The sequence below is a fragment of the Agelaius phoeniceus genome, chromosome 1 (genome assembly GCF_051311805.1).
Source record: "Agelaius phoeniceus isolate bAgePho1 chromosome 1, bAgePho1.hap1, whole genome shotgun sequence".
Taxonomy (NCBI): domain Eukaryota; kingdom Metazoa; phylum Chordata; class Aves; order Passeriformes; family Icteridae; genus Agelaius; species Agelaius phoeniceus.
This window is the reverse complement of record NC_135265.1, coordinates 102407571-102551435: the sequence shown is the minus strand read 5'-3', so window position 1 is coordinate 102551435 and position 143865 is coordinate 102407571. Positions and strand designations below refer to the sequence as shown.

The 143865-nt window shown below is 41.4% G+C and overlaps 3 protein-coding genes across 3 annotated transcripts in view; 2 read left to right on the top strand and 1 right to left on the bottom strand.

Annotated features, from left to right (window-relative positions):
• Window positions 1–59936, top strand: part of RAB31 (RAB31, member RAS oncogene family) — a 62214-nt gene extending 2278 nt beyond the window's left edge. Inside the window, exons 2-7 of the mRNA XM_054642560.2 lie at window positions 25041–25120; window positions 27206–27287; window positions 37438–37509; window positions 39364–39470; window positions 44015–44124; window positions 55721–59936. Of these exons, the coding sequence (XP_054498535.1) occupies window positions 25041–25120; window positions 27206–27287; window positions 37438–37509; window positions 39364–39470; window positions 44015–44124; window positions 55721–55818 (549 nt within the window). The 3' untranslated portion in view covers window positions 55819–59936. The remainder of the gene's footprint in view (window positions 1–25040; window positions 25121–27205; window positions 27288–37437; window positions 37510–39363; window positions 39471–44014; window positions 44125–55720) is intronic.
• Window positions 59937–75282: 15346 nt separating this feature from the next.
• VAPA (VAMP associated protein A) lies at window positions 75283–103880 on the top strand. Its single transcript, XM_054633487.2, has 6 exons — window positions 75283–75595; window positions 92236–92388; window positions 94995–95098; window positions 97062–97142; window positions 100045–100221; window positions 101161–103880. The coding sequence occupies exons 1-6, from the start codon at window positions 75520–75522 to the stop codon at window positions 101317–101319; spliced, it is 750 nt and encodes a 249-aa protein (XP_054489462.1). The 5' UTR covers window positions 75283–75519; the 3' UTR covers window positions 101320–103880.
• A 10389-nt stretch (window positions 103881–114269) lies between these two features.
• On the bottom strand, window positions 114270–142458 carry APCDD1 (APC down-regulated 1). Its single transcript, XM_054645597.2, has 5 exons — window positions 142051–142458; window positions 132566–132749; window positions 130484–131015; window positions 120575–120896; window positions 114270–118563 (listed from the first exon to the last, which is right to left on the bottom strand). Exons 1-5 carry the CDS (start codon window positions 142106–142108, stop codon window positions 118115–118117), a joined length of 1545 nt encoding a protein of 514 aa, XP_054501572.1. The 5' UTR covers window positions 142109–142458; the 3' UTR covers window positions 114270–118114.
• Window positions 142459–143865: the final 1407 nt, after the last annotated feature.

Here is a 143865-nt window from a genome sequence, read left to right as displayed (position 1 = left end):
AGCTGTGCAGAGGGCCTGGACTTGGCCTATTTCTGCCTATTCAGAATTTCCCAATGGGAAAAAATTGCAGCTGGTGCAACATTTGCAAAGCCAGCTTCTCCTCAAGCTCTGGAGCCCCATTTGGCTATAGAGGGTCGGTCGAGATGGGAAGATGATGAAGACGAATAGAGAAACCAGAGCTCTGGTCCACAGTGCCAGCCCTACAGACCAGTGCAGTAGTCCAGGGCCAGTGAGTGGCCTGGAGCCATTGCACTAAAGATGGGGAGTAGGTTATTGGCTCCTGGATGTGACCCTACTTTGCCAGGAGGGAGCCTGGCCTCTAGTTTTTAGTATTAACCTAAAAAAACAGGATTTGGGTGTCTGCATTTCATTTCTTCTTCCTCCATAGTATCTTGAGGTTTTTAAAACTCTCTGTGGGTGTCACAGGAGTGATTTGGAGCAGCCAGGAGAAGTGCTCTGCAAGATGATGGTTGTGGGATTTGTAGCTGTTGGAGCAGACACGAGCGAGAGAAGGGCAAAGGGGAAATCTGGGGCAGCAGGAGGGTGGGAGTGAGTCAGTTTGGAAGGAAGGCTTTGTTGATTGCAGAGCTCTCTGAGAAGGGATGGTTCCAGCTTGCCAGTGGGCGAGGAGGAGCAGGATGCCTGCCTAATTGTCCAGTGCCTTGCAGCCTCGGGTGTAGGAGCTACGGAGGTGCAGTTGAACAGCTCTCTTTAGTATGTTGCCATGCAAGTGTCCTCAAGCCTGCTCCTAAACTACTTCCTCCAGTAAATTATTGCTGCTGGGTAGCGAGGTATCTGCATGTGGAAGGTGTTCATCTTCCTGAGTGCAAATTCTTGGAGCTCTGCTCCAAGTCCTGTCTTGTTACCCCCGACTCTTCCTGCTCTCTCAGTCCAGTTTATTTGTTCCCAGCAGTTGTCCCTGTGTTAGATGCCACATGCTTCTGGGTCTGAGTGGGTTTTAGCTGCAGCTCAGTGTGTGTGGTGAAATGAAGTGTAGCTCTCCTTTGACTTGCATGGTGTTTCCATGTGGGCACCTTGTTGAGGGGCTGGAGGAGAGAGGAGTATAGGGGAGCTGCTGTGTTCCTAAGCCGTGCTTCAGTGCTGAAATGTGGCTGGCTGTGCAGCTGCCAGCTTTCCTAATCTGTCTGTGGCTGCTCAGTGCCCTGTGCCTAGCTCCCAACATTTTCTTTATGTGGGCTGGAGGAGCGATTTACAGCTCCCTGCCAAATCCTGACATAATTGTGTGTGGCAACCGCAGAAGAGATTGCCAGGTTTACGACTAAGGCAAAGTTTCTTGTCTTTGTCACTTCCTGAGGAAACTTTGACAACTCTTCAGAATTTGGGAGGTGGTTTGCTGACTACCATTTAAAATGACCTCCATTACTCCTTTCCTTCTGTTTTTGTTTATTACATTTTTGTGTTGTGACTGTGCATCACAGGACCAAAGGAGGTAGGATTGGAAGAGGCTCAGAGGTCATCCCTTGTCCCTAAAGCCCTTCTTATTCCTTACATATGTTTGTTTCCTCTGTCTTTAAAACTCACAATGTTCTCCCTGGGGTTATGTCCCAGGGCTTAACTGCTTTTCCTGTAGAAAGTTTTTCCTGAACATAGTGCCCACATCTTCCCTGGCTGATGCTTTGTTTCTTTGCCCTTCTGTTTGTGCCTCTGTTTTCTTGCTCCTAAGAAGTCACTTGCTGGCCTGCATTGTGCTAGCATGAAAATGCTGTCTGAAGCTGGTGAGCCTGCATTTGTAAAAGGAGTGACATTTCCTCTGTGGAAATTACACTATGATACAGATATATACACAGATCACTGGGAGTATTTTAGTTTGTGTCTAAAATGTTTGTCATAGGCAATGCTTTTATGGCCTACATGTCCCAGCACAAATAGGAAAGCTGCTGTTCTGTTAAAAACAGAACACACCCCTGGCTGGGTTGAACCAGTTAAGGAGCTTTCTTCTCACCAGGTATGTGTAAGGTGGCCTCCATGGTAAGGTGAGCATCCTGCTGAAGACAGTAGCACTGCTTTGTGCAGAAGCCATGGGTGCATCAACAGCTGCAGTGTTGTAGCCTAAAACAGAGAGCAGAGCAAAGAAAGGGGGTCATGAGAAGAGAAAGAATGTACTGATGAAGTAAATGTGTGCCTTTTGTAATTTTGTCCACAAAACTGTCTTGTCTGAGAGAAGAACAGAGACTGCCAAGCAATTTTCCCCCCATATGAATGGTTCATCATTACCTACTCATTCATTCTATTTTATTGTGTGAACAAGTAGCTCTATCATGAGAGAAATTTTTGAGTTGTGATCACATGGCTGTCTTGTGAAGTCACTGGTTTGAAGTGTCCATCATTTCAGCCTTTCCATCAAAGGAGCCCTTTGATCTGTATCTCTTTCCTAGCCAGTTATGTTTTTGCATTGTACTGAAACATCAAATTACAGGTGAAACTGAACAGTGATTTTAAGTCCATGGAGAACTGAAAGACAGACACATGACTAGCTGAACTGCATATACCTGATTTTCTTGGGAAATGTTTTTTCTTTGTGTTCTTCTTTGGTGAAGAATACTCTGAAATATGCACTTTGTGTGAGCACACAGCACTTCCATATTCTGTTGCCCTGCTTTGCCAGTCAAAAGAAGCATACAAGATACTAAAGGAGACTGGGGCTGGTGATTTTATTTTTATTGTGTTTGTCAATATTGCATAAAAATCCAGTTATGCATCAAGCAAGCAAGAAAGGCCTAGTCTCTTGTAGCAATAAAAAAGTGTCTTCAGAAGCCTAAAGCAGCCTTTTCATATTATTTTATAAGACATTTAAATGGCTACAATCAGATTTTTTTTTTGCAATATAGACATTAAATATGTAGGTAAACAATTTCTCATAATTTGGAATTTAGGATTTCATGCTGATCTTGGCCCTATTGCTTTCCTAATGTATCTAAAAATTTTTTTCTTTTGTGATTTCTTCCAAGGGTATTGGGTGGGATTGCTTAGAAGAGCAGACTGGAACATCCTTCTAGGAAAAGGTGATTATGGAGGCCACACTCTGCTTTCGTTTCCAGTGGCCCAACCAAACTGGATTTCTGAAGAAGCAGAAGGAGGAATTTGAAGCAGATTTTAGTTTCAGTAGCAGCAAAGCCTCAAAGAGGAAGCTTGTCACTAATCATTTCCTGGGTAGCAAAAGAGCACCCTGTGGCTGGTGCTTGTTGCTGCACTTCATGGGCTCCCATTTGCTGATAACCATCTCTGAGCTCCCATCCCATGCTTGCAACTTGCCTGTTGAATGAGTCCATGCAGTGACTATCACCCAGATATCATATGCAGGCTGTAGTTCTACTGTTTTTCAAATTCTCTTTATATTTAGATTTCCCCAACCCCATGCTCTTTTTGATTTCTGGCCAAAAATTGGGAAACTTCTTGGTTTACAGTAGTTCTGGAGAAAAAAAACCCACATTCTTTCTTTCTGCCAAAATAAGGAAGTTGAATGGTGATAAACTCAATTTTTTTTCGTATAGTTGAGTGCAGTTTTAGCCCTATTCAGTAAAGTAATGCTGACAGACTATGTGAAGGAGGCAGAAACTTTGCATGCAAACAATACATAGAGAAAAGAAAAACCCTCTCATTTCCATCAGGTGGTTCCTTTGAACTAGCTTAAGTCAAGCCATATTAAAAGGCCATTTTTAATTTGCATTTAAAGTGTGTTTTCTGAAACTCTGGTTGGTGGTAGGACTTGTTTCTAAGGTGATAATTTGATTTATCGGTAGGATGTGCTGCAGTTACAGTGCAGTTCAGCTCCCCATGGGCAAAGGCCTTTGAGTCTGCAGGGCTTTTGCCTGTGGTGGTGTTTATAAATTACACAAATTATACAGTGCTGGTGCATTTTGCTTGTGTTGGGTTGTGTCTGAGCTGGGTCAGTGTGGGTGCTGCAGACTGCAAGTGCACGTACAGGCTGGAGAGACCTATTCTTGACCTATTCTGTCTAAAATTTCTCAAGCTAATTGCTTGTTGAGAGAAGCATTTACAGGGAGGTTGGAGCCATAACTCTGCTGCTCTTGCTCTTTTGCCTCCCTGCTGCTCCTTCTTGCAAATGCCAGTTGTCCAGTCATTGGGGTTGCTAGACCCTCCCAGGACTGCTATTAGTCATGGATTTCCTGGCCACATCTCTCTTCAGATAAGATCAGGACAGGCACTTTTTTTTTTTTTTTTCCATTTCCTGTGCCGTGGTTTTGAGGGGAAGGGAGAGGGACACATTGAAGTGAACACTTTGAACTGAACTGCTTTAGCAGGTTTGCACTGTTAAAGAATGGTGGAATGGTTTGAGTTGGATGGGACCTTTAAGATCATCTGGTTCCAACCCTGCTGCCATGGGCAGGGTCACCTTCCACTAGAGCAGGCTGCTGTTGGCCCCACCTTCCCCACAGTTCAGGTGCTGCCCCAGAAAACTGAGTGCAGGGCAAGGAGTTTCTTCTCAGCTTTGGTGGCTCACCGGCCTCCACTGATGTGGGGGCTGGTTTTGGAGCTGTGGTCTCCATCAAGAGCTTCTGGAGCTTCCTCTGCTCATATTTTTCTCAAGATGTTTCTGGGGCCAGCCAAGTGCCCAGCACATGGTTGGAGGTGCCTTCCAAGAGGGTTGGGAATGGAGGTTGGAAGCTGGGAAGAGTCGGTCTACTCACGAGCTACCGACAAGTCTTACCTCCTTCCAGTGCTCATCACACCTATGGGTTAGGTCATGGTGCCAATGAGTTGGATCATCCCGTGCTTTTTAGAGAGGGCAGAGCAAGCCTCTGGTGCTTTGCTCCTTGTCATGTCGCCCACTACCTCCTGACTGTAGGGCCAAGGGCAGCTGATGTGAATTTAACTCTGCAGAAGGTGTCTGGAGCTGCCATGGGACACGTGCTTCCAAAGTAAACCAAAATAAAAGATGTTTTTATTCTTACAGAGTTGTTTTTCTTCTCACTACATACCTTGTAGAGGCTGGGTAGTGGTGTCAAGGTCAAGGTGAAAGGAAATTTTTAAAATTCCATCTCCGTTTGTAGGATGCCAGGAAAGGGACACATTTCAGTTTCCTTCTGAAACATCTTGTACACCTTTTCCGTGAATGCTCGCCGTTTTGAGCACCACTGCCAAAGGACAAATCCAAGCTTTAGGAAGCCACCAGCGGAGGTGGATGGGAGGCCAGCTGGGAGCAGAGCCTTGTGTAAGCACATGCCAGTGGTTGATTTACAGTCTCTGGCCTTGCAGGGCTGTGCTGAAAGCCAAACAACAGGCAGTGGAACAAACGCTTTTTATTTTCACCAGGATATTTTTAAACAGAAATGCTGGTTAGTTCATGGGTTTTATATTTTTTGCAGGCAAGGGTAGAGAAGTTACGGTTTTTCACTTTTTGTTTTGGCCAGAGTATGTTCTTATTTGGGCAACATGTGGAAGTGCATGTGCATGAAATCCAGCCACTAAATACTTAGTGTCCCTGAGTTATTGTTTCCTCCTTTGTCAGCAGAGTGACAGGATGCTGCAGACGTCACTGGGTGTCCTGGTTGGACCCCTCAGGGGAATGTAGTCCCTGCAGGGTACTATAAAAAACTGTACATTATAAATACCAGGCTCTTACAGGAATTCACCTACAGTTAGGGGCTCTCTGAAGCAGATTCTCCTTCCCTTTAAAGCCTGTATACCAAAGAACCAAAATAAGTTACAAGAGACTCCTAAAGTGGGTTTAATTCTGAAAAAAAAAAAAAAATTTGGGGCTCATTTAATTCTGCAGCAAACAAAACTTAAGTGTTGTTAGGATCTCATGGTTCATCAGCAAAGCTGTGCTTCTGGGTGACAGAATGTGTCTGAAGTCACTTGCATCTCTTTCCATGCTCACTGATGACCTGTGGGATACAACTGGAGTAGCTTTAACCTTCTCTATCTTATGCTTGTAATTGGTAACTGATAATTCATCTCCAGTACTGCTGTTGTGTCAATTCTCCAGATCTACCCTTTCTTCCTGTGAGGCAATTCAGTGGCAAGAAAGAATCCTTAGCTCAACATCTGGTGTGTGCCGGCAGAGAGAAGCCGTACTGGGAATCACCAGACTTGCCAAAGACTGATTGAAAAGAGCGTTTTCTTGAATGCGGTCTGGTGTCACACCAAGGTTCAGCTTGACTCTTGAGACTTCAATTTTTAGGTACTTGATTTAAGGGGGCAAAAATATGTTATCACTATGGTCAATAGTTTAGGATTTAGAAGGATATTAACAACTGAGATACTGGAGGTGTTGGTAAACGTACAGTCACAGTTTTAATTTTAAGCATCTTCTACTATCCATGGAAGCAAATACTAATTTTGTTTGCTTTAGATAGTCTCTGTCAATGAAAAACCCTCAAACCACAAAAAAGTGAACTTCTCACTGACTGATACACACCACTATAAGCCTGTAAGGGTGCACTTCCACTTTGGTGGATGAATCTCGCAGCTGATTAATTCCTGGAGGGGTTTAGGAAATGGGAAAGGGAGTATGTTCTTTCATGAATAGGAAGCCCATTATCTATCTCTTTTTTTTCCTTTTCCTTTGCATACTAAATATAAGTAATTAAGTGTCTATTTTAATAATCATAATAGCAACACTTGAAATACACCTTCTTAAAGCTGATATGAACAGGAAGCCTCCAACCACTTTTAGGCCAGAAGTTATTCATGGTGCATAGTCCATGCTGACTTCAACCTTTCCAATACTGTGTAGACAAGCTTCCTTTTAGGATATTAATTTTGTGAATATGCTACAAACATGGAGGTTTTTTGCTACATTATCCCTTACACCAGCAGTTTTCTTTTTTGAATGTTATTGCTCTTGTGGAAAATCCAAGGAAACCTGAACTTTGTTTTTGTCTTGGTTTTGTTAAATGTCAGTGAGGGAATTAAACTTTGTCTTCAAGTGTTATGACTCCAACAGCAGAGTGTAGTTTATGGGAATAATCTTCAGGATCAATTGTTCTGTCTTAAATTGATGTGGGTTTTTTTCTGCTTTGGATATTTTTGTTTATTTTTTTCCTGCAGAGTGCACTTGAAAAGAATAAATGCATGCCTGGGCATTAGACAGACAGTTGGGGCATGTTTTATGTGACAAAAATGGCAGTTGGATAAAACCAAATAACATAAATTTGATTTGAGATTATGTTACTGAAACCCTAATCTGAGTAGCATCCTTAAGCTGTGTTTGATTCTGAGCATTAGGGTAATCCCCCTTCTGCAGAGTGTCAGGGTTCATCCTTCAGCCTTTGCTGCATGGGCTAAATTGCATCCCATGCTTAAAGCTCAGCATATGCTTTAATGCACAGCTGAATGTGCTGCTGTGTGGAGATTAGGATAAAATGTTTAGGTAAATTAAGTATTTGAGATTATACAGCTCATGAGTGATTCCTGTCATTTGACATTAAAGCCAGACAGAATAGCTGAGGTCTACCTATCTTGTGGCCAGGTTTGTCTTCTCCCTTAGGCTGGTGTGGAAAATAGCAGAGAGAAAGCCAACCTCCGATGCTGTAAATCCAAATTTAAAGAGATTGTCTGAAGGAGAGTGGTAGCCCTGCAGCCTAAAAAAATTCTTCAGGAACAGTTTATGACCAAAGAATGGTTTGGGTTGGAAGGGACCTTAAAGATCATCTCATTCCAGCCCCGCTGCCGTGGGCAGGGACACATTCCTGTAGACAACATTGCTCAGGGCCTTGAACACTTGCAAGGATCTGCAGATCAGTAGGAAAAGGGGTGTAGAAGTTGGCATGGAGGAGATTTGGAGAAACAGAGAATAATGGAGGAGGAGTAGGAGGAGTACTGAAACTGTGAGACCAAGGAAGAACATGTGGGAGTGTTGTAAGGGGACGGGTGAGAGGGATTGAGGAACACAGAGGAGTAAAGTGAGGAGCAAGGGAAAGAGAAGCTGAGGATAATAAAACAGAAAGCTAGACAGAGCAAAGTAGCAAAAAGGGAGTAGAAATAATAACATGGGGTGAAAAAACCCTGCCAACCTCTCCCTTGATTTTAGCCTTCAGTTTCCTTTTAAATTATTTTCAAACCCTGACTTTGTCTTAGTGCTGTTTCATTTGTGTTTCAAAACACTTTTGGCCAGTGGAGCCTGCAGAATTGTTGCTTGCATTGCTTTAAATTTAGCTGTATCTCTCAACCAGTCAAAAAGTCTGTCAGAGATGTGACACAGGGAAGCTTTGGTGGGATCTCATTGGCCAGTTGATATGTCTTCCTCCATCCCTGTGCCTGTTGTTCTGCCTTGTCTGGGATCTGTGGGAACTTCGGAGTTAGTTCCATGTAGTCCCAAACCCTCAGGCTGTGACACTGGAAGTGTGTAGTATCCAGACAGTCTGTCTTGAGGGTGACTCCTCAGCACCTTCTGTGTGGCTTTTGCTATTTTGGAGGGAAAGATGAAATGCACTCTTGTACTCCTTTGTCCTTTGAGGAGGTGTCCTTAAATGTACTAAACTCCATGGTTTAGCATTCCTCTTGACATGTTCCCAGCGTGTTTTCAGTTGAGATTTGCAAAGTCTATACACTTTTGACCATTTCTGGTTCCCAGATTTTGAGTGAAAATGAGAAAAAATGGCCAGATGAATAAAACATTCCTTCTGCAAGTCAGTTGTAAGTTAGTACTGGTTTCCTAGTTATTTTTGTGATGGAGAGAAGAGCGTGCCTCAACAGTAAGAGCAACAAAACCTGGTTTTCCTTAGGGGCCTTTCCCTAAAAAGTTGAATTTCATGGCACTAGTGTTACCAGCTTTTAGAAGTTGCTGTGTTTCATTCCTGATGAAATCAACAGGAGGTGAACACATCCAAGAAATCAACTGCTTAAGGGCTACAGCCTTGCACTGATAATTTCTCCCATTTGTGAGCCTGTTTGGTGCAGATAGCTTTAGGTTTAGTAACTTCACACAGCAGCACACAGTAAATCCACAGATAAAAAACTCAGCCCTGGGATTTATTATACCGTGCTTGCTGTTATCTCTTCGGTTTGCTTGCATGAGAGATAGAGGGGAAAGCACCAGGTGGGTCTTTATATGATGCTGTTTAAAATAAGTGGTGATGTTTGCTGTCTTAGGGAAAACTTTACATCCAGACAACAGGTGGAATGAATATGAAATCACTACTAATTGAGGTTGGTTAAACCTAACAGTTGCTTAAACATTTCTTAGCACAGATTTAGGTTTAGGCAAACTTTTGATTGTCCATTTCCCATCCTGCACATAAATTCAGGAAATGAAAACCTCCAGTTTCAAGGATTTTAAGCCTCTCCTTCATGTTGCCGCCGAATGTCCACATGGATGCATAGTATCTACATGTCATTTGCAATTAATTGGAAATAACAAATAATGGCAAATTTCAGAAACTCTCAACTTCCCCTGATACCCCCTGCAGAAGAAACTTGTTTTATTGTGTCTGGAAGGTTGATGGAAGTGGCTTTCCAAAGATTGGCAAATTGTAAAAGCAGCTTGCATAAAGAGGGTGCCCATAGCAGCTGGGCAGCCTTTAGGCTGCTGATAAAGGAGACCAACTCATACCTTAGATGGTCACCAGAGGCTGCTGATTTTGCAGTTTATTGTATCAGCTAAAAGGAACTGATAAGCAGAGTTTCTGGCAATAAATCCAGATACGAAATCCTTAGTTCCCATTCCACCCTTGTGGTGTTTCCTGACCCACTCCAGGCTGATGGTGTCCAGCTGCCTTTGGCCACTGGAGACCAGTGGAGGAGTTATTTGCTTCTGGTTGTTGGTAGGTGACGTACCCAGTACCAGGGCTCTGCTAATTTGGAGCAAAGATCCTTGGCCATGAGGCTGGTTCCTGTTTGTTAGAGGAGATGTGCATTTTTGTAGCTGGCCCTGAAACTGCCTTCTTCCTCTCTCTTGCCTGTTGCTGTAAGGGAGAAGGGATTGGGCTTTCTTGTCTCCAGGATTGAAGTTTTCAACCAGTGTTTCAGTTGGAACTCATAATTTAAGTGGCTTTTTTCTTCCTCTCTGCTATGAAATGCAGTAACAAGTTGCAGGTGGGACAGTTACAAAGTGGGATGAGTAAGTCTGAACATTGAATTGAATAGCACTTATTGAGCTTGGTTGGACAAATCTGAAGGTAATTGAGCCCTTTTACAGTTTTTCCAGGCAATTGCTGGACAATTTTTATACTAGTGAAATAGCAAGCTGAACACAAGAGCCATTTTGTCAAATGCTGTGGTTGATGGGCATATTGTTGCTTGTGTAAGAGCCACTGCCTTCATTTAATAAAAGAAAATGACTTGATACTAGTTGGCAATCTACAATGTGAAATTACAGTGTTTGGATTTGGATTATCAATTTCAGATAATGGTTGGAAGATTTTTGATATCTTCTATGTTGGGACAGGAATATAAATTATTTTGTTTTTGTATTTACTAGGTGGCACTAACAAGCCCGTATTTCTAAATCATGACCCCTAATGATAGAATTTGACAATGAAAAGAGGTAGAGTGTTGGAGTATGAACAGCAACTTGTGTCAAACAGCAATTTGAGTCAAAGATTATCTCCTCATCATACCAGTATTTTGAAAGTTGCAGCTGTTACAATATATGTGGGGAAGGTTCACTTAGGAAAAGAATTTGGTTTGGAAAGAACTACACAGAATTTTTTATCCCATTTTTTGCTGGCAAATTGTACTTGAAAACAACATTTGTCAGGATGCTGTTGCTTAATGTGTTTACTTAACTGTGAAAATATCAGGTTATTTATGCATGTTGTCTGAAAACTAAATTTGGTTTCTGTGATCACTGCATTGCACAATGGCGATGAAAGATGTTTAACCAAATTGTTATGCTGGTGTGTGTGCATATGGCCAATGGAGATAAAACCCCTGCAATCAATACTCATTATCACTGACAATGTGAGGTACAGTGACTTGTATGTTACTTCCCTTACCTAATTTTTCAACTTCAGGGACAATTATGAGGATTTCTAAGTAGATACTATTCACACATCTTTTTACTGTATCTTTAAATAAGAATTTCTCTGCAGGAGGAGTAGTACATCAAGTGGATTTTTGTGACTCCATGTGTGTTTTGAGATAGAGCAGGTAGGAAAGGAATGGCAGCATGCAGATGCTAAAAAGTGTCCCAGATTTGTCTAGAAAATTAACTCTGACCATTGGAATTGCCAAAATCCAGGTATTACTATCAATAAAATTGCGTAGGCATTGAAGCAGTACCTGCAGTTTAATTTATTTTAGCTTTATTTAGCTCCTCCCTGTTTGAGGTCTGACTTGCTGGAGTGATCTGGGAAGTTTGCTTTTAGTTCCTGTTTTGTTGGTGTTGGGAATGTGACCCATGGTAGACCAGGGCCCATTTCTCATCCTCGCCTGAAAAATGAAATGGTGAACATTGGAGAGGTCATACTGAAGTGTCTGTGGTGGAGCTCAGATGGGAAATCAGCAAGCTGGCAGCAGGGAGATGTCATTAGGGTGAGCTAGGGTGGTAGGAGAGCGCCTCAAACATGGTTTGAGGTCCCTGAGGGCAGCTGTGGCTGCCCCATCCCTGCAACTGTGCAGGACCAGGCTGGATGGGGCTTTGAGCAGCTTGATCTAGTTGGTGTCCCTGTCCATGGCAAGGGGGATGGAAATAGATGATCTTTAAGGTCCCTTTTGTCCCCAACCATTCTGTAATTCTATGATTCTGTAACACACTTTCTCACCACTTACGAGGCACCTCTCAGGGTGGGTTGAGTGGGTTTGTCTTCTGGTCCGTGCTATGCCATGGTCAGGAGGATCCTCTGATCCAGTGCTCAGTAAAAGGCAATTAGAGGTGTGATTCTTGTGTGGAAGATAGTGACTCCATGAAGTCCCACAACTATGGTCTCCTAAAAATTAACCCAAAAATTTCCTTTCTGCGGCATACAACATTGTTGATACTGTGCAGGTTTGGGTGAGGTTTTTATGGGTTTTGTGGGGTTTTTCCTTTCTTTGTTCATTAGTACAATAAATTTATTGTGGGATAGGGGCATTCCTTTGAAGCTGCCTTTGCCACATTCACACTACCCATTGCCACACAGGGCTCCTCAAGATGGTCCCAGCAGTGGGAGATGCCTGTGATTCCAAGGGAAGGTGCTCAGGCGCTCTTCTTTCCCTCTCAGTCTGCATCACCTTTCTAGTTCTTGCAAGTTCCTCCCGCTGTCCCCTTTCCCTCCCTCCCTCCCTCCCCAGGCTTTTGGCTCCCAGCTCACTCGGGCAGAGTCAGTGTCCCTTCCTCCTGCGCTCCAGTCTCAGCGTGGCCGAGCGGAGCCGGTTCGCTGCTCCCGCAGTCCCCGGAGTCACCAGGTGGTGCTATTGCCCAGGGAAATGCCCTCCGTGCACTGCCACAGCCCAGCAGCCCCTGCTGAGGGGCTCGGTGGGCTTGGTTTTGGGATGGAGCTCGCTTTGGTGGGCAGCTGGCTCAGGTACTGCCAGGGGTTCTCTTTCTTGCCACGGGTTCAGTCTTGAGTCAGTTTTATTGATGCAAAGTTGTTTCCTGTGACTTAATCAGCCAGGGCCTTGTTTGACAGTGAGGTCCCCCAAAGGCTGCGCTGCTTCTGGATAGTTTGTGCAGAACTCAAAAAACTCAAAAACTGAAAAGCTGCTTCACTGTAGTGTGGAGCATAAGCAGGTCTCATTAAGGATATCCTCAGGCTTTGTACTGTTGGGCCCCCGTGCAATCCAGTGGGGGGGATTTTTGCTCATTCATTGGCATGTGCTGCTTGTCCAAAGGAGATCTATGTGTGTGTGACCCTTCAAAGGTGCTCCTCTTCTTTCTCCTTTCATCCTCTCATCTTATTAGCCAGCCAGATTGATACCACCTTATTTGCAGCTGCCTTTTATATAGATCATGCTCCTACTTGAAACTGTAGAGGCAGTTCAAAACTTGGAGTTGAGCATCTTAAATGAATAGCCAGTGCCCCCAAAAGCCACAATTTGAGCTGAAGGAATGCAAATAAACACCAAGTTCCTTCTTCTTTTTCACCAGGCTAAGCAATTCTCTCTCCACAGCCGCCCATACTACATGCTGAGAAGGGCATAAGAAATTGATTGAGATTCTGCTCTTTGATTTCAAGTTAAAATCCCCCATTTCTCTTGGCAGTTCAGCTGCTGTTCTGAATTTGATAACTTGTGTGCAAAGGGGAAGGAAAGATGTAAGAAAAGACACAGAGAATTAGCTGGAAATTTGATGAGGGGAAGCAGTTTCTAAATAATATTAGTAACAATCAAAGGCTGTTATCTTTGCTGTCCATGCTCATGGTGGCATAGCACTGTGGCTAGCTTGCTCTTTGTATAGTAACATGCAGTGATTAAGCATAAACAGTGGAATTGGATTATGGATTTGAGTTTTGGGTTGGTTTTTGTTTGTTTGGTTGGTTTTTTTCTACCAGAGTAGGTGAGCTCTGAAGAATAGCTTTCCCTCCACAGCCCCCTTTCTCATAAATCAAGATTGCTTTATATTCCTGTGTCAGCTTCACAGACAAAAGAGTTGGCAGGTTGTGGAAGAGCAGCACGATTTGTAAGTGCTGGAAGAGAAAATGTGCAGCAGACACGTGGAATACTTTGTTGGGGCAATGAGTATCACTCCAGGCTGGGGCGTGAACAGATTGAGAGCAGCCCTGCTGAGAGGGACCTGAGGATTCTGCTGGATGAGAGGCTGGGCATGAGCTGTCAGTGTCAGCTTGCAGCCCAGAAAGTCAAACACCTCCTGGGCTGCATCAAAAACAGCGTGGCCAGCAGGGCAAGGGAAGGGATTCTGCCCCTCTGCTCTTGTGAGACCCCACCTGCAGGTCTGCATCCAGCCCTGGGGTCCTCAGCACAGGAAGGACATGGATATGTTGGAGAGAGTCCAGAGGAGGCCACCAAGGTGATGAGAGGGAGGGAGCATCTCTAGTACAACAAAGGGCTGAGAGAACTGGAATTGTTCAGAGAGGAGAGGAGAGGAGAGGAGAGGAGAGGAGAGGAGAGGAGAGGAGAGGAGAGGAGAGGAGAGGAGAGGAGAGGAGAGGAGAGGAGAGGAGAGGAGAGGAGAGGAGAGGAGAGGAGAGGAGAGGAAGAGGAAGAGGAAGAGGAAGAGGAAGAGGAAGAGGAAGAGGAAGAGAAGGAGGAGAAGGCTTCAGGATGACCTAATTATGGCCTTCCAGTACCTGAATGGAGCCTACAAGAAAGATGGAGAGGGACATTTTATCATGTGTAAGTGGCAGGACAAGGATGAATGGAGTCAAACAAAAAGATAGTAGGTTTGGATTAGATATTAGGGGGAAGTTTTCTGCTGTGCAGGTGGTGAGGCTCTGGAACAGGTTGCCCAGAGCTGTGGATGCCCCATCCCTGAAAGTGTTCAAGGCCAGGCTGGATGGAGCACTGGATGGAGCACTGAGCAACCTGGTGTATTGAAAGATATCCCTGCAGGGTAGGTGGGTTGGAGGTAGATGATCTTTAAGGCCCCTTTCAATGATTCTGTTATTCTTAAGGCTGCAGCTGTGATTCTCCATGCCACCAATCCAGAGGAAGAGCTTGGGATTGGAGCCCTAGTGATGATAGCAGAATAATGCCAATTGTCTTGGAAACACTCTAGGAAAGACTTTGGTTTTATGTAATATTACATGCATGGATATATCAATGTCTCTGGCAAAGTGAATCTTTGCTAGCATTAGCTACAATATAGAATTAGCTGCTCTTTTGTCTCTCTTATCTCTGGCCAGGCACATCACTTTGGTAGGATCACAAAGTGGTTTTGGCCATCAATGCTTGCTTGATTTTGTACTTTTGTGAAAGACATACCCAAAGATCACAAGCAACTTCACTGTTGCTTGTGATCTTTGGGTATGTCTTTGACAAAAGTAGATAGTTGGAAGAGATTGTAATTAATATTGCAGTCTGTGAGTGAGGGAGGGATGGAAATACTCTTTTTTATCTATAAGAGAGAAAAGGATGTAGCAAAATATTAAAGAAAGTGTAGTTGAAACTTGGGCATTAGAGGTTTTTGTTGTCTCTGGAAGATGACTGGGCTGGGATCTGATGGAGAGCAAGGGGCCTGTGACTACAAAGAGACTTGCTAACTCCAAAGAAGTCTACAGATAGTAGGACCAGTAGGACTGCATTCTCTGGCTCCAGGTATTGCAGATACTGGAGCAGCTATGCAGGCCTGAGTTCAGTTCCACAGGAAGATGTGTGCAGGATGTGTGTGGAAGGAAACCACATGCTGAATAATCACACTGGTAAGGGTGCCAAAACTGGTAATGCAGCAGGCATTTGGCTTTGGGGACTGGTTGGGAACGGAGGTGGACAGGGCTGTAGCCTCCCTTCAGCTCTGAGGTGAAGCAGATAGTCAATCACTGTACATGTTTTGCAAATGGATGTGGACTGAAGGAAAACAAACCTAGAAAAGGGATCAGATGATGTTTTCCATTCAGAGATGCATTGGGTTTCTGTGGCAAGGCTTTGGTAGTGGCAGGGGGGGTGGGGTTGCAGGGGTGGCTTCTGTGAGAAGCTGCCAGAAGCTTCCCTGGTGTCCTACAGAGCCAATGCCAGCTGGCTCCAGGGTGGACCCACCACTGGCCAAGGCTGAGCCCATCAGTGATGGTGGTACTGACTCTGGGGTAACATGGCTAAGAAATGGAAAAAACTACTGCACAAGAGCAGATTGCAGAGGAATATTGTGACAGCAACAACCCTGCAGACACCAGGGTCAGTGGAGAAGGAGAAGGACAAGGTACTCCAGGCTCTGGAGCAGAGATTCCCCTGGAGCCTGCATGGAGACCATGGTGAGGCAGCTGGGCCCCTTCAACCCATGGAGGTCCATGGTGGAGCAGAGATCCTCCTGCAGCCTGTGGAGGGGACCATTTTGGAAAAGATGGATGCCTCAGGAAAACTGTGACCACATGGAAAATTCATGCAGGAGGAGGCTCCTGCCAGGACCTGTGGACCCATGAGAAGGGGAGCCCACACTGGAATAACTTTGCTGGCCTAACATGTCACTCCATGGAGGACCCACACTGGAGCTGTCTGTGCCTGAAGGATTGCACCCCATGGAGAGACTGTGCTGGAGCAGTTTGGGAAGAGCTGCACCCCATGGAAGGACTCACATATGAGCAGAAGAAGAATGTGGGGGATCTTCCCCCTCAGGAGGAGTGAGAGGCAGAGACAATGCTCTGGTGAGGAGCAGGTAGAGAAACTGGAGTAAAGTTAAACTCGGGAAAAAGGGAAGGATGTGGGGGAGGTTTTTAAGATTTAATTTTTATTTTTCATCATCCTCCTTTGATTTGATTGGCAATAAATTAAATTAATTTCCCCATTTCAAGTCTATTTGGCTCATGGCAGTAGTTGGTGAGTGATCTCTCCCTGTCCTTATTTCAACCTAAAGGTTTTTTGTTAGATTTTTTCTCCCTTGCCCAGCTGAGGGAGTGATAGGATGACTTTGGTGGGCACCTGGTTTGCAGGGAGCATCAGCCCACCACAGGAGGCCAGATACATTAAGCCCTGGCTGGAAAATGTTTTTCTGTTTTAAAACAGCCAGTAGAAATGTACAGGTGGTATTGAAGATGCATATAAATACCAAACAAATAAACTCAGTGCTTGACTATCTCTTAAAGAACTTAAATAGCTCTTTGATACTGTCTGAATGCTTTAGAACTATCACTGTTTTACATCCCCATAATGCTGTTGCAAGGTAAAATCAAATAAGTATTTTCACCTAGCAGCTAGTGAGCTGAGAACAGTAGAGCCAAGAATTACTGTGCCAAATGCAGTCCTTGCAGCACTAGGAGGAGGGATTGCATTCTGGCATTCTGATATAACAGGACTGACCTGATTGTGGGTAGAACAAGTGCTGCACTTTTGTGTGTTGAGGGAATTGATATAATTCTAATGTGCTCCAGAGGAAAAAGTCTGATTCTCTAGCTAATTTTTGCTCTGCAACAGCAATGTTGGCCTGAAAGCAATTAGAAATGATGTGTAGGGTTTTTTACTGTGTGGAAGTTGGCATAGGTCATCCTAACTTAGTGGGAGTAATGTACCAACTGACTTAAAAGACATCTTTACTACTGCATATTATGAATTTAAAGAAGGGAATGCAACAAAGGGAAATGCAAATAGGGATTTTCATGTAAAGTTCACCCAGGGACAGGTGACCAGAAGAACTGTGGTGGTTCCTACTGAAGTGAGACACTGAAGAATCCAGCCAGAGTAAACCCACCAGAGAAGGCCAGTGGTGGCCATCCTCCTCTCAAAACAGAGTTGCAGTGAGATCCATGTGTTTGTGCTGGGATTGTGGGCAACTGGGTTCCAGCATTCAGTGTGAGTGGTGTTCATTTGGCAAGTACCCTTCACTCAGGAAAGAGCATGTCAGCAAAATTACACTTCTGGGAGCCAACTCTGGTCTAGGTCTTCCCTTTGAAAAATTTGCTTTGCAGATGAGTATCTCCCAGATCTTTGCAGAAATTCCTTGAAGATCACTGGTGGTATATGGCCACAAAATTTTAATTTGGAATTTACAGAAATCATTAGTGTCCTGGATGAGATGCCTGTATTTTGACTGTGGAAGTGAGGCTTCAGAGCACCTGTACCTGCATCCCTTTGGTTCAGGCTGAAGCCTCAGGCAGTTTTGTCTTGGTGAGGCAGCTGAGAGCCAGTGTGTGAGTCTAAGAGCTGCTCTTGTATTTTCATCTGTGCAGCTGTGCAGTGATAGCTTTGCCCACTTGACACATCTTGCAGATGGAAAAACTGAATAAAGGCGGGAAGCATTTTTTTTCTTCCTAGACACCACTCCAGAGTGCATGGCTTCATTTTCCCTGGGACAAGCCTGACACTTGGCAGATTCAATTCAGTCCCAGGGGTGTCTGAACCTCGGTCTCCTGCAAGGTATTTCTCCTTACAGCAGTGTTTTCAGACAACTGAAAGTGATACCCGAACACAGGGAAGGGCGAAGGACGTGTTTAAGGACAGCAAAAAGTTTATTGGGCAGAGTAATTCTTGGATTAAAATACTGCCCTTGGAAACTGCCATCAGGAATCTGTTGTGCATAACTCTTCCTTGTATGTTCATACAGTTGATAAAAATCCAAAGGCAGTTTCAGATGCTCTTCAAGCTGTCTGTCACAGCCTTCCAGAGCAGCTGTAAGTGGATTAGTAAGACATGGAAAGTATTGCAATGCTACCTGCATTTGATCAGTAGAGTAATGATTAAAATGTTGAAGGCAAGCACAGAGGACTAAAGCAGGCTGCAAATTGCAAAGCTTTAATTTATTTTTCGGCTTGTTGCTTTTTTGCCTCCACTGGAATTTGAAGGAGAGCCATAATCCTGTGCTCAGCCTTAGCATGTCACATGCCTTTGGGTTAAGAACTGGCAACCCTGAAAGCATTCAAAATGCAGGTTGGGTGTCTCAGTGCTGCATGCCAGACCGTGCCCGAGGAGTGGCATTCCTCCTGGACACCAGGCTCCACCAGAGCTGAGCTTACATTTCTGCTAAAGCCCAGTGATACTTTACAGCCCAGGCCCTGCAATTTGTTTGATGATAGCTAATGAAATGCAAACCATTTAGCAGCTCTGAGATGCGATTACACTGCTGTGAATTTTCAGATTCCATCAAAGTCCTGCTGAGGGTAATGGGAACGGGCCAGGGTGATTCAACTGTAAATCAAAAATGAAAGCGTGGCGAATTCTGGCAGTGGAAAGAAGAGCTGTTCAAATGTGCAGAAGCTGATTTGCCAAGTCAAAACCAGCTGTCCTTTACAGAGCTACTGGAATGAATGGTCTCTCTGCATTTGTATTTTTTTTTGTGACTCATTGATTATTTTTCTTCCCCTAAAGTTTAAATTCTGTCTTTCTACCTCAGGTTTGCCTGGCCAGTTGCAAAGCTTTTCAGTGCCTGGTTCTGGTATATAAAATACCAAATGCATTGATAATAAAGGACAGTTTTCTCCTTTTTGGTAACTTCATACCAATTCAAGTGTTTTCATCTGTACATCTTTAATGCTTCAACAATGAAAGCTCTGCTCGGAACAAGACAAGGACCTCTCCTTCCTCTCTGCACTAGCACTGGCAGGAATCAAATCAGTGTTACAAAAAGTAGAATTTAACTTGGGAAATCTTGAGCATAAACTGGCTCCTCTGTTATTTTTCAGTTAGGGATGAATCAGCCAGGAGTGTCCAGCGGTGTGAATATGTAACAGGGAGCCGGGAATTGTTGCTTCTCTTAACAATGAGGAGCAGCCAGCTTCCTCTCTGAGCAGATCCTCTCCTCCCCACCCAGGAGAATGGGACAGTTTTTTGACTACACCCCAGGTCTGTGTGTTTCATCAAGCCTGGGTTTTTTTGTTTTGATTTTGTTTTGATTTTGTTTTGATTTTTGTCTGAAGGATGACAGAAGGTGCTGTTATCTCACTGGACAGTACACCGAGTGAATTGTTAAAGACAAATTTGACCACAGATGTTTCTGGTGCATGCACTTAATTGCACTTCTTGATGCTGACCAGTCTGGAGAAAGCTTCAGAGTAGTTTGCTGGTACTGCTCTCTGGCTGAAACCCTGAGTTCCATCAGTGTGAGCAGCTTTGTAATTCCAGCCCTATACCTGATGAAAAAGCTCTGCCATGAGAGGCTTCCTGGGGGTTACACTAAGCTAACCCTGACTGCATTGGTCGCGCTCTTTTTCTCTTGATCAGGGATCCTCAGAGGAAGGGTTCAGCCACCAAGGGGTTCAGCCACAGTTCTTGTGGTGCCTTTGCTCAAGTTAGGGTGGTTGGCTGCTCAGCTTTTGGGGAGCCTGGCACAAATGGGCTCTGAGGAGCAGATGTATTCCTGCTGTGAGGTGCAGGGAAGTCCTGCTGAATTTGATGGAAGCCACATGAGCTGTGGGATCAGTTTCTGGCATGTGGGAAAGGATAAAGACTTGTCAGGTCCAAATGTTTCTCATATTATTACTGAAATAACATCTTCTTTGCCTGGGGATTTTTGAGCACTTAGTATTTATACCCTCCAGGTTGCTAGGGCTCATTCTTCTTTTGATCTGTAAGACTAACTCATGTTAAACCCTGTCAGATTTAATGAGACCTGTCTGTAGCTGATGTTTCAGTGACTCTTAGTTATTGTGAGGAATGTTTTGAAGGGACAGGCACTTTTAAGTTTTAAACATTTTTTAAAATTCACATTGTAAATTTGATTGAATCCTGGCTTTGTCCAAGTTGATGAGAAAACTTCCTTTTGGAGGAGCTGTGTGTGGGATCCCTGTTAATATAGAGGTCAGTTCTCCTGCATTGCTTCTTAATGCAGATTTTTGTGGTGCCTGTCTCCAGGGTGTCTCAACCTTCCTTTAAAGCTGAAATGGGAAGTTAGTCATGAGATCTGTGGTGGTTACAAGCCAGATGTTCTTTTTTTCTTTTTTTGTCCTTACTTTGCAAGTAGAAGGACAGAAGGCAGTTTCTTCAGTGTATTCATTCTTAGGGTGCCATTTCCTCGTGTGAAGTGCTGTCTAGTGTTCTTGTTTTTGTATTTTAAAAATCCTAGAGTCATAAAGGATTTTTGTATGGTTTATCTAATTTAACACATACTTAGGAAGCCCTGTGTGTTAACATAGCAGAGAAAGACTCTGCATAGTCGAGACTAAAAAAGCTCTTGCAGCAGTGTGCATGATTATAGGGCTGCTGTTTAGTCATCAGTCATGATATGTGTGGATTCTTTTTTTGTGAATCCAACATTTATTCAGTTTCAGATGTAGAAAAAAAATTACATGAAGAGATTAGTTTAGTCAGCACAGTAGGGCTTGACCCTCACTCAGTTAAAAGCTATTATAATATCAAGGGTGCAGACTAACAGCCTAATCAGGGATATGTTTACAGGGTGCTGTAGCTTCCTCCAGTTTGGAAAAGTGCTTGGAGGACCAGGCCCTATCTGCAAAGATATAAATGAGACATCCAGATTTAAATTAAAGTACTCAATTTTTCTGCATTAGCTTTTTCTGCTGGGATAAATGTGTTTGGAACAATAGACAGAGGAATATACGAAATGCCTATTTGTAATGGGAAAATGGTTTTCCTTTTTAATATATTGCTCATATTTTTTCTGCTTTCTTTTTTTTTTTTTTTATCTCCCTGTAAGCTGCTGCAAATCAGCCAGAAGCAGTTCAGTTGTTGCTTGCCTGCAAATGAGTTGCCAGCATCCTATAATGCTGCTGGCTTGAAATACAGTCTCATCTCCTTTACAGCAATGAGAGCCAAGGAGAGCCAAGTGGGGTGGTTCCCCAGGAGCAGGAGTGTGGGTGGAGGCACTGTTTTCTGTGGCATTCTGCTCTCCATTCTGGTGCTCTTAAAATCCTCACACCTAAATCCGCTGCTAAGGGATTTTGGAAGGACAGAGAATGCGTTTTCCGGGGTTAAACATTAAAAGTGTGGAATTAGTCATGCTTACATTGGTCCCTTGTATTTATCAGAAACATCTGATACAGTTTCAGATTTTGAGTCCATTTTGCTGACCAGGGGACATTCTGAAGCTACTTATTCTGGCAAACGAATAGTGGCTCACTTACTGTGAATTACATTCCTACTTCTTTCCTTCCTCCCTGCCCCACCCACTTTGCTTATCTTGATACAGGGTGGTTTATAACTGATATTTTGTAAGTGTGCTAGGAGGTTTATGAAGAAGAAAAAGAATAAAGAATAAAACCCTGTAGTTGGTTCCTTGAGTGATTTGTGAACACCTTGATTCGCAATAATTGTTTTATATTTATTCATTTCTTGCCACTTCTTTCCTGGATTGGTATGCTCTTGAGTGTGATGAGTCAATGACTGTAGTGCTGAAGCCCTTGGGTTTCCTGTGAATGAGGATTTTCCCAAAGAATTGCAGGATCTGTAACTTGAAGTGCAGCATAACTCCTGAGGGCATCTTCTCAGTTTCTGAAACTTATCCAATCCACTCTGCTCAGTGCCACCGTGACCTTTTGCATAAGCCGAGATGTTGTACCTTCGTGTATGTTTGATGTTATATGTACACCAACATCAGGTAAAACAAAACAGAAAAACAGATTAGAGGGTGTAATAGCAGAACTCTGAGAACTGGAAAAATAAATCTTCTGTATGCCTGAGTGTTATCCAGGCATGTGGCTTGATAAATCTACTATAATCCTTTGAAGAAAAAAGAACAAAACAAGGGAGATCATCCCCATCAGATGTTAGAAAAATAGGTTTGTCTAGAAAAAGACCATATAGTAAAGTACAAAGCAGGAAAGGTTTATACAGCCTTAGCAAGGAGGTTCAATATCAATGCACTGCTGAGGAAAAAACATTTTTTCTACTCCTTTGAAGCAACAGGTCTGCTTTCCTTGTCTTCTATGAGAGACTTCAGAAATAGTTCCCTGTTGTTGGTAAAAGTTAAGGTCTCTTTAGCTGTTCTCAAGTTGTTGTATAATGTTCATATGCCATGATTTGCTTTGCTTTCAGGCAGGTGAATGTCTTGATTGATGGGTGTCAGTACAGTTTTCATAACATGGACTGAACACTGTTGAAGTCGTTTTAAATCCCATGATGGATTATCACTGCCTTAAGTAGGAAGCTTTTTCTATTTTACTTCCTTCCTCTCTGTGCTCTAATTATACTCTGGTAGGTGGTGGTTTGCATCCTCCAGGCAACAAAAGGGAAGCTGGGAGTGCTTGTTTCAACTGAACCCCCCCTGGTGCAATGAAGTGCCTGGCTCCTGGAAAGCACCAGCCACTGGCTGCAGCAGTGCTTGTCCTAGAAACAGGCTCACTCATGGCCCAAGTCCATTGGTTTCACTCCAGTTACTCCAGGGGGATCTTTAGCCCTCTTGGTAGTGCAAGCAATCCCAGGAGCAAAGTGTAAGAAAGCCTTTAAGCTTCTGGAGGGCTGTTGGTGTGCCTGGCGTGTGCTTAAGTTTGACTGTGCTCGTTGTGAGATGTGAAACTTTGAAAGGTCCTTTTAGTGTTATCATGAAACATTAGTAAGAGCCACGAACTGAAAGATGAAGAGGTTCCAGGAAAATGAGCTAAGCTTTAATCCATGCTTGTGGATGTCACGTCCCTGCCAGAGACCCTGGCTCCTCTTGTGATTGCATTGCCATTCTGAGTGACTTTGTCAGGGGAGCTGGAGGAAGCAGATGAATCTGAAGCATCGTCGGGTCACCAGAGTCAATGTCTAGTTTCGAACCCTGTGGCAGAAACGCTGTCCCCACAAGAGAGAAATGTAATTCCTTGCCACCAGTGGGTGGTAATTCTAGTTTCTCTACACCATTTGAAACCATGAAAAATAATTAGATCCTCAATTTCGGGGCAGAGGGATTTTTAAATTTTATTTTTTAGCGTGTTCTGGCATCCTGGTGTAGTAATTATACAGCGATGTCAGCTGGAATTGATAATGAAGGCAAAATTTGGGAATAGTAACAGGATGTGTTTCTGCTATTGATCAAAGGCTACAGGGCTGTTTTTAAACACTGCTCCTCTCTTTGATCTTTTTTTCCTATTGATTGAACAGAGTAGATAAACAACTGTCTGTGTAACATGAGCATTTATTATGGCTTTTAAGCTGACTAAGGACAGCTTTGAATTAAATATGAGAGTTTAAATGATGGTTTTCTAATAAGTGCTGTCCATAAAGACTGGTGTGACAATACATTTTCATGTAAGCATGGTGGAAGGAAATGTAAATAGAGGCATTCTTTCTCTTTCTTACTCAAAAAGAAGATAACATAATGCAAAACTGATTATAAGAGGCAGAAGTGCTATTTTTAATATGTAGCTATGTGTGGGCAAAAGCTGCTTTTCTATTTTTTTAATAGAAAAGTTATGTGAGTTTTGCTGTTAACAAACTCTATTGTCTTATCTCGGCATTTTTCAAGAGTGTTTTGTAAATTAGTCATCTTAAAATGTGGATACAAATGGAGCTACCAGGTACAATCTGGTAGTTCTGCAATCACTTCAATGAAATTAATAGAAAACTTTCCATTGACTGTTTAATGAGTTAGATTGGACCCTGGGCTGTCATTGTTAATGTCTTGGAAAGGTCAGTATTGATTTCCTGGCATCCTTTTTGTCTCTAAGGAGGCTCTTTGCAATTCTGTGGAAGACACAATGATAATGTTACTCCTCTTCCTTGATAATTCCCTGTATAATTTAAGTTCTACCTACCATCCAAGCTTTGGGCAAAAACAGACAGACTGAAAAATGTTGCATTTTACGGAAGTTGTTTATATCTTAGGTGCCCAAATAATATTTCTGCATAATTTCAAATTTTCTCCTGCCGCTTCAGGTTGTTTTGAATTTTGTTTCAGTATTGTACTGCTGTTATTTTTCCCTACTGATTTGATATGTTGAAAGAAAATAAAAAGAGTCTTCCTGCAAATGGAATCAGCCTGCCATGTTGCAGTGTAGAAAGTAAGCTGTGTTGCCTTTAAAGCAATGCACTGCAGACCTCTAGCATGGCATGCACAGGGAGAGCTGCACATCCCCGGGGATCCAGATCTTTGCATTCCTACCTTTTCAAAACCACCCAAAGCCTCTGCAAAGTTTCCACTGAGTGGGCTAGTTTGTCTTGCCATGAAAAGGTTATTTTCACTAACTCAGTGCTGTCAGTGTGCTGAAATGTTGGTGTTATTAGTCTGTTTTGGAAGCTTGCTTGGGCTGGCTGTGCCACAGGCCTGAATGAAATTGTTTCTCTGGCTGTGCCATGTAATGCGCCGCGTGTTGGAAATCACAGGGTTTGCTTGTACAAGTAAATGGCTCTGCTGGCTGGACAGCAGTACTTGCAACAGGAATATAAAATCCACCCAATAAAATAGAGGGCTTGGAGAGAAGGGAGTCCTGGGAAGAGGGCCAGGGAGATTTACTTACAATGGTGATGTTTGAAAAGGATGAGCCATGTCCTTACTTTTCTTCTGAAATGTGTGAAATGTGTGTAATGTGCCCTGCTTGCCACAGGACAAGAACAAAGAGTCAAATATTAATTCTTGAAAATGAATCAAGTGAAGTATTGACATCTGGGGTCTCGTGGATGTGACTTCATTGACTCACTGTCATGCTTTCTTTGATTTTCAGGATACTGGGGTTGGGAAATCGAGCATCGTTTGTCGGTTTGTCCAGGACCACTTTGATCATAATATTAGTCCTACTATTGGGTAAGTACCAGACAAAATACCACTTTGGTTTTCACTGGTCAGTGAGGTTTCAAATCTGACCCTTGAGTGATTTTAGTCTTAGGTCCCACAGCCAAAACAGTCTAAAGTGGGAAGCTCTTGACAAGAAAAAACCAAAATCCTACAACCCAAGAGGCTGTTACCTGCACAATGATCAGGTCATCCCATAGCTGAGTAATGGCAGGAAGACCATGGGAAGCCCTTAAAGTACCTTTGTTGAGTGTCCTGGTAGGCTGGGCTGGAACATGGACAGTGTCTGTTTCCCCATATGGATGTGCTTTTGTTGAAGTTTAGGATGTGTCACATTTTCCTTTCTTAAAATAGGAACAATGCAATTCAAACTAAGTATAATTAATTTATATAACTTTAAAAACTACTAAGCTTTCATGTATCAGACCATCAGAATCCTAATAGTCCTGTAGTAGATTTTAATTCCGATTTTTTTTTTCTTTTAATACCTTAGGGACAGATTTTCCAAGTCCAATGCGACCTGGAAAATTTTTGAAGTTAGGAATCTCTTATGGGAAAGGAAGCTGTTATGGAATTTACAGAAAGGAGTAATCTGGGGGGAAAGGGCTGATCTGACATGTGTGTCAGAGGTGTTTTACGTTGTCTGTGAAGGATTGGTATCGATTGCTGGGTGTTGTTCAGAGGGTTGGACAGTACCTTCTGAAGCTCTGCCTTTCTGTGCATGGAGGAGTCTCAGCTGGAAGCTGCACGTAGAAGTTCCAGGACAATTTTGGATTCCTGAATGAGATGAATAGAGAAAAATGGACAGAGAGAAAGAAAGCATGTCATGAATAAAATTACTGGCTGAAGGATACTTGTTTGTAGTGAAAGAATTGATGGCAACTTGAGTGTTTTTTTTTTTACTTCTGAACTCTTAGCAGCCTTTTTCCCAAGTAGTTGTTGTTGCTAAGTAAATGCCTTCTTCTCAATTTGGAAAACAATTTTTCTCTGTTACCATAATTATGAAAACTAAAGGGATTTTTTTTTCCCATTGGGAGATTAAAATGTGAGCGCTAGCTTCACACAGGTGATATTATTTGTCTGCACAGATAAGGGTTTTTCTCTTCCAAATTATTCAACTGTTTTAAATATATAATCCTTGCAATCAACAGTAGCCACTGTGGATCTATAAAGTTCCCATTTTTGAAGCTGTGAAGTGTTGCTTATTGGTTTGAGAGGGAGAGTGACAACTGAGTGAATACACCCTGAAAACAACCAAGAAATGTGCCCATTTTTTTCCATAGTTAGTATTTTCATAAACAATGCAGCATTGTTAAATTCAAACAATTTGCAGATGGCTTTAGAGGAGAACTCTGGTATATCATTCTCAGAAAATGACATTTGATGTCATTTGGTGCTTTTGTAACAGCCATGCATTCTATCAAATGCATCTTTATGAGCCAGGAAAAATGTTACCACAACAAAAATGGTTCAGCAGTACCCAGATAGGATGGGGAAAATAGAAATCTGCCAGAGTTTGGCAGTCTTTCCTACCAGCTTTCAAATGAACTGCTGTAACACAAAAAAGCCTATAAATTTCTAACCTTCTTTCCTAAAAGAAAAAACTTTGAAAATACAGACCTATCTCATTTCCTATGGAAAATAAAAAAAACTATGAAGACTTCTTCATCCCAGTTGAAAGGGAGAACAACTTTCTTGTATTTGTTTAGCGTGTGCCCTCCAGCAGGTGACTTTTCTGTTCCCTGGTGATCCAGTCTCTTATCTTAAAGTGAAAAGTGGCACATGATGTTGTCTGTAGCCTTTCTCTCAGGTCTGTACCACCAAGAAGATGGAGTTAACAAGCAGCAGAAGCATTTGTGCTCCTGGACCCATGAACAAATGCCCTCTGAACTTCAGAAGCTTTTCCCTTCCTTTAAAAAAATACATCTATAAGTAGCATATGTCCTATCTGAGAAAAGGGAGACTTCTGCAGGTATTTTATCAAGGTTTTGGAGTTTTCCCCAAATGCAGTCTAATCCAGAAGAACTCCCTAAGGTCTACTGGTTACATATTCAGAGTGTCAATTATATTACAAATTTCTGTTTTCCTTATTTCCAGAGCATCCTTCATGACTAAAACTGTGCCATGTGGGAATGAGCTTCATAAATTTCTGATCTGGGACACAGCTGGTCAGGAACGGGTGAGTATTAGTTTGCAGAATGCTTTCCTGCTCTCTCTTAATGTGTTGATGTATTTTTTCTAAACCTTTCATTTCCAGAAGACTTTGTAAGTATCAACCTCCTGCATCTTTGCAAGGCTCTGCAATGCAGGTGGTCAGCAGGCACCAAGGACGTAGGTTCCCTTTCCTTGGATGATGAAAATGCAGACAGACTTACCTAAAAAAACCATACCACTTACCTAAAAAAAACCCCAAACCATGGTATGAATTGTCAGCCACCTTCCCCAAGGCAGCTTGAGCAGTGCCCCAGCAACATCCAGTTCCCCTCTGGTTTCATCAGGTTCTTGTGTGGCAGCTCTCATTGGCATTGGGAAGGCTTTGACTTGCAGCCCATGGGCTGGGGTGGTCTGAACTTAGGTGGTGACTCTGATCTTGTCTTGGATTGGGACAGTGAATATGGGCATGGCTTGTGTCTGGTGTTATTATTTGTATTATAAGAAATTGCCACCAGCAACCTGAACCACTTTGGGGTTTTGTTGCCACCAGCAACCTGAACCACTTCGGGTTTTTTTTTTCTTGATTTTTTTTAAGCATATGAAGAGAATTGCTCAGGTCAAGCAGCTTTTCCTTTGACTTAAAAAAAAAAACAAACAAAACCAACCAAACAAAAACAAGCCATAATGGATTTTTAGGCATTAGTTCACCTGGACTGTATGTAAGTCTGGTTGATAATTTTTTTCCTTTTAATAGCCTCAGTGACAGTAGTATGCAATACTAGACTCTAGACTGTAGAGCTGCAGGTTTCTCTTAGTACACGTCCACTTTTGTTTTGAGAAATGGAAAAACCTATGCACACTTCCAGAACATCAGACTTGTGAAATGTCACAGTGTCTCTTCATGGGAAATTGCAGCTATGCTCACATTACGTTGGGATAAAGTGAGATGTTTATACAGCCTGGATGTCAGTCCTGATACATCCTACTGTATTCTCCATACCTGGTATGTGAATTGTGGGCAAAGAAGATTTTTTTACTCTTAATTGCAGGAAATGCTTGTGCTTTTATTTGTAATGCACAGTGTGAGATAAAGTGACTGATGAAATCTGTTGGCTCATAACAATTCAGTAAGTTATTTGTCATGGGAAAATAGACCTTGAAAAACATATTTGAAGCCTAATTCCTTCCCTTGAATCTTGTTTGTTCCATTTCTGCATGGTCTGGAGCTGATAACTGACTAATTATTGCAAGAGCTAGCAAAAGTTCAGTTTTCTTTCCCATGGTTTCAGTTTCCTTGCTTATTCTCTCTCTTTTCCTTCCACTGCCCTGCTCTCGTTGTTTTTTTGTTTTTGTTTTTGTTTTTTTTAGCACTTTACACACAAAACTCAGTTGGATTAATACTTTTATCAAGATTTATCTATTTTCCTACATAGTCTAAGGACTCTCAAAGCCCTCTAAAATTTGGTGAATGGTAATATTCATATTTACATATTTACTGAAAAAAATGATGCCTCATTTGAGGCAGGAAATCTGTGACTGAGCTCTAACTCTTGGACACACAATTCATCCTTCCCAACTAGTCCCTTATGTTTCCTCTCAATTTTTTTTTAGCTCATCGTTTTTCAAACATCTGCTTTTCTTTTTTTTTTTTTTTTTTTGTTTGTGTGTGTGTCTGTGTGTGAGAAACTGTGGTGAGCAGTGAGCACCACAACCTTTGTTAGATTGCTTAGAATTTATTACAGATATGGCATGTTAAAGGTTTTCATTACTTAGTAATCACGAATTAGTCCAGGGACCATCTATTTGTTGTGTGTTTGCACAGTGTATTCCCAGTCCTTCACTAGGACTAGGAAGGTGTTGAGTGGTGTAGTAAACAAAGTTCATTGGCCTTGAGTGCAAGCTGTGGAGGCAGACAAGTTTCCCAAGGCAAGGTCCATACTGGTCCAGGTCATTCCCTGTCCTAGAATATTCCTGTTTTACATTGCAGCTAAAGACATGATGCTTCTCAATATCTTTCTTACTATAATCAGAAAATTTTGGTTGCTTTGTTTTGTGTTGCTTCTTCTGATTCAAGAACAAATGTCTCCCCCCTGTTAATTTTTTTCTGATTATCCTCTGACCAGCAATGATGACCCAACATTTCCAGCCTATCCCTATTGCTGTTTTCACCATGTACTAATAAATGTCTTCTGAATGTTGTTTCTGCTTTGAGAATTGTCCTTCCCTTGTTCTTTGCAATTTTTGTTGAGGCTTTGTGTCCCACTGCTGAAGCCTGTCAGTTTTGTCAGTCTGTGCTGCTGAGAGCAGTATTTAGGACTCCCATTGCCTTCATTTGACTTCACTCTCCTAAATGCAAGGCCAGGCATAGGCTTGTGCTTATTCTGGAGCTGGGGTGCCCTGTGCTTCCCCAGCTGTGCCAGCTGTGTCTCTGTGCTGATGTGGAGCCCTCACAGCAGAAGAGCCCTGGCTGAGATTTAACTGAGGCCTCACTTATGCCATGAAAGTCAAGCTCAAAGCTTAACCATGGTCAACAACAGGAGTGGCACTTCCATGGTCCTCATGCAGGAGTTTGTCCTTTTTAAGGAGTTTTCATTTCCCTGTTCATGATTTTCTCTGAGAAACTGCTGGCTTGGAGTCAATGCTGCAGAGTGACAATAATGCAGCAGAAAATGGAGATTAAAAGCTTTTCTGTCATATCCCTGGTGGGGGTGAATGCTGAGTGTGCTTCTTAGGAGGACACCCTGGAGAGGGGTATGTGGCTTGTGGTGAAAAATTCTCACAGTACATGATTACAAAAGGAGAGAGAGCTTCTTAATCCTTTTATCTTGGGTTTTTTTTTTTCTTTCCCTTTTTATTGACTAGGAAGAAACAAACTGGTAGAACACTTCACAAAATCCCCCTATCTTCTGTGCCTAAGTACTGCTCTCTGTGGACCTGGTTGCTTTGTGTTGGTGCTCTATCCAACAAACTCGCTTTATTTTTTTCTTCACAGTCACTTTCCCTCCACGCCAGTATTTCCCAAATGTCACTTTCCCCCTCCTAGCTCACGTTTTCTCCATTAGCTTTGAATTGTTGCAGACTTTGGGACTTACATGCCCAATAATTGTTGTTATTAGCAAAGATTCCCTCCCCTAAGAAGAGTCTCCTCGCAAGTTAGTTAATGATGGTTTTATTAGCAAATATTTTGGTTCATGGTGCCTTAAGTAGCTTTTAATTACAATGTTTTGTTTGAATACCTTGGGTGACTGCCAGCTTTCCATTTTGCCAGCTGAGGAATATTGTAGCAAACAGGGAGTCTGAGGGCTGTGTTTCTAGGGCAGGAAAATTTATCTCTGTCCTTTTAAAATTTACTGTGTTGAACTCTGGGACTTTCAATTTTGTTTCATAGAAGAGGCCTCAATTCCTTGAGCCCAGTTTAAAGCTCGATAGGAATTATCCTGAGTTGTGAGCTTTTTCTTCTTTTGTTTTTTAACCTTCTCCATTTTCAGGAAAAGACTGACTGATGACATGTCCACAGCTCTTTATAGCTGCCTCTTTTCTGAGTGGCAGTAGTTGTCCTGGTGGTTCAGAGACAGTGGCACAACACCATCTATCAATGACTTGAATTATTTCTGCAAGCAAAACACAGCCTGAATTTTGCTCTGTGGTGTCATAAATGTGGCTTTGATGATGTCCCACAGCTCAGTCAGAGTTGGGGTGTTTCATTGTGTGTGGTGTGAGGACCTCTTGCATGCTGCAAATATTGACAGGTGATTTGGCAGTGTGTGAGAACACAAGTGGCATTAGAGCTAGCAAGCCAATATGTTATTTGTACTATTTTCAGAGTGAGCATAAAGCACAGTAAATAATTTAAGGGATGCATTTAAATGTGTTTTTCCTTAAGCTTCAGCAAACTTGCAGCACTTGTAGCTTGATGGTGAGTCATGGTTTTGGTGTAGTGTCTTTTGCATCCTTTATTTAATGACTATAAACTTCAGAAAGGCTAAGCACAGGTCACTTCTGTGATGTTGCAAAGGTTTGTTTTCTGCCTATTTAAAATACCTTTAAAAGGTTAGCCTAAAATGTTGAGATTTTTCCTTCTTCAGTTGAAGAATTCTTAGACATTGGAAAAAAATGCTCACTTTTATATATTTATAGATATAATTTATAGATATATATTTAATCTTCATTTAACTAGCAAAAAATACCTGTAGATCAGAGACAGATCTTTCCTGATTTACTCAGCTTGCAAATCCTGATAACTGGAATTTCAGCTTTCAGTCATGTAAAGAAAACTACTCAAGGTTTTAATATGCTAAATGGTATCTGAAAGTGGCTTTCATGCATAACATTTTTCCCATTTGCTCTTTGCCAGCTGAGAATGTCAGGAATTTTGTATCCCTCCCTGTTCGAGGAGCTTGTGTGTCAGGATAATCTGTTTAATGCTTTTGGCTTTTGCCTTTGCTTCTCTCTGCACCACCACAATTTTCTGTTTGTTGGCAGCCACTGCCTCCAAGGTGGCAGGAGTGGGGAGTGTAACTGCCCAGGCTTGGGCAAGTGTCCTTCAGGTGGCTTTTGGGACAGGACTGAAGGGGTTTTGTGGGAGTGGCCTGGCAGGAAGGGCCAAGGACAGGAGAAACAGGACACCCAAAATCACCTGCAGAGGTGTGGGGATGACCTGCTGGGCAAAGGGACCTGATGTATGTTTGAGGTAAGAGTGCAGAAAGTGTGAGTGGGTGTAATAGGAAGGGGAAGGAAGTTGCAGGACTGTGGCACTGCCTGCACGTGTCAGCAAGCAGCTGAGCCAGAGGCTGTGTCTGTCCTTGCCATTAGTGGCACCCAGATAAAGAGTCAGAGTAAGGATCTCTGACTTTGAGAGGAACCAAGTGGTTTTGTCTTTGGCCACTCAGATGCAAAATATATTGTCAGAGAGCAGCTTCATAGGAAAGGGAGTGAAATTTAGTCAAATGATCACAGCTGTCAGGAAGCAGATCTTGTGCTGCTGTGCACCTGCAGGTGCTTGAGAAGGCTCTGAATTCAGAGTGTGCAACACTTGCTGAGCACTGGTGTGATTCTGCTCAGTCTGTGCACCCTTATCCTCTCCAGCTGTGCTTATGGGCAGAATTATCATCCTTTTGCAGTAAGAGCAGGTAATGTTCTTTACAGTCTAGAATAGTAAAAGCAACCAAGTGCAGGAGTTAGGTGGTGGTTGTAGTTGTTGGTTTTGCTTTTGTTTTTTTGCCTCTTGACTGTGGAGTTGGGAAGAGGCAGCCCTGCTGTGGCTGTATGCCAGTCTTGGGATATAGCACCACAGGATGGTGCAGAGAGCTGTTGACATGAATTAATGTTCCCTGGTGTGCCTGGCAGATTGAATGAATACCAACTGTCTTCAGCAGCATTTGTCAGCCTGTATATAAACAAGCAGGAGTGGTAGTTTTTATTTCTGTGTTCATTTGGCCTCTGTTTTGCTTTCTAAATCAGCATTATATTACACAGGGTTAAGAGACCTCCACTAACACAGCTCAGGTGTGGTTTAGGCTGTTTTCCCTTGATTTTGGTTTTCTGTTCCAAGTAGGATGTGATAGTTTTCCTTCTTCCCCATTCCTTACTTTTAGTAAAGAGGAAACATGGAGGAAACCTGTGACCAAATACACCCCTCCGTGATGTCGTATTTTTCCCAAAGCAAAATACAACACTGCTTTTAAATAGGTGGTAAATTCCTTAATGGCTGCTTGGTTCCATCTTTCTGTCCTTTGCAAGGGCAAAGCTTCTGTTGACTTCATTGAGATGGCCAGATGAGGGGTTGCAGAATCCCAAAATACTCCTGGAATCAATGAGAGAAACTCTGGTTATGAGCAGCTTGCATTTGCACCATGTAAGACTGAATTTGCTCCCTGTACTATGGGGCTCTAAAGGGTTGAGCAGCTTCTAGTTGGACCCTTGGGTTCTGCTTTCAGAGGAAATTTCATAATGCACATGTGGCCTCACTTCTTTGCTTAGTGTCAGAGATGATGAACCACAAGGGCAGAGTGGATGTGTTGGTAAGGAGCACAAGGAAGAAGGTGCTCTGAGCCCAGTCAGAATTGCTCCAGGATTCAGGTGACTGTAGGTATGGAGCACACTGTTTATCTCCCAGGAGGAGAGTCCTGGAAGTCTGCATGAAGTAATTGATTCTGGGTTTTGGCATGTTTTTGGAAAAATAAGTTTCTTATTTATATTTTGAGAAGTCCTTTCAGCCTTGCTGTTGGATTGGGAAATGTACCCCTGCAACTTGAGCATGGCACTGTGTGGATTAGCAACCTCAGCCTCACCAGTTGTTATCAGCCTTTCCAAAAGCAAAATGGGACTAATGAGTGATGCAGTTGGTCAAATAGGCAAACTTTTATTGGTGGACACAAAATGAGAGGCATGAAACTTCTTAATTCCCTCAGTAGGTGACCTGCTAAGGGTAATTTACTCATTATGCAGAGATGGGAGGTTTTCCCAGTGCTTAGAAGGTGGAAAGCAGTTGAGATGAAGTTTGGTAGTGTAAGTACCAAGATTCTGTATTTTTTTTGCTCCTAACAAAAATATATGCTGTAAAGTTGTAGGTGAGTTTTTAAATTTTGGGGTCTTTTGGGAAACAGGAGAAAAGCCACCTCTTTTGTATGTATTCACCAGTTGAAGGATGATCATGTGAGTATGATGCAGCCATGAGAAAAGTGTTAGGGGATGTGCAGTTAAGGCTGTTCGTTCAATGTCTATAATGCTGCATAGAAACCTGGTCACCAGCAGTCAGGAAAGATGAGCTGAAGCTGGACCAGGCACAAGGAAAGGTGATTAGACCCTGATTTCTCCCTTTTACCTCAGAGTGTAAGAGCCTGGTATAGCAGACTGGCAAAGTTAAATCTGCAAGTTTGTCACTCACTTATTAATATTTCAGCTAAAGGCAATCAGTGATCCCTTAATTTTACTAAAAGTCAAGGTGCAAGCAAATTACAAGTAATTTAGTAATTAGGAATTCAAAATGTTATTAATTGTCAAAGTAATATGATCCCTGTAGCAGTATAATGAAAAAAAGAAAACTAATTATTTTAGGCAGAACATTGATCAGCTTTTGAAATGGGTTCGGAGTGTGATTATTTGTGATGGTGGGAGCTGATGGAAATCTCTTTCTGGTCTGTGGTTTCCTGTTATGCCAAGGGGATGTGAGCTGCTGCAGCCTGCAGGAAGGGGTGACATCTGCCAGAGTGCTGCTCTTGGCTGCAGGTTATGGAGGGGCTGGCTCCCTGGAAAGCTGGGGCTGTAACCTGAGTGTTTGTGTGGAGTGGCTGCCTGAGCATTTTTAGGTGGCCCTTCTCAAGCAGTATTGTTCTTATGCCAAATCTCAAACTGTTTCTGTTTATCCTAATTTTCTTGGGAATTACTGGTTACAGGAATACTGAACTATAAAATCAAGGTTATAGACGTTGTCATTTATGATACAGAAGGTAGTCCCGTGAGATATAATTTTGTGAGCTGTTTTTTTGTGTGTCACTTGTTTTGGGCATCTGTCCCACATTTGGTCCTTGGCAGGTGAAAAATGTGCAGATTAGTATTTTGTATCCCTTTAATTAATTTGGTGTGACTCTCTTTTTCCAATTAATTAGGCCAGAAAAATGTTCAAGAGGACTTTGCTTTTGGGCACTGATTTAAAAGAGAAATCAAACATCATTATTTGCACTATATTGGAAAATTCATGTTCATGAAGCACATTTGTTGAGAGTCTATCATTAGATCATGAAATTCATGCAGTTACAATTTTTCAGCCCCTTTTGATTCATTCAGTGTTCCAAAGAGGCTTTTTCTGTTTTCTTGTAGAGAACAGTGATTTCTTGTGACTGGGACATAGTGTATTGTTATGCTTGTTTATTAGCCTGTATAAGAGAATGACAAAGGGCATTTTTTTGTTGTTGTTGTTTGCTTGTTTGTTTTAAATTTTTTTTTTTTTTTTGCTTTCTGGCCCTAATACTGCAAATATTCTTCAGTGAAACAGCTATTAAGGGAAGTGTTCTTGTCAGCTGGTCAGAAGAAAAGGGAGAGAAATTCCCAAGATGTTGTACAGGTTCTCAGTGTGCTTTCAGGGCCAGTCTTGAAGGAATTTGGAGTATGTGAGTTTAACTGCATGGCTCCTGTGAAATGTGATTACTGTTATCTGAGAGCTCTTTGTAAATTCATGACTACTGTGTAATCTAGATTAAAATGTAATCTAGATAAAGACCAAATCAGCATGTGTGTAGGGTTTGAATGTTTTCTTCCTGGAGTTTACAGACTGGGAGGAGTGTGCCTACACCATGAAAGGTCAGACTCCCCTCCACAGTTAGGGTTCCTGACTTCCAGATTGCTTCAACATAACACTTATGTTGAGGAGATGGTCTTGGCTTGATGATGGTAGGAGATAACTTCTAGTTGCAGGCATTCAGTGAGCCAACCAGGCAAGATGCCCTCCTAGACTCCTTTGTGATTGGGAAGGACTTGGGGAATGTGGTAGTTGGTGGCATGCCTTGGCCACAGTGATCATGAAACAAGTAATGAATTCCATGTTTTCTTTAGACCTCCTGTGCTGTTAACATACTTGAAAAAGCCCTTCTTGTTATCTGAAGTGATGCCTCAAGCTTGTCAGTGTTTAAGAAGCATTTGGACAATGCCCTTAACAAGATGATTTAATTTTTAGCCAGCCCTGAATTGATCAGGCACTTGGTTTACATGATTGTTGTAAGTCCATTCCAACTGAAATGCTCTGTTCTGTTCTAACATACTGAAAATTTCTGTCGTGATTTAGAAGCTTAAAAATTCTGGGAGGCATTTATTGCATTAAGCATGCAAGTAATAAAGCTGCATACTAAAACCCCGGAAAGCACACATCCACCCAACTCCCTCAGGATCTTGGCTGATCCCATTTCTTCAGACCACGCTTCTCGACTGATTCCTCTTTCTTTTCTCATCCTCTTTCCTGCTGTTTTCTCTTATTAATGAGCTCTCCCACCTGCCTCGCTCCCCAAAACACTTGAGCACTTGACCATCTGTCACTGCTGCTGTGCATCCTCACTGTTACAAAAGGAAGCGCCGACCTTGAGCTGGTGTGCGTGGTCTGTGATAAATAGCTTACAACCTGGCAAGGGAACCAGCGCCGCAAATAAATTGCCTGATATGTTGCACGTGAAACAGCAAGAAATGTGGAGGCTGCTGGAAGTCTAAATGCTCAGTCACTAGGTACAGATCTGGGAAAAAGATGTGTCCAGTAAATATGCAGAGGTTTGCAGTGTAACACGTGGATCTCTGCGTGTTTGCTGGGCAGTGAGGTTCAGACCCTGCCCTAATAATGTATTTGATTTAGGTGCTGACCTCAGTTATTAGCTGCAGCTTAATATGCAGCTTTTGCAGATAGCTTCCCCCCCACAAAATTATAAAATGGCTGTGTGAGCATACTGAGACTGAATGCATTTTCCCAGAAAGATTATTTTTGGTTTGTTTGAGACTAAGCTAAGTTGAATCAGCAGAAAGACTTTTTTTTTTACTTCCTTACTCTAATTGTAATTGTAAGCTGAAATTCTAAATCAGCTGCTTAGTCATTGGTAAATTATGAAAATTACGCCGTTCTTCAGTTGTTCTAACAAACATGTTTATTTCTTGTTTTTTTTTCCTCCAAAGAATGTTTTCCTTGAAACTAAAAGCTGAAGAGCAACTGCAAGAATCCGTGTTTTTTGAAATATCTTATCATAGTATAGGATAGGTAAACAAGACAGGTGTTCAGATTTTTCTGACAAGTTAGTTTTATACAACTCATTTGCAATGTTTTACAAAATTCAAACCCAAGCTGAATCCAGTCTTAGATCTACAAAGCAAGATTGTGGTTTGCCAGGGGAAGGGTTCCCTATGCCATCAGGTTAGGCTTCCAAGTGCAGTTGATCTTCCTGTCAAAATTTGTCCTGATGCATTGAACCAGTGAGGGCTGGTTGTGTAAATTCAGTGGGATGAAGAGCAGCACGAGATAAAGGAGGTCTGGCTTCTTTCTGTTTAAGGAAGATGAGAGATGGGTGACCACTGATAAGGTCTGTTCTCTGTGGGATGAAGGAAAGGGGGTGGTCCTGCCATGGCAAGTCTTTGAGACCTGGCAAAGCATGTGATAGTTCTGATTTATTAATGATACTTTCTCCTGGGGTTTTATGTTTTAACAGTTTCATTCCTTGGCTCCAATGTACTACCGAGGTTCAGCAGCAGCTGTGATAGTGTATGATATCACCAAACAGGTGAGACCTTTGGGATGCTTTTTCCCTTTGTTAACTCCTCTGTTTGGGCCTGAGTTTGAGTTAAACCCCACAACTGCAAAATTTAATTTCTCTGGCATGTATATACTTGGGTAGTTTTGTAGATCTGGGTAGAGGTGCCCAACTGCCTTAAAACATTAAATAAAAAGTCCTGCTTCTGTGTTGTTTCAACTTCATGTAGACAAAAGGTTTGAGACTGCATTTTGTCAATGCTTTTTGGGTTTCCTCTGACTAAGACAGGATTCATATCCTGCACTACTCCCTACCACCACCACCTATGTTCTCTGTGTGGAGTTGAATTTTTACGACAAAAAGCAGCTGTTAGCTTTACCAGCTGAATAGAAATTAAGTTGTTTGCATATTACTGAATTTAAAACTAATTATTTTTATCTAAGCATATCATTTCATGTCTGTATTCCAAGCATCATGTCTTAATTTTCAAACTGGTAATGAAATCATAAGTCTCTGACCTTTTGTCTCAACATTATTCATTTGGAATGAAAATTTTATTTTTAGATCCTTAACTTCTCTGGCTGATTTCTCAGGCAGAGGAGGCTAGGAGAACTCAGCTGAATGCCTCTTTCACTCCTTTTGGAAGAAACCCCTGCTGATATAGCAGACTTAGTGGAAGTGCTAATGGATGGATGGCCAGGAGAGTTCGCTGGCATTTTATTCCTTTCTTGCCAATTGACTTATTTACTACAAGGCTGGGAGGGCTGGTTTGGTTCCCCAGTGCATTAGTGCAATGATCTGTTGCTGACAGTGGTGGTCACTGTTGTGCAGCAGTGCTGTTCTCCACTGCTAATTTGCCAGGAGAAGGTGAGGAAGAGTGAATCGTGCTGGATTGATACTTTGGATTTAAATATCTTACAGTTGATCTTGTAATATACTGTAAGAATAAAATTTTGCCAGCCTTTCTCCAAGCTTATGTGGAAAGCTCTCAGAATAAAGAGGGGGAAATAGGAGAGGCAGGTCAATGTGTACTTCACTTTCTGATGCTTAATATTCAGTGCTAATCATTAAAGCAGAATGGATTTTTTCCCGAAGTGACTGATATGGCTCTACCTTTGGTGATACTGATACAGCCATTGCTGATTTAGAGGAAACTCTTATGTGCATTTCTGAAGGGGAAAAAATTATTTATCATCTGTTTGGGAGCTCACTTTGTCAGAAAGAATTTCAAATGTGCATTATAATTAGAATCTCCAGAAATAAGTGTTACTTAAGGCTACTACTTCACTGGTGTAAGGAAATAGAAAAATTACTATTAAAAGTTTGGTAGCATCAGATAGAGTTTGATTTTCATGCTTGGAGGAGAAAAAAGCCAAGTGAATTGTCACCTCTCTCTTCAGTTTTATAATGAGTAAGTTGAGGTTTACCAGATCACAGATTTGGAAATGCAGGGAAGTGGGCATCTCTGTGGAAGCTCCACTGGATATTACCAAAAATGTGACAGTGATTGAGATGGTAAGCCACTGGACAGAAGTGAAATTAGACAAATGAAGCTCACATTAGGTGAAGGAAATGAGCTATTAGACGAGCTGGAGTAGTTTCTTCATCACTGGAAGTTTAATATTCGGTGCTGCGTTGGAGCAGGGAGGAGGGGAAGTGGAAAAGAGGGAGGCATCCAAGTTCAAGAATTAATTTGAAGAAGCCTTATGGTCTAAAGCTTGAAAAGCAAATTGCAGAGATAGGTAAGGGATCTTCCAGTCTTGTGATCTATATAATCATTATTGCATTAATACTGTCAAAGCTGTGCTCCTCTTCTTTAAAAAATAGGCAAATACATTGGCAGAGAGTGTGCTGGTAGCTTATTTTGTTATTTCTCTGATGCAGGATTCATTTCATACTTTGAAAAAATGGGTGAAAGAACTAAAAGAACATGGTCCCGAAAACATTGTAATGGCCATCGCTGGAAACAAATGTGATCTGTCTGATATCAGGTAATACTTTCTGATGTTGTTTTCATTGCAGTAACTATATTGTTTTTTCCCTGCAGGTAACAATTTTGCTTCCTTGTTATAATAGTATATAATTTTGGCCTCCTGTACTAGAATCAGTGATTCTAGCAATTCACAACCTCAACAACAGCAACAGCGCAACGTCAATTATGGTTTTTTTAACCTCTCTTTTACTGCCCTTCCTCTTTATTTGTACAATCTCTACATCCTTTATCTGCTGAATCATTGGGAATGGAAAAGGGTTCTCTTTTTTGTTTCTCCCTTCTCTTCTATTAAAAAGTGCAGAATGCAGTAAGTGATGAGCAAAACCAGCAATATAAAGCTATGAGGGTGGGCAAGAGGTAAAATATTAATCGCAGAGCTTTGAGAACTTGTGATTTGCAAGAACTGAAACTTTTTCATAATAATGGATGTAGAAAGTGTATTTTTGGGATTTCTTGGAGCATATCCTCAAGTAAAACTTTTGTCCCCTGTGTGAAGCAAAGAGCCTCCTAGATAAAAGAGGGAAGGGTTGAACCCATATCCCCTGCAGAAGAGCTGAGATGATGCTATTTGGAGTGAGAGGGAAGCTAGAATTGCTCTTCTGCTTGTTAGCTGTATTTTGGATTTGCATTTATCCTTTCAGGAAATGGAAGCACATTCTGCTGTACAGTAGTGATTCTGTTTGTCAGCCCATGACTATTATTTCGTGCTTCATCCATGAGTACAAACTCAATGATCATATTTGATGCTTTCCCCTTATGACCTCATAGGCTCTCATGGCTGTTCAAATACATCCCCATGTGTTTGGTTATCATTACTTTGGCCCAGATTCACCAGAGCTCTGGAGCATGTGTGTAACTTCAAGTAAGTGCTGCAGTGCTTTTATTGAATCAAGGCCTAGACGAGAGTTTGACCTGTGTGGGTTTTATTTTGTTCTCCCCTCTGCCACTGTCAGCCACGAACCAACACAAAGTTGCAACTCACTGCTTTCTGTAAGAACTGAACAGGCCCTAATTCTGGCAAACTTCTGGTTTCTGTTCGGCTAAGGATCAGGGACACAGATGTATTGGCATCCCCTACGTGATGTTGTGATATGCTGGTCAATGTGGTGAAACTGAGTCCTACAAGACAAAAATTTCCAGATACAAAGGAGAAAAAAAGAGGAAAGGATGGTTAGAAAAATAAAACCAAAAGCCAGTTAGCACAAATCAGAGGTTTTGGTTGCCCTGAGAGTCACTTTCAAATTTAAGTGTTCCCAGCAATTCAGTTGCCAGATTAACTCAAGGGTAGTAAGTTTGGAGATTGTGACAAATGGCAACAATTTTAAATGAGTCCATAACCAGCCCTTTTCCTGCTTGCTCTTGCACCAATTGAAGACTTAAAAAAAATCCTGTATCTCAGAAATGTGAAAGCACTGGGCTTCCTCACAGAGCAACTGTGATATGTGATCTTCTCACCATATTATTATCAACCACTACCTGTAGTTTACTGATTGCTGATCATCCACTTCTTGCTCCTGTTCAGCTGTTATAGCTCTTCTTTGCACAAATTGTTTTGCTGTGTGAATGGTCCTTGTTGTACTCTATGAGCTAATGTCTCTTAATCTTTTTGGTTTTTATGGGAGAGGACATTTTTTCTCCTCATAGTTATGAATAGTTTTGGTAATATTTTTTTTGTGCAGTTGTTCTTTCTGCATCTGCCAAACTTTTTTCTTGTTGAAGTTATCCAGTGATGTCCAGCTAAAGTTATTTTGGTGAAAAAATAGAGAGTAGACTATCTCATATGTGATATATTTTCACAGTTCTTTCAGAAATCTGATTGTTTATGCAATGCATGCAGCTGTTTGCATTCTCTGTCTGCTTTATGTCTTCAGATTTACTTCAGTAAAAATGGTTTTAGGTGAAACATGTCACCAATTTATCAGATTGTTTCCAATGAGTAGAAAATACGCGTGCCTTTAGGCACAGAGAATTTACAAGTAAGATAATGTGAGCACACAGGAGCAAGCTGCTGTTTGTATGCATTTTTGGCATCTCTGCTTGGTTTTATAGAGCTTTTGGCAGATGTTTTGCTGGATATCAGAGAGACAGCTGCTTTTAAGACCAATATGAATAGATGCCAAAGAGGTCAAGCTGACCTGGTTCAAATTGGTTTGATTCTGCCATCTCTGAGTGTAAGAGATAATGTAAGGAGGAATTAATGTATTTCTCATAATCATTGACCAGGCTACCCTCCCTGTTTAGCATCTAAAATTTGGTTTTGAGCTGCCAAGTTGTCCTTGGGACCCTTAGGGATCACACTGCTTTTCCTCAATGTTGTTAATAAGCTATCAGCAGTTCTTGGTGCTCTGTTGAAGTAAATTTCTTCTCCATTTTGAAGGAATTTCTACAGATAGGCAAGCAATTTTATCAACTATAAATCTTCATCTTTGTTGTAGTACTGTCAACTCTTAGAACTGCTGAATGTTCAGCATACTTCTAAGTAATAGGAATAAGGCTTTCTTCTGACAGGGCATTAAAAAGTACTTTAAAAGACGGGAGCTGAAACTTCAATGCTAAAATGTTGTAAGTGTCCATAATACTTTTTTGAGCATTACAGAATTCAATAGTTGTAACAGCAGCTAAGAAGTGTTCACTTCCCTATAAATGTGGTTCACCTCTTTAACAAATTGTGTTCTCTGGAAATCAGTCAAATTTCTCTGGAAATCCTTGTTTAAGAGAATTCAGCAGAATTTCATGCTCAGATCTTCATTCAATGCATCCATAATATTTCCTTATTCAGTAATTTATCTGGACTTCTTTAAATCCTTTGACGTGGTCCTTTACAACATCCTTCTCTCTAAACTGGAAAGAGATGGATTTGATGGGTGGCCTGTTTGATGGATGAGGAGTTGGTGACACTGTCGTATCCAGAGGGTTGATGGTCAATGGCTCAGAGTCCTGCTGGACACCAGTGGTGTCCCTTGGGGATCCATAATGAGGGCAGTGTTATTTAATACCTTCAGTAATGAAATAAATAGGGCAGGAGATTTTTCTCCTTCTTAATGCATTTATTTAAAATCAGCTCGGGTGGGAAGGACTGATGGGTCACGCTTATGCCGCCACTGCTTCCAGGAGTAATATGGAGGAGGAAGAAAAATGCAGCTTTGTCTGCTGGTCTGCAGGCTGAGCTGGGGCTTCCGTCCTCCCCAGAGCACCAGGAGATTCCTGCTTCTTTGGTTTGACATTTGCGGTCGTCTTTCTAGCCAACATCTTTTAGGTTAGGGTGAGGGGTAAAAAGGGTCTTAGCAGATACTGGATTCTGTTCCTCACGTCCAGACATCACTTCGATCCCTTAATTCCGTGTTGGCTCGTTGTTTTTAGGGGTTTTTGCTAGGTTTGGTGAGGGGTTTCTTCATTTGCATGCCAACCCCGATGTCATTTGCTGGCCAACCCTGATGTCCCCTCCACTTCACCGTCCCGGGTGCCACCCTCCAGGAAGCAGCAGGGTGCCACTCGGCAAAAAAAGGGAATTCCCAACTATCAACAACGGCTAGTTAACGAAAAACTATTAACAACAGGTGATTACAACAGCAAACAGTTAGAACTCCACCCTGGCAGCAACTGGCCCAACCTGTGAACTCTGCAACCTTTTAAAAAAATGGGCAACTTTTCTACTCATAACAAGTAATGACACAGAAGGGTATGAGCGTGTCAGACACATCACCCAGCTGATGACACCAAGCTGAGTGATGTGTCTGACACGCTCACACTGGGAGGAAATTGTACGAGGAGTCTCTGGATTGGTGTATTGGAGCTGTGGGGTGAAGCAGTCGGTGCAGATTCTGCTGCTGCTCAAAAATCAGGAGTAGAGGTGGTTACAGATAGCAGTGCACATGGGCAGATCCAGCTCTGCCACCTGGCTCACGGAGATACAAGGCCAGCATGGGGCTTGTTTAAAGCAGAGGTCTTTTTGAATGCTGTAAACTGCATTTGCCAGCTTTTGGCATATGAAGTACTGGTTACAAAATGAGAGTGTTTGGTCTGCTGGTGATTTTAAGATGGTGTCAGTTTGGTGAAATGGCAGTGAACTGGCATTCATAGATTGTTGTTGCTGATGTTGTCAAAGTCAGTGGTTTTCTTACTTCAGAATCTCTGATTTCCTTGCTGCTTGCAGACCAAGACACATGATGCTCTTGTCGTTTTCATCCACAACTGTTGTACCCTATCATGTTCGAACATTTGGCATGTGGAGAGTGCTTTTCTTATCAAAGTCAAATATAAAACACAAACAAATGTGATTTTCTTTAAATTTTCTTCCTTTTCTCAAGGCATGGATTCAGCAGCAAGTTGCAGAAATCTGCAGACTGATCAATTTTGTTGAAATTTTGATGTATTTTAATAAGATTATCTAAATGTCATATGAAGAAAGACAGTACTGCTTTTATGGAGATGAAGAGCATATTAATGCTCAGGCTGTGTTTGAGGTTGTTTGGGGTTTTTTCTTAAATTTTTTTTTTTTTTAATTTGGCTTCTTTTATTTATAAACGTTTTATTTTTTTTCAGGGAGGTTCCTATGAAGGATGCCAAAGAATATGCAGAATCTATAGGTGCAATTGTTGTTGAAACCAGTGCAAAGAATGCTGTTAACATTGAAGAACTTTTTCAAGGAATAAGTAAGTATATGTTCTCTTTAATTAATTAATTTTGATTGTTTAGAAGTTTTCTGAAAATAGCTGTCTGTTTCAGGTCTATAAACTACTTTCCCAAGGACATCAATAAATCCTCCGAAGCCTGTGGTATGGCAGCTATTTATGCAGATGTAAACTAAGAACAGCTTTGAATACACCAGAGCAAAACATAGTAGATAGTAGATACAGAGTAAGCCTGTTCCTTCTAAATCTGTATATAAATCCTGGCCTGGGTCACATCTGCTGTTTCAGACCAAGCCTGCTGTAGAGGCAGTACTGTTGATCTTATCATCATGTTGCTTAAAAACTTAAATGTTGATAAATTCTCCTGGAGGGCATTGGTAAGTGGAAGGTAGTCATTGCAGTGGAATACATTAAAAAAAAAAACCAAACAAAAACAGATACATTTCTCTCCAGGCCTTCTAAACATGATGAGGCTGGCACTTGTCATGAGGAGAAGAAAAACTGTCTTGTTCAGTTTGCCTTCCACGGCTTCCAGTGCTGGTCACTGTTTGCAGGTGGGAAGGATTTTGTGGGTTGGAAGGGACCTCGTGAGAGCTTGAGTCCAACTTTCTGCCCAAGCAGGCTTGGTAGTGAATTCAGACCAGATTGCTCAGGCCATTGTCTGGATGGGCTCCAGAGCAGAGGTTCCAAAACCTCCTTGGGCAGTTGTTCAAATAGTCCCCATAGTGACATCCCCACACCAAGCCAGAGCCTATTCTCATTCAGTTCACTCCCTGTCCCGGGTGCACCTCACTGTTCAGTTTCTCAGCAGCCCTTCCCATGGGCACTGACGGGCAGCTTTGTGGCACACCAAAGCCATTGTGTCTCCAGGCTGAGCTGGCCCTTTTTCCTCAGCCTCTCCTCACAGAGCAAGCCCTCCAGCCCTCACTGTCTTGCAGCCCTTCTCCGAGTTTGTACCAGCTTGTCAACATTCGTCTTGTGTTGTGGGGCTCAAAGCAAGTGTGACCCAGGTGGTGTTGGACCACATCTAGGAGGGGATAACTACTTTGCCTAATGTTCTGTCTTGGTTCCTATGGCTTGCTGCTGGCTGTCTCTGCTGCCAGAGCATGCTGCTGGCTCATGCTCAGATTGCTTCCCTCAGGTCCTTTTTGGGCAGAGCTGCTTCTCAGGCAGCCAGTGCCCAGCCTCTCTCATAGCCAGGGGCTCTTCCTTCCCACGAGTAGTGCTTGGCATTTGTCCTTTCTGAAGGAAAGGCTCCTTTTGACCCGTACCTGCCTCCAGCCTAAGGCCCTATGGAGGGCAGCCCTGCCCTCAAGGCTACTGGTTGCACCTCAGAGTTGGGTGTCATCTGAGGGCTGATTTGGGTGCCTGTTTTTTCATCCTTCAGGCTCTGATAAAAGGTATTAATGAAGGTAACTGGCCTATGGGTAGACACATACCATTAACCACTGACCTTTGAGTTGGATGTTCCAGCCAGCTACTCACACAGCTAGCAGCCTGCCCATCTAGGCTGTAGCATCCCAACACTGACAAGTACAAGGATGCTGTAGGGACAAGTATCAAAAGCCTTGCCAAAGTCAAGGTAAACAACATCCAGCCATGCTGCCATAGAGGGCAACCAGGATGGCTGGACATGGTTAACCCTTGGTAAGCCCATGCTGACTGGTCCTGGTCACCTTCTTCACCTTCTTGTGCTCAGAAGCAGCGTCTCAGAGGATTTGCTTTGGGTTTTCCCAGGAAGCAGAGTGAGGCTAACCAGCCTGTAGACCCCTGGCTTGTTATGTCCCTGTTTGAAGACAGATATAACATTTACCTTTCTCCACAACCTTTCAAAAACAGCAGGGATTATAAAGAACGATGTTGCTCCCTATGCATCCTCAGGCTTGTACGGGTTAAGATTTGTTAAGAGATCCATGGTCTGATCTTCTTCCACTACTGCTGTTTCCTCCTCTCCCTGAATCCTCTTCTGGGGTGCAGAGACCTAGGAGACAGCATGTCCAGACACTCAACCTTGTTTCCTTTCCTTATTTCCCATTATTTTATTTTTTTTAATTTCACATATTTTTAATTAGCTGATATTGTCTAGCACACTTCGCCTGTGATGGGGCCTGTGGAACTGTTTGCTCTGCTTACATGGGATGTATTTGAAATGGTCAATGAGAACCAGTATTCCTAGAATACACTACCATTCTTTTGCCTCCTTTTAAAAAAGAGGTGTGTGCCACATGGGTGTCTGGAGGAACTGGTTCTTCCCTGTTATAGTTTACTTGTTTGTCTGCATCTGAGGGTTGTGGACGTTCTTGCAGAGGAACTCATTCTTGCCACATAATTAGATAATTAGTTTCCAGCTTTGATAGGCATTGCTGCAGCTGGCAATGTGCACTGTCCCTAATAATTAATATAATAGACGAGGAAAATCAGCTAAATTAAATTTAGTATGAACTAGATACCCAGGCAAGTGCACTTAATTCCACAGGCAATTACTTCTATATATAGAAATATTTGGTCTCAGTGGATCTACTTGTGACCTTATCAAGCACTCAGCAGAGAGAAAGGAGAGAGTTGGTAGAGTATGTTTATAGAAATATAGTGGAAACCAAGTGAAAAATGCTTGATTAGCAGTAGAATTAATTAGTGTGATTGTGACTGGACAGAAAGTATTGATAAGTAACTTTCTGATGTTTTTCACCACTTCAGTCTTAGTGCAATTTCCAAAAAAGTCTGTCTCTGCCCAAGTTGCATAGCAACATTTCTGCCTTTTCAGTGTATGAAATCCTCCTGTGGCAATGTCTCCAACTCTGCTGGCTAATTTTGTTTGTGTGATGCCCTAAAAGTCACTCTGCAGCTTTAGTTTTGCTTTCATGCTGCCTGAGAGCTCCTGCCCTTGTCCCTGTGTTGCTCATGAAGGGCATGGTGCAGCTCCCTGGCCTCTGAACAAGGAAGCAGCAATTTCTGTTTACCTTGGACTTTGCAGGTAGACTGTATGTGTTATCTATTTTAAAGTCTAGATTTGAAAGGATATTCCAACATGTGTGGAGAATTTCTCCATTAAATCCTCCTTGAAATTGATAGCCTAAGCAGACTTCATTTTATTTTAGCTAAAAAATTTACCTCCTTCTTGCCTATGGTTTTCATTTCCCAGGGGCATTTTAGCATAAAAATTTTTCCTTCCTGAGATGTCTAACAACTGTCCCTTTCCAGGGACATTGTTGTGAATGGAGTGAAATAGTATGATGGAAAAAATGTGTACTCATAATGATAGGAAGAAGGCATAAAGAAAAAAGGGGAACTGGTATGTTTTGTTGACAGCCAGATAAATCTTGGAAAAATAACAGAGATTATAGAAAGATTGCTTCATTTCTAAAGTTATTATATTACACTGTACTTAAAAGATTTTTTAAATAAGTTTCTCTCACAATTTTAGGATTTGGCTGCTTAGAGGGATATCTTCATAGCACAGTCTCAACACAAATCTTTCGTCCTTAATTTGTCTCAAGAAAATGCAACATGTGAAAGACTAGAATCAGTAAAAGTTTCTGATTTTTTTGAAGATGGGTCAAATTTGGCAGGAGAGGTACTCTGCAGTCGCTATACTTGGGCAAATAAGGGTGAAGAGGCAGACTGAGCACAAGAATTGGCAAGGTCATTGTTCTATGGGAGTTTGCACTGAGCTGGGTAATGGGCTGCAGCTCCTGGGTTCTGTTGTACCCATGGGATTTCAAATGATAAGCTACTGTACTTACCCTGGGTTTGTTTAGCAGTTCCTGGCTGAAGGCTTGCTGTGATTGTGAAATATCACGTGACTGATTTATGTCTCTGTAAACATGAAATGAGTATTTTTAATACAGTTGTGTATTCCTCACTGGAGGTAGATTTTTCCCAATGTCTTTCTTTAAAGGTTTCTGACATAAAAAGGGCTTAACAGTTCAGTGTTTCTTTAATTTGTTCCAGTAGTTCTTTTTTAATAGCTGAGTTTCTATAGGAACAAATGTTACCAACTTTTTATTCCCAGCCTTAAAAGAATCATAGGCACAGTGGCTCCTTGTCGCCGGTTTTTTGGCAGCAGCAAAAATGCCAGGAATGTATTATACAATAGCAGTATAATAAAGTTGTGCCTGTGCAGGGGGTCATACCAGTTCTGTATTGCCCCTTCTTGTTTGTGGGACTTTAGCCCACTGACCTTTGCTTGTGCCTGGCTGGTTTTCAAAGACTAAACAAGCTCCCCAATGTGTACTATCATTTAGTGGCAATCATACCCTTGCAATTCTCAGACACCTGTTCATTTACCAGCTCAAATAAGCCTTAGTTACCTTACTCAAATCTGGTACACACCCAGCTGTTTCTCTCCAGCCTGTGTGTGGTGTTGCCTGCTACCTCAGCGTGAAGGTGGCCCAGATATGAAGGGGCAGGTTACGTAAGAGCTGCCCTGGGCGCGCGGCTGAGCCGAGCCCGTGGCTCCCTGGTTAATGCCCCAGCAGCTCTGCAGGGGAGCGGGCCCTGGGACAAGCAGGCTGCTGAAGAATATCTAGCTAAGCAAAACATGAAATAAACTTGGGCTTAAGCAAAACAAACATTATGGCCATGGGTTGTTTTCTTTGAAGTCTGGCAAATCATAGGACAATAGAATGGTTTGGGTTGGAAGGGACCTTAAAGATCATCTAGTTCAGCTCCCCCACCACAAACAAGGGTGCCACCTGGTAGATCAGATTGCTCAAGGCACCATCCAAGAAAAGTATGAGATCAGTGTGCTACCAAGGGGGGCAAGATTAAATCATTTCAGCATCCTCTGTTGAGGGTGAGAAGGAAGTGGGAAGAGCATTATCAGAACACTCTGTGGAGACTGTGCAAAGAGGGGTTAGCATGCTCACTCACACTGATGCTCATACTACGAGAAGGAGAGACAGGCTGGTGTTTAAAATCCAGATAAGAACATTCTTCCTAGATGAGGCTTCCTAATTAGAGCAGTTTCTGTCTTGGGATTCAACCTTTCATGTGGTAAATGCTCAGTTATAAATGTATGAAGCTATTGATTTTCTGAAGCCTTGCCAGCAGCTCATATATTGAATATTTAATGTAACCCAAATACTTGTTTCCTAGAAATACTGGGAGATTAAAAAAACCAAATCAAACTCGATCTCTAGAGTTTACAGTTTAACCAGCTGTATGCTGGACAAGCTAAAGAGGAAGGTATGAAATACCTGTGGAATGGGTAAGGAATACTTTCCAGCAGACACTCAGTGTTTACACTGACTCAGATGGGCTTGGATGGGTGGAATTGCAGATAGACAGTCTTCAAGCTTCGTGAGTGAGGAGTGTGGTGGTTTTCATCCTTTTATCTACTGATTTGCAGATATTTGTGAAGTACTTTGAAGAGGTCTATGAAAGATATTTTAAGAAAAAAAAATATATTTAGGTTACAAAGAAATTTGACATATGCCAATTTTAAGGTAGTCCAAACTCATAACTGAATTTTTATACAGCATGTGAAAGAATGGAAGAACATTGTCCAAACTAACATTTGAGATTATATTCTTTACAGTTTATGTTCCCTGTGTTTCAGGATTAGTTTTCCTGTCGCTTTCAGACTTCAGTGAATGGAGCAAAACTTAATGACCTTTGGACAATTGCTAAAGTTAAACATGTGAGGTACTGGATCCCTCTCTAAGGAGAGCACTTAAAACTTTGGGCTATGTCAGTAAAGAAACTGACATAGCCTAAAGTTAATTACAGCAGGACCTAAGGTTGGATCTCAGTAATTAAATAATTAGGAATACTGTTGTTTACGTTGATACATGCAAGATTTAAATATTTGTTTGGGTTTTTTTCTGGGGATTTTAATTAAATGAGCAAAACATAGTTGTATTGCTGCTTCCCCTAGCAAGAACTTGTGTCAGCAGTCTCTGCTTTTGCTTTAGATCAAACCAAACCAAAGGCTTTATTTTCTTGCATGGAGATGCTGTTAGCTGTGCTATTAGGACTATTAAAATAATTGCCACTTAACTGTGTTTACTTATGCAGTCAGTTTTATTTATTGTGTTCCCTTGCATGAAAACTTACAGCATGAGTAAACAGTCAGTTGGGGAAATCTTAATATCAGTATAAGTATGGGGGGCAGGGGAAAGAACTAGAGACAGACTAGTGAGCCAAGCTTTATAATTCTTGTGAGAAACTTCTAAAATACCACTGAAATAGGTTTCAGAGCATGAAAGAATTGGGGGAGATATGAAGTGGGACTGTTTTAAGTCCTACAGGTACAGAAAACTGCTAAAACTGTTGGATCAGATGTGCCTGCTTTGCTCTGCCTTGTCTTCACAGGTGGCTGTTCTTTATTAATGAGGTTTGCAGGGGCTCATCTTGCTGGGATACAGCTGGCAATTTGAGGAGGTGGTTCTGGGCATTGTGTAGCTGTTGTACCCTGATTGAAGTTAACCCTTTCTCAGGTGAGCCATTAGAAACGCTCACCTGAGCTCTGACAGGTGTTAGGTTGCTTCTCTGGGGAAGAGTGAAATGTATTTCACCTTCCTCTAGCCCCCTAAAAATTACCTGGTACATGATTTTCAGGAAGATGGAGAGAAAGACAGAGAAAGCCACTGCACAGGACTCTGATTGCTGCTTCTCCTTAGAGTAATAGTTGTGTTAGATAGCAGGACTCTGCTTCTTGAATGGCCTGAAGTTGTGTCTGGGGAGGTTTATGTTGGATATTAGGAAAAGGTTCTTCACACAGGGAGTGCTTGGGCACTGGAACAGGCTCCCCAGAGAGGTGGTCAGAGCACCAGCCTGACAGAATTCAAGGAGCATTCGGCCAATGCTGTCAGGCATTGACTCTTGGGGTATCCTGTGTAGGGCTAGGAGTTGGACTTGCTAATTCTTGTGGGTCCCTTCCAACTCAGCATATTCTGTGATTCTGCAAGTCCTTGGGACTTGACTTCATCATCTGGATGTGCCAGTTCAGGTTGATCACAACACATCTGTTTCCACAGTAAATGAGTCATCTGTTCAATGCATTGTTGTGTTTGTCCCTTTGTCATCATGGTAACTGTTGCAGGTTTTTTACAGAGCCTTATGCTCAGGGCTGATCCCAACCTTTCCTTTGATGCAGTCTTTTACAGGTCAATGATGAAACTATTTTCATGTTTAAAAACCCAAACAAGAGCAAAAAGCTCAGCTCCAAGCCCGATTCTGATCTAGTGAATGTCACAGCTTCCAACTGGAGCATCACATTAAAAAAGGAGTAAAGAGAGCAGCTTTTATTACTTTCATGATGCCTCCTGCTTCCAGCTGCACTAGAGCACTCCCTGTGTGTCTTTCTTCAAGTTCTGCTCACTGAGCTGCTACCCAGTCCCTGCTGTCTCTCTTGCTTCTCTGGTCCACTTTTCATTTTTCTTCATTCCCATTTTGTTTACCTCTTGTTCCACCCTCCCATTTCCCAGTCTCTTTGCCTCTGGCACTCTTAGAACAGGAACGCCCACAGTGCTGATTAATCTCTTAACAAACCTCAGATTCAGTAGCAGGAGTTGGAACTCTACCAGGTTTTGGAGAAGACTCTGACCTTCATCCTGGACTGCCTCAGCCCCACTCAAACATGCCAGAAAGGAGGAGATGCAATTGGTTTAATGCTTTTCATCTGTTAATCTGGATGATTCACTTCAGAACTGTGACAATTTCTGTAACCCTACATTTGAGCAGTCTCTTGTGACACTTCTTATTTTACACACCAGTGTTTACTGGAATGAGAGAATGGAGGAAACCAGGACCTCTTCAGGAATGTGCAGAGGTGGATGGTTGCAAACAGTTTTGTTGCACAAAATCTGTGAAATGTGGTCTGAACCTTAGTGAAATAAAATCGAAATATATAATCTTATATTTAATAATAGTGCAAAATCAAATTTTAAGTTGCAGTCAGCAACTTACTCTGTAGGAATATCAGCAATAGGAGCCATATGGAACTTTCATACCAGCTCAGTAATATTTTATCCCCAAGTTCCTTGTTTCACCAGTTCAGCTGGAGAATTCTTAGATAAATGTGCATGCATTCTCTGTGAATAACTATTTCTGGAATCCTAAAACACACTCCTGCTGATCTTTGGCAAGCTGGCAAGTTGTGTTCTGCTCTTCAAAACAGGGTGAAGACTATTTGTGGTCTAGTTTGTCATCTTAAGTTAAGCAAGAGATGAGAACAGGTTGTCCTGAGAGGGTGTGGATGGAAGTGCTCAAGGCCAGGTGCCCTGAGCACTCTGATCTGGTGAGTGACATCCCTGCCTATGGCAGGGGGGTTAGAACCCCCCTGATCTTAAGGGCTCTTCCAACCCAAGCCATTCTATTATTCTAGGAGTTCAATCTCTGATGGTGCTTTTAAGCTGACTGCCTTTACCAAGCAGTCTTCAGTTTGAAGAGGAATTGCCTTAATGTTTTTATTTCTTCAGCATGAGAATTGCAGGGCTGGATGTCAGAGCACTGCTGCTTCTTTCTGACATAAACTGCGTGAAAGAAATAACCTACAGCAGTTTTAATTTATGGTATTCAATACTGGGATATTTTTATTACTCTGGAACAGAAACTATGGATGCCAGTGAGATGCAAATTTTAAATGAGTATATACTTTCCAAAATTAATTCAGTTTGTGACCTCTGTTGATCCTGACTCAGTGCCAGCTATATTTGAGTTGGTGTCAGCAATATTGATGCCATATTTATCAGGAGCTGAATGGCAAGATGAGATGATCACAGTGCTTTTAGGTGGCAATAGTGATTGAGCTGGGTTAGAAGCAGGAAGTGTAGATGCAGGATCAGCATTTCACTCCTCATCCTTAGTGTTCTCCTGCTGCTTAGGCATTTCTCTGTTAGAGTGTCTACTGTCAGGGAGGCCTAGGGAAAGACAGTAAGTCAGACAGATTTCTGACTGATTTTTTAATTCACTTTCTCTGATATCTGATGAAAAATCACTGTATCATTTGCTGTGGAGCTGGTTCTCAGGTGTTAGACTGAGTTTTATGCTCCAAGATAGTTATTCCTGTCATGGTAAAAGCTGCTTGGGCAGGGATGTCTTGTTACTAAAACGGTTTAACTTCATGGTTTAATAATTCTGGTAATAAGAGAAGTAATAAGTGAGGCAAGAATCACCTACTGAAAAAATATTCTCAGACTCAAATAAAGTAAAAGTTTAGACTGTTTAAACATTTATTTCCTTACATTGAGTTCAAGGAGGGGGTAGTGGTATCAAAACAGCAGAAAACATGGCTAGTTCCTGACAAACAGTACTTAAGTTCAAGAATAACTTAGCAGCAAATAGGTCTAGAGATTTTTTTGTCTTTATTATTTATAGTTGTTATCTATGTGGGTTTTGTTTGTTCTGAGAAATTACTTAAATCTGGGTGATTCTTAGCAACATATATTGTGTCCTGGTCTGAACTGGACAAACTGTTTGCTGACCTTGAAGCCTGCAAGGTTTTTCCTCCAAAGATAAGTTTTCCTGCTTCTTGGCATACACATCAGGAGTACCGTAGAAACTACTTGAAACTCATAGGAAATATGAAAAGCTGAATGAAAAACAAATAGAGTTAATGTCTTTGTTTAATGCATTTCTAAAATGAAAGTTAGGCTTTCATTTCTAAAATGAAAGTTTGCACATTAAGGCTCTCCTCTTCCAAAGTTACTGTTAGAAGAACAAACGTTTAGAGGTATTTGATTAATGACAAATTTTTTATGGAAGCCATGTCTGGAGTTGCCAGGTTTTTTAGCTACTTTGTGCTCTGGCTGGGTCAGATTGACAGAGTTTTATTTTGCTGGGACTGAGTTGAAAGCCCTTTGGAAGTGTTAGGTACCTAATGCACAAGTTCCCTGCAGGTCTCTATGACGACAGCACTGCCTTCTTGGAAAGCCTCTCACAGATACCATGTTCTTCATATTCTCTAGAGTTTTAAGAATTAGTGGATTCTCTTTGTCTCCAAACAAAGCCAACAGCACTAATGCATGTAACAGCTGGGTCTATAACCACCTATTCTCCTTTTTATTTTACTTTACAAACATGAAGTTCTGAACAGAATGTTAAGCAGGATGTGAAGTTGATAGTTTAGTGACCCAAATAGAGCTCAACATTGTAATGTCAGTGCTTATACATGCTTTGGCCCTCAAGATACACATTTTTCACTCTGTTGGACCAGATGCAGTATCTTTACCTTAGTAATGGGAGGAGGTCTCCCTTTCTCATTCAGCTGCACAAATACACAAAATTATCTGCTTTAAAAGTCACACTTTTCTTGTACAGCATACCTGTGCAGAGCTAACTGAGTAAGAGAAAATTTGAATCTTGGCTGAAGGTAATTTAAGGACAAGTTTTACAGATCAAATTTTGCTGTTTGATTTCATTTGGATTGGATTTTACCCGAATGCTTTAAACTTGCCCACCCACAACCACTCCCCCAAATAATTTGTAGGGCTCAGGCTTCAGCATAGGTACATAATTCATAGAACATTTGGTAAGAGAGAGCTGTGAATAACTGAAGCAAAGGATGGGGAAATCTAAGCTGTAAAATCCACCTGGATTATGATGAACTGTTCACAGGAACTCTGTGTTCTCTGAAAGTGGTATATAAGAAACAAATGTTAAATATTTTAACTCATGTTATTTAACATGGGTAATGGTAAACCCAAGAATAATTCATAAAAAAGGATTCAGCTTCAGAAAAAAATTTTAGGAAATCCACAAAGTGATGGGAAAGTACATTACCATGACTGTAAAATCTCAAGGTACTGATGGAGAGCTCACACAAGGTTTTAATGCAAAAGCCAGATGCATACCAGAGAGAGAGAGAGACAGAGGATGGACTGGACCTGAGAGAATTTTTTTTCCATTTATTATTTTTCTTATTAAGCACATTGTATGTTTTCCACTAATAGGAAGCCAGTTAGACAAAAGATGCAGCAGTACTACAAGGGCACACAGGGGAGGGAGTTGGAGCAGTGCCCTTCTGCCCCAGGAGAGATCTCTGGCTCTCCTGGAATGGCTGAAATTCTTTCAAACACTCTAAATAATTGCTCCATAAGATGATTAAAAAATCAGGAGAGTTTGCAAGGAAAGGGGTGATGGTGATGTTAGGCAATCAAAGCTGTCAACTGGAAAGACATGGGTATGCCTAAAAAAGAGGAAGGGATTCAATGGAAAGAACAGATCTGTTTTTCTTTGTCAATTGTAGGCACCATGTGTTTAGTTACAGTGCTTTGTAAAACTCCAGTGTGCTAGGACTAAATGTCATGCAGATTTAGGATGGGCACAATCTCTTTAAACTTGCACCATTCACATTTAGGTGGAACTAGGAGAAAGATGACAATTTTCTCTTTTTAAGTTGCAAGGAGCTCAGTAAGATGACTATTTAAAAAAAAATTCATGGATAATATAATTTCAGTGTACTCCATGTCTTCTCAATAGCCATATTTTATATATATTTTTTAATGTGAAAGTCTTTTTTCATGAGTAGGATACAAGGGAAAATATTCAAGGTACAGTTGTTGTAAAATTTCACAGATGTAATTCTTATGCAAGCTAAATTCTAACTGTTACCTGCATGGTGTGTTGTTCTTACATCAGGAAAATTGAATTCATGTCTCCTCATGTGTTTCAGGTCAGCAAATTCCACCCTTAGATCCTCATGAAAACAGTAACAATGGAGCAATCAAACTTGGAAGGCAGACTTCACAGACGGGTAGGCGGTGCTGCTGACCCAACTTGATCTTTTTAGATTTACTTGAAAAACAGCATCATTTGCTTTTTTTTTCACTGAGAAAGGACTTCGTGATCTCAGTGACGTGGCTCCTTATCTTGAAAGCAGTAATTTCAATACTTCCCATGAGCAATAACGCAAGGACCAGAAGCAGAAGGCTTTACTTCAAAGGGATTTTGCAAAACCCAGTTGGAAAATCCTCTCTAATATCCTGTCAAAATTACAATGTCAAAGTACTCCAATTCTCTGTTGAAACCAGTGACTGTTTTGTTGGGGTTTTTTTTAATAAAATGATCAGTTTTTAAATAAAATTTAGGTTTGCTGCAAAAACTTATCTTCTTACATTTGCAAAGTAGACTTGGCCTGTTTTTAGAGTTTTCTCTGTAATAATATGGTGAAAAAATCCCATAAAACCTGAATTTTGGCTTACAGTTTCTCTGCCATCTTTTTAGCTGGACTCTGCTTCACGATTTTTCTAAATCTGCAGCTTCATCTCCTACTTTCAGTAAACATCAGCAAGAAGTGGACTGAATTTGCTAACTGAAGGAAAAAAAAAAAAGGATCCAAAGGATGATTGAATGCAGTTTTTATGGACTGGAAGTCAAAATCTGTGTCAGGAAGTGCTGTGTATGTGGAAGAAGGAGTTGTCACGAAGGAAACTGCTGGACCCCATACAGTTCCAGTGTGCTTCAGAAAGAAGTGAAAATGCAGCCACTGTGTAGAGTGGAATGATTCCCTGTGCAGGGTGTGGGTTTCAATAGTTGCTGAAAATGTAAAATGAGCATAAATACAGGTTTAATACCCACTGCTTACCAGGGTTCCTCCAGATCTGTGCCCCAGACCAAAGTTGTCTGTGTTCAACATTGCATATTCCTTGGTTTCTAAGAGAGGCTGCCACAGTGCCCCACTCCTTGTGGTGTCACTGCTGTGCTCCAAGAGGTATTTGAGTTCAAAGAACATTATTTCTGTACAAAAAACTGCACAAGAGAGCACAATATTATTTGGGGTTAGAGGCTGGAATCTAAAAACAAATGTGAATGTTTGCTTACAGATGTAATTCCCTGAATTTTTGGAGTAATCTTCTCAATTGTGTGGGGATGTGGTGTGGAAGGCACACTATGTGATATCTTTGAAGCGTGATGCACTTGGAAATGCAGTGGAGGAAAGAATTCCTATAGAGGGTTATGAAGTAGAAGTAATGTAAAACTGTATGTGTTTTCAACTTCTGTCTTTTATGAATGTGTGTGACTGTGATGATAAAATCCAAATTTATCTTCTTCATCAATTTCATTGGAAGTGGGAATTAGAGTAAGAAATATTCAAAACCAGAGCCCAGCCTGAATTCCACAACATTAATTTGTTCTCTTATGAGGAAAATTATCACCACTGCACATTTTCAGGAGGGCTTATAAAAGCAAACAAAAGGGAAAAATAACTTCCCACAATAAATCATGAGCAGGCAGCCAAGAGCGTTGTTTCCGTGTTGATACATAGAAAACCAGACCTTATTGGCTGGTTTATTTTGTGAGATTGCTTAGATAAAATGTCACTAATTGTTAGGGCTTGAAACAGAGCCAGATAAAATCAACAGGAACATTTTGTCTCCAGAGGGTTAGGAGTAGCATAGGTGGGAAATATCCCTCCGCATTTTATTTGAGAACCTGTGCTGCATTGTTTTTTTCACATATAAGTAGTTTCTCCTATATTTTGGCCTCTTTTGAAAACACTCATTCTAGAAAATACAGCCTTGGATATTTTTGCTAAACTTTCAGTTTTCAGCTGTGCTGATATATGATCCACGTCTCTGTGTCACTGCAGCAAATATTTAACTGATAATGTAGGGTTATTGAAGTGAAAATTCAGTGATCATTGTTGGTAGCAGGGGAGGGAGACGGGCTCCTTTAGGGAACATTTAATTCCATCCCGGTACAAGCGAGTCTGCCAGGGATGCCTGGCTCTTTCACTTGGCTGGGGAGGGAAAAGCTTAACATGGCCTTCAGTGCTAAGGAAATACCAAACTTACCAACATCGCAGGTTCATACATTTTATGGGTCCATGACCCAGTGCTGGAAGAGATCTGATTCCTCCTTTGTAAAACCCAGTAAGAGGCTAGACCAGTTACCCAGAAAAGAAGATGAGATCAAACACGTGTTTCTAGAGGTGCCATAAACTTTAGTTCAATATATAGCAGTTATCCATAATTGATTTTTAAGCTTTTGTAAATCATTGTTGACTATTTTTATTTTTTCTACAATGGCATCTCAAAACTTACTAAATCCTAACTGAGATGTCTGAAAGCTTTTTAAGACAATTTTGTGAGTACCTTGTATACTCTAATTTATGTTAGAAATGGCAATTGATACTGGTCTTTATGGGATGTTGTCCTGAACAAGCAGCTCTGACAGCTGGCTTTGAGCAGTATGTGAATCAGAACAGCTTTATGAGTTATATGTTAAAATAGTTTTAAATTGGAAGTTTTTACAATGGATCTCTGAAAGATTTTAAAATTTGAATGGTGACTAAAGAGGTTTTGCTTTTGTTAGGGCAAATCTAAATCACTTTATTCTGCTTTTAGTCCAGAAAAATATTTCAATTAATAAGGAATCTGATTGTATAAGTTCTTGAGATTTGGGTTACTGGAAGCTTCATTAGGGAAGTCTGAAGCCAGAATAAAAATAACAGGCCAATGTGCTGTGCAGAGCATCTCACATTTTCTCTGAACACAGGGCTCACTTTTGACAATATTGTTGCCACTCTGCTGTTTGTCAAAGCCAAGGTGCAGCCTATTCAAATGGGGCAATTGTTTGTTTAAAAAATAGTGATTTAAAAATGTAAATTTAATGATTTCTGCTTCCATTGGTTGCTTGTGTTTCTTGGAAAGTACCAGCACCCTTCATAAACAGTCAGAAAAATGACAGAAAAACCCCCAATCTCAGAGTTGAAAGTTTTAGCAGCAACTGGAATTCCTCTTAGTAGTTTATGGATGGTGAAAAGCTGAATTACTGTACTGGAGCACCTGACTGTGTAACTGATCTTCTCTAATAATAATAATAATAATAATAATAATAATATCAACACTGCAGTTCTTGGTTAGCCAGCTGGTGCTGGATTTGTCCAAGACTGATTTTCTCAAGAGAGCTGGCAGCAGGACTGAGGCACAGGCTGTAGTGCCAAGGATATTTGGTGGAGCTTGTTTGCACTGTGACTCAGGACTGTGACTGTCCAGTTGAGGGTGACTTGCTTTTCTGGCTTGTCGTGAACAAGTTTAAAAAAAAATTATGAAGGAACTAGTTTTTGTATATGCTCTGCATATATGTGTGTATATAAAGTACAGTTTTGTATTGTTCTGCTGACATGTAGTGTTTTTTCGCTATGTCTGGTTCTCATATACAACACATTTTATTCTGTAAGTACATTTTTCTGTTAGTGATCATTTCACCTTTATGAACTTAAAGTTGTGGATCAAAGGTAGCAAGAAGATAGAGATATGCATAGGTACAATTTTTGACTTGCCATTCTTGTGCATGAAAATGGCATATTCTAGAAGATGTTTGTCTTTCAGATTGAGAAATCTAAAACCAGCCATTATTTTTCAGGAATTGGAACTTAGAAGTAATAAAGTGATGCTCAAAAAGCTTACTATTTTTGCTCACAGTACAACATGTTATCTAAAGTGCTGCAATGTAATATGAGTCTGTATCAATACCTGAAAAACTTATTTGTCATCCCATGCCTTCTCTAATCCTTCATGGCACATGGGAGTAAGTGTGACTAGATAAGTTACATGTGTGAGCATTCTGGCTGTCATCACACTGTTTCACTACAGTGAAATATTTTACTAACCTACCCTTAATTATTTATACCAGAGTCAGTGATAAATTTCCAGTTTAAAATCACCTGCTAGGTACTCTTCCTCTGTTTTGTTTATATAAGAGCTTTGATTGGGCTGGACCCACTTGCTTCATGTATGGGATGCTGCAATCTGTTAATACTTTACCTTCTGTTTTACATATTAATTGTATCATACCTAATAATATTTTTCCCCCTAAAATGTAGTTTTTGTGGTTTATTTAACCTACAATGATTAACCCTAATAAATGTTTTAAATGGTTCTGAATTGGGACTCCCTCTGGTTTCAATAAAGCAGAACAAAATAGCTTCCATTTTGCATGTCCTTTGCTCTTGAAAAAGGGCTGTCTGCAGTCTGTGGATTACTTGCCTGGGATTTAAATGCTGCTTTAAACGTGTATGGATGGCCTTTTAACAGAAAGTGAATGCATTCCTGGGGGATCCTGCAGTCCAGATGAACTCCCAAAAAACAGAAAAAGAAGATCTGAAAATCCTTTTTCTAAGTTATTTTATTTATCCATTAAAGGAGAGGGACCTGAGTGGCCAGCATCTGCTTAGAAATTTAGAATAGTAGCTGTCAGTAGAAAGTGAGCTCCAGTTACCACTCACTTTGAATAGGAGCAATGACTAGTATGGCTTGTAAGACACTTCATCTTTTGTATGCTTTTATTTTGGTGAACATTTATTTTTTCGCCCTACTTTATGTCCCTCCCTCAGACTTGTGTCTAGAAGAATTAACACTCTCCTCAGAAATGTGCAGATTTTTGCACTGTTTGGTTCATATTTTCACAGTTGTTACAACAACCAGGAGGACTGTGAATGAAGAGCTGGGTTTATTAAGGAAGAGCAGGGTTTTGGAGTAAGACTTTTCTGACTGCCATGATAAATTCAATGCACAGCAGTATGCAGGAAGGAAGGAGTGTCATTCAAATAACAGCACAGAACACCACTTTTCTGTGTAATGAGAAACCATTATTTCAAAAACATTTCATACATGGTGAGTTTAGTTAATGATGGAAGATACACAGGATCTCTTCCTTCCTTTAAAGCAGTTAAAATAACCTTGAAAATATTATGTATCTTACCTCCAGCTGTGCATAAACAAGAAGGAGCCCAGGTACATAACTGTAAACTAAAGGGTGTTGTACTTAATTCATGGAAAGCCTAAGCCCTTTAACTATTATCTGTGTTGGAAAATCTGAAGTGAATGTTGTTTGGCCCTTAGGTGTTTGAAGAGAGTTGTGCCCCTGAATGGATCAGTCCTGGTGTTGTCAGTGGGATGTTTTACATGGCTTGGAAGCATGTGCCTGTGGTGCTGTAGGTTAGCTTGAAGTTGAATTCAGCAATGAGAGGGGAGCTATACAATTGACTAGAAAATAAATCTCCTCTGCTTTCCTTTGAAGATTGAAGGTTGTGTCTCAAGGTACTTAAGGAAAAGTATTTGACATTTCGGTCTTCAAAATCTTCACCACTGCAGCTTCAGCCTCTGCAAAGAGCATCACAGGACGCCCTGCTGTGATCTCCTGAGCACTGAAATCAGGACAGCAAGGCTGATGAAATAGTCTGTGTAGGCTGATGAAATAGTCTGTGTAGCTACTTCATACCTCCACCCCCTCACCTAATCTGCAAAACTGTTCAGGCCACTACCAGGTTTCCCTCCCTTCCCTGAAAGGAAAAGAGTAAGCTGCAGGATTATTTTTTTTTAATCCCCTCTCAGTGTTGTTTTGTACAAGGCTACAGAATAATTTTCTTTAAAAGTGTTAAAACACCCATAGGGGGATAGACTATCTAAAGGTGTTGTAAAAATGCCTTTGTTAATTTGTGCTGGTTACTCCCTAAGGACTTGACATCAATGATAGGATGGATGTCTTCATTGTGTAATGGGGTTCTTGGCCATCAATAAGGTCCTCTCTTGGACTACTGTTTTTTGCCAGCTGGACCAGGGATAAATTAATTGCTTGATATAAATGCTCTCTCACTGTCCAAAAGTAAGACTTCACAAAAAACTATAAAATCAATAGCTAGCCACATTTAACAGGTTAAAGATGAGAAAGAATAAGTATTAGCATAATGTGGCAAAATATAGCTTTTTTCATGTCTATTTCAGGTGGGTTTCTTGTGTTTCAATTAAGAAGAGTCTTTATTGCAAAATGCCTGCATTTCTGCTACTACCAAGTGGGTCTTGATGCAGATTAGTTTGCCTTATCACCTACCACTGCTGTGTATTTTGTTCAAATAGGAAGGCAGGCTCTTGATACTCATCCATAATCCTTTTGTTTTCAAGACATAGCTCTAGAAGTGTTACTAGAATTGTTTTGTAACACAGGCATTGTGAAAATTTGAAGATAGTACACTGATAGAACTTGAAGTGTAAGAGACCTGTACAAACTTAAATTTAGTGTCACACCAATTAACAAGTTTTTAATAAGATATCGTTATTTAGTGTGGAGAAGAGAATTTTGAGGATCCTGGCTAGGTATTAAACATTTAACAGCTTGGGAAGGATTTCTTTTATCTGGCTGTTAAATTACTCATTTTTTTTATCCCTGAGACTGCCTGAAAGACTTTTAAAAAAAAAAGAGCTTTCTTTGAAAAGTACTGACCTTGTTTTCTGAAAACCTCCTGAAGAGCCCAAGCTTGCTTTCTCCCATCATCTGTCAAAAGTTTTTTGAGACACGCCTTATTTATGATAAAACACTCAACCATACACTGGGAATTTTAGAAAACAAAAATGTCTTTCCCCTAAAGTCCATTTAATTCACATTTGTTTTACTTAGTGCCACTCATGCTCCCTCCACAGCAGTAAAATACATGTTTAAATAAGAAGATAACTACCTAACAACTAAACCCCTATTCCCCTACATCAAGTAGGGTACCCTGGGGAAATGATCTGTTACATACTAAAACAGAAATGATCCCTATGCTTCTGATTACATATTGACAAGAACAAATCAATAAGAAAGTCAGCTTACATGTCTGAGAGATGCCCTTGAGGAAAATGAACATCACATTCCTTCCTCTTGGTCAATGTAACATGACTTGGGGGAACAAGCGGTAGCATTGTTGTTACTGATGAAAAATAAATTAAAATGTTTAGGAGGATAGCAACAGTTTCTCTTCACTTCTTTAATAGGGTTGAAATGTAGGTTAATAATCTTATAAAAGAAATCCCTGTTACCTGTCATCTTCAGACATTGGCAGCTTTGCTGACAAATATGTGTTGGGAGTTGTCACAGGGGTTTAGCAAGAAAGAGCAATGGATTCAGCCTGGATGACACAATGCATTTCTATATTCCAGCTCTGCAAAAAACCACGTCATCACCAAACCTATAGAATCACTACCAAATATCCAAGCTCTTGTGTGTGTTCATCACTCATAACATGGGAAAATTTTGCACCATAGATATTTACCTAAAAAGAATAAAATATGTAGAAGTAGTCCAATAAGAGCCCTTGGAAAGAAGGACATTCAAAATAAAGATGTAGCTTTTCTGTGCTATTTCTTGACACAGTCAGAAACACAAATGAGAATTAAATAGCTTTCCTGGCAGCATTCCCTTTAGAGATACTGTTTGTCCTATGAGTTTTGCCACACTCTGTAAGTCATTCCTGATTCTCAAGGAAAATTTGCTTTCAAGGTGGAAACCTGAACTGCCTGCTGGCACCCAACCAGCTCCCCTCCTACTCTGCAGCCTTTGACACCACAGTGGTTCTCCCCATAATCTCAGTAAGAAGGGACAGAAGTCTTGAGATGTGCTGGAAATATGAACTCATTTTAATGTAGGAAAAGGTTTCAACAGTTTAACTTGTTTTCTGATGATATGGATACCAGAAAAGCAAACAATTTTTAATATATGTAAGTTTTTTTACCACAGTATTTTTTTTTCCTGCACTGTTTTAGGTCTGAAATTTCTGGAGGAAAAATAGGTTTCTTGGAATGAGAATGAAGCCAGAATGTCTTGTTGATTACAAAATTTGAAGTGGGAAAATAATGTTTAGAACTGAAAAGAAGGGATGAACAACATGAAGATACCCTACCCTGGGAGATTCTCTTCATAGTGGGTCACAACCCCTCTGAGGTGATAAGAAACAAAAGCTGTGTCTGAAGTACAAAATCTAGATTTGGGGTAAAAAGAATACCACGCTGTAAATGGTCAGAGTGCATATACACTCATTTCATGGCACAGCCACGCCACCTTAACACCACTGTTACTTGAGAACCCTAGCTGATAAATAAGCATAAACAAACAGAAGATTAGAGTACACCAGGTGCCTATGCTCCACCTATTAAAAAACGATAGCATATCTTTACATGTGGGTATGCCTGAATCTACCAAGTGCAAAGTCCACGGAATAAAAGATGATACCCATTCATGCAGTCCATGGCACACCAGTTACTGAGTTGGAACTCTGGACAAAGGACTTTGGCTAATACATTCCAGTACATTTATGTAGCCACCCTGCTGTATGGTTTAGCTTTTCATGATGCTTCATGCTGTCTGAATGATGTCTTGGAATGATAGGTGCTTTTGCACAAATTGTTCCAGAGAAGACTAAAGAAGAAAGGATGAGGCGATGATAAACGTATCCAAGTAGATTTATATTGACTGATTTAACCACAGCATGTAGTATGTACTTAAGTAGTTGCTGCTGGCAGTACAAAGGCTTTACAATAACACAACATCCATCACTGAAAGGTAAAATGGAGGGATTTTTATTTTAAATCTCTTGGGAGGAAATTGATGCCTTAGAAAATCTGCAGCACTTGAGTCATCAAGTCATCACTGTCAGCGAGCATGTCTTTCAGACACTTCACCTTATCTCACTGTGACTCACACACCAGGGAAAGATGCACACCATGACACAAAATTGCACCCTCCCCTGTGTGATAGACACAGCTGAAAAAATTACATGGCCTGAAGCAACTACTAGATTATAAAGAGAGTTGCCATCTGAGAAGCCTGTTTCTCATCACATCCATGACAACGAGGTAAGGATGTCTAGGAGCCACAGGTTTCAAAGCTCCAAGAAAGTGGTTACTTAGCTCTTTGGCAAAATGACTCAGCTCAAGTCTCTGGTAGTGCAGGAGAGCCTGAATTTACTGAGGCAGCTTTCTGACAGGTCTGCTTTCGAAGACAGCTAGCTTTCCTGGTGAAGTGGTGCTAGGATTCCCATAAGAAGTCTTCATTTCTAAAGAAGTTCAAGGAAAGACATGATCCTCACCATTTTCAACCAGCTTTGGAAATTTTCCTTCCATTTAGTGGGACCTCCAAGCCATAACAAAGTCCTGGATGTTAGGTAAGTCCAATGTATATTTCAAGCCATGTGACCACAGGCAGGAAATCTGAGTTCAGGAACTTGTGATTTTCTACTGGTATCTTCAGATCATTCTGGAAAGGTAAGGAGGCTGCGTTTCAAGCTAGGCCATCTGATTTTATACACAACAATGTCAGAGAGTGTGTGATGAGGAGATAACAAATCTCTATCAAATGTTGTAGTTATCACCATTTTAAACATAACCATTACTATGGCTATGTCACAGTTGTCATTTGCTTGCATCCTTTATACTCAGAGCAGGTCCTTGGAGACTGTGCATCAGTAACAAAAAGTTTAACCAAGTTAAAATGTTGAATGTTCAATCTTAGAGGGGGCTAAGCCAACAAGATTACTCTTTAGGCCATTTTCACATTCTGAGTTGGGTTTCCAAGCCTGGAGTGCAATCTTCAGCAAATCTCAGGAGGATTGATCTGGATAGTTTTGATGGAGAACAAAGCAAGGAGCTCTATCATTATATTTTTACTAAGTCACACTTTAACTCTGAGGATTAGACTCTTCTTTAAAAATCATCATGTATTTGGGAAAGCTACTGTGTTCCACTGACATCATGTGTGATATTTCTTGACCATTTTTTCTCTTTATATTTACTGATAAGTGAAATGAGGTTTTCAATCTTACATTGGTCTCTTAGAGAGTGAACTGGATAGATGTGGAAATGGCCTAAACTGTAATCTTATTAGGGCTTAGCCACCTCTAAGATTGAACATCCAATATTTTGGTTAAATATTGGTTAAAAGTTTTGTTACTGATGTTTAGTCTAAAATCCAGCTCAGCTCTCTCTGTCACAACTGTATAGTCTCTGAATAGCCAACAAGAGCAAAATGCAATGATTTCTTTTTTGCCTTTGATATGAATTCACGTAGGGACAATGTTTTTTGATAACAAAACACAGTTTTTACTAAGCTACTTTGTAAAGTTGGATTTCTTTCTGTTATCATAATGAAGTGATATTTTTTTTAAGCTCACTATATGTATGAGAGAATGTTCATCAGTGAAAACAAAACACATTTAAATCTTCAGGCTTCAATGCTCCCACAGAGTAGGACAAAAATAAAAATTGTGGAAATACTGTTTGAGCTATTCATCTTCCTTCCGAAATAATATTGTCGGTCACAGGGGAGATTTCAGATGACTGGTAAAAAGTGAATGTGCACACTGTAAAGAATAAATGCAAGGAGTTTTGGATAATTATAAGCATTATATAGACCCTGGGCAAAATACTAATGAAAATTAGATTATAAAGACAGAAATAAATAGAAATTAATTCATAGTTAGTATCTTATGTAATGTTAATAAATATATTTTTTTGTGTGGAAAAGAGATGCATTCAAGCAACAAGATGAGACTAAAATACAATTGCTTAAGATACATCTATTGATTTATTACACATGGATTACTTTAAGTCATTTGATGTAGCCCTGCATGACAATCTGGTAAAAAAAATGCAGTACTATACAAAATCAATTTACCTATATCAAATGCTCTGGGAACCAATTAGCAGCTACATCAGCATGTTTCTACTCTCTTCTAATGGGTTATTTAACAGCTTCAAAGGAGCTAATACAGCTCAATATCTTTATCAGTGATCTGGAAGAAAACATAAACTCTGCTGCTAACTTCGCAAATTACACCAGAATTGCTGGAAAGGAAAGAATGAAGAGAACAAAATTACATAATGGTATTGAAGATGCTGCTTCAGATCTTGAGCATTAGGCCACTATTTTAAAAAAGGATTAATCTCAATGTGGAAGATAACACTAGCTTCTGTCTTCAAATGTGGGATTCTCTGAAGCTTCTGGAGCTGACCCAGAGAGGGAGGGTGATTAATGAATAGAGACTACTCTCTGATCCACTGGAGGTTCCCCTTTTCCTCATTTCTCTTGCTTATCTTACTCACAGAAGGAAAAAATGCAAGGAATGGCCTGGTAAAAGAAAAAAATTACATTACAGATTTGCAGTGGCTAATTCTGTTTTACTATTAGATTAATTTTTATTACATTTCTTTTTCTCATACTAGGGAAAAAGGAGAGAAAAACCGACCGGCCTCCTTTGAAGAGGAAAGCAGGGGAAGTTTGCTGCAAGCTACTGGGAACACAGAGGCAGGAACAATGTGAATTAGGAGAAAGAGAAAGGGAAAAAAAACCCAGCAAAATACAAGAGAATTAGTTATGGGGTGATGGACTGGGAGCAGAAGAGTCTCTCTCTCACTGTAATTTTTTTCCCACTGAAGAGCAGAATTGAAGACAGGAAACCTGTGGCATTAAAATAGAGACTGCACAGTTAAAGTCTGTATTAAAGGCATGCTCACCAAATATTTACAAGCATTTAACTTTATGAATTTAACAGTCAAAGTCTATTTATGTTTTTGTCTGCAACAGGTAGTGATATATTTAGGTACAGGGCCAAAGTAGCAGCTGAATGGGTACAGTCTCCCAGCCTTCCTTGCTCATGCTTGGTGTCGGAGGAGGAAAATGGCAGATATTAGAGTTGTAGGTGGAAAACCCTGCACATGGTTGCAGTGTCCATAGCATAGGTAGAACTCTGCTAAAGGACAGAAGGGACTGGGTTGCCCACAGGGAAGGAGAGCATCAGAAAAACATGACAGATTGCTGGCTGGTGAGTGCACATGGGCGAGGAGTGGACAGGTCCCACATGAGCTAATCCAGGTCAGAGCATCGTTTGCTACATGGGGCTTTCTGCAGGTCTTTTTAGCCCTTGCAAACAAGAAAATGCTGCCAGCTATCCCTGCTTGGCCTCTGCTAAGTGTTTATACCTCTTTTAAGGTGACCCACCAAAGTACCAGAACAAAGTCTGAAAGACACAGACCTGTTTTTGTGCAGCGTATCAATTGCATATTGAAATCTAACAGGTCCTCATGGATATCATTTGTACAATTAAGCGATAAATAATTCAGTATTTGGCAAAGACTCCATCCATAATAATATGCAGACTTTTTTCTTTTTTTTTTTTCTTCCCAGAATGCAAAGTAAATATTTCATAAATAATCTCTCAGGTAGAGCATTCAAGCTTTTGTGCAGACACAGAACACATCTGCAACAAACAAACCAGAGTGGGGAGATGATTTTAGAAACTTTGTGTCTTTAGTACTAGACATAATAAATTAGTCAAAAGCAAAGAGTTTTCATCTGTGTATTAGCCCCACATTAGTAGGGGCTTCTTGCATCAGTTAAAGAAGCATTAGGAGCCATCCCTGTTTCCTGCTACAAGACAAAGGTAATGGTGCAAGAATTTCCAGGAGATGCCCACAATCCACAAAAGCAGAGTGGCTATGGGTGCCCACAGGAGCTGTGATCTTGCAAATATGCAAGCTCATAACTTCATGTAGAACTTCATGTATCCAGCATTCCTCTCAATTGCATAGAAGTGCAATTGCAGAGGCAGACCCTTAGCTGGCATAAGTGCTTGTGATTTAACTGATCATTCACAGTGGAGAAAAATCCTTATGTTATTTGGTAGCAGACAATGGGAAAATGGATATTTCCTCATCAGTCACTACACAAATGATTGAATCCACTGACAGCTTTAATGTCTCCCCTTCTTTTGCTCTGCTCATTTTCAGGCTCTCAGATAATTTGATCTTTTGGCAGAGACAAACATTTCATTCTCATGTTCATGATACCTATTTATTTTTAAAGTGTTGTTAACATAGTTTCAGCTGTCTCCCTCTGTCTGGCCCTGCCTAATTGATGTAAAAAATAGCTGTTTAAAATGTTCTTCCTTGAGAAAAGTTTCTAATTCCCCCCCAGAGATCTTCTCCTTGTGTCTGCCTCCAGTCAATTCCACTCAATTTTGTAAGAAAAATCTAGCACTGCACCTTCAGAGTGTGTTTACTTTCCCTTGTAAAACCATTGCAAATTAATGTGCCCTGGGAAAAGGAATTGGATCCTTCCCATTTGCAAATACCATTAACAAAATTGTGGACCAAATTCCAATATGCAGCTCCAAATTACACACTCAATTAGGGCCTGATCCAATGCTTATTGAAGTCACTTGGAAAATTCCCCCTGATTTTAATGGGCTGTAGCCCAGACCTCCGGAAGTGGACATTTCCACTGCAGATGATCAGTTTAGTCTTTGAACATGCTGGAATTCATGTAATGATAGACTCATAGGGCTGGAAAGGACTTCAGAGGTCACATCTCAAGGCAAGATCAGCTAAATTTACATCTCCCAACAGATGTCTAACCTGTTCTTGAAGGTCAGTGACTGGGACACCATGGATTGTGCTTCCAGGCAGCATTTTTTGTTAATTATCCTTACTCTTAAGAAGTTCTTCATACCTGCTCTAAATCAATTCTTGCTCTGATCTACACCCATTACTGCCTATTTTATTCAAAGTAAATGGGAGAAGACTATTTTTTTTTCTCTTTCCAATAGCTTTGAATGTATTTGAAGGCTATTACTGAACACGTGAGACCCTCTTTTCTTCCTTAGGCTAAACAACCTTGGTATTTCAATTTGTTCTTATGTTTCAATCCATCTGTTTTCTGGATCTTAGTCAATACAGGTCCTTTCTTCTGGACTCCCTTCACTTATCCCACATATTTTCTGATAGGTATTCCCCAAACCAGACAAATCCCTTCAGCACAGGTTTTATCAATGCTTTGTAAGAGTGGAAGCAGTCAAATGTCAGGCACAGCCTCAGCATAGTGCTTGTCTTTCACACGTTGATATGACACTATTTACTCACATTTACCTTGTGATCCATTAGAACTGAAACAGAGCATAAATCAAAAATATAATTTGAGGGCTTCCTGGGATGGTTGGGGAAATGCTGAGGGTGGAACTAGCAATGCAGAGCTGCTATAGAGAAAATGAGAGGGGGAATTTGAATCTCAGTTGCCAGATGATTTCTTCAAGCTGAGATTCAGAAAGATCATGACATTGTTTGCAAGAATGTCAGCTTGAGAAAGAGATGTATGTGATGACCATAGGGCACTATCATGATGTTTCTGCAGAGTTACTTCTCAGGTAAGACTCATTTGAGTCTTTTAAGAGTCTTTAAGGAGGCCTTAAGACTTCTCTTCTGGAAGCAAGTTTCAACTATGTACTTATGTTTGTATACTTAGTTACAATTTTGATTTTTGGCTACTTTTTAGGAAAGTCTTTGTTGATTTTTAGATATGCATCATCAGCAAACAACAGCCAACACATATACACACAGAGTCTGTATTTTGTATATTGAATTGTCTCATAACATCCCTCATGAGTGGGTATGAATGTAAGAATAAATTCTTGAAACAATATTCAAAACTCCACTTCCTTAATAACTTTTTCCTTTATCAAAGGACTAATGGCTTTTAGCACATTTGAAATTGTCTGAGGGATCCCTTGGTTCTTCAAATTGTACTTTAAACCACAAAGACAATATAACACTTCTGTCTTGCTCTTACAGAAGTCAATGGTCCAGGGCAATTTTGTGTTCAGCAGAACAGAATTGGGTCCAAAATATGAAAAGCACATTAAATTTCATGCTATAGCTATTTATGAGAATGCCTTTATGTGTTATTGGCTTCTTTCTTCATGAATATTCAACACGTATTGTGTGGTTTTATATGTAATTTACTGTGGTAAAGAAATACACTGTAGTTGAACCAAGTTGAAGATATTCAATCAAGATCTACTTTTCCATTCTGTGGAATGGAAACATTTGAATATTGCCGTAAATCTTCAATAATAGTTTGGACTGTGACTTAATCTCTGATTTACAATATAACAAGTGGGCCTAAAATTATATATGGACCTCTAGCAGTCAAGTAAATGATAACTAGAGCCTGCTGTAAGAACAGTTTTGTATTTCAGAAGAAAAACAGCAGCAACAAAAGGCCAGGTATTTCCCTAAAGAGAAATTGGAACATATTCTTGGCTTTATACCTTTGTATTTTGCAATATTCACTGACTTAGTAGTGCAGGATGCATGAGATACTTCACTGAGTGAGACCCAGAGTTTTCCCATTAACACAACAAGTAATGCAGCACTTGGTTACTCTTTCTGACAGTCTCAGTAACAGCAAGAACTGGCAAAGAAGGTTGTGATATCGTTTTATTGCAAGGCATTTCCAAGTTTAGAATTGGTGGGACTGACCAAACAACCTGCACAATAAAACAGGAAAAAGCTATTAAGAAACTGAATCCATTCTATTACTTCTCAGGAACAGAGAGTGCTTATTTAATATTTAATAGCAAACAGTTTTGAAAGATGTCAAACTATCTCGAAACTGAGATATTATAACAACAATACTGAATTTGCAGAGTGAAAAACATCAAGATCTACAAATACACAGGACAAATGTTGACCTCAGATTAAGCAAATGTTATCCTTTTGCAAGCAGTGATGAATTCACTAATAGCACTTCTGGAATGACATTATTATCTCACTGAAATCAGTGACAGGAGTTCTATTGACTGCAATACATCCAAGGTTTCATTCCAGAGCTGTGCTGTGAGGTGATGAAATGAAATTAATCAGATGTTGGGGAAGGTTGCCCGATATTGCTGATCAACAGCACAGATGTAGTTTTAATATAAAAAATTACATCAGTCTGGATGAAATAGAAACATTAGATCAGAAATGACACTAAATGCAATAAAACAGATCAATGCATTAGGTAAGCTTCAAAATGTGTTCAAACAAAAACCAAAGACCACAGTAAAAAGCAGCTTTGAGTTGGAAATTAAACTGTGGCCTTAGTTGGGTCCTTTGCAGCCTTGCTGATGATGTGACATGCCCCCAGAGCTTGGGGCTGTGCCCTGTTCTTCATTCACTGCCTCTCACTATGCTGTGAGACCAACCCAGTCTTCCCCCAAACCATGCACACCCCCTGATGTCAGTTCCATCTACTGCACAGCCATGTCCAACAAGGTGTTTGCATGGGAAAACCTCTAAGTCCTGTTATCATATTAAGGAGAGATCCTATCTTCTTGTTTTCCTCAGTTTTTCTTAAACAAGAGGTGTGTAGAAGAATTAGACAACAGAGATACTTCTGTCTTCTAAATCTGCATAGCAGAAGCTTCGAAGCTTCCTTTGCATTTATACTCTTTTCAGTTATATTTTTACCTCGTTAAAAGGACAAAAGACAGAAACTTTTGTGGCATTCAGCATTTTTCAGCCATTTCCCATGTCTTGATTTTTTGCCAGCTGAGACCCAGTTCTTCTGGTACATAACCAGTAGGTAATTCTGGAGGCTGAATTACTGTTTCTGAAAAGTGTGCACTATGGCTTAATCTTTGCTTGATTCATGAACAGAAACAGAGAAAGAGATAACAGAGTTAACATCCTTCTTCTGTGTTAAAATAGAAGAAGAAAAACCTCTATTTTCCAGTTTATCTTCCAGATCCCAAGGGTAAGAAAGCATAAACAGAGTGGAACATTTGTTTTGTTTACAAAGCCCAACAGACCACCAGATAGCAACTTTAAATATTGCATTGTAAATAAAAGATGTAATTTAAGATGCTGTTTTATGTGCATCGTAAAATAAGTCTGGAAAAAACCTGCAGTCAGAGTAGTTGCAGAGCTCTAGTGACATTTTCACACATAGGTCAGGTAACTCCACCTATTGAAGCCAATTCCTATCAGGCAAACCTGCTCTGAGGTGCTTTTCTAGAGCACTTTTTACTTGTTTCTTCTTCAGGCAGTGATGGTATTAGAAGTCATGTGGGTTTTGGTGTTGGCAAGAGTGGTGTGGAAAAAAGTAAGCAGGAATGATGGTGGCAGGGCTGGAGGAGGGGAGGCAGCTGAAATGGAGGGTGGAGGCTCCAGGGCAGAATCTGAACCTAAATTACTCCCCAGCCTTACCAGTCCACAGTCCTTCCTTCATGGCTCAGCTGAACCAGAGGTATTCACCAAAGAAATTATGTGATCTGCAAGTATTACTATGAAGATCTGATTTTGAATGCAAACCATTCAAGTCCTCTCAATGTATTTATTATCAGGACATATTTTTCAAATGGGTTATTATGTCCCTATATATGCTCTTAGCATACCTACACCAGATTTTGCAAGAGAGAAAAAATGTGTTAGTCCTTCTGACTAAATTTTCATCACCTGTACTCCAACTTTGCATGAATATAAACTTATCTCTTACATGAAAATTCTTCAGAAGCAGATTTAGGATACAGAAATCATCAAGGTTTGGATGGATTTGACTGTCTAACTGTTTTTTCTTGTTTGTTTGTTTGATACTGGTACATTCAAATAGCCCAGGATGCACCATCTGCTTGAAAGTATGGTACTAATGAAAAGGCCCACAGTGACAACACTGTATCTGACAAAAAATGTTAGCAAGGAGGATGGCAAACAACTCATGTTTCTGCCTACTAATAATTAATGACTCTTATTTTTCATTCAGGCTTTGCAGGAGCTCAATCTCTCTCAACTTTTCACAGAATTGCAGAACTGTTAACAGAGTTGGAAGAGATGTCTAGAGATCATCTGGTCCAGACCCCCTCCCGAAGCAGGGTCACCTAAAGCAGGTGACACCGGAATGCATCCACATGCGTTTTGAATGTCTCCAGAGAGGGAGACTCCATAACCCCACCTCTTCCAGCGCTCAGTGACTCTTGACATAGTAAAGTTCTTCTTCATGTTGAGATGGAACTTCTTGTGTTTCAGTTTATGGCCACTGCTCCTTGTCCTGTCTCTGGGCACCATAGAAAAAATTGGCACCATCCTCTTGACACCCGCCTTTGAGATACTTACATGTATTAATGAAATTCCCCTCAGTCTTCTCCTCTCTAGATAAACAGGTCCATTTATTCCCTGTTAATATTCCTAAGATGTAATGTAACAACAATTTTCCTACTTTAATGGTTTTGGCTGTTTTCAAGGCCAGAAGGTCAGGCCCATTCACGTCAGTGCCCAGGTCCCTTTGGACCAGACCACAGCCATTGCAACGAGGGTACCTGGCAGCAACTGGGAACTGCCTCATCCATGAACAGCACTGACCCATGTCAGAGCCACCAGCGCCGCCGGGACCCACCACCCAGGCTCGCTCTCCCTTCTCCAGTTTAAAGGGAAAGGCCGGTCCAGCCGCTGCCCCTGAGGCCCTAGGGAAGGGCGCCCGCTGCTGTCCCCCCAAGACTACAACTCCCGGCAGGCTCCGCTACTGCCGCGGGGCATGCCGGGTGCTGTAGTTCTCCCGACGCCGCTGCCCAAAGCGCCGAGCCAGCGGCACCCTTCCCGCTCTAACCCGAACTATGTGTGTGCGCTTGGGAAGGCGAGGAGCGAGGGTGCTGCTTCTCCCCGCTTCGCCCCAGCCAGCGCTGCCTGTGGGGACCGGACCAGGCTAAGTCGCGGCGCGGGGAAAGACAAGACTGGATTGATGAGCCGAGACCAATGGTGTAGTTCAACGAGAGCAGGTGCCGGGTCCTGCACTTGTGTCACACCAACCCCTGCAGCACTACAGGCTGGGGGAAGAGTGGCTGGAAAGCTGCTCAGCAGAAAGGGGTCTGGGGATGCTGGCCAACAGCCGCTGAACATGAGCCAGCGTGTGTCTAGGTGGCCAAGAAGGCCAATGGCATCCTGGCCTTTATCAGGAATCATGTGGCCAGCAGGACCAGGGCAGTGATTTCTCCCCTATATATAGCACTGGTGAGACTGCACTTGAGAACAGTGTCCAACTCTGGGCACCTCAATTCAGGAAAGACATTCAGGTACTGGAACACGTCCAGATAAAGGCAATGACGCTGGTGAAGGGTCTGGAGCACATATCCTGTGAGGAGCAGCTGTGGGAGCAGAGTGTGTTTAGCCTGGAGAAGAGGCGGCTCGGGGAGGTCCAAGGTTTTGGCCAGGTGGCGGTCAGTCTCTTCTCCCAGGCAATTAGCAACAGGATGAGACTACAAAACCTCAACTTCCACCAGGAGAGGTTCAGGTTGGACATTAGGACTAATTTCTTCACAGAAGGAATGATTAGGTATCGGAATGTGATGCCTAGGGAGGTGGTGGAGTCACGATCCCTGGAGGTGTTTAGAGAAAGACGGGACGTGGCACTAAGTGCCGTGTTCTACCTCACAGGTTGCACCCGATGACCTCGGAGCTCTTTTCCAACCCAACTGATTCGGGGATTCTGACTTGCTCTAGCCGTCAGAGCGGGAAGGAAGGGTGTGTGTGGGAGTGTACGTCCGTCTGTTTCCACGTCCCTCTGTGTCCCGGTATCTCTGTAGGTCTAGGACGACCCCGCGGCGCCCTGGCGCATGCGCACAAGGGAGGCCCGGGGGAAAGCGCGCCGCCGCCGTGCCCGCGCAGGGGGCGGTGCTGCCGGGGCGGGGAGGGCGCGGGGCCGCGCTCGGGGGCGCGCAGCAGCAGCGGCAGTGCCCGCCCTCGGCCCGCGCCCCGCCGGTAGCGCCCGCAGAGCCGTGCCGAGACACCGCCCGCCCGCCGTGAGCGAGCGGCGGCACCGCCGGCCCCCTCCGCCCCTCCTCCTTCTCCTCCGCCTTCTCCTCCGCCTCCTCCGCCCTCCCCCCTGCCCCTCCTCCCGCCGGAGAGAGCGAGCGAGATGGCGGCCGCTGGGGCTCTGGCGAAGCACGAGCAGATCCTGGTGCTCGATCCGCCCACCGACCTCAAATTCAAAGGTGAGGAGGGGGGAACGCGGCGCGGCGGAGCGGAGAGGGGCGGCAGCGGCGGGGTGTCCCGTTCCGCATGGGCGCCGGGCTGCCTCCGGGCGCCGCGTTCCCCGCTGCCTCCCGCGGGCGGGCCGCGGTGCCGGGCGCTACCCGCCCGCCGGGGGATGGGGGGCGCCGCCGAGCCGGCGAGCGGGATCGGCCGCCGCCATCTTGGGATCCCGCGGGGATCCGCGGTGCCGGGTGGGATCGGCCGCCCCCTCCCTGCCCCTGCCCCCGCCCGCCCCGCCGAGTCACCGCTGAGCTCCTAGGCCCGGCCCCAGAGCAGCGGCGCCCGGGGACGCGGGTGTCGCTCTCCGGTCGCTGGCGGTGCGGGCTCCCTCTGGCAGCAGCGGGCAGGAGAGGCCCTGGAGCGGGCGGTGGAAGCCTTGCGGCGTTCCAGGCTTCACGAGGCTGCCCTAACGCCTGGCCTTGTCCCACTTCTCCTCTCAGGCGTGCTGGGGCCCGGTGTCCGCGCGGAGCCGGTGCGGCTCTGCACCATCAGTGCCCGGCACCCGCGCCCTCGCCCTGGTGCATCCCAGCCCGGCACAGGGCTCCCCAACCTTTCCCCAGAGCTGTCACGTCTCAGGCAGGCTCTCGGAACGTCAACAGGGAGCTCGCCTCTTTCCTGGGAATGAGGGAAATGGAATGCGTGCCTTTCGGAAGTTTTATGTGTGCTGTGTGTTGCGTGCCGACCGCATGGCTGTGACTGCTGACGTGCTGCTGTCAAAATAGGTCCCAGCTAGTGCTGGTATCGTGTGTGTCTGTCTGTGGTTTTCTCTCCTCGTGAATTAGATAGTTGTGAAAGGAAAGACTCTCTCAGAAATGAGTGATCGTTTAAAGGCAAGGGCATAAAAAAAAGTGTGTCAGAACATGTAGTTTTTGTGATGATATACCTGCAAGGGGCATTGAGAAAAATCTCAGAACCTTTCAGATTTGAAAGGTTCTGTATTAGATTTTTTTTTTTTTAAGAGTAGTTAATATTATGTGAACTTATATTTTTAAGTGGTGTGGCTGGTGTCACCACATGTATGTGCCTAATCCTGTACATTCTTCTGTTTTCCACTTTTAGTATGCTCATTTTTCATTGTTTTAGAGAACAGAATGGAATTTATGATGCTGTAAAAATCTTCCACGGACAACTAGAACAAATGAATGTTTGTAATAGAAGAGAACACTGTATTCCCCCAAAATACCTTTGGTCTGGCCTAGCATTAGCAAACTATACTTGTTTTATTGATCTATCAAATCAATTAAACCCCAGCATTTGTCTGATTATGCATATTAATTTCTCGATAGCTTCAATTTTAAATTTTTTTAAATTGCACTTTTATACACAGACTCAAAACCATTGTAGGAACTTGTAATTTTCACTTGGGTTTTGTGTTGTTAAAATGCTGCTGGTCTGGCTGCACTCATATTTTAGTATGCTTTGTTCAGAACAGGTTGGGAAAAAATGCATTATTTTAATTTTTTTTTTTTAATTAAAAAAATGCTGTGTCTAATTCAAAGCCTGCAAATGTGGGATGTCTTTGAGCTGGAACTAAGCTGTATTGATGTGATATGAAACAGTGTGTTGATAGAATAAATACTAGATTAGAAATTCTGTCTGTGTGAAGCTGTTGTCAGTCAGTGATCTTTATTGTGCTATGTGTCTATGCACTTAGAGCATGAAATGTGTATTCTTTAGGCATAAACTTCTGTTTCAGACTAATGCATATATTAGGAAAATTCCTGTAGAGCAGACTAAGCAAAAACAAAATATGAAGCATAATGAGACTGCAGCACTCTCTGTTACTGTACTATTGCAGTAATATACTATAGAAAGTGCTATCAATTCAGAGAGCATTGAGTGCACTCTCAAGAAATATTTTCTAACTGCTTTATTATTCTAACCTCTATTATTATTTAGAGGTGTTTAAAAAGGTTTGTGGGCCACAAACTAACCCAGTTCTAAAGTACTGTGTTGAAGAATACAATATTGGCAGTAGTGAATTCTGAGTGTCACCTTTTAAAAAGTAATTGGTTAGTAAGAAAGAGAATATATGACTCAGAACAAATGTAGCATGGTGTAGGAAGAGCATAACATTTTGTTAAAAGAATAAAACTACATTTTTTCAGTGCAGTAGATTATTCAAAGTTATTTTATTGGTACAATCATCCATTTTTAATATTATTGTTGATGCATATGAACAGAGATCCAGTTTAAGTCTAAACATTTGAATTGAGCAAAAAATTTTATTAGTTTTCTTGCCTCAGGAAGTTATAATGGGTTTGCTGACCTTTAGGGTAACAGTGAAATGTGATAGTGTGCCCCTTTACAAACAGCTATTTCATTAAAAGATATGTAGTACTCAACATAAGGGGTTGTTAACAACAAGCCTTTAAATTAATCATTGCCTGATGAAACTGCTTTTTTTATTAATAAAATCTAATTTACTCTGTCAGCAAAAATAAGGTCTGTAATACATTTATCCTTGAATTTTATTCAGCACGATTCAAGGGGAGTTCTAAGAACGTGTCCTGTGGTAGCTAGCACGTTACGTAGTTCCCTTGGTATCCAAGACTGCAATCCTGTTTTTGTAGTCCTTGTAGTTCTAGAAATTTCAGTCATTAATAGTGTTTGGGTCATGATTGATTCCCTCTGACCCTCTTTGGTAGGTGGATTTCTTTGGATTCTGAAACTATCAGGAATATCTTAAGAAAGCCTACAAAACAATTAAGTACTTTTCATAGTGTTGTGCAAATGTGACAAAGGGAAAAATTGTGCTTAAAAGTGATGAAATGAAGAGGCAGTAGATAAACTATGTAATACCACTTTCAGACGTTCAGTATGGAGCACTGAGAATTTGCCTCATGGCAAAATTCTGGTCTTGTACCCAGGTTCTTCAGCCACATTGCTCCTCCAGGTTGGCTTTCTTTTGTATTCTAATGTGTTTTGTTTGACTTCCCAAATCTAAAGTTGTTGGAGTTTTGTTTAGGACTGGATAGGTAGGATTGAAACACAAGACACCTAAAAGCAACCCATTTGGAAGGTGGAACATCTTCTTACTGGTGTCTTCTTCATGTGACTCATACATGTAATCATTGTTGGTAGTTCTAGTTCAGTGAAGATTATAGGAATCTGGAATTGGTGCCCTGTGAATAAATATGTTTTTTTAATTTTCTTTTTATAAGGAGTAATGTAGTTTAATAGCAACATTTGAAGTTTTAAGTTGAAAAATTTGTAGCGCTTTTATGGAAACTCCTTCTTCCTTAAGGCCAAAGAAGCCAGTTTTGCAATTTTAAGTAACGTGGATTTAAGTTGATCCTGGATTATGGTAGTTTTTTTTAAAAAAAAATTGAAAGCCTTCTCCAAATGTTTAAATCAGTCATAAGACATGCTTCTGCAACACCTAATTGAAAATCAACACTAGTTGATTTGATGAGCTTTGGAAGATTAGTAGACAGTGTTCAGAATTTGAATTTCATGTGATTCAGAGGTGTCTGACTAGCAATGCAAGATTCTAAAAATGCCTGAATATTCTAAATTGATATCCTTTACTGAAGTTCTGGCTTACAAGTGTGTGAAGTCCAGTTGTGTTACCTTTTGTAAACATCTCAAAATAATGAGCTACTCTTTTGCTTTAGCAGACTAAAATAAAATTTAGAATGTGTCTGTGTGCAGTAAATTTTCTTTTTGGTGGTTTGAGTTACTAGGAGAGATCAGTGTGACTGAGAATATTTCATTTCTGATTGTTGATCTGCATCATAGTCTGGGATTGTCAGTGTATAAAATCAGCTATCAGCTGGTGTATGTTCAAATGACTTTTCATGGGAGGTAGAGAGCACTTCACTCAAGTATTGCAGCTTATTCTGAAAAGCAGATTTCGACAACCTTTTAAAGAATACAGAAATATTGCTGTAGGTTATTTTGTAATCATTACACTGCTATTGGTAACACTGAAAGCCACGGGATATGTGTTGCTGCAAATCGAGAAGGTGGAATTTAAAGGCAAAAATAGCTCAACGTTAAATGCATCCCCTGCCCTCAAGGTCTGTTGCCAGAATTGGCCTAGGATGCCTTTTGGTGTAGGCAGAGTTTGAAGTATTCAAATGTGATCCTACTGCCTTACTTGTGTGTATCTTGATTATGTCAAATTATGCCTATTTTCACTCTCTTCAAGGTACCAGTAAATTTGTGATATCCCAATTTTCCAAGATAGGTTAGAAAAAAAAGGTGATTGGGATGTCAGTTTTCTGCTGTCTTCATTCAGGAACATTTTTGAAACTAAAAGAGTGGGAGTGTAGAGGGGGGGAAAAACTGGTTGTAAGTGATTACTAATATAGTTGTGACTTTCTGATGCTTTGAAATGGTTCCATTTAAGTTAATATTTTTACTGGCTGAGAATTGCATAATGGCAATAAAATGACTCAGTATTCAACACGTAGTCTGACATTTTTTTTCTTTTAAATACAAGAGCGATTCTTGGCATTGTTTGCTCTTCCTATATGTATACTTCTATCCATTGTTTCATGGCTCAAATGTAGTATTTGTTAGTATTTTAATTTCTTTACATTATATGTGTTATTGAAGATCGAAGCACAGGATGATTTGTGGGAATGTGTTGAGGAAGATAAAGAAGGGTAATGTTTTTTTACCAGGTGTTGCTTATTAGGTGGTATTATGTTATACAATCATCTCTACCACTGTGCTGGACTGCATTTAAAACTGCCTTGTAAAAAGGGAATTATATTGATCTGTGAAGTCAGGTGTGTTACAGTGTTAGATTATATTTTGGCAGAACTAGTTTGTCATTTGTTTTAAGATTCAGTAATGAAATACTTTCCTGTGGTGGTAGAGGTATATACAACAGTGAAAATTTAGAAGTTTAGTCCTTTACCTGAAAATTATAGGGCTCTGTTTTGCTCAATATTGCTGTTGCTTCACTAAACAGTGAAACACTATCCAAACCTCACATCTTGTCCTTCTAGTGTGTACCAATGATTGATATAAAAGCTTCACCTTTGCATTGTAATTACTATAAAGTGCTTATTCATGCTGCTTGTTGATAGCATAAGCAGGTGTTCTAGATCACCACAAGACATTTTTATTAATATTATAAAGACATTCTGTATTATGCATGAACAGTGTACTGTTGTTCAAGGCCAGGTTGAAAAGTAGAAAGCTTGAGAGGATTGAGAGGACCTGTTTTATTGCATCAGTAAATAGATCAGAGTATTTAGTGCACCAACTGTCCATTGTGGAAATATAAATTGTTCCTGTTTTGGCCTGACCATGGTTTGTGAACGTTTTACTTTCTTTGTCTTTGGGACATGTTTGTTAACCAGATCTTTGTGACTATTAGTCACTAAAGGATTTTACATGCTTCCCTTATAAACCATGAATTTAAATAGAAAAGGTTTCTGAAGCGAACTTACTGTATTAAAAGTGGAAAAATCAACCCTGACTAACTAGATAGGTATTACACTTTCCAGCTTGGAAGTTGTCAGTTTACAAGGCTTGAGGTGTCAGATGAACCTGATAAGTGAGTGTAAGCTAATTTCTTTAAAAAGAAAAAAATCAGCAAAATGACTCTACTAAGATAATTTCTGATGTGGTATTTTTGAAAATAAAAATGCATAAACACAAGTTAGAATTTTACTAACTTTGTTTTTCTTAAGGTGGTAGGACTTTACTTGAGGTGTGGTTATCTTGGCTTCTTGCTTCTCTTGCCTTTTAGTGTTGTTTTGGATTGTATAAAGTTATTTCCTGGCATTTAAAATTATTTAGCAATGTAGATGTCATATTTCATTTTAGTATTTGAATGTATTTAGAAATAGATGGTTATGTAAAGGAAAACAGATATTTTCTGTTCATTCCTATATGAGAAATGTCTTGCAAATTAAGATAGTTTGCTGAATATTATCCTGCTGTAGGATTTCATGTGTTTAATTAAACATGGAAGAGGAAGAAAATAAAGTGCTTGCATGAAATTTATAAAGATGATCAAATTAGAACTTTTCTGCCTTTTGTTTCTCAAAATGTGGTCTAACTTGGATTAAAATCTTCCTCTGACACTTCAGTGCTTGAATTGGTCTGGCCTCAATAGTAAGCAAAGCCTTAGAGGAAAGAAAGAAGACATTGAGGTAGATGGAACATGGAACACCATGCAGTGTCCCAGGTAGAATGTGGCAATCTGATCTGAGACCTTCTCTATCTGTGATACTGGGGATTGCCCTGACCCACGTGCAGGACTTTGCACTTGGCCTTGCTGACCCTCATGAGATTCCCATTCAGCCACCTTTCCCTCCTGTCAGGTCCCAGTGGATGGCTTGCCTTCCCTCCAGTGAATCCACTGCATCGCTCCCTTGGTGTCACTTGGTGCAGACTTGCCAAGGGTGATGTCACTTCCACTGTCAGTGTCATCCATGGAGACACTGAGTAATACTGGTCCCAGTATGCATCTCTGGGGGATACGGGTACCACTTGTTGCTGGTTTTCACTTGAACGTTCTGGTATTGACTGGAACTCTTTGGACAAACCCCCAGACAATTCCTTGTGCATCTAACAGTTAATGCATCAAACCCATATCTCTCTAATTTAGGGGTAAGAATGTTGGGGGGGACCATATTAAAGGCTGTACAGATGTCCAGGTAGGTGACACATGTAGCTCTTCCCTTGTCCATTGATGTCCACCATAGAAGGCCACAAGATTAGTCAGGCCTGATTTGACCATGATAAAGCCATGTTGGCTGTCACTAACTCCTTGTCTTCAATACATTTTGATATATTTTTGAGGAAAATCTGTTCCATTTTTCATTAATGACCTTGGTATGGGTGGGAGTATGCTGGTACAGCTCACTGGTAATGCAAGGTTAGGAGATGTGATGAATCCAAAAAAAAAAATTGGATGTGTGCTAATAATAAACCATTTTCTTAGAGGTGATGAAAAAGAAGTAAAACTAGCGACTAGTACTTAATCATGGGTTTATTGTGAATGTGACAAGTCATGAAATGGGGCAAATACAGGACTGTAATTTTGTAGTGAGGAAAGTATTAATGTCAAGATTTTTGCCTTTGATGAAGCTTCATCTGAATGCATCCCTGGCAACACCTATCAGATAAAATGAACCCAGATGGGAATGATGCAAAGACAACTTTATTAACACAAGTGAAGTAGAAATAGAATAGCTTTAGCTTGTTAATCTTAGCAAAATGAAGACTGAAAGGGGATCTGATTGCTATCTATAAATACATCAGCAAGGTAAGCACTGGGGAAAAGAAAATCTATCTAGACTAAAGGATAGACTTGGTGGAAAAATGAATTTGCTTCAAGTGGCTGTGAATGTATTTAGATCATTAGAAACTTAGCTGAATCTGAATCATGTCAGTCTGAACCAACCTTCTGAAAATTACGTGGACAAAAATAGTTTTAAATTCATCAGATAGCATCTTACAAAATTATAAGTTTCATGCAGACTTCAGAAAGCTTCTCCTAGGTCATGAGTTTGCAATGTTCTTGATAGTTTGGTAGGACATTAATGGTACACAATTATTTGCTTAAGCAAAGCAGGTATGTTGTGTTACATTCCAAGACATTGGAATAGCTTGATTGAGATATGTTTAATTTTTTTTCCTTTGTAAAAAGGGATATCTATGAATTTAAAAATTATATATGTGGGACTAACTGCTCCGTATCTGAAATAAACCTAGTATTTCTAGTCCATATGGATATGATGTTAATTTAGCATGTTATCATGTTAAACACTATGGTGCTAATAAGGCCTGTAAACATAGTAGACCCACTGAAAGTAAAAACTGTTTGGTTTTTTAATTTGAATGTCCACCAGCCATCTACCAGGCACGTTCTGTGTTACAGCTCAGGTTGGAACTCCAGCTGCTTCTGTAGCAGTGACCTGGCTGGTACTGAGAAGTGTGGCTGCATTAGCTCAGCTCAGTACTGGGATGTGAAGTTGATGAGGAAGTGGAGTTTGTGGTCCTGCCTGGTGGACAAGACCGACTAAATGCAACTTCTGTTTGAAGCAGGTGTTTGTTTGCCTGAGTGACTGTAGGAAATAATTGTCCTTGGCTTTCAGTGGCTTGGGAAATGGAGACCTGTGGCCTGTGCTTCCAGAGACTGAAAAGTCACCCTGAAGCTGCAGTGATCTGTTGATGTGTTTGGGAGGCAGTCCAGTGTCAGCTAGTCCTGTCTGTAGGAGATTTTAATGTCAGATACACAAGTCTGTTTTGGCCAAGGTTGGATACCACGTAGAGGTCCAACAGCTAAAACTGTTTGTTTGTTTGCTTGTTTGCTTTTAAGAATTTTCTGGGCTCTTGTCCATACTGGGAGACTTGCGAATTTGATTGATTTTTTTAAAGTTACTTTGTTACACTGTTGGGATATTGCTTGCAAGGAAACCAGTGAAAACCACAAGAGCTTGGGTGGTTTGTTCAAGGTTTGTGTCTGGCCTCTGATACCCAGTTCTTGGAGTGCATTGGGCAAGAGCTTTTGATCAGGTCTTCTGTGGAAAGACTGATTTTCTATGTGCCACTACAGCTGTCACCTGAGATGATTACAAGTGTTCTGATTACTGCTATAGAGTTTGAAGAGTATCTTGTATGTTGCAATGCAGATCAGTTAGGTGTATCCAATGGGAGATTCCTTACATGATGATGCATATGGATTTTAAGTTGCTGGATATTTGAATATTTTAAGCAGCACATCTGGGTTTTCCAGCATCACTGAAACCGCTGGTAAGCTATAGCAGGTTAAATACAAAGCAAGTTTAAAAGGAAAAAGGAAAGGGAAAAGTTACTTGTTTATTTAGTTCTGTTGATCAAATATGCTAGTATTCTGGAAATCTAAGCAACTCTGTAAATATCAAGCTCATTAAATATCCTACCTTATGCAAGCAAAGATAATAGTTGCTCCAGCAGGAAGGGTTTATAACATAGCTCTTACTGAACTAAATCCATACTGAAAGATTGCATGTATGTATTAGTTGCTTCAGGACTTTGGATGGATAATTTGGTGGTTTAAATGTTCAAGTTAAGCACCATTGAAATATTTCTACTGTTCTTGTTATTTCAGCAGTGCTTTGGTATGAATAATACTTTATGATTAGATCCTGAAGACTTTATCCTAGTAGAATTAAGAGCTACCAATTTTAGTATGCTCTTAATAAGTCTCTGACAAGAATAACAATATAATCGAGTACAGCTAAATTGTGAGTAAGAAATTCACTCTCTTATGGAGGTTAAGTTTAAGGTACAAGCATCTCTTTGATGTTAGTAACCAGATCGTCCTTTAGTAGTGGCACTCTTTCAGTAGGAAAAATGTCAGGAATAGATGTTTACGGCTGACTTGGGCCTAGGCTGCTAGATTTTAAAGCTTAAGCTAAATACCAGCAATAATATCTTTGGATGAAGTTATTCCGTGTTATACCATCTTGCAGCTAGTGGTATTTTGTGGTTGTTAGGGCTAAAGAAACCATTGCCCATATTTAACATAAAATACAGGACAGTCTACATTTAGTCTGTATTTTATCTAATATATAAAGAAAATAATGCTCTCTTGATCAGAATTCCTGGTAATGATCTGTGATTGTACTTTACCCCTGAGATAGATGCTTACTGCATTTTTGCTGTGGTTTCTTGGCTACTAACAACATTTTAGTCACAAGCTGGGGTGAATAAGAAGTTTTCATCCAGAAAAAACATGTAAGGAAATGTTTTGTCTGCTTTGAAATGTCACTGTGTTGTATTTTTGTCTTTTCTCTGTCAGAATGGCAGGCAAAAGGTTTCAGCTCCCATTTCTCTTACACCAACCCCCAGTAAAGCCCGTGTGCCAGCATCTGCACAAGCACCTCTAATAAGCTGTGTAGCCATATGCAGGCTCTGCCCCTTTGACAGAGGAAGATGAGCTATTTTAGGATTAAAAAATGGGCATTGTCTCAGCATTTTTTAGAAAGAAAAATCTATGATAGACACATCAGCAGCATGAATGCTGACAGCATGTCATCGTGGGGAGCTCAGATAAAATCTGATGTTACCCCTTGTAAACAGTGGTAGCCTAGAATCAGCCCTCAGGAATTGTGGACATTGAGGTGTGTCAGCTTTCTTACAAAGCCTGTTTTGCATTCTGTTTTTTACATGCAGATTGATGATAAAACATAACTGTTTCTTAAGTGCCAGGGTAGAATAAGAAGTGAGATTCTGTAATGCTGCTCTAATATATTAATATCTTCGTGAGAGCCATGATTATTTGTATGTATAATTAATCTCTTACCTTCATCCACTGATTATTCCTGATCATTCATATTCATGTTTAAGTATTAATCCATGAAACCTAAGTTATTATGCTTCATAGACCATGAATAATTTTAATGTAGGTGATTTGTTAGAGTTGGGATTTTTCTTCCAGTTTGAATGCTCATGGTTCTGGTATTTCAAGAGGAAGGAGTTATTTATGTTTGATGGCAATGTATGTTATATATTCTCTTCAGATTTTTTTCATAACGGTCTGAATATTAATTTCTTAAAACAAATGTATGTAAATAAAAAATTCCACTCACTTTCTTTTGTGTCAGCTATGTCACCTATGCTTTTTTCAGAAAGGACTATAAAATTCAATTTTGAGCAATAAAGTGCGTTGGGTATATTTTAAGATTGATTTTCTTATCTGATAGTCAAGGTAGTTTTGACTTGCTACAGAACACAAGTATTTCTCATTTTTAGACATCTTTCCTTCAGTACCTCTGGTAGAAGGTGATCTGGTCAAGGAATATTTAAGTAAGCTAGACAGAGTATGTCCAAGGACTCTGGTGCAGTGCACACGTGGGTGCTGAGGGAGCTGGCAGGTGGACAAACAAGCGGACAGGAACCTTGTGAAGTTCAACAAAAAGTGCAAAGTCCTGCAGCTGGGGAGGAACAGCCATCCAAGCAGCAGTGCAGGTTGGGATCTGACCAGCTGGGAAAGCAGCTTTGCAGAAATGGCCCTGGGCATCCTGGTGGCCACCAAAGTTGATCATGAGCCAGCAATGTGCCCTTGCTACAAAGGCCAGTGGTGTCCCAGGCTGCAGTAGGAGGAATGTTGCCAGCAGGTTGAGGGAGGTGATCCTCCCCCTCTGCTCAGCACTGGTGAGGCCACAGCTGCAGTGCTGGGTCCAGTTCTGGGCTCCCCAGTACAGGAGAGACATTGACACCATGGGGAGTGCCCAGGAAAGGGCCAGGAAGATGATGAACTGGAGCATCTCTCTTGGAGGAGAGGCTGAGAGAGCTGTGGCTACTCCAGGCTGGAAAACTGAAGGCTTGGGAGAATCTTCTGAAGTATAAAATACCTGAAGGGAAGGTGCAAAGATGATGGAGATGGGTGCCCATGAGCAGACCAGAGGCATTGGGCACACCTTGGAACACAAGAGCTTCCCTTTGAACGTGAGAAAACACATTTTTACTCTGAGGGTGACCAAGTAGTGGCACAGGTTGTCCAGGGAGGCTGTGGAGTCTCTATCCTTGCATGTATTCATAAGTTTTCTGTCTATGGTGCTGGCAGCTGGCTCTTGGTATCCCTGCTTGAGCAGGGATTTTGGGCCAGATGACCTCTAGAGGTCCCTTCCAGCCACAGCCATTTTGTGATTGCTATGTCAAATGATGGGAAAGAAAAACAATTTTATTTTGGCCTAATTAAAAAATTCCATACAACATAATACAAATATAGATTATATGGAGCTTTCTTAATTTAACTTACTTTTTCTTTACTCCATTGTTGTATTTGATTCTGGCAGAAGAAGTTGCTGGAGATCTCACTCTGTTCCTCTCAGGTCTATCTGAAAAGTCAGTTTACTTGGTCTCAAAGTTTCTCTTGCTTGGTTTAAAATAATGCTATTAGTTTTTATTCTGCTGACTTGAGCCCATTTCTCATTTATTAGGGCTCAAACTGTCAAATGCAGTAAATGAGTTTTCTTTGTCTGCCCGACCTAACTGTACTGTGCACCCAAAGAAAACTACCCTGAGTTTGTTTTAGTTAAGGTGCATTGAAGTGTTCTGTATGTTTCAAGTGCTCTTGGAAATTCAAAGGTGATGCAGCAGCTTTTAAAAAACAGCATTCCACTTAAAGCATATTATCCCCATATTTTTGAGGTTAATACCGTAACACATTTTAAGGAGTTTGGATTCCTTTTGCCAGTCCATATGTTTTTTATGTGTACTTACATTGTTTTTAGATGTGGCTGAATGTATCACTTTGCTGTGTCAATTTACAGCTTAAATAAACTTTAATTCAGTGCATGAACTAGAATGTTTTCTGGCAGAATTGGCTTAAACATTGGCTTTTGCAGCAGCTACAGTTCATTGTCTTAAATAGAAGCAGGCAATGTGCTTAACACTTAAGCTGTTTCATAGAATGCTGTTGATTTTGTTAAATAATGCATGCTCATTTTTGTACAACTCTACAAGTGATGTGCCTTCTAATTATCAAAGATTTTGTGTAATTTAATAAAATTATAATTTATTCTTATCCAATTTTATGTAGAGGTAGTATTTTAAGGCAGGCTTTTTCTGTACATTACGGCAGCTTTTCTTATTTTGAATGGAGCTTCTTGCTGACCAAACCTGCCCCCTTCTCAGAAGTGCTTTGTTTGCTCTGTACAGCTAGAGATTCTGACATGGGTCTCTCACCTTTGCCTAAACCTGTGGAGGTTTATCTAAGCTCTTCCTTCCCACACTAGGGAAGGTGTGTTCACATCATCATTTTTTCCCTGATGTTTGACTGTCTCACAGGGTAGAAAAATGGGTTTTGAAGCTGGGACAGTGAAGGAGACCTGAATCTGAAATGAAAATGACACCACTGATGAAAAAGATCTCTGTTTGGGTCCTACCTATCCAGTAATATGCATATTTTGGTTTTACTGCATTATAACTGGCAAGCTTGTGGCAAGCTGGGAAACTTGGCACTGTTTCAGCAGTAGAAACTGGCTCTGCAGAATTCGTGGCATTTCTTCCTGCCCACTAGTTGCTGTCGTCCAAGCTGTGTAGTTGCCAGAGGCAAACCCGACATTAATGTTGTGTGATGACTGCACTGCAAGCTAGATGAAAAAGAAACTCAGCACATGAAGTTTTTGGGTAGGTCTGGTATTTCTGGGTGTGATTAAGCAGGTGTCTGTCCTTCTTTTCTAAGGCCCTCATAAGTCAAAGTGATAGGAAGACTTGTGGCATGAATTGTTACTGCTCCATTCAAAACCAGTTGGGACAAACTGGCATTTTCACAACCTTTATTCCAGGAAGATGCTGTAATTGTGTCTTGAATTTACACTACTAAGAGAGTTATTGAACTCACTGTCCCCTTTGAAGTAACTCTTGACTTCCAGAGGTTATTTGATTGAGATTACAGGTTTATAAAGCAGTGACCTCTTGTCATTAGACATGATGTTACATTGGTATGTAGCCTGAGGATTTTATTAGTTGAATTACCACAGCTTCTATGTGTACAGTTAGACATAAGCCTATCTGAGATTTAAATAAAAATCTACTTGGACCTGAGTAGCATGCAAGCAGCAGGTGAGATGCTATTTTTGAGATGATAATGCTGCCCTGGTGTAGCTGAATATTTACTGAAATGAAGTGGGTGTGCATTTGTCCATTTTGATGCATGAGCAGAATGTTTGTATCCATCTTCGCCAGTCCTTTTCCTTGTTTACTTGCAGTCTGTGTAGTACAATCCAAACATTTCTCCTTCCTGGTTCCTGTGCCTGTGCCCCACATTTTTTCTCAAGAACATTTGTAATTCAGGATTTTGCATTTAGGCTATTACTGCCAGCTTGTGTTTAATTTCCCCGCTCCTGCAAAGGTAGTGGTGCTTATGTTTGTGTAATAGTGAACTCTAGAATCTTCTTCAGGTGTTGCAGTTTCTTTTTTGAAGGCTCTGTCATGCTAACTTAGATCATGAAGCTTCTCAGAAAGGTACTAGATTTTTTTTTTCTGATTTACCATCCTTCTGTCTGTTCCTGCCTGTCCCTGCTCAGATCCATGCTGTTGGTTTGCCACTAAACTACCAAACAGCTGGGTTCTGCAGGAACAGTGAATTTCAGTCATCTCTTCCTTTTGTGCACCAATTTGTTACCACCTATTTATTAAATCTGATGGTTGCGAGTCTTGAGAGTCTTTATACAGCTATTTTCTTTAAAGCTTTTAGAAAGCAGGTAAAAGGTAAAGCTGTCATAAGCATCCTCTAGACCTTGAAAAAGATTTCAGTCACCTCTGAAAGAAATGTCAGATTCTAAAAAGTGTCCCCGAGCTAAAAGCTTTTTTTCGGTGAAGTATACGGGGAATGCAAAGGAGGTCACTGCATTCATGTACCTGGGAAAGAAAAGCAGATTTCTTTTAATTATCTGAGGTGTTGAAACTGACAGTAAATAGCAGAGTAATTTGAAGAATATATTGAATCCTATCTCATTATGGCACACTTTAAAAAGGCAGGCATGAGGAGACCTTTTGTGTCTCAAAAGAAACAGAACATCTTTTATTTTTGTTTAAGAACCACTTTATTGTCAGTTTATAAATTCACTATTGCTTTGTCTGAAACAAGCTGGTTTTGAATAGTATAGCTCCTTTTCTTGATGACTGTGCTTTTCAAAATGAGCCTCTGAACAGTGTAATTTTTTTTTCCTTTGTGCAGAGTGTCCTTAGTAAAAGTAGTTGAGAAGATTTAAAAGCAGACGACCTCACGTTGCCTAGAGTTGCAATTAAAAAAAAAGTAGCCCTCAAGTTTGAAAGTCAGATTCAAAGTGCTCTTTGCCTCTGGGCACTGCAAAAGCAGTGGTTATTAGATGACTAATAGCTTAGGTGATTGTTAGTAAAACTCCCAGAATAACTTCCTCAAAAATGTGGTGTAGCTTGAAAAAAATACATGTTGGGTGTGTTATGAGTGTATCACCAGTCTTAGAATGAGAAGAGTATTCAGCTGCCTGGTTTTAGTTCAGTTTGTGGTATGGGTGATGGGAGGTTTTTTTTTGAATCTCCCTCTATAGGTAAAGACAACTAGATCGTGCAAGAACCATCAAAAAGGTAAGTGGCAGGAAACTTTCAAGTAATTTTGTAAATCTTGGGGGCTGTGTCAAATTTGCCTGGATTGAGAGGATGACTTAATTCATCCACCATGTAAAGTCAGATCAGAAGTGAAGTTTCAGACAAATAATACCAGTTCCTATTTTGTCAAAAGAACCTCAGTGAATGGAAACCTAGCTTGCATGTATCTTCATCTGCATCTCAGTGTTCTGGTTCTCAGGGATTCTCTTTTTAGTCTTTATGTATTTGTATCTTGGTGTTTTGTGTTAGGACTGTTTAACGCTCTCTCAAAATCAAGTACTTGGAATGAGTTTTAGAAATAAAGGCATCAGTCAAATAGTGAGCCCTCTAGTGTAGTAACGTGTTTGCTAGTGGGCAGAGCTTTTTCCCTCAGAGAAGTGCAGACTCCTCTCTGGAATAAGGTGTTCAGACTTTTCTGAATTGACTTCCTATGTCTCATGCAATTAGTGGTTTTGTTGTACTTTACCACTTGTTTGGATCACTTATATTTTTCATCCAATTTAATCTGAAGTTTGCTTTCATTGTAGTTTTTTAATGGAAAAGTTGTTGTTGTGTTTTCAATACTGATAAAAAATATTTTGTAGTTATTTAGTGTGTTTAAAGAACTATAAAGAAGGTTCTTAAAAGTTAATGTACACATGGAATATTCTTGAATAAATTTCATGTTCATATGAAACACCATTTTTCTAGAGCCCTTGCAGTCTTGCTTTCAGATGACAAACATAAGGAAGATTAACACTGCTCAGAATGCTGTGAACCTTATTTTTTGTGCTGTTACTGTGTGGCATTGCATGAAGGTGATCTCTGCTGAAAGATGTGCTTTTGCAGCTTGATATTAGAATTATGCCTCCTGTCCAGACTTGGAAGGATTCCTATCCTGAAGGTTTAACATAAATACAGTTTAGAGAGTACACTTTGTATATTTATGCATTGAATACATAAATATAGTAACTTCAACTGCAATAGCGACTATTGCTTTTCTGTGGATCAGGTGGAGTACATGCATAAACAGAGTATCATCTCTCTTGCTTATTTTGAGTTTAAAAGAGGAGATTGATACCTTGTTCTTTTAAGTCTATAGGAGGTCAGAACCCCACCGAAGTTGAAATCTCAAGAGCAGTGACTATGTTTTAGTCTCAGTGTTTTCTTTCTCTGAACAATTGAAAGAGTTCCAAAGAATGTGTGACTTCTACTCCTGAAGAACAATTCAGTGAAATTTACTTTTGCATGTGACCAGTACCTTCTAGGTATTGCAAATATTAAGAATGATTTGGTAGGAATAGCATATACATATATGAACCACTTGTGCCAGCAGCTCAAGTCTGTTGTAATATTTAAGAGTTCTTGATTGTTGTAATGTATGTTGTTATAACTAAGGTGATGGAGCACTCTTTGCATGTAACACAGGGTATGTGCCTAACAGGTGTATGATTTAACCTGCTTTTGCCAGTTTGTTGGCAACAAGATGTATTTTAAGAGTTACTTGTACTGTATAAACAGATTTCTTCTCCAGAGATGCGATTTTAAAAAGACCAACCTTTTTTTTTAGGTCCCTTTACAGATGTAGTAACTACAAATCTTAAACTACGAAATCCATCAGATAGAAAAGTATGCTTCAAAGTGAAGACCACAGCACCTCGTCGATACTGTGTGAGGCCAAACAGTGGAATTATTGACCCAGGATCGTCTGTAATTGTTTCAGGTAAAAATAAATGCATGCAGTTGTAGGTTAAGTGTTCCTAAGGCCTCTGATGCAGTTCCCTAATGCTTGATCCTAAAGACTGTTTGAAGTATGTCAGCTTTTTAAAACCTTTTTATTTTTAAATAGAAAGGATTCCCCTCATTAGTGTGATGACAACTTGATGTAGAGCTGCAATGATACATGAAAAAATCTTCCATGTAGAAATACTTGCCTTTGTCACATTTATTTGTGGCTCTCAAAAGGAGGAAAAGCAAGTTGAAAATGGGCAGTGACATTAACAGTACATTTGCCTCAGACTACTATATTCATGTTTGTATCCTGAAGTAGAACATTTCTTGGCTGCTCTGATGTGCTTAAAGTGTAACATTTCATAGTTCATAGCATTTAAGAAAAAAATAGTTTACAATTGTATCTAGTAGTTTTTTTCAAGAAAATGGGAAGACTAGATAACAGTCTGCAGATTTGGTAAATGGTTTTTGTAGGTCATTCTCCTGACCGTTTTGTGGTAGAATCTCTAGAATAAGGGATATTCATTCAGGTTGTAGATGTCACAGGCAATACAGATGTGAACTCCTACATCTCCTAGGTCTAGAAAACTGATTATTTTAGAACCCTTGGAGACTTCTGTAGCAAAGCAAAAGGGAAATAAGGGAGCAATCCTCACAGCTTTTCAGATCTACATTCTTACACCCTTTGGGAAGTTTAAAAGAAGCTGGAGAGCTATCTTCAGGTGATATGTTCAAATGATGCAAAGAAGAAGGCAAGACAAGTTTGTGATTGATTAAAACTTTAGAGTAACTTTCCTTTAGGAGTTTTCTAATCTAATATGATCTGTAGAATGGAGCCTTATAAAACTTCATTATTGCTTCCCATGGCAGTCCAGCATCTGGACTCGTGGTATTTATTCACTGGCTTGGGGATGAAAGATTTAAGAATTGATTTAAGATTCAAATAGTCAAAAACTTCTTTATTTCTGTCTTCAACTACAACTTAGAGCCATTTTACCTTAGCTGTGTGTTTGACCTGGTATCTGGGATTTTTCCACTGGGTAGTTCAATATCACAATCAAGATCTTGCTGGCATTTCTCTTCAGGGAATTGAATAGATGGAGGGATTACATCCTGTGTGTTTTCATAGCTATAAATTATCTTTTTAAAGCTTTAAATATTTTGGTTTTTTAAATGAGTCAGTACTGGAGCTGTAAACAGTATTGTGGCTTCAGGATCTCCAATAAAGGGAAACGTGTCACACTGCTTGAGTCTTCAGTTGGCATGACAGGAAGTCTTTGATGTGCCTATTTCTGTATTGCTGGATTCTCATGCAGTTATTCAGCTACAGTGACCTCAAGATGTTTTTGTGTGCCATTGTTTAGTTACAGTGATTCCACAGTGCTTTTCAAAACTAAGTTCTCTTCCCCACAGTGTCAGCTTCATATTTTTTTTTTAGGCATATAATTTCTTTTGGGTCATTTGCTAAGATAAGTGCACAGATTATTTTTCTAGTGACCCACTTTATCTCATCAGTCTCTCAGCTGAATGTTTTCAGTGCTGAGTCATCTTTCATATAATTAAAAATAGATTTCTCTCATATTGTTGTGCAGAGAGAAATAACTATAGGATACTGTGGGCTGAAGCTCTTATGTTCAAAACTGAATGTTGTGGTAGTGTTAGCTGTCTTCAGCCTCTTTAATGCATTGTGCTGATTCACAGCCAAGACAGTTTTTAAATTCATTGTTGGAAATGTGATTTGAAAATCATTATATAGAAGTCCACTGTCGGTTTTTAATCATTTATTACTTTTCAGCTGTGGATCACTAAGTAGATCACTTCTTCTGCCATGTTTTTTCATTTTTTTCCTGAAATACAAATTGCGTAAGAGCTGTTTTTCTTTACATTGATACTCTAAATTTACTATTTATTATCCTGTCGTCGTTTGCTGTTAACTTGTTAACGGAAATTGCTTGTTTTGTTGAGTTTTTTTCATAATATACGATGTTACTCTTGTTCCTTCAAAGGTTGTTACTGTTACTTGTTAATGTTTTCCCCTCTGCTTTTGCATTTTTCAAGCTCTATCAGTATCTCTGCCACAGCTTTCTCATTGCTATAAAATAGGTACATATATAGTTTACTGTTATAGGACTCCATGTATTTTTTCTTATATTTTTCTGAAAACTGCCTCTGCTTCTCTTAATTTTGTATAAGGATATACTGAGCTGAAATTCCCATTCTGTGGAAGACAGGTGTATGTACACTGCAAAATAATTTATCTCTCCGGTTCATTGAGTCCTCATTCTCTGGTAGATCAAGTTTCAAGTCTATTCCCACATACATATATTTAGATGTAATTTTTTTCGGTCTCTTTTACAGGATGTTTGTTCATATTTGTGAATGAAATGTCTTTTCCTATAGTAATTACAGAAATAATCATGTCAGCCACACCAGACTCTGACCTCTCAGTCCCTTTTTCTACAGTGTATGCACTGCCTTTGCATTTTAACTTTCAGTGTCTGCTCAATGAGGACTAAATTTGAAGTGCTTGCTGTATGTACATACTTGCTGTAGTAATTAGCTGAAGAATCACAGTTTTATTTTTTTCCTTTGGAACAGTAATGCTGCAGCCTTTTGACTATGACCCAAATGAGAAGAGTAAACACAAGTTCATGGTACAAACAACCTATGCACCACCAAATATTACAGATATGGAGGCAGTGGTAAGTAAAATTGGAGTAAAATGGCTGATGTATCCTTTTCCTTAAAAATTTTGGCTTAACTAGAAATGATTCCTTTTTGAAGAATTGAGTTTTCTCTGAACAAGGTCACCTCTTAGAACTTGCTTGTAGTGATTAGCATAGAGGTTACTGAATGGAAATAGGAGTGAGTCTAAGGTAAGGTCAGTTCAGTGTTAAAATATGGGCATATTATAGCTTTATATGCAGCTAATTTAAAAGGGATAAACAGATTTAATTTAAACGAATCAAGAGTATATTCAAACAACAAGCCTGAAGCTGTATGTGAAGGGGTTCATTTGGTACGAAAAGTGTTTTAAGTGAAATGTTGAATGTGATTATAATGAATTAAAACATTTTCAAGACTAAAAGTAGATCTTGTGTCTCCCTACAAGATACCAAGTGCTGGCTAAACACAGCACAAATGATAGATTTATCTTCTGTTTTAATAGAACATGTTGTAACTTTAGTTCTTAGGCTAGGTTGGTCTGATGCAAGATCCAGAAAGAAGGTATGTAGGTTTGTGCTTGTTAGTTCAGAAGTAAGGTGCCTATTTCTGATTTTACTGGCTGGCACCAATGGGAATGAAGCCCTCAGTTGTCAGAACATGCCTTTTAGGGTGTATGTGGACTCACATAAGTATGTCCTAAGGTGGAGGTCAACGTTGCACATGCTTCTAACTCTACAAACTGTTTTAAGCAATGCCTGGGTTCACACAGGTACATTCGATGTTCACTCAAGGCAGAGAAGGAGAGGGGAAACAAAGGATAAAGATGGGATTTTATAAATTGCTGAAATCCAAGAGACCTCTTGGTCTCTGTTCCCTTATATAAAGGCAAAGATTACTGTGACATCACTCTTCACTGGAAGCTGTGGAAAACCTTCTAGATTTTGTGAAGCTTTGGAGACATGAATGTTAACATCTGTCTGCCTTTTTGAACTGGTTTGTTTTTCTTCACCTGCTCTAGTAGCTCTTGGTTCTGTTTGGTAAATGAAGCCTGCCTGTTTGGTTAAGGATATAAAAACCAACTTCAGAAATACCTTTCAAATAACTGCTTTCTTAGTGAGTTCAGGTATACAGTACTGAGAAACAGATCTTGCAGAAATTTGCTAATTGTAGTTAAAAGTGACTGTATAACTAATACTGCTGGAAAAAAAAAAAGAAGCATGTTATGAAAAACCTGAACATTTGAATCTGCAACACCTATAAGGTAACAGGAGGACCTATTAGAAAAATTGCTTCAGACTTCAGACCTGTCTCTAAGCCTAAGAATTTGAGGCAACTACATGAGGTGCATGCTTTGAAAGTTAATTGTCAGTTGAGTAGAGAGATTCCAACATAGTTTAGTTATTTAAATATACTGATATCATTAAAATTTAAATGTTTTTTATAAACAGCTTTGAAAAATTCTCTAGGCCCAAATTGTTACATGATATGCAGTAAAAGGTGAAAGTGGGTAACAGTTTAAAATTTGAAGAACTAAAGAAATTTACTCTAGAACACATGTAGAGTCACTAAAAGGTGTCTTTCAATCTTTTATTTAAAATCAGTGCTTTCAAGATGGGATACAAGCAGTACATTTACTGAGGCATAATAGGGCTAGAACTTTCTTTTCAAACTGACTCAGATGCTACTTGTTTCTTGTTGTGTGTTAAGAAACCACTGTATTGTCCCCTCCCTGTGTCATACAAACCTCTGATGGATCTATCCTTGCATTCAGTTTACTCTTTTTCATTTCCAGACTTGAATAACCATCTCTAGCTTTTGTTACTTCACAGCAGTGAGTGTGAACAAAAAGCATTGTTCATAAGCAAGTCTGAAAATTTCAGGGAGGGTAAGCATGCTATTCAGCTGTATAGGAGGTCAGTGCTAAGAGCAATCTTGTGAACTGTTGAGATGTTTGCATGAGTGCAGCATGTTAAATAACTGTATTAATTGTTTTCTTAGTGGAAAGAAGCGAAACCTGATGAGTTGATGGACTCCAAATTGAGATGTGTGTTTGAAATGCCCAATGAAAATGATAAACTGGTAAGTAAGGAATAAGAAACTGTCATACACTGACTGGTAGGCTCTCACAGAAATTTCAGGGTTTTTTTAACTTACTTGATTTAATGACTAAATGAATTGATGGAATTTGCACTAAATAAGACAGGAGGAGTGTTCAGTATATAACTTTTTAAGGATTCACAGAATCATGGAATATCCCACGTTTAAAGGGACCTTGAAGTACCATGTGGTCCAATATCTTGTCCCAGAAGGAGCACTCTGTCCAACCACACCTTTAAAAACTCCAACAATGGAGAGCAGTTGCAAAAAACTGTATTTTTGTTATTTTTATACTTTATAGTTTTCAGATGCAGTCTCAGTTTAATCTTGAGGGGAAGGGGGTGTAGGGATTGCTTTGTAGTTGGGGATTTTGGGGTCGGTTTATTGTTTTTTCTTTCTTTTTTGGAAAGGATAATTTATGAGATGAAGGTGTAAACTTCCTAAATGTGTGTTAAACAGTAAAAATGTAAGGGTTGAGCATTTATTATCAAGGCACTTCGTTGTCTACTTTCTGGCTTTAATTTTATAAAGTGTGTAATGTAGTGAGAGAAATGTAATGAGCTATACAAAACCACCTCCTTTTGTACTTCCTCCTAAGAAACTGTCCCTAGGGACAGAGGAGCTTGCTTTTTAATTAAAAAGTCATCTCTTTACACGCTTAAGGGGCTTTAGGCCCTTTTAGGGCCAACTCTTTAAGGCCATTTTTCTTAGAGTGCAAGAGCTCTCCATCCTCATGTGTAAGAAATCAAGGAAGGCAGGCCAGAAAATGGCCTGGCTGAGCAAGGATCTGCTCCTTGCATTGCGGAAGAAGGTGATGCTCAGCCAGTGGAAGCTGGGACGTGTGACTTGGGAAGTACATGAGGGTGTGTAGGGGTGGGATCAGGAAAACTAAGTTACAGATGAAAAGGGATGTGAAGAGTAACAAGAAAGGACTCTGTAAGTGTGGAGTATGTTAGAAAAGAAAGGACAAGGAGAGTGAACCCCGCTGATAAACAAGAAAGGAGAACTGGTGACAACAAATATGGAGAAGGCTGAGGTACCCACTGACTTCTTTGCCTCAACCTTCACTGGCAGTCAGGCTTGCCAGGTCTTGGGGGTTCTCATGGTTGAAAAGCAGGACATGAATCTACAGTGTGTGCTCACAGCCCAGAAAACCAATTGCATCTGGGACTGCACCACAAGAAATGTGGCCAGCAGGTCAAGGGAAGAGATTCTCCCTCCTTATACTCTGCCCTTGTGAGACCCCATCTGAAATCCTGAGTCCAGCTCTGGGTTCCCCAGCATAAGAAGCGTGTGGACCTGCTGGCTGGAGCACCTCTCCTATGAAGACAGGCAGAGAGAACTGGGGTTGTTCAGCCTGGAAGAGGCTCCATGGACACCTCATTGCAGCAACTTTTAACACAGGCAGATACTGATAGCACAAGGGGGAATAATTTTCAACTAAAAGAGGAAAGATTTGGGTTTGGCGTTTGGAGGAAATTCTTTGCTCAGGAAATAGTGAGGCACTGGAACAGGTTACCTGTTGCAGTGTGATGCAATATCCTGTTTCAGCTATCCCAGTCCCTCCCAGGTGTGCCAATACCTTCCCCCTCCCCCTTGCCCCCTTGCTAAGTGCTGTCCGTCAATCTTAACATTCTAGCAAGGGCATCGTCTGATTGGCAAAAGTTCAAAAGATGCTTCTCAGCCCTGGGGTCATTGGCCTATCCAGGTGTCACTTGTCCCCTGAGCCTTCCCCCCTCCTACCTGGTTGGTGGCATACCTATCCCTTCCTTCCCCCTCTCCCCGAGGCTTAAAAGACACAGCAACCACGGGTCAGGATTCTGTTGTGTTGGAATATCACAAGATTCAGAGATCTGTGACCCTGGAATAAAGCTCTGGATTAAACCCTCTGGCAGAATCCATCTCCTTTTCCCTTCACCATCACCTAAGGCCTTTCCACCAGAGCTAAAGCTGAGTTCCTGCATGCCTGGACCTGTCCCAAGCGCCCAGCTGCAACATCCAGTCAGCCAAAGGTGTCTCTGAGGTGAAACACCACAGCTGCCACCTTTGGTCCAGCAGCAAGGGTCAGACGAGGCCAGGCATGTTCCATTCAGTAATACTGGGATCTTATTTCAATAGTTACCCAGAGAAATTGTGGATGTCCCATCCCTGAAGGTGTTCAAGACTATGTTGGATCAGGCTTTTAGCATCTGATCTGGTGAAAATTGTCCCTGCCTGTAGTGGGCCAGGGGGGGAAGGGAGTGGAACTAGATCTTCTTTGAGGTTCCTTCCCATCCAAACTATTCTATGATTGTGTGGTTTTGGGCAAAGCTGTGGGAATTAGATAGTTAATTTCAGTATTGTTCTTTTCACAGCTTTTTGTGGCTCTTCAAAATTAGTAATGTGTATTTAGGATGCTGTCAGACTTAATTTTCATGATTGTGCAGCACTTTATTTTCCGTCACTAAAAGGTATTACAAGCGCAAAACGTTGTGTCACACATACTTCATGGAGTTTGTGACATGACCTGTTATGATTTTACCTTTTTACTTTTTTTTTCTTACTATTGCAGGATTACTTTCTTGCTTTTATTTCCCCCCCCCCTCCAAGTTCAAATGCTCTTTGGTGTATTTTATGCCCTCTTTTGGATGCCTCCTGGGTCAGTGTTGAACTGCTAAAGTATTAATTTGTGTCTCAGTAGAGTGTAGTACCAGGTAAACGGTGCAATCTTCTCTTGCTTTTTTAATACTTGAGCTAATCAGAATTGAACTGTCAGTGTGTCTGTTCAGCTTACTGTAAATATAAACATCATTGAACTATATTAGTAGCTTCATTGTTTCACTTTAAGCTGTGGATGATTTTTCTCTAGGTAAGTAAATTCTCAAATTATTCTTGATGTTTACAGAATGATATAGATGCAAGCAAATCTGCCCCAGTACTGAACACATCTAAGCAGGATGGACCGATGCCAAAACCACATAGTGTTTCACTTAATGACACTGAAACAAGGAAGCTTGTGGAGGAGTGCAAAAGACTTCAGGCAGAGATTATGAAGCTGACAGATGAAAATCGGCACCTGAGAGTAAGTTCTGCATCCGCGTTTATACTGAAGTGGCTTCACTCTTCTTGAGTGAAAGGTCTGGTTTCTAATTAGGCCAAAAGATGTATACTCCAGCAAGTAGATAAAGCTGTTAGAATGTCAAGATCAATTCATAATATGACATTACTGTCCTGTATATAATGTATATTTTGAACTTTTCAGTGATTGAGACTTTGTGATTGTAATGGAGGAGACAGTGAAGCTGCAGAATTTTCTTCTTAAATGAAGTGGTCCTATTTAAGGTGACCTTAGTTACCTTAAGTATAAGTCAAAGCTACTGAATTAGTAGCTTTGTATAAGTGCTTTATTTTTCATTAATAATGAGTGAGATCTAGAGCAGTAATATTTTGTATTACAAACAGCTAGTGAACAAGAGCAATTGTTTGGCCAGAGGAGGTAAGGAAACACTACTTTCTTGTACCTTTATGTAAAGGTGTCATTTCAGTGACCAGTAACTAGTCAATACATGACTTTGTGTCTTTTCTATATATTTGCTTTTGGAACAGTTTCATTGGCCATGGTAGCCTTTTAAAGAACTATGAAATAATATGATATCTCCACACCTGTTATTCTGATGACATTGACACTAAACAAAGCAGATATTTCTCCTTAACAATAAGGAATTACTGCTATTTAATTTTGACACATATTAAGTAAGAGCAGAATGCTTCATTGGGCCTGGCAAGATTTTTGGTATATTTTTTAAGCAGAGAGACTAGTGAATTACAGTCCTTATTTAAAATACGGTTTTCTATGTTCATATTTTGGATTTTGATGTGATGTAATTTTGTATGTGCTGAGGGTTTTTTTAAGCTTCATTTAAATATTCAGCAGTAAATATGGTCTTTTGAGTTCAGCTTTTACTATCCTAGTGATGTATTTATGTTTTTTTTTTCCATCTGTGTTTTTTCTTCCCCTCAGGATGAAGGCTTGAGGCTCAGAAAGGTAGCGCACTCGGATAAATCTGGATCACCCACAGCTTTGGCCCTCAGAGATAATGGCTCTAATTCTCTTCCTTCACTTCTTGTTGTAATTGCAGCCATTTTCATTGGATTCTTTCTAGGGAAGTTCATCTTGTAGAAAGAATGAGTGAGAGAAGCATGCAAAACTGCAGCTTCCTTTTTTTTTGTTTTGTTTTGTTGGGTTTTTTTGTTTTTTTTTTTTGGTTTTTTTTGTTTCCTTTTTTTTTTTGTTTTGTTTTTTCATTTTGGTTTTTTTTTTTTGTTTTGTTTTGTTTTGTTTTGTTTTCTCTTGGCCAGAAAAAGGTTTGTTTACCTACCACATCATGGGTAGTACGGCCCGAGCGGCCGTTCTTGTGTACAGCATCATAACAGGCTTTGCCTTTAATGATCTCGCACGGTTAGAAAACACAATCTGAAAAGACAAACTGTTCAGCTGCTGGACAAAATTGTACATTCAGTCATCAATAGCAGGTATCAGTTGCACAGTCAGTCCTTTATGAAAATTCATAAATAAAGAATTGTTCTTTCTTTCTGTGGTTTTAATAAGAATTCGAAAATTGTTCAGAGTCTTGTAAATGTTATTTTAATAATCCTTTAAAATTTTATCTGTTGCTGTTACCTCTTGACAAATGATTTATTAGATTGCTAATCCCACTCATTCAGGAATATGACAAGAGGTATTCTGGGGGAAATGGTGCCTCTTACTGTGTAAATTTTCTCCTTACCTTACTTTGCTAATATCATGGCAGAATTTCTTTCTTATTCCTTGTGAGGCATTGTTGAGAGTTCTTCATCCTTAACAGTCCTGTCCCATAATATTTAACATGACAAAAGAAATAAAATTGTTAACAGATTTTTCTGCTGGGTAGCCTGTTTGTGTGTGTCGTGCTTTTAGAGGGGATTCTTAACAAGTTCATTGTTCATGGTAATTTGCTACTTGTAACAAATGGCTATTTTGAAGTTTATTTGCTTAAGTCTCTGGCTTTGACTGTTGTAATTGAGGCTTGGGAAAGAAAAAAAAAAAGGTTTCCATTCCATTTGTTTAAAAAAATGAACTGTTTTCTGGCTGCTTTCAGCTACAAAGAAGATGGTTATCAAACTTGTTTTGGGACAGAATAATTTGGATATCCAGCAGGTGCAAATGCCAGACATGAATGTTTTCAATATATTAACAATTTGCTTGGATTGTGCAGGAGTGTAATAATCAACCTTCTGTTCCATCTTTGGATCTTCTGGGTGTCTTCCAGGAGTCAACATTATTCTTTGATTTCTTAAGGGTACTTAATTCACATATATTAACTTACTCAGTTTATAATTCTGTCTTAGCAGATACTAAAAAATGCAAGTTGAACATTCAGACACCCATAGTGAATTTCATGATGCAGAAGAGTTGATATTTTCTGAGTTGCTCACCTTTGGGAAATAAAAAGTATTTTATGCAACTCTTGGCAGATCTACCTGTTTTAACCATGTATAGCTAAGTTTTAAAAAATGCATTTTTGGGGTCTGAAATGCTTCCCTGCACTTAATCTTACATCTTGCCTCATCTCTGAATATGTCATAAAAACAAACAGTAGTATTGAAACAAAATATTATCTGTACTTCTGAGTAAGCATAATCCAATACAGGGAATTACTTGTAAACTTGAAAAATTGTGGAAGAGGTATACTCCTGTAAGCAAAATTGTGTATGCTCTTGGACAGCTTGACTTGATGTGATGCAGCTAAGTGTGTTAGATCTTGGTATATGCACACCTTATGTAGCTGAGAAAAATGTTCTGGGAAAGATGTACGTTATCTTGGTTGCCTTTGATTTCTACTGCTTTTTTTTTTTTTTTAATTACATCATGTTCTGTCATAGCTCTCTGTGATAAACTTTTTTTATAAACTCTTGCACATGTACAAGGAAGATGATGGAGAAAATGCAAATACTGCTTATGTTTTCACTTAAGCATGCAAGCACTGATGTTTCCAATTACTTGTTCCAGTGTCTGCATTCAAGTCTCCTTCCATCCCAGTGACTGGAAAAAACTCTGTTAAGGTTTTGATTATTTTGGTTCCGCTGGTTCAGAATGGTGTATTTCTTCTGATTTTTTTCTCTAACAGAACATTTCCACATCAAAATTTCATAGCCTGTTCCAAACTGATTACGTGGAAAATAACGAAAGCAATATTGTGCAGGATGTAGTTTGCTTCAGATAGAGCAGTCATTCCTGCATTGAAGGGAGAAAAACCACACAAAACACTCTGGAAGATCTTAAAATGTTTACAGCGTGGTGTGTGGAGGTTTTCAAAGGTGCTAGCACTTAGAGGACTTAAAACCAGAAAAAAAAAGTCATTGCTCAATGCAACTGACTCAGGTTTTGATACCTGGCAGCAGAATATGGTTAAAGTAATGATAAAATCAGAGTGAAATAACTTTTTTTCATAAATAAGAAGAAAGTTGATGGTAAAACTTTGGTCGTGGTTTAAGTGATGCTTTCAAGTGTACAGCGCTCTTGTAACCGGAGTTCTCAGTAATGCTCTAAGGAGACTGACTTGGTTTCCCGTAATCCCTTCATAGCTGTATATAAAATGTAATGCTAAAACTATTTTGCTCTCAGGAGTCACTTTGGATGAGATCAGCTGTATTCAGTGAATTATGTAATATGGATTAAATTGTTTGTCTTTGTTCCTGAAATGGTTAGAACTTCTTGCTTTGTCTGCCTGCTTACTCGTGTATGTAAGCACAGGGAAATACAGTCTCTTCATCTGCTCCTGGTGAGATGAGCAGACCATGATGCCCATAAAGTTGTGTCAGGGTAAATGCCTAATTTCATTAAATATATGTTGCAGGTTGCTCTTCTGATTTCTGAAAAGGGCAAGATGATACAAGTATACAATAGCAAAGTAGTTATTTAAAAATTTTTATGAATATAGCACTTTAAAAAAGAGTAGTATGGTTCAGGGGGAAAAAAACCTAAACATAGCTAACTAGAAGATACAGCTGCTGTAGTAATTCTGGGCACCAAATTTAACCCACTTTTACAAAAATCGATAAAGTTCATTTAAGAAAAAGTTATTTGTATCAATGCACAAGTTATTTGTGTGTTTCTACTCATTCTCTAAAAGCTGTTGACAGACACTATTGCCCAGGCTTGCATGTTTCTGCTGCTATGTTTGAAGCCAACTTAAAAGAAGCAACCAAACATCAGCTTGGAACTTCATTATCCTCCTGGGAGGAGGGAGGGTGGAGGGAGGAGTTGAAAGGTGACATTTTGCCAAAGGGGAAAAGACAAAGTCAATAAGCAAAACTTATCTTTCAGGCCTTCTTCAAAGTTATTAAAGGTTGAAGTGTTAATAAACTATTAAAAATGTAGCAGTGTCCTTTTTATTTTGGAACTTCTCCCTGACTCCATTCTGTGGACTGCTGCTAGAGAAGAGGTGTATCTGGTCCCATGGGTGGTGTTACTGCCCTGCTCTGGGTTCTGCTGGTAAATGGCAAGAGGCTGTCTTGGATGAAGAGTCAGTGCTGGAGTGAAGAACAGGTGCCTCAATCCAGGCAGCACTGGGGATGCTGATGGGTCTCTCAGATTTATAAGAATCATCTTGACAAATTTTCCTTTTGGGAGTCCACTGGTTTTTATGTATGAATTGACTTGCTGGAGCAAACACTTGTTTCAGTCTGTAGCAAAAGATGGAATAAGAGCTATGCAGTTACAGAGCAACCCTAATAAATAAATAACACTGCAATGCCCTCCTCTCCAAATTTGCAGGTGGGATTGAAATTCCATAGCCTGTCTTTTTGTCTGCATTGCTGTCAAGGTAACAGTTCACTGCCTTGCCTGCTACTCTGGTTCCTGTGGAATGGCTTTGTGGGGGTGTTCTGGAAGGCCCATCTGTGTGTAGCACTCACCACTGCTTCTAGCGAGCCTCTGTCTTGGCTGATCTTGAGCTTCTGTGGTAGCTTTAGAGTGGTGGCACATTGGAGTGTTGGACAAGAGGGGGAGCTAAATGCAGGAGTCAGTTTTCACAAGGGTTTGAGCTCCTTCCTGTGGGAAGTACTGAAACTAATGATGATGGCATGAAGTAGTTATTTCTTGTCCAAATGTGTTTCCCAGGAACACTGAAATAGTGTAACCAAGTGTCTGATTGAAGTTGGTCTGTTGTGTTTTTCTGTTTCAGTGTGTGTTGGGTATGCTGAGGAATTGCTGATTTTGACAAGGTTGCATAAGCAGAAGTAGTGCTGGTGTTGTCACCTATTGTTTATTTGCCCTGTATATGACAAATTATCATATAGAACAGAGGTCTTGTGCAAAGACAGAACAGTTGATTCTTATCTTTTATCTGGGATTGTCATTACTGCCAGGGGGTGGTAAGGTCCATGCCTGTGCCTCATTTGCTGGGAGAAGAGTTTATGTGTTTGTGTGGGAAACTAGATCTGGAAACCGCTTTGGATGAAATTACTGTTTCATCCACTACAAATTATGTTTTAACTGAATCCTGGTACAAGCATGCAGTGCCACAATGCAGTGCCATTTTATTTAAAACTTGGTACCAGCGTATGTCATGTTGGTAACACTGCCAGCAGGGTATTGAATCCGTGTTTGTGCTGCAGCTACTCTCTTGCTGGCAGTGGTGGAAGGCTGATGTCCTCCCTCTTCCTTAGAAGAGACTTAAAAGGATGTTTGTGGTAACCAGGCACAGAGTTATGGACAGACATCCATAATTACAGTGAAGCAATCTGAGCTCAAGCACTTGAAATAAGTGAAACAGTAATTGAAGGGTGGCTGAAATAGTTATTGTTACCTTTTGAATTGGTTGATAAGAAAAAAAAGCATTGTAAGTTTTTTTGTTTAGTTGTGGTGGTTTGTTCTTTTTTTTTTTTTTTTTTTTAAGTTAGACTGCTGATCATCCAAGTTCTGCAAGGGAAAAAACCCCTAACAATCTACCAACCAACAAATTGCCATAGTCTAGGAGTAATTATTTCAGGATTTTGAGGAAAGTGTTTACTAATATTGGTGCAGGTTCACATGCAAAGATGAATTTGGAAAGACTGTTATTGGGGATCAGTATCTAGGCTTTTCTCACGATGGGTAATAGTTAAATAGCAGTCTTTGTGACTGTCTTGGTCTGCCTTGTCAAGAATGGGTTATCCTGGCTTTTGAGATAGGGAAACTGAGGCATCAGTGTTGAGGCAGATGACTAGGTAGTTTAAGCACAGCCCTTATTTTCTAGCATACATTCTGTGCTGTTTCTCATCAATTATTTCCTTGAGCCATGTCCAAGTCTTTTTTTTTTTTTGTTTGTTGGATTTCAAAGATGCTGCTTCGTGTTGCTTAGACATCTGTAATAGTCTTTTGAAGCAGCTTCCTAATGACTTAGCTGTTGCTTTGTCTGTTCCTGAAGCCAAGTGTTGAACAGACAGAAAATGTAACTGTTAGGTGTTTAGAAGTGGAATGTGCTCACTGGGATTATAATGCCTGACCTCAGCCAAAGATAGTTGAGGGGAGAATAAAGGAAGAAAAATGCTAAGTATTTGGGTGTGTTGTGTTTGTAGTCCTGAAACATAAAAGTCAGTCTGTGTTGCAAAAACCTTCTGTGGATCCAGTGCTGTTTGCACTTAACAAGTAAAAGAAAGCAAACTGTCCTAAATGTGTACGGCTACCCTGTGGTGGGGGTATATATTGTTGCGTTGGGTTTCCGTGGCAAGGCTTTGGGAGTGGGGGGGGCTGCAGGGGTGGCTTCTGTGAGAAGCTGCCAGAAGCTTCCCTGGTGTCCTACAGAGCCAATGCCAGCTGGCTCCAAGACGGACCTAACACTGGTGAGTCTGTCAGTGATGGTGGTACTGACTCTGGGGTAACATGGCTATGAAGGGGAAGAAGGTACTGCCCAAGAGCAGATTGCAGCCAGAGTGGAGAATATGTGTGAGAAAGAGCCCTGCAGACACCAGGTGAGTGAAGAAGGAGGGGCAGGAGCTGCTCCAGGCACCAGTGCTGACACTCCCCTGCAGCCCATGGGGGTTCACAGGGATGCAGAAATCCACCTGCAGCCCATGGAGGACCCCACACTGGAGCAGGTGGATGCTTGAAGAGGCTGTGACCTTGTGGGAAACCTGCAGTGGAGCAGGCTCCTGGCAGGACCTGTGGACCCATGGAGAGAGGAGCCAATGCTGAAGGTTTTCTGGCAGCACTTGTGACCATGCTGGAGCAGTCTGCTGCTGGAGGAGTACACCTTGTGGAAGGGAGCCATGTTGGAGCAGTTTGTGAAGAACTGCAGCCCATGGAAAGGACTCATGTTAGAGAAGTTTGTGAAGGACTGTCTCATGGGAGGGACCCCATGCTGGAACAGGGGAATATTGTGTGAGTCCTTCCTTGAAGAAGGAGTGGCAGAGACAATGTGTGATGAACTGATCACAACCTCCATTCCCCATCCCCCTGCACTGTTTGGAGGGAGAGGAAATCAGGAATAAAATCAAGCCTGACAAGAAGAGAGGGGTGGAGGGAAGGTGTTCTAAAATTTGGTTTTCTTTTTCATCATCTTACACTGATGTGGTTGGCAATAAAGTAATTTGCCCAAGTAGTCTGTTTTGCCCATGATAGTAATTGGTGAGTGACATCTACCTGTCCTTATCTTAACCCATGAGCCTTCCATTGTATTTTCTCTCCGAGAGGAGTGATAGTACAGCTTTGGTCAGCATCTGACATCCAGCCATGTTCAACTCACCACAATTGCTCTTCCCATGGAAGTGGAGAAATATTTTTCCTTTGCTGCTTTGATAGCCCAAGCACAGATGATACAGACAGATACTTCAGCACTTCTTTTTTTAAAAAAAGCACTTCTTTTTTAAAAAACTAAACGTGTTTGACTCTTGCAAGCAAAGATGCTCCAGAATCCATCTGACTCAGAGGTTAAGCCCACTGATGTGTTTTCACTCAAAATTAGTAAATGTTTCTATTACTGTTTTTCAGACTGCAGTAGATTTCTGCACTAGTATGAAGGTTGGTTCTGAGAAATGTTAGTAATGAGAATAATTATCTCTGCTTCATAATGCTTGAGAGACATTACTTTAAATCCTTGCGTAGTTTATGGAACCATGTTATGGAAAGGCTTAGGAAGAAAGTCTACAGAAAACAAAACCTGAACCTTGGTCTAGCCCTCTGGAACTGCAATCAGAAGTACTAAGAGTGCAGATTTGATAATGAAGTGAGTGTTTCTTAGAAGAAGAAGAAGAAGCTTATGTGGTGGCTATTTTTCACCGCTTGCCTTAATCGCCTCTGGTTAGTTTAAAATGTTGAAGTGATAAATATGAGATATGTGTCCCACACCTTAGGAATGGTTGGTGTCAAGTGAAGAAAATCAAGACTATGGTAGGAAGAGATGGCCATGACAAAAGTGAGGTCGACTGCATCAGAAGTGGCTTTGTGGTGGCTTTGTAGTCCCAGGATGCCTGGACGGTTAGAAAGGTCTGTATGTGCTGCCTTCTCTCCAGACATATGCTGGGAACTGCCGTGCCTTCTCCAGGCATGGGGATTTCTCTCCAATTTTAGGGTGTAAAGCCTCAAACATGGTGGTTGCCCTTGTAAACAGGAGAATGCCGGGAGAAGGATTTTCATTTTATTTGTGCCCAGGATTGTCTAACCTCAGATTTCCAGTGCAGCCTTCAGTTTCATGGCAGTGCTTTCCAACTGCACTGAATACCTTGAAATACTTTAGCCCTTGGGCCTCTCATTTCACATCCCAGCTTCAAGAAAATGAGAACAGATTGCCTTCCTGATTAGGTGAAATAATCTCTTCATCCTGCCTCCACAGGAACCAGGTTACAATGGCAAAGGAAGGTCAGCGTATTTGTGGAAAAACCTGACTTAAAAGAGACAAGATTTATGTGATTGCAACATTTTAGCACTGCTGTTCCCTGTGTGAATTTGAAATCTAGTTCAAGCCACATTTGATAGAGAGGTGTATGTTTCACAGATGCCAATTACCTCCAATTAAAGGAAGATTAGAGCTCGGATGAAAGACATTTAAATTGAGTCTCCCAGCCTGGGCAAGCTTGTGTGGCAAGCTGGAAAGATACCTGTTCTTCTTGCTGCTGTTGGCATCCTTGCCAAGCTGTGGGCATGGGCACAGATCAAACACCCTGGCAGCTGCTGGCAGTGGCCTTGCTCTTGTCAGCAATGGGGTGAGAGATGAGTGGGCTACAAGGGAGCAGGTTGGCAGGAGCAGTGGAGGCAAGAGCTGTCACCAGACTAAGCTCATGGAGGGGGTGTGGACGTGAGACTGCTTCATCTACCAGGGAGTGGGAACGGGTGACCCAAGAAATCTGCTAAGAAATGGGCTGAAAAATGCTAAAAATTGGAAGAAAGTATAATCCTGCATGTTATGCATCCTCGCTGCTCTGCTCAGGCACTTCAGAAACACTAATGGTTCAATGATTGCAAAGAGATCAGAGGAGTCTGCTGTTCAGGGTGGCCAAAACTGAACTCAAAGCTCTTTGTAGATCAGAGCTTTTTTATAAATTCTGGGTGCCTGAATCCACTTTGTGAGGTGTGTAGAGGTTGCATTTGTGGAAGTAGAGGTTTAGAAATGAAGCAGCTAATCAAAAGTAAACCAGCAGTATATGGAAGGGACCCCCTGATTTCCTTGGCTACTGCTCAGGGAGAGCAGCAGGGAACAGTAGTGTGTGACCAGAGTCCTCTGGTGCTCTGTGCACACAACACAGCACATTAGGTCAGCCACACCAGCATCAGCTGCCCTGTGGGCAGGCATGACAAGGGGGTTATGCAAAACCATTTTTTGTGTCTGTGTATGTTCATGTCTACATCAGAGTTGTGAACACTGATCTTTCTGTGGTGCCTGTATGTGGGCTGGTGGTTGCAGCAGACTGGCTTTCTAGAGGGCTTTGCATTGTATCATGCATTTGTAATTGCTTCAGTTGCCTCTAATCCATTTTCTTCCTTCAGCTGCTCCTAATTTTTGAGTTACTTTAATACCGCTGATTTTGAGGGTGGCTGCGTGCAAGCACACTTCCTTCCTTCCTTCTTGCCAAATTGGAGCCATCTCATCTGAAACCCCTCTGAAGTGCACTCTGAGCCTCTGCTAGTGTTGAGACCTTCAAAGAGAAACATGAGGCTTAAGCAGGAGAAGGCTCACACAAGGTGAATTTCCAACATCCAGGAGCAATTGCTACTGCTTTTGTGTAGTGCAATTACAGGTCTCTGCTGTAAATGCAAAAGCATTTTATATTTAAGTAATTTAAATATCGATTTTTTAACAGGAGATCCTTCCTGGTTTCATTGCTGATGGCCCCTAAGTCCTGTATGCTCCTTTCTGTGTCACTATATAGTGACTGTCACTGTATAGTGATACATGGATAGTTGTCTCCTAATCATGGAAACTAAAGCACTTGCTGTTATAACAGGGTGAGACAATAACATTTTAAGATTGAAAATTATAGTGTATCTGTCAAAATTCTGTAATTCCCCCTCATATTTAATGTATTTGAGAGTTTATACAGCTCTTAGATTTAATTGAGTGTGTGATACTTCTCATTAAAAATTTCAGTAATTCCTGGATAAAGTACTTTCACATGCACTGCGTATGTTTCCTTAAAATTTTCGGTTGGTACCTATATGTACATTTCTGGCCAGATTTTGAATATGGACAGATGGTCATATGTTGAGGCAATGCAAGGCTGCCAATTTAGTAACAGTATTTTCCTTCTATGGAACACGCATAAGTGCAGAACTGATTGGTACAGCTTAGACCATGTAACCATTTCCCCTGTATTTCCTTGCAGAGTGTAAAGAAGGGAATTATTTAGTGCATAGGTTCAGCAAGTTTTGCCCTGATCATATGGCTCTGGGTGTGCAAGGAGGGCTTCAATGAAGGCTGCAGGGGCAAAGCTTCATTTTGGCATTTTGTAGCTTTTGAAAGCGTATCTTCACATTTTTTTGCGTGTAATTCCTGATTTCTTTTATCACTAATGCTCCCATGATGGTGCGCTCCTCTGGTAAGAAAACAGCATCATCATGCACCATGTGGAATGAAATTGTAGCGTTAGTCTGAGCCTCAGGGAAAACTTGTGAACTGCCTTTAAAAGATGGATGCTTTATTTTCTGTACGCTAAAACCATGGCTTCCGCAGAGAAACTGGCTTTGTTACTCATTCAGGTTTTCTGGGTGGTTTTTTTTACAGCTTGTGCTCGATAAAGCAGACAGAGCCTGACGGCTTGGCAGAATTTGAGCCCCGCTCCCCTCTCCCTCGCCGTGTTCCCGCTGGATTTTGGCGGGAGGACGCCGGGAGGGGCACGGGTGTCCCGCAGGCTCCCGCCGCCAGATGGCGCTGTGCCCCCGGCCCGCGCCGCTCCCGGGCCGATCCAGAGCCCCGCTCCCGCCTCCCCACAGCCCGGCCCGGGCGCATCCAGAGCCCCGCTCCCGCCTCCCCATAGCCCGGCCCGGGCGCCTTCAGAGCCCCGCTCCCGCCTTCCCACAGCCCGGCCCGGGCGCCTTCAGAGCCCCGCTCCCACCTCCCCACAGCCCGGCCCGGGCGCCTCCAGAGCCCCGCTCCCGCCTCCCCACAGCCCGGCCCGGGCGCCTCCAGAGCCCCGCTCCCGCCTCCCCACAGCCCGGCCCGGGCGCCTTCAGAGCCCCGCTCCCGCCTCCCCACAGCCCGGCCCGGGCGCCTCCAGAGCCCCGCTCCCGCCTCCCCACAGCCCGGCCCGGGCGCCTCCAGAGCCCCGCTCCCGCCTCCCCACAGCCCGGCCCGGACCGATCCAGAGCCCCGCTCCCGCCTCCCCACAGCCCGGCCCGGGCCGGGCGCTCTTCCTCACCCCGCTCCCGCTCTCCCAGAAAACGGCGGAGTGTCTGGGGACTTGTGTGTCTCTTGTTTGTAGTGTTGAAACTACTGTTTGTAGTGTTTGTTGGGAAGATGCGATTGTTTCCAGAAATGCCTCAGAGAATCCTAGAATGTCTTGGGTTGGAGGGGACCTCAAAGGTAATCTTCTTCCAGGTTACTCAAAGCCCCATTCAACCTGGCCTTGAACACTTCCAGGCATGGGGTATCCTCAGGTTCTCAGGCAACAGGTACCTCACCACTCTCACAGTGAAGAATTCTTCCTAGTATCCAATCTAAATCGACCTTCCTTCAGTTTAAAGCCTTTAGTCCTTTCCCTCTTGCAGCAGGGAACACCTCTTGCTAAATAGTGTGCACCCATCTTTCTGCTAGACCTCTTTTAGTTATTGAAACACAGTAATAAAGTGTCCTTGTAATCTTCTCTGAAGTGAATGGTGCCAAATCTCTCAGCCTTTCCTCACAAGAGAAGTGCTCCAGCCCTGATCATCTTCATGGCTCTTGCCTGGACCTGCTTCAACAAGTCCATGTCTTTCTTGTGCTGAGGACTCTGGTGCTGGACGCAGCACTCCAGATGGGCAGGTGAGCTCTCATATTGAGCAGTTAATAAAGCTGATGCCCATAGATAATTTTTTTTTTTTTTTTTTTGGTCTTTGGTTGGTGCTAAGAGCAAAGGGATTCAGTAGTTGGGCAGTTACTTAAGTAAATAATGCATGTGTCTGTCCAGCAAACATCTGTCCTTTGAATGAAAGTACATACGTCTGATTCTGTTATTTTACTGTGTGTTAATCTAGGAGGCATAATTCCCAACATTCCCAAGTATAAACTTATTCTCCCAGCATTTTTCATTAATTTATTTGAAGACAGCACTACCCTGTGTAGCTTGCTTTCTCATTTTCCAACAGACCATCTTGGAAATGGCAGCAGACAAGGAGCACTGGGGTTCCATGGGAAAGGATGTCTGCCTTCTTTAAGGTGGTGATTGTGGGCAGTTCCCATTATTGGATGACATGCAGGAATTAATTTACTGTCCTCAGGGTTTGGTAGTACCTTAGTTAGAATCCATGCCACAGACTGGTCTATACCTTGGAACAGACTTGTGAAGAAGATAGATGGGCAGAGGGTGCCTGATAAATAATTGCTCAGGCCAACAGCACTTCTGCCTTGGCTGTTAAGGGTACCCATGATATGATTCCTCAAAACTGTGTTTGTCTCTGCCTGATTCAGAAGTGGAGTCTCTTCTTATTATTTATTGCTGGTAGCAAATGGCAATGAAAAAAATCCATAGTGATTGCGCTAGAGAAGACTAAAAGGGTAAAAATACTTGTAGAAAGAGTAAAAATTATGGAAAATTAATGGAACAGAATGAGTGGTACTGGTTTTTGTTACCTGTCCTTCCTGATTCTGTCAGGACTGAGTAAATTATGCCAAGTAGAATCTTGCAGAATTTTGCAATAAATTGCCTGAATTTATCCATACGCCCTGCTTTGTGAGGAAGGGAGGCCACTTCAGAGGCTGTGGCTACTGCACTTGGAGTACCTGGTAATTTTAGGCATATTTCCTGAAAACAGAACTCATCTTTCAGGGATCTCCTGAGTCACTTTGAAAAACTCAGGAACAGGTGAACTCCAAAGCTTTTGATTGTGGTGGTAGAATGCTCAAAGACTGCATTTCACCTTTTTCTGTGTGTGGGGCAGGAGTGAAACTGCAGAGCACTGAGCAAAGATACTTCTGTTATCCCGTGTCTTGCTTTCCCTTCATGTTTTGTTTCAGGTTTTTCTTTCTTTTTAAGAAGTGTCTCTTCCCTCCCTGCTCCTTGCCCCAGGCTGCAGCCCTTAAAGCAACTGGGATGCAACAGCAGAGAGGCAATAGTTGTTTGTTTACATCTCACTTATGAAAAATACTAGGTTTCTGTTGAACAATGTCCTTTGTCCTGACACAGCTGTTCTCACCACACTCTCTCGTTACTCACTGGGCACCTCCAGACACGATTTTATTCAGAAAACCTGAAGATGTGCTGTGAACACCAAATCTCATGTCTATATCCATCAGAACTGTTCCTAGTGACAGATGTGTTCTGAAACAAAAAATGTGTATGTAGTAAAAAGTGAGCTTTTCTGTGCACAAGTTACTCAGCATTCAGGTTTTTGGCTGTTTCTTTCCAAGACACCAAACATTTCTTTTACATTTAGAGAGTCAACAGAACAGGAAACTAACATGTAGAGGAGGCAAAAAATCCTTAATTTTACAGTTAGACTTTTTTTTATTTCAATCAATAGTTTAACAAGTGCTTAAACTTCCCCAGCAGTTTAATCTGGAACATAGTTGAGAAGAAAAATATCTTCTATAACTTTACAAAAATAAAAAGATTTTTTTTTTCTTTTAAAATCCTGCACTTTAGGCAAGCATGCTCCAACTCAAGCAAGACTGACATTATATCTTAAAATACAGACTTCTGTTCATAGAAATGACATTCTACCCCAGGACAGCAGGCACAATAAGTAAATGGTATAGAAACAGAGCAACAACACTTGTTTTGACTTTTCTGATCCCTTTTGTCCTATTTCTTGAATAGAGCCTCTTAAAACAATTTGCCTAAGAATTTCTTTAGGTTGCCATTTCTTCTGTCAGGTGGATCCTTGAGTAGGATATTACCGAGGGAAAAGCTTTCACCTGTCTTGGTAACATTGGCAACAGCTGAAGATACCAACATTATTGGATTAAATTTTTTTTAAACCTTCTGCATTTCAGCAAGGGAGAAATCACCCAGCTTGCAGGTCCTCTACTGCTAAACCACTTGCAGCTTAACCTCTTCAGCAGCCAGGGCTGCCAGCACATGAGGTCAGGTTGGAGAAATAAATGAATGGAATATATTGTGTCACATATGTATGTGGTGCTGTGCAGCAGTTAATTTAGTGAGTGATGAAACCAAAAGAGGGGGTAAGCTTAGCTCCTCGTTCTGTGCCTGCAAGCAAGGAGAAGCCTCACAGAAAATACAGACCAGCACATAAACTATGCACTCTGAACTTACATCTTTGTCCAACTTGACAAAGATGTTGGCTAAAAGAAAAATTAAAAATATACAGGCACGTGGAGGTAAGCTGGTGCAGCAAGTGCTAAGAACCCAGATCATAAAATTGTTTCTGTCAACACTACAAATAAACTACAGAAGTCCGCAATCAGATTTCATGTAATGCATTGTGAAGACCTTTTAAAAATACTTCCTTTTTAAGTGTCTTTAAATAACAGGGGGAAAAAGAACATTTATTGTACAATTTGTACAGTGAGTTACATTTTCATGTAGTCTAACCATAAACCTTTTAAAACCTAGACCTTTGCAAGTCTGTGATTCAAAACAGTTGACACGTGAATGTGCTTTTGGAGGTTATAACCGGACAGATCTTTTTCTTGAAACTGTTGCAACATTTTTGACATTAGACAATTTACAGAGGAGCCACAAGGCACTAACAAACTGTAGATGACTGCTCTGATAAGTATAGAAAATCATGCTGTGGAACAGCTCCTTTGGTCTTTACTTTCATCCTGCATCACAAGCATGTGCAGATTTCAGCTGGGATCAAGTGTGTGTGGCACTTGCACAGGCAAGTGACATAGTCAGACAACTTCTAACCATGAGTATTTTTTCAGAGATAGGACCACATGGGAATGGTCAATGGTGGTAAAAGCAGCTTGTCTTGTGTGGTCTAAGGAATGCCACACAGTACCCATCCTTTTAAATAAAAACTAGTGTGAATTCACTCCTGGTGCTAGATCTCAAATAGAAGTCAGAAATGCAGCCGGTACTTAGGGGACTTGTTTGTAACAGCTCAGTAGCCCAGTTAGAGATATGCTGGTGGCACTCTGCTGACTACAAAACTCAATCTAGAGAAAACCAAACTCCATGCTGGTTCATAACTACTCTGTCAGAGGTATCCTGTCCCCTTCTTGAACCTCTAGTTAAAACTGTACCCCCCACCAGCAACTGATCCAGAGCTGGCTCTTCAAGTACGTTTGACTGCATGGAGCAAAAAACACATCAAGAAATGCTGATCAGAACAGCTGTTGTTCATAGGGCTCAATTCACCACGGTGAATTGAGCTGGCTTTCAGATCCTTCCAACACGCTGAAGGAGGACCTGACATCAAATGGATGGATAAACACTTTGTCTGGTGATTACTGAGCCAACCAGAGCTCCATTCCTGACTCTTAAGTAACAGTTTCCTGTGAGTTTTCATTTGTCTGAGGGAAAAATATGAAAGATGTGGTCTGACTCAGCAGCGCATCTATCCATGATACTGCTCCTTCCCTCTGTCTTCCTGCTGTCTCAAAACTAGGTGAACTGATTCTGTTCCAAGTCTGCGGAAATTCACATCCATGTTTTCAAGGAATGCTTCTTTTGCTATAGTAGTCAGTATGAAGACTCACTATCTAAAGTTGAAAGACTTTCATTCAAAACATACTTTCCCCAGGATACTGAAAATAATACATTAAAGGTTCTTTTTCTGACACAGTACTGGGCTGGGCAGCTACCAGCTGCTTATGCTGTGAAGAAACACTACAACTTTTTTCCTTATGTTTCCTACAGATGTTTCTGCTCTTCCTGTGAGCCAAAATGTGTACATCAGTAAGAGCCACGGACCAAACACAAGATTAAGCTACGTTCTCAGTTCATTCCCCATTAAAGCAGGGGAACGTGGTTCATCTATGAACTTCCAACCCCTTGCTGGCCTTAAACATCTCCCCTACTGCTTCCAGAGTCTGCTCTGATCTGCATCAGTGCACAAAAGGATGTATTCGCCACTGAGGGAAACCTGAGAGTTTCCAGGGCAGGCTCTAGTTGACAAGTGCTCTCTGAGGGCTGTGTCTATCCACCTTCCCAGCAGTGTCTCCCCATACCAATGCTGATTTGAGCTCTATGAAATCGTGGCATGTGTTGGGACACTTCAGCAAGGAGAAAAGGAAGGACATGTTTGCATTAGTGCATCTCTTGCTCCTCCCTCTCTAAGACTGGCCCGGTGTTCCTCCATCTGAGGGTGTGTTTCCAGCTGCTTTCTTGTTTTACCAGGAACCACAGCATGTTTGCTGCTGTAACCCTTTTCTCTGTTCTTACAGAAGGTCAGATGACTAAAAAGATGCTGCTAAATAGGGCTGCAGAACACATTAGATCCCATTTGCTTTACTCTGCCCACCCAGCTGACCCAAGTACTGCACATGGAGTATGTAAGGCCTCAGGAATATGGGAAGAGAAGTCTTTCCTGCAGCCTTGTATTGGCAGCTTACCTGCACTCTGTGCATCTGACAGGAAAATTGCGGCTGCTGGCTGGCTTTGAGGGGGCTTCGTTGTAGCTACTCTCTAGATACAAAGGGAGGCCTCGAAGCAATTGCACAGCTAAGTTAATTGAATGAGAAAATACTAAACCACTGGTTATTTTTACAACTTAATGGTTGTAAAAATAGCTTAAATTACTTGGAGTATTTTTTTTAAATTAGGGGTACCAACCATTTAGCACTTTTTGAACAGAGGGCTGTTGATTTGCTGATTCTTTCTGTATTATGAGCTGTGAGATAATGGCAAGATAAATCTTTGTGGGTTTCCTCCTTATATACATATCTACATCAGAGCTGTGAAGTCAGAGGGAAGCTGCTATCACAGTACTGGCACAACACCGAGCCCTTCCCCAGAGCTAAATTCTGATGAGAAATCAGGCACTGGGGAGAAGAGTACCACAACAGTAAGATGGCAGAGATGACTGAAGCAGGATCATAGAGTTCATCCCAGCAGTTAAAAAAAAAAAATAAAAGGAGACCCCTTCCCCCCCCCCAGAAGTCTGCAGTCCTAAAGTGCAATTACTTTTGTGCAGTCGTGTCAGGCCAGGGATCAGACTGGATGAAGTTCAAAGCACAAACATCAAACGAGTGCCGTTCGGGATTTGAGGAGGAAGAGGGAAGTAAGGAAAAGAACAACAGTTCTCAGGCATTCAAGTGCATCAAGAAAATAAATGTCCTTTTCTGTCTGAAGAAAAGCAACCCTCAGTCTGGTGGAATCCTGGCTCTGTAGTAATGAAAAATAAGTTTTCCTCGCTTCTAGCTGAGAATATCCCAGTATGACACAGTACAAATAAACAACAGAGCAAGAGCTGCGGTGCTGGGATATTTTTCCGGTGCCCTGCTGCTGTACAGCCTGATTTTACTTTCCTCGTGTGACTCTTCAGGTCTGGGTACTGATGAGACACACTGAATTAAAGGCATCTGGTAGGAAGTGGCTCTCTTCTCGGGTCGGTCGGGGCTGGAGCCGTCGCTGGGTCTCTGGCCATTGTAGAGCAGGTACCTGCCCCAGGCATCCTGCTCCATCTTGAAGATTTCGTACTCGGTGTGAGGTAGGCGGATGCCGAGCGCGATGCAGCCGTTGGTGTGGGTGACGTCCTGCTGAACCCCAACCTGCCAGGATCCCTGTGCTCCACACTCGTTCCCGTTGAAGACATTGAGCAGCGAGGCTGTGGATATATCCATGGGAGTGACCTTCATGTGATTCACTGCGAGAGAGAAAGAGGGGAGCTGTTAGCAGGGGGACAAAAACAAAAGCAAAGCCAATGTGCAGATTGGGGCACACCTGTTAAATCAAAATTGTCTCCCCTTGTTCCTTCTTAAGTTAGTTTTTCACATTACAGGTGTGGCCAGCAAATCTAGGAGCATCATTTTGTCTTTGTCTGTGCAAAAAATGCTTTTTGTAAAGAATAACCCCCCTCCAACTCAGTTGAAGAAAACCATGGCCACGTATCTCAGCCAGAGATTAAGCAGAGCTTTTCATAAATTCCAGACAATCCTTCACAGATAAAGCCTGGTTGGTTATACTAGGAGATAAGGAAAAGAGGAAACAATAAAACTTTTCTCATGTTTTATTACTGTCTGTATTAATTCGTAAGTGGTGCATTTATCACACATTTTTCACCATTTCTTAACATTTGCTAGCTACCCTGTAAACCTAATAAAATAATTAGTTCCCACTGGGAAATCTGTAAAACAATACAGTTGCACTATCATCCTACATTACCTGTCCTTTTTTGCATGATTTATAAAATATAGATGACCTACAGAAAGATGTTTTTTCTCATCTCTCAACATTGGCTGCAGCTTGCAGTATCAAATGTAGAACTGCTGCAGTTTCTTTAGTTCTAACCTGCTTGTATTTCAAAGGAGTTTAAGGCATATAAAGTTTCATTTTCTAGCCAAGTTAAAGAAGTTGAGAAAAGCCAAAATGAATGAGCCTGCAGAAGCTGAATAGAGATTTTTCCTGGTATGTGTTTGACATTGTATATCAAGAAAAAGGGATCTGAATGGATTGGTGCTGACCAAAACAGAAGCAAATAACCATCCCTCATGCCTCCCAACATACCAAAATCCCAAATTCTCTTGCAGATCATTTTATAGTAAGATTTGTTGTGAGCTTTTCCTGAGCTTTTATAAACAGCCATTTGACTCAATGGCTCTACAATTCACATTATGTACTCTAGCTGGAGTAAAAGGTAATTTATAGAAATTGAACCTGAAAGTTTTACCTAAGCCAAATTAGTGACCTTGATCTGTACGGTACATTGGCACAACATAAACCAGAAATGCAAACTGGATTTGATGCCAGGAGCTGAGCTGGGACATGCTGCACATGAAGCTCTAAAGAGCCAAAGTTCTGACAAGCAAGGGTATCTCCCACCTCCTACATAAAATTTCAGATAAATAAATTATTTCTTCTAGCTGGATGCTTTTCTAAATTAGACCCATGCACGATGCTTTACACTTATAATGTGGTAACTGAAATAAGGAGAAGAGCCTACAGAGGGCTTGAGACTACCAGAGGCTCCGCTGGGGATGGTGCCATGGTGGGATGTTGTGTTTTGGAGATGTTTGTGTGAGTGGCTCAGGCCCCTGAGCTCTTTTTAAGCAGGGTTCCATGGGGCTGTTTGCACAAGAAAGCTTCCCAGTCATGGGCGGCGTCACCACTGAGAGCTGGTTTCCAAAGTACTCGATGGGTTTCTGTTGGATACATTTTGTCTTTGCTCTGGCATCGTTAATCAGAGCTGTCTTTAGGGACACCCTTATTTGCTTGAGGGCCCCTTGGGAGCACATGAAAAGATGCATGCTGCTGCATTTGTCTTCCACAGAAAGTTATTTATACCACTCAGATCTGAAATGCCTTCTGAAGATGCTTTTTTCTCTCTACAGAAGGAGCACCAGGACACAGATCTAACCACTTCTCTTAGAGGCTTGACATCTGGCCACTGGCCTTCAAGATCACTAAGTAATGTGGACTCTTATTTTCTTGTGTGTATTTAAGGACCTCCTCCTCAAATGAGTATTGCTTTAGTGGTGTGAAATGCCATGCAGGTGTCTAGTTTGGCTGGGCATTGACACAATGTCTGCAAACTTCCCAAGAAATTATGAACTTCTGAAAATCCCAGAATGAAATCATCAGCAACCAAATCATTATGAGCAAACTGCTCTGGTCCATAACTACCTCCCTCCCCTCCCCATTGTATCAAGCTACTCTACCTTTGAACACAAACTCCGTGCCACCCATGACTTTGGACGAGTGGACTCCGCGGCTGTAGCGTCCCTTGGCATAGATGGTGAAGGTGGGGTGCTTGCAGATGGGGTCAGAGTAGTGGTAGTAGTGGCCCTCCCAGGTGTTGTTGTTGTCGTGGAAGATGAAGTGCCGAGTGAGGAAGAGCACCTCCGGCCGCACCTCGCAGCGCTGGCTCACCCACTCTCCGTGCAGCCCGATGGTCAGGTCCGCCTTGGGGGGCAGGATGGGCGGGTGGTGCTCGTCCGAGCGGTAGATGATCCTGCAGGCGATGCACTTGTGGTCATGGTTCTGAAACAAAGCAGAGAGGAACCCTCAGCAGGCATCACCTGGGATACAGGGCAATGCATCAGGCCAGCCACTTCATGCTGACGTGACACCAGCTCCACATTTTAAGGAATGCATTGATCTTGCTAGTGGTACTATTTGGTTTTGTATTCGTAAGACTGCACAGCAGAGGGGCATGTAAGAAATGAATTCTCTTGTTTGCATTTATCTGAAATTAACATTTTAGTTCAGGGTCTAAAAAAGGCTGACTTTATCCTTCAAATCATACAAAAAGCTGGCAGATGGTAATTTACTATGATAGGGATTTTGCAATGCTTGTGTCAGAAATCAGTACATTTGCTGAACTCTTATTTAACTATCTTTAAGTTGTTAACTTTAAGTACTGTAGATAAACATGAGTGTTATAAGGACTTCTTTCTTTTTGGATGGCACCTTGGGAGAACAGTAACCAGTGCTTTTTAAACTCTTTCAGCTTTGCTGAGCCCTAACACAAGTTTGGGAAGTGTGTGATGTGGCTGGTTGCTGCTGGACATGGTGAAATCTTTATGGCCCTCTCCAGCTGGAACAGGGTCCATTGGTACATGCTAAGCTCCAGGGTGGCTTGCCACTGTGGGCCATGCAGCAGCCTCAAGCAGCCAAGTAGCCCTGGCCCCAAATGTGAGTACCTAGGGTGTCTTAGGAGGGGCATGCAGGCTCCAAGTCTGTGGCAGGAGTGGAGAAATTTCAGGCTAAGGCTTCCACCTTCTGAGCAACACCATTTATAGTTACTTTGCATAGACCATTATTCTAGAACAGCAGCCATTTCATTGATTTCACCATTGCTGAAAAGACTTTGGATGACTATCTGGTCTGGGATGGGGCAAATATAAACCCTGTTTAATATGTGTAAAAGACATATAATGTGGGTGTTGTAAGTTGATTCTCTGAAGCTACCTACAGTCATTTTATTGGAGGAATTCAGGGCACTAATGAATATTGTGTGAATGTCACCTTTAAAGTGAGCCAGAGTTGAAGGCAGTGAATGGAGAGATGCTGACTTCATAGCAGCTTATGTGGACTTTAAAGTAAGAGCAGTGAATATGAGCATTTATGTTACAGAGGGTGCTCAGAGAGGCCTCAGAAAAGAGGACTAGAAAGGTGAACATAGAATAAATATTTCTGTAAATCTCCCAGATGGCTGCATGTTGAGCTTTAGCTCTTAACACACCTCAGGAAAACACCTCACAGCTTGAATGTGGTGGATGTGAGTAACCTGCCAGTACACCTCCCTCTCTCCAGGAAGGATCGAGGAGAGTCCTTGAGAGATGAAAGTACAGGACCTGTGTTGGTTGATCTGAACCACTGCTGGCCAACAGCCCTGCTCTGAGGAGGAAGGAGGTTGGACTTGGTGACCTCCTGAGGATCTTTCCACCCCTAAACACATGGTCTTCTGGAGACCACATGTGCTGACATGCTCTTAAAGTGGATATAGTCCTTTCCCACTGTGGAGCTTGTTACCAAATTTTAAGATGTTTTTTTCACCTAAATTCTGCAAGCAGGTTGAGGTCTGTCAGTACCTTAGTGAAATATAAAGAACATTTAATTGAGCAATTTAACTGCAACTGGTGAAGTTAGTGCAGATATATCCACAAAAAGTATCTTTCAATTGTAATAGGAATAATGTTTTTTTTCTGGAGATGAAGATGCCAGTGCCTTTTAACCACACATTTCCGTCCTGCCATGGGGCAGACTGGCTGCACCGTTCCCTGACACATTAAGGGCCCTGATGACAGTAACTTTATAGTAACTTTATGGCTGTGATTGTCCCACTCACATAAAGTGAAGCCAGAAAGCAGGAAAAAGACAGTGCTATAAAACTAAAAATAACTTATATAAGTTGAATCTATCAATAGTAGGAGAGAATTTCTGCTACAGTCCTTTCTCTTTTGAAGTGAACTTGAAAGCTTCTATCATCTCCCAGAGGAGACCCTGGCAGAGCAGGATATTGGTTTGGTTTACATTCACATTTTCCTCCCTGGAGTTGATCCTCCAAAACCAGTTTGTGAGTCAAGGCAATTTAACCTGGGAACCAGTGATTCCTGTTGCCCTTGTTCCAAATCTGAAGAAAACCAAACAACAACTCAGCCTGTTTTCTTTTTTGGTCCCCCCTGGCCACCATTACACTGTGAGCAGAGGTGACTCCTTTGGCAAACCCTAGGAAGGTCCCTGTTAAATCTCTGCTACTTGTCTGTAGTTCACCCAGCTCTTTGACCACTGTGGTCCTGAACTACTGTAGCTCTGTGCAGCTCTTCTAATTGTGAATACTTTGCCCCAGCTGTGAGGGTCTGGCCAGCTGGGCTGCTAAGGAATGTCCCACCTGATGGCCTTGTAGTCACTGACTGTGCCGAAATGAAGGGGCTGAGGTAACCAGAAACTTTTTGCATCGGACCGTGATTGCAGTAGGGAGAGGTCGGGGTGGCGAGGGAGGAAGCAGCTGTGAGACACCAGCTGGCTCCAGCCCCTTGCTGGATGTACTCTGAATCCATTGCTTTCTTGAGACCAGCATTTGAATCTAAGCCCACATAAGCCTTTTTTGCTGTCATACTATCACAATGTTATAAACTTCTTAGTGGAAGAATATGCCATGTATAAACTCCCTCAGTATAATTTTTTGCCCAAGTAATGGGCAAGGGAAAAAGCTAGTTCTGTTATGAGGCAATTTGGCTTAATTATGGAGTAATTTATGTTTAACAATTGACTGTATATTTTGCTCTTGCTTTTTTGGGTCAGCTGCTCTTGGCTCTTAATTACACTATCTGAGGCTTTGCAAATCACTCCCTTTCCATGTGTTTCAGGGAAAGATTATTTTCTAAAAACAGGCATTCAAAGAAAACAGGGAACAGAGACAAAGGACGTTTGAGTCCAAACAGGATTAAGAACTCTCTAGTAAAAAGCTCATTGGGGCATGACATAAACTAAAAAGCAATAAAACGAGCAGGGGACAGGATGAACATCGGTTCTACGTTTTGATTATCTTAGGTGCACAGTGCAGTATTTTTAATACTGGGGCCTTGCTAGAAGGACTGGGCCCTATAATAGCCGGGAGATTCCTTCCCATGATGGGTGACACCTTGCAGCTCTGCAGCGCCAAAGCCATAGTGACAACATTCCTCATCCTTCCAGGTGTTTCTTTAAAGCCAATTTCTGAACTAATCCACAAAGCCATGTGTGCCAAAACAAGTCTGAATCTCTGGCTGAAAACTCAGTTCTTGTAGCTGGGGAGAAAATAGCTTAGGATCTAAAAATTCCCACCAACATTTTTTCTTATTGCTCTCCTGGTGTCTCAGCTGAAGTGGTAATAAGGACAGAGAGCTCTGGAAGCCAAGCAAGGGGGATTCCAATTAAAAAAAGCAAACGAAGATGAGGTTCCTTCATCTTTTTCCCAATTGCTATGGATAGTCAGAAACATAAACACTCCCAGCACAATTTAATTTTCTCTTAAGTTCTGTGGAATTCTATGGCTGCCTAAGACTAATTATCTGACATTGGCTATGCCACATAGTGTGTGACTGGGTCTGTCATGTTGTACCCAGCATATCCTTTTTGCAGGGAGACATGAGATGAGAGATGAGGCACTGGATTTCCTCAGGCACGGGCTCAGGCTTGAACTGTGTGTACAGTACAGAGCTAACCAGAATCCTGGGATGTTGTAGGGGCCAACAGCCACAAAAGCTGGGGTAAGAAACCCCTGCCACGCGAATGCACGTATTACCATGAGGGGAAGTGCTGAAAAACAGGGGAAAGAAAAGCCACACTCAGCTATGGCCTTGCACGCCTCCTGAATACCATGTGTCACAGGCAGGACTTGGTGGGTCTGGAATGAATCATGCCTGGTCAGGATGCTTTAAACCTCACCACCCAAGGAAACACAGTACCAGGTGTTAGTGTTAGTAACTAGTGCTCCCAGGATGAGTATAAATGGAAATTCTTGGGAGAACATCAATTCAAGGAAATGCTTCCAGCTCAACAAAAAAAGCTGGATGGCTTTGCTTCACACTGCCAAGGAGCCAAGTCCACAGGAAGGACACATTTATGAATTGCTCAGGATAGTATCAGGCTCTCTCCTCCACCACTGTAGATAACTGCAGACCAAGACAACACTTTAAAAAACGACCGCAAATTCTCTCCAGTACAAAAGTGATAATTTGCAGGCTTTGCATGACCTCATATGAAGCTGAGTTGACTAATGTGCATTAGCCTGGCTCTGGGGAGTTGACAAGCACGGCTGACACAGTTATAACTCAGCCTGCCAAATGGAATGAAGAAAAACGAAGATTTAAAACTTTAATTAAAAATCTTGAGGCAAGTAAAATGCTGGAGAGAGCGGTAACTCCTTTGCAGAGTTGTCAGATAGATATTTCTTTTGGTAGGGAACAGAGGTGCTGCAAGCAGGAAGGAGGGTGGAGATATGCTCAGATTTATCTGCAAATGCGTACCATGTATTCTAAGATATTGAGGAATGGTTTTTATTAACTGCTCTTATGAAGGGAAAGATAGTGAAGGAATCTCAAGGCACTACCATTACACAAGTGGCTGATCTATGATGTTGATTCTGTTGCACAACCCTGCATAAAACTGAAATAAACAACACCAATATGAAATGCAAAAGTCTTCTGGTTGTTCTTTTCTGGTATAAATGACTTTAGTGTGGGCAAAAGACAAGAACAAAGAAAAAACCAGACTTCTCAGATGAATGTGCTTGCATGTCATCTGTCCCATTAAAGTGATACTAAATTATGGTGACATGAATGTTTTATGAAGTATTAACAAAAAAAATTCCTGGAAAACCCGAAGGGACAGCTTGAATGTCCATTTTCAAGAATAAAGTATTCCCAAATAAAGCTGCCTTATGTGTTTATTATGCCCTTAAAAAGCATCCTATCTAGCCCTCTAAACCATGCAATATTACCACTGAGTCTTCCCTGCCCTTTTACAAAAGATGCAGCCACTGTGCTTAGATGCCAAAGGAATGTGTCTGTAGTTTACATACATATGCTGAGTTGACCTGGAGGCCTGGGCTAGGCTAAATAGTAAATTTTGATCCCTGGTGCTGCATTTGATTGTGACAGGCTTTTACTGCAGCTGCAGAGCAGACAGTGCTCAGTGCAGATGTGGCACCTTCAAAGGCGCAGGGCCACAGCCGACAGCGGTGCCGAGTATGGCAAGGGCCACCCTCAGCTAAAAGCTGCTTGCTTCCTCATCTCTCGGCACCACACACACTGTTGTTGTTCATAAACCTGGAATTAATCCACTTGAGCATTCTTCTGAATATTCCTACCTTGCTTCCCCTCATAATTTTCCTAACCAAGAGCCCTTTTCAAGTAAAAATGGACAAAAGGCACCCTTCAAGTGTTGCCTTAATCTAGAAGTCTAGTGGCACTACTCAGACAAACAAAGGAGTTTTGTCTGCCAAAATTGTACTTTTTGGTTGAGTTTTGCGTATTTCTCTGAGGCACTTCACATGCTTAACATCTATTTATTAACTTATGATTGCATTTCCCTGGGAGCTTCACAAGTACATAGCATTCCCCTAGAGATGAAGTCATTGTGTTTCAAAGAGATGAAGACTCCAATTTTTGAAAAGCATAGAAAACCTTGCACACTTTGCTTTTTCCTGGCTAAAGGAAAGCCCAAGTACCAGTCTTTCTCCATACATTGAATTTGTATCAGCTGCAAATTCCAGGTGCTGCTGGAAGTCAGGTCCCAGAGGTAAATAAAGTTGTAATAGGAATTGATTCATTAGTCACATTTTAAAGGGAAAACATCTTACAAAAAGAGTGTGCCCAGCAACTGATTGAGCATGACAAAGAGTGAAGGTTATCCTAGAGTGCTTTTTAGGTTTCTTGTGATGTTCCAGGCCATGTCAGCCTTATTCTTAAGTAATGATCTAATGAGAATGACTGGTCATGACAGCCCTGCTCTGATATTTCCAGTTACTCTGTCACATGATAAAATAGCACAAGGAGTTCTTTGTTTACAAAGCAATATTGCTGAGGCAATTACATGTGAAATAAGTCTCCCAGTACTGCTATTATACACATTTTCTGTAGTTTAGAGCAGACATTTCTGAAGATATTTTCTGTCCTGCACAGAGAATGAATACTGTATTCAAGCCTTCCTTCATGCTACAAGTCCCTGTATACTTTTGTGATATTACAACTAACCAGGCAGGTTGATGTTGGTCCTTGATGTTGTCCCAGCTGTGTCACAGACATCTTTTATGAAAAATCTTTTCCTTAGGATTTTTCCTCCTGAGAAGCTGAGAAGCCTCAGGAACAAAATGTAAACAATGATTATCTGCTGCTGTGGAATGCAACAGGTGGATCTGTGATTGGCCCATGTTAGTTGTTTCTAATTAATGGCCAATCACAGTGAGCTGGCTCAGAGAGTCCGAGACACAAGCCTTTGTTATCATTCTTTCTTTTTCTATTCTTAGCTAGCCTTCTGATGAAATCCTTTCTTCTATTCTTTCAGTATAGTTTTAATATAATATATATCATAAAATAATAAATCAAGCCTTCTGAAACATGGAGTCAAATCCTCGTCTCTTCCCTCATCCTAAGACCCCTGTGAACACAGTCACACAATTGGGAACATTTTGTGTAACACATGTGATGATGGCCAAGCAGTTCCCCCATCCTGCCCTTCCCAGCCATGTGCTCTCTCACACTGGCTGAAGAAGCTCCATGTGTGCTAGCCTGAATCACTCGATAAACTTGCAATGTCAAGAGACATCAAAGATCTTCATCTCCATTCATCAGCCAGTCCTAACTAGTATCCTGAGCCGGGTCAGAAAACAGCCAAGATAAATCTATATAGTGACCTATTCATCATCTGCACTCAAGAACTTCCACATATTTTATAGGAGGAATTTGTTTAAGGTATGTTCTTATCTAAGAGAATTCGTAAAGCCTTAAGAGATGACATATTATATGTTTTTATAAGCTCCCTGATTCTATAGGAACACTTGAGATACAGTAATCTGTGAATTTATTCAGATTTGCAGCTCAGCATAAAGCTGTCTGGCTTTTGGACAGCCCTTTTGATTTACCATCCCGTGGTGAAATCGCTGCAGGAATTTGGAAAAGGTCCAATTCTATTTGTTTAAAGTCCTGATCATGTGGCTTTGGCATTCCTAACATATCCAGCAATCATTTGTTTTTAATTACCGTTCATTTCAACCACATAAGTAATGAATGTGGCTACCACATCCAACTTACAGGCTGTGTAAACTCTTGGGCTGGGTGGAACTTTCTTCTATATAGAGGCTTAACTATAAATTTAACTCAAAATGTGAATCCTCTTAACTTATTTTAGGCAGGCCTTTATGAGTCTAAAATATAAATAAATAAAAAGGAAATGAAAAAAGCCTTAAATGAAAGATTCCACACAATACACCTATTTCACTTCAGAAGCAATTTCCTGGCCTCCCCAACCTCTTGGTATGACTGTAGAAACCTTAAAAAAACAAGTTGATTTAATGTTTCTATTTATTCATGGTGTCCAGTTTCCAGAGGAGTCTGTGACTTGTAGTTTTAAACTCAATTTAGCATTTAAACTCATTTTCAGCTGGGTCCCAGTGGAGCAACAATTAAAAAAGGAAACGAGTTCAAAAAGGAAGGGTTATAACCTTTCAATGGTATGTTTGCCTGGACTTCCAGAAAAAAAAGGGGAAAAAGCACTTCTGTTACTATTCTTCCTGCGTTTGGCAAACAGTAGGTCAGAGTGCCTGTTGAGAACCTGTTGGTATAGAGATCTTCATGCTTAGGTGCAAACCAACAAACCCACATCCTGGAATCTTTCATGGCAGCTGAAGCAAAGGTTCATTTTTTATGGTATTGCTATTTATATCCTGCTGAAAGCCTAGTACCAGCAGGCCTGGCTCCTCTCAGCTAACCTGTCTCAAGAAACACACCTTTCCTATGCAGAATTTGGTCCCTTGAGACACTATATTTTAGAGTGAAAAAGGGATGCTACGGTAGCAGAACACACAGGCAGGAAAATCATTACCTACAATTACAGCAGGCCTGGACAACAATCTTAATTTTCTAAAGCTGTCTGAAAGTACATCTGACTGCTCTGACTGTAATGAAATTACTACAAGGTGGAAGTGTAGGCATTTGCTGTCTTATATATCAACCCAGAATAAGACACTTAAATTAGACCAGAAAAACTACTCAACTACAGTGATTTAAATAAAGATTTTGTCTCTGTTTCAAGAGGTTGGAAAAAGATCTACAATGTTTTCTAGAACAGATACAATATAGCCGGTGTCTGGTAATTTCTATCTACAGGTACCTGCAAGGAAGAGATCTAGCAAAGAACCCTCACACCCAAATCAGTAAAGTGAAAGTTGATGTGGCTAATTAAAGAAAACCAAAATTTTGCAGAAGATTGTGCTGTGGTACATCTTCTGGTGCTGAAATTCTCTATTTTGGGAAGGTAAGTTTAAAAAGAAAACTCAAATTTGTCCTTGGTAACTTGAAGACAGCATAATGACGACAGAAATTACCACCGTTTTCATAAAGGTTTTCATAAAGCAAAACAGTTGACTGTGGATTAAAATGATCCCTAAGCCAGCTACAAAGCAATTAAAGGCAGATCACACAATGCTGTGTTTCCTGCTATTGCTGATAAGCTGTAACTGATTTTTGAACCATTTGTGGTGAGATGATTAAAAATGGTGGCAACCCATTAGCTGGAAGTGATGCTGTGGCAATGCCCAGCTGGAGCACACCGGTGGCAGTAGCACCTGGCAATGTGGTTCCAATTGCTGCCTGCCTTTGAAATGTCACCAGGAAAGATCTATAACAGCCTTCCTGCTACAGGCCATCAGTGTCTGTGCTTCCTGTTTGAGTTTTATTTAGCGCACCATGGGTTGATAAATTCCTGATGAAGCTGAGGGCACTTTGGGGCCCCTTTGAAAACTGAATTATCAAATGGAATTAGAGCCCCATTCAAAATTCACCTGTTTTTCATTTCATTAATGTGTGCGCCTATGTCTGGATCCATGGCCTGTGCAGTCTTTCAGGTTTTTTTCCCTTCATGCTGCCCCTTCCATGTGTTTACCTTCCAATTTCCTTGTCTCCTCTTCAGGTTATGGATCACCCAACTTCCATATGCTGATATTCATATTTGATTTTCTCTCTCCCTGGTCTCCCCCACAGCCATAGAAGTGTTCACTGATGCCTGTTCCTCTTCTGCTGTCTCAGTTCTATATGAAACCTTCCTCTCAGCTGCTAGCCTACAACCATGGCCCCAGCCAACCACTCCCACTTCTGGCTACAAGTCTCTGATTCCATCTTCAGAGTGGCCTTTACTGAGTTTACTTCATGAGATCACTTTTTTTGCATATTTGCAGTCACATAAACCACAGCAAAGTTACTGTTCTCACAAAGTAAGTTCTGTTATCTTCTGTTAATTATGGATCTAATCAACCCCCTGTATTAGAAGCACATGTAGATTTTAGGTTACATCAGAGGAACTGAGTGATTTGGGCTTCATCAGCAATGTCTTAAAAAGAGGATATATGCAAACCCCCAGACACGTACCTTGGCATTTTGAAGAGGAGGCTGGTAACTAGAGGGCCGATAGAACCTCCTCTGAGTAGCATCAGTGTGAATGTCTCCGAGGAATAGCTCCTCCACAAGGTGGTCTACATTGAGGTGCAGGTACTGCTTCTCCACACGGATCAGCTGAAGCTCGTGCATGGCAAAATTCAGAGCTTTGGTGCATTCACAGCCGTTCTCTTCTCTCAGCAAATCATAGCTCACATCCTGCTCCCAGGGACTATCTCCTGGGATAAATCCAGGACACGTCTGGTTCACCAACTCACTTAATTTTTTGGCTACTGCTTCGTTGTGGCATATGATCTGCACGCTGCGGAGCTGATAGTCGGCCTCGGTGCCGCCGCGGATGATCCAGGACGCCTGCCGGAGGCGAATTTTGCCTCGTATGACTAAGGTGTAGATGGGGTTGGTGCAGCGATTGCCTCCGTAGTAGAACTGATAGGCCTTGAAGGTGTTGTTGTGGTAGAACCTGTAAGACCTTGTGATGAACTCTGGGCCCGCTCTAACTTCGCAGCTGTGGGAGGAAAGAAAGTGTGGAAACAAAAATTTTAGCAAGGTGGCACATCATGGGCAACATGACCCACCTGGGCCCACAGAGACACCTGGGTGCTTAGATCCCTCCAGCAGGAATAGGAGTAAATAGGAACTAGGCATCTGTGGCCTGCCAATTATCCAACAATTGCCCCTGCTGCTATTAATACACTGCTTCATGGTGATCATATCTAAAGGCTTTATCTTGTAGGCTTAAATACTTTGAATTGTGTTTTGCTTTTGCCTTTTGTCTAGGGACCACCATGTGACTCAATTCTTTGTTGAAAATAGTAGCAGCTTATTAACATCTATTGCTCTCATTTGCACGGTAGATTTAGCAGAATGACTGATAACATCAGAAAGTGAAATGTCATATGTCCAGGGAACAGCAAAAAGAACTGGCTTATAAGCTGCTCTGGAAGTTTCTCTGTGTAACTCCACTATCTCTGGTCTGCTATGGATATGCAGGATCATATCCTGAGTTTTCCACTCAAAAATTCAACAGGGGTGGAAGTTAGTGCAAACTTCTGATTGTTAATGCAAAACTTCCCCCCCACCCCTTATTTTTTCTGGAAGTGTAAATGGCAGTTAAATTCCACTTCCCCTAGGAAGCCCTTCTGTGCCTTCAAACTTGTTCCCCTTGTCACCTCTACACTGCTTAATATAAACAGAACTGTAGAATTGTTAAGGTTGGAAAAGACCTTTGAGTCCAGCCATTGAGTCCAGCCATTAACTCAGCACCACAATGTTCACCACCAAGCCACACCCCAAGGGCCACATCCACACATCTTTTGAACACTTTTAAACACTTCCAGAAATGTTAACTTCCAGAGATGTTAACTCCACCACTTCCCTGGGCAATGCCTGACCACTCTTACAGTGAAGAAATTTTTCTTAATATCTAATCTAAACCTCCCCTGGTGTAACTTGGGACCATTTCCTCTCATCCTGAAATACACTCCTTTCTGTTAAAAAAACCCCCAGTCTTTCCTACTACAAGTCACTTCCAATGAGCTTGTGAATATTGCCTGCTGAGACACAGAAAGCAAAACAGCTCTCTGAAACACAAGTCACCAGGTATAAAGAGCAACAGAACTAGTGAAATACAGCTTCTTAATTTCTTTTGCTAATAAAAGTTGTGCTAGACCCGTGCTCTGAAAACAAGGACCCATTCAATGGATCTAATGCATGGAGACAAATATAGTACAATGTTATGTTTGAATGAGCATCCATTTTGGCAGCTTGGTAGGCTCCTTCCTATTCAGAGAGATTTAAAGATCTTTCACAGCATGCTGTTTAAAATCCAGACAATAAATTGATTCATCAAGACAGCTTTATGGCATGCTATTTTAATGTTCATAATGCTGCTCCTTCTCCTTTTATGCATAAACATATAGAGAGCATCTGGAATTTAGAGCATCACCATATTAAAGAAAATATTTCTGTTGAAAGTGGGAATATTCATCCCTCCCTCTCTGCTTTTTTACCATCTTCTCTTCCCCATCCCAAGCATCTTGTTTTATTTTTCCTTACCCAGTAGAGACCCAGTGGCCCTCAATATTGGGAGGCATCTGTACGGTGATGCGGGCTCCATTGTGAAGGTGTTTCAGCATATGATGGCACTGTGACTCCTTGAAAGCCCTCCAGGCACTCTTCTCTAAGGACCGAGGGTAGGTCCTGCTGTCTGGGTGCAGAAGAGCAGAACCTTCTCCCAGCCCTGTGACAGAAAGTGTAAATTACATCATGAGACCCTGCTGAGTGGGGCTTCCATGTGATAAAGGACATTGTGACCATCTTGAGTTGAATGACACTTATTCATATTGTTATGTGTCTGGGCAAATACTGTTTACATTTATTTTCTCATATGAAAACAAACAAAAAAAATAATGGGAAGCTCTTCCTTTCTGTCACACTACTCATAATCCATTAAATAAATTTATGAAATAAACTGAGGAAAAGAGCTTGAACTGAAGTGCTGTGTTTCCACACCCAGGAGATGTGGCTCTGAAACTGATCTTTATAGACACCTCTGTAATCTCTGGTCAGGACAATCAAAAACTTAGACTTTCAAACTTTCAGAAAGTTGCATCCAGATCCAGACACAAACTTTGCGGTTTCAGCCCTCCTCTAATTTGAACGCTTCTATAATAAACTTGCAAATAAAGACTACTCTTTAAAGTCAAGGGAAAACAGATATTAAAAGCAAAGCCTCTGCACACAGGAAGCCTCTGTGATGACTGAGGTGGTCAATTAAAGGCAGATCCTTCTATTTTTATTTTAAAGGGGAAAAGGAATTTCAAAAGCTAACTTTATCTCCAGCACACAGTAATTTTGGTTTCTAGTAATGTATACATACAACATCTACCAGCATGCTCTCTACACAATATTAATTGAACAAAATGAATACATAGCTTCAAAAGGAATGTGCCTTTACTCTTTTAGACACAGCCTGCTCTTAGATATTTTGGAAAACACGGATCAAAAGAAAATCCCACATCTAGGGGTTAAAAGGTGACAAACATAAACCTTACAGAACGTGTTGGAAACTGTATTACATTGCCAGAAGGAATTTGAGCACCAGAGGGCTACAAAATGGATAAGGGGTGGGTTGAAGGGGCTGTTTGAGTGCCTGGGAATTTGGGGCAGCTATCTCAGGAAAGGGATGTCTCACTGTAAGATGCTTCCAGGGCCAGGGTCTGGGATTCATCCCCATATTTTCTGCTGCCTTCTTCTGACCTGGATAAGAAATGGGGCTGTTGGGGATCACCAGTGGGAACCACCCAGTACAGGATCCTATGCTTTATGCCTCAGGCCCCATCTGATATTTGGGCATGTGTCTGGTGTTAGGTAGACACTTTCTTAAGTCTTTCCCATTTCCTATTAAAAAGAAAAAAAAGAAAAAAGAAAAAAGAAAAAAGAAAGGAAAAAAAAGAAAAAAAAAAAGGTAATTCATTGTGTTATTGTGTTGGCTAGGTCTTAGATCTTCTGGAAGAAACTTGGGTAGCACCTGGGAAAATGGCATTGCCAAAATTATAAATACATGTCAACCATTTAAAATCAGCCATTCCTCAACTAAACAGAAGCAAAGACTTGTCCAGGAGACAGGGTAAAAAATGATCAGAAAGAATACAATAAATACCTTAACTTAAACAGTGCTCACCATTGAACAAGGCCAGGATTTAATGAAATTAATGAATACAACCTCACAAAATCTTTTCTGGAAAATCTGATAGCTTTGTTATGTTGCAGGTTACAAACAATTCTTAAATGTGAATGAGAATTTATGTCCTTGCTTTCTATAAGGTAATAAATACTAGGGATGCTTTGATATTTGAGCACACTGCATGAGATGCCCTTACAGAAACCTGATTTTCAGGGGATCAGTATTTCTCCCTTTCTGGAAGTCAGAGATTTCTCAGGTATTTCTACATTGCTGAGCAGAGCCACTCATGCTAGCACCAAACAACTCCCCCACTCTGCAGCCAGAAATGGTAGAGCCATGACAGGGTGATGCTCTGCTTGAAGTGACTACATCTTTGGACAGGCAGGATTGACTAGGTTGGGTCTGTGCTTCATGTCCATGCAAGGTACATGGCAGAGGTTGTAGCCACCAGTGCTATCTTGCAACATGGTGTCTCCTGCAGACAAATTATCTCACACTGAAAAAAGACTTTGAAAATTCACATTTCCTTTTGAAGTTGTTAAACATTTGAAATTTGCCATCAGAAGAAGGTTTTGAAATTTTTCAACTAGCTATTTTCAATGCATATTTATTGTACCACTTGCTTTTATGCAGCTGTATTTTGCCTAGTTCATGTCATATGATTCATGAATACAGATGCATTTAGAAATGATTTATTCATTTAGACATACTTGGGGATTTAATTTCTTCAAGCAAAAATCCTTCTTTGGGAGGACACCATCTTGTATGTGCACATATCAAAGAAAAAAACGCAATAACCACATCAGACATTTCCAATTATTCCCTGAAGGAAATGATGAAAAGAAGTTTTTGAAAAGGAGTCAAACTTTATGCGGTATTATACAGTGTCTTCTTTGATATAGCTCAGAAGCAATTGTATCTCAGCTCTCCATGTCACATGAATGTAGTTCTGTCTGCAACTTGCAAGTGATAAACTGCAGCTAGGGAATGGAAGGGAGATTTGCATCGACAGGCCTAGAGGAAAGAGGGTATTTGTTTGGGACTCTATCCATCCAACTGTGACAAACGAAGGCAAGAACAAATTCAGGTAATCAAGAGAGGCATGAGAACATAACGAAGGCTGCAGAGACACAGGGAGAGATGTAGAAAACACACACATAGAATGGTTTGGGCTGGAAGAGACATTAAAAATTAACCAGTTCCACTTCCCCCTGACTATGGGCAGGGACATCTTCTACAGGACCAGACTGGTCAAGGCCACATCCAGCCTGGACTTGAACACTTCCAGGGATGAGGCATCCACAACTTTGCTAGGCAACTTGTTTCACTGCCTCATCACCCTCACAGTAAAGACTTTCTTCCTAAACAAAGAAAGGATTGGATTTAGATCTAAACTAAACCTGCATCTTTCAGTTTAAAGCTGTTCCCCTTGTCCTATCACTACATGCCTCTGTAAAAAGTCCCTCTCCAGCTCTCTTGCAGGATCTCTTAAGGTTCTGGAAGGTGCTCTAAGGTTTCCCCAGAGCCTTCTCTTCTGCAGGCTGAACAACCCCAGCTCTATCAGCCTGTTGCCACAGGAGAGGTGCTCCAGCCCTCTGAATATCTTCGTGGCCTCCTTTGGACTTGTTCCAGCATGCCCATGTACTTCTAATGCTGGGGACCCCAGAACTGGACACAGTACTTGAAGTGGGATCTCCCCAGAGCAGAGGGACAGAATCCCCTGCCTTGCCCTGCTGCCCACTCTGCTTTGGATGCAGCCTGTGATGTTTGGCTTTCTGGGCTCCGAGCGCACATATTGAGCTTCTCATCAACCAACACCTCAAGTCTTTGTCCTTGGGGCTGCTCTCAGTAATGCTAAACGCCATCACAGGACCAGAATATCAGAATATGAAATACAGAATAAAATTAAGAGACAGCAATGGGACTACCTAGGTTTGCCTTGCTGGAGCAAGTAACTACTCAATTTAGTGCAAACTTCTTCCTTACAAAGAGGTAATTTCAACACTTTTGTAGTTACTGACATATGCCTGTAGATACAACTGCCACACAAAGGAGATGTAATTTCCCCTTTGTACCATCTGCAGGTCAAACACTGAGACCAGTGATATGCTCCCCACACAGAGCAGTAAATCAAACACCATCTTCTGTGTTTTTCCTCACAGCAGGTGCTCAGAGGCAGTGCAGTGCCCCCCGCTCCACCCTTGGCAGTGCACACGAGGTGTTCTGCAAAACTGAGGAACTGCAGGGATGATTCACTTATTTTAAAAGATCCATTTGGCCATGTTAAATGAGACATTGCTGGAAAGGCTCAAGGTTAAAACATGCATTCACAAAACTGGGAAAAGAATTTCATGACTCTTTAGAAGCCCACTTTGGATAGTAGATGCAGTTGCAACATAGTTGGAGCCATTATTTCATTCAGAGAGATCCAAGTCTGCTATTCTCTATAGCACTGACAGATGGTAGGTTTCAGTATCTTCATGACTGAGTATCTCAGACTCAACTGAGAATATTTCAGACTCTCTCCGACTGTTTGAATTTTTGTGTGTTATGAAGGAATATTACCCACTTGTTAAAAAATATAAACCCAAAATCCACCCACTATGTTACTACTCAACAGTGTGACAGAATTCAAACAAACAAACAAATAAACAAAAAAATCTTTGCATGAGACCAATAACAATAATTTTGTGAGGTCTCTGGTTGGCTCTCACTTTAGCTACACCAAACCAGAGATTGGTATGATTGTATTCCCACCCCATAGCATTTGTTTTCACAAAGGAGCAAGTCCAAAAGGGAAAGGAAAATTCCAGAATCCGCCTGAAATACCAGGTGGCAAAACAAAAGCATGTTATGATGATCTGATATCCAGCTTCCCTTTCAAAATCAAGCCCTAGCAGTGACACAGCTTTAGCATGAAACTAACTGAATATAGCATGAGAGGTGCTACAGCTCACTGGGGATCCCTGCCCAGACCCTCAGAGATCACACAGTTCTTTGAGGGCCTGTGATCTCAGATCACACTTTACAGGATCCAGCATCCATCTGAGTGGGAAAGTGGAGGCCTGTACCACTGCCACGCCAGTAAGACGTGGATAGGAGCATGTACCACACCAGACAGAGGGCTTCAGGCTCTCATGTTGACCTATAAACCTGTATCTGATGTGGGAACAACCATTCAAGATAAAAATAATTGTTAAGGGAAGATAGGTTACTTTCAAGTTCTTCAAAGATTTCTGCTCATAGCTGCGAGTAAAATACAGATCTTAAAAGGGCAATCTGTTGGCAGCCCATTACCCAAACGTGATTCAAAAATGGTTATGACAAAGCTCTCTGCCAACATTTCTGAAAAAACTGCAAGCTGCTAGAATGAATGTTTTGGTTTTCTGAAAAATAGCATGCAAATACTGTACAACTGCAACAAAGATAATACGTAGAGTTGTGCTTGAACACAGATAGTTTAAATTTAATTTGTGCCTCAACACCCTGGCCAAATTCTGTTCGGAGCTATGCCAGACTGCTAAAGCACAAGGCAAATAATCTTAAACTGTTTAGATTTTATCACTTTAATGAACGTCTCTACCAGAATCTAAACCACGGCTTTGAGCATGTCCAAGTGTAAACCAGTCTGAAAGCTACCAGGTGTTCTGCAGGTTCATCCTTTGCTAGATCGCTGGAGACATGTTACCTCAAAGTAGGATTCAAACCTGGCTTTAGACTGGGATTGCTCAGCAGGAACCACTTAGCTTTTTTTTTTCCTAATTTCTAGTGATGTAAATACAGAAGAAAAAAATTTTATTATGAAGTAAAACAACCTCAAGTGATAGCATAAGTTCAAAAGAAGCAATGGCTTAATCTCTGACAGAAATATTTTAACATTCATGCTTTACTCCTGCAGCAACCTTTTTTCAAGTTAGAACTTGTCTGAAACTGGAAAAACCTTACAACAGATAAAGAATAATTGGCTGGATTAACTTTATAGCTCTCCTTATCTGGGCAGTTGCCCTGCACAATTAAATAAATAGACATTTGGATCATGCTTTTTCTTGATGTGGGATAGTGTCAGATAATGCCTATGACAGGCTTTTACCTCCAGTGCAAGCTTACATAATTGCCATGGAGAATATAATGTCCTGTTACCAAGCCACGAGCTGTGTTTACCAGTGTTTTCCCTGCACTTGAAACTTCAAAGAGTCCTCGCAAGACTGGGGCCCAAATTAGCTACTACAAACAAAAGGGTTGGGAAAGGAAAGCCGGGTTTTATGGCCAGGGAAGCAGACAGGACAATGACTTCCTTTCACATGTATCTGTTGCCTCTCTTGTGCACACAGAGTTTCCAAGTGCAGCTTTTGAAGAGAGGAAAAATGAACGCTTCAGAACATGGAAGATCCTGAGGAGGGATCCAAAGTATGTCTACATGGGACAGCTAAAAAGAAACCCCCTCAGAGCTGACAGGCCCAGCATGGAGGTCCCCTGTTACCCTACAGCTTGGTCCTCATTCAATGCCCTCTCTTGGAAGAGGTCAGAGACCAGCAGTTACACAGCCCATAACCTCTGCTTAGCTGAAGTTCTTAATTGGGATGGGTGCTGCTATGTGTGCAAGGTGAAATGGCACAGCCCAGAGTGAGGGTTTCTTTATGAAACCATGAAGGGTTAAAGCCCATTTTCCTTCAGGGCAGTGGGAACTCTGCCCCTGACAGGAATGGGTGCAGTGCTGGGATGTCTATGCAGTTCAGTATCAATGGTAGTTTGGTCTTGCCCTCTTTGCAAGAACCATCTGCCCTCTGTCAGAGCATCTGCTCCGTCCTGTACCCACACCTTGGCACTGGGGTTTATTCATGCAGAACTGCCCCCAGCTTCCCTGGCACTTGTGTCCAAGTGAAGACAGTGCTAAACAAACTCACTACAGATAGTCCTGCCCTCTATCAGCCCTAAATAGTCACCTCACTAATGAAATCCTACCCTTGCCTTGGATAGCTGAAGGAATTGCCTCCAGTGTGGTTGAGGCACTTTTGGGCCCCACTGTGTGCCAGCCTACTTTCTACAGGCACCCTACAGAGCACAAAAAAGTTGTCCTCTCTGTTGATGACATCAACATCTTACCACTGTGTTAGCCCACAGTCAAGCTACAAAAATGAGTGCAATGGAATTTACTCTGACAAACGTGTGAATAAAATTTAGTCCATCTTCTAACTCTTCCTGCAAATTCTCCAACTCTTACACTAAGCACTGTGTCTTCCCATCTTTTTATTGTCTTCCAGATTTTGAAATGCATTATTTAACTGAGGAAACAGATCACATATGTCTCCAGCACAGAGCACAATATATGTTCATTCTATGGCTATGGAATCTCCTGATGCATTTACTTATTATTTTTGTGAAAAAGTTTTGAAATAAAACACTACTATATAACTAATTTAAGCAACACTGCCAGAGAACTTTTAAAAGCATAAGAAGTTTTGCTCTAAAAAGCCTATCAGTCTTGTTTTCATTGTCTTTATTAGTACCATTTCCATGATGTTATTGACTAATTGTTTTAAAGTTTCTAACTCATTACTCTAACAGTAGCATAATCAGAAATATACTAAAGCTTTTTTTTTAAGCATCTGTATTTATAAAAAGAAAAGGTTATGTTTACAAAATAAATTAGCCAAATTTGTTTTAAATCCACTTGAACGTAGCTCTTATTATTCAGGTTTTTTGGACTTGAATGATCTTAGTGTTTGACATCTGAAACTTCTGTGGCTTTTTGTCTAAGCAAAGAAAACAGTGATAATGGACAACTTCCAGCTGCAAACCTGTTTTTTTTGTTTTTTTTTTTTTTTGTGACACTGTACATGTACAGGTTTTATTTTGATTAATGAAAACTAGTTTTTCTGAATTTCAACTCAGTGACGTTAAAGCAGGCATTTCTTAATGTAATGAAAGCAGAAGAAGCTCTAGCCTTACAGGACATTTTAACTTCTGTCACAAAGCTTTAAGCCTTAAAAAGCCTCAACCACCCACCCACACTCACTCACTTTTAACCCTCAAATTGCCATATGCAATAGAAATCTAGAAAGGAAATGCTGCACGCTGCAAAGAGGCTTAGCAGTGCAATCCCCTGGGATTCCTGGTTATTCTTACACATTAGCAATTTGGGATAGCTGTGGATCAAAGGATGCTTCTACTGACTTTATGGCATGGATGGAAAAGCTCTAGACCAAGTTAAAGCCAACAGGGTAAAGACATTTCCATGGGCTATATTTCAGTGCCACTGATATAATTTTCAAGTTTGTAAGAGGGCAGTAGTTTCCAAACTCTGATCCAAACTGTGGACTGCTACATTACCAAGGTACTTGTCTTCATATACAAGGCAGTGAGTTGTATCTTTCTACAAGAACTTTGGTTTATGTAATTTGGTGAAATATAACTGCAGATGGAAGAAATGGATGACTTTTCTTCATCATCCTCTTTTGGCAGCTGCTGTTTTGATCTGATCACTGGCCCTGATTTGTTTCCTGCTCCAGCCAGCATTCAGCTCTGCTCTGTAATTCCAAGCAGATGAGCCAGGGAGTCCAACCCTGCAATTACACCTCCTCTCTTTACCCTCTAACTTCAAGTCTTCCATTTCAACTTTTGCATCTCAGATCACAGAGTTTAAAGAACACCTCTGGCGTCCTGTCAGGTCTGGCTCAGCTAAACATGTTTCTACACTCTCTGGATCTCATAGCTGAGCTGTGAGAAGAGTATAAACCCCCTCCTGGGGATCAGAGCCTCCTACTCTTTCTTTCTCTAAACAAAATATACCATCAGAAGCCCATGCTCTTTATTATTTATTAAATACCATAGTGTGTGCTTAGCACTTGTACAAACACAGAGAGAGACAATCCCTGCTTCACAAAATCAACCCCAGGAATAGCTTTGAAATCCTTAACCCCAGCTCACAGATCTCCCACTGAATCCATGTAGGTCACCTGCATTTTAACAGTTAAAAAAATTCCTCTTTTTACGACTAAGCTTGGGGTCCTAAGAAATTTAACTGATGGAGGCTGGATGCTACAAAGGACTTCAGAATTAGGAACACTCTCCAAAATGATGCTGTAACCGAGTAGCTTGAGTCGCACTTTCAGAAGGATATCATACCCAGATTTTTCAAATCTGGCTGCCAAATGTTAGACATACCTAAGCAGCTCATTAAACTGCCTTCTTTTCAGAAGTTTCTCTTGAAGAACACTGGCTTTCTGAAAAGATCGGTTATCTGTTTAAAGGCCTAAAAATCAATTTACAAGATAAATTTGCAAGTTTAAATACTCTGAGTTTTCTCACTAAAATTTTGCATGCTGTGTAGTTTCAGAGAGATGTCAGTCCAGGGTTAAACTGAGAGGCTGTCAAAGCAGGACTGTGTGTGATAACACCGAGAATTTTTGTGCTCTGCAGCAAAACAATTTTAGCTGCTCAAAAGATCCGGTGCTGGCACACTTTGCTACCGAAGCCTTCCCAGGTAACTTCTCCACGCCAAAAAACGCTTCCCGATAAGAGGAAGAACGCGGGCCCCGCAGGGCGTCTCGGCCAAACGCGCCGGAGTTCGGCAGCGCCAGCTCTTGCCGGAGATGAGTAAAGAAACTTTGTGTGAGGTGCCCGGACCAACTCCTCCATCCAAGGAGTCCCAGGCTGCAACGCAATCCGCCGGGGCGCTTTCGGCGGTGCCGCTCCCCATCCTCCGCCCCGGGCAGGCGGGACCCGGCGCCCGCGGGCACCACGGGAGAGCGCACCCACCCGCGCCCCTCTGCGCCCCCAGAGCGGCTCTGGGCCCCCCGCACCCCAGCCGCTTTGGGGGCACCCGCGGGCCGAGCCCCGCCGGCAGCGCACTCACCGTGCAGCAGCAGGGCTGGGAACAGGTACCGCATCAGGCTGCCGTACGGGGCGGACATCTCCGCGGCTCGCAGCGCTCCTCGCCCGCTCCTGCGCTCCGGCCGCCGCCACTCCCGCCGCGCCGCCCGCGCCTCAGCGCCGCCGCGGGCAGCCCACGGCCCGGCGCTGGGGGGCAGGCGGCTGGCGGGCCGGGGGACACGGGCACCCTCCGGGACCGCCGCCGCCGCCGCTGCGGCTCCTCAGGGCTCCCGCCCCGCACGCCGCCGACCCGGCAGGGCTCCGGCTCGGCCGCCGCCGCTCGGTGCCCGAGGATGCCCGCGCCGCAGCTGCCGCGTCCCCGCTCGTCTCCGCGCAGCGCGGCGACGGCTCCGCTTCATATTTCCCCTTCCAGCAGGAGGAGGAGGCGTGGTCAGGAGGTGGGGACTCCTCCCGGGGCGGCCCCGCCGCTGGGCTGGCGGCAGCGCCGGACAGCGCTCCCACGGCGGGGGAAGGGGCGCTCGGGACCCGCCGGGCGGATCCGCAGGGGCGGAGCGGACGCCGCGCTGTGAGGGCACCGGGCACCTCGGGGCTTTGCCATCGGCTGGGATGTGCACGTGGCGGGCTGGGGATCCCGAGGGAGAGAGCGCAGCGGCTGCTCCGTCCTCCCGCGGCTGCGGGCGCGGAGGTGTCGGCTGGGCTGCGGCTCCCGGGGCCGGCCGGAATCTCTCTTCCCTGGGAGTGCGAAGCGCGACTTCGCCTTCGCGACCGTAAGCTGGAGAGAAAGAAAGTTGGTGTGCGTCCTCTCTTCAAAAGGAAACCTCTGTGTAGTTACTGCTTTCCGTGTAAATCCGGCATTTTATAAGCTAAAAATGCTTGTCAGGGATGCCTTTGGTGATGCACTCTCCTGCATGCATTCCCCCATGTCTCTTGTTGACTAGTTTTGCTTTTTTCTCTCGTCTTGGGCCCTGGTCATGCAAACATGCATGGACTTAATGTACCTGTGGGTGACTCGTGCCTGAGTTTAATCACGGGACTTGCATTTGTGATGTCCTCTGGATAGGGATGTCATATTTTCCAGTTTGTGTTTGGTCTCGTGGACTCCACAGTAAGGCCTCATGGCAAAGAATGTGCAACAAATTGGAGGAAATGTTGAGAAAATCAACATAACTACGTTTTGAACAGCTTAACTCAGCTAAAGTGTTTACACGCTGCATGCTTTAAAAGAAATACAAACAATGTTGATTCCTTCCAAGTCCCTTGAGAGGGAAGAATAAACTTAATCTTCCTCACTTATATAGGGAGGAAACTGAGACAGAAGAAAGTAAGTGGTGAGTCAGTCAGTGCTCCAGTGCCTTAGATTCCCAGGGTTACACTTGTGCCTTCACACAAATGTCTTTCCATCCTGAAGGGCTGGTTTGCAGAGCACTTGGTGGTGGTCTGTACAAGCCTGTAGTGATCAGATATCCTCTCAATGACCTGGATAGACATGGACAGAGAAAGGCAACATCCTCCAAGAAAGAAGTGTCCATGAACACAATCAAGTAACACAGGGTAAGGCTGTAAAAATGCCATTACCCCACATTGGTTGCTCATCGTCTTCTCTTGTAGTTGCGACAGAGGTGTTTGTCAGGCGAGGTGTGAAGGGAGGTGATTCATGCTGTAGACACAGTTCATTGGGAAAAAGTGTTGTGTATCCAGGTCAAAATTCTGATTTTGCCACTTGTAACAATCGTACAATAGCAGAGACACCCAAGTAATTTTTCTTTATCTGCAAGGTCAGTAAATGAGTCAGATACAATGAGCAAGGAAAACAGCAACATCCACTCAAAATACAGTA

What these genes read in the sequence shown, in the direction of transcription:
- APCDD1 (XM_054645597.2), bottom strand. Translation starts at nt 142,108, where the DNA reads ATGTCCGCCCCGTACGGCAGCCTGATGCGGTACCTGTTCCCAGCCCTG. An exon ending in CTCCTCTTCAAAATGCCAAG is followed by an intron (nt 120,897 to 130,483) that starts GTACGTGTCTGG and finishes GCTTTGTTTCAG; the next exon opens with AACCATGACCACAAGTGCAT. An exon ending in CACGGAGTTTGTGTTCAAAG is followed by an intron (nt 118,564 to 120,574) that starts GTAGAGTAGCTT and finishes TCTCTCTCGCAG; the next exon opens with TGAATCACATGAAGGTCACT.
- VAPA (XM_054633487.2), top strand. Translation starts at nt 75,520, where the DNA reads ATGGCGGCCGCTGGGGCTCTGGCGAAGCACGAGCAGATCCTGGTGCTC. An exon ending in ATCGTCTGTAATTGTTTCAG is followed by an intron (nt 92,389 to 94,994) that starts GTAAAAATAAAT and finishes CCTTTGGAACAG; the next exon opens with TAATGCTGCAGCCTTTTGAC. An exon ending in TTACAGATATGGAGGCAGTG is followed by an intron (nt 95,099 to 97,061) that starts GTAAGTAAAATT and finishes TTGTTTTCTTAG; the next exon opens with TGGAAAGAAGCGAAACCTGA.